The 122,536-nt window shown below is 39.9% G+C and overlaps 1 protein-coding gene and 1 long non-coding RNA gene across 9 annotated transcripts; one reads left to right on the top strand and one right to left on the bottom strand.

Moving 5' to 3' along the window:
* Positions 1-37,642: 37,642 nt before the first annotated feature.
* On the bottom strand, positions 37,643-41,239 carry LOC139180967 (uncharacterized). The gene is made up of 2 exons (XR_011565137.1): positions 40,958-41,239; positions 37,643-39,310 (listed from the first exon to the last, which is right to left on the bottom strand). It is a non-coding gene; the product is annotated as an uncharacterized lncRNA (long non-coding RNA).
* A 104-nt stretch (positions 41,240-41,343) lies between these two features.
* On the top strand, positions 41,344-110,716 carry ZNF280C (zinc finger protein 280C). 8 transcript variants are annotated; one of them, XM_070784854.1, is made up of 20 exons: positions 41,344-41,492; positions 42,312-42,396; positions 49,866-49,911; positions 50,035-50,081; positions 63,728-63,871; positions 66,751-66,905; positions 72,474-72,588; positions 76,402-76,563; positions 76,707-76,816; positions 78,298-78,515; positions 84,105-84,262; positions 84,934-85,034; positions 85,807-85,953; positions 92,944-93,075; positions 97,307-97,620; positions 98,089-98,226; positions 104,840-104,902; positions 108,364-108,482; positions 108,924-108,959; positions 109,084-110,716. In XM_070784854.1, the coding sequence occupies exons 4-20, from the start codon at positions 50,051-50,053 to the stop codon at positions 109,092-109,094; spliced, it is 2,154 nt and encodes a 717-aa protein (XP_070640955.1). In that variant the 5' UTR covers positions 41,344-41,492; positions 42,312-42,396; positions 49,866-49,911; positions 50,035-50,050; the 3' UTR covers positions 109,095-110,716. The 8 variants fall into 8 exon arrangements, with proteins under 8 accessions (XP_070640955.1, XP_070640952.1, XP_070640954.1 ...); XM_070784851.1 differs by having other exon boundaries at positions 50,028-50,081; XM_070784853.1 differs by lacking the exon at positions 42,312-42,396 and having other exon boundaries at positions 41,345-41,492.
* Positions 110,717-122,536: the final 11,820 nt, after the last annotated feature.

The raw sequence follows: 122,536 nt of genomic DNA, 5'->3' as shown, positions 1-122,536 counted from the left end.
CACTGAGGTGACAAGGATAATATTTTCAATAAATGATGCTGTAAAATTGGATAATCTTACACACAAAAAAAAATCACTTCACTCATTTTATGTTTCATATAGCAATAAACTCAAAATGAATCATAGACCTAAAGGTTAAATATTTCTTGAAATGTTATGTAGCAGTTAATTTCTGATACAAAAGGATTCTATGGTATAAAAAATGTAAAGAATTAGATTCTTCTCTTGAAGATGAATAATTTACAATATCCAATCAAAAACTGAGAAATTCAACAATAAACAAATCTGCATAATTTGGTTTCACCCAGTAATCACAAATATATTTGATCATGGAGCTGTGTGATACTAGCACACTAGTAATATTCTATAAAATACACTTTGGAAACCATGGTCTTGTTCCAAACTTTTGCTTTACACACGAGGAATGGGATATCTAGATAGAGTGATTCACTTGACCAAGACCACTTGAATAATGGAAGATGTCTCCAGGCCGAAATCTTCTGCTCCTTGTATTACACAACAGATTATCATTTTCTTTCAGTTTAGTGTATGCCTTGAAGGCTTCATTAAACAAGTGTTGCTTGTATTTCTGTGTTTCCACTACTCCATGGACTGTCTGTATTATATCACTTAACAGCATATAGTACAATCACTTGTCTTTCCCATGGACTTCAAGCACTCCTGCCCAGGGAATGTGGACTAATCATTTTTCTTTTGTCCACGCAGTTCCAGTGACTTGAATACAACAGAATATCAATAAATGTTTCACAAATGAAAGGAGGGGGCAGATTCCAGCGCAGTTCCAGTGACTTGAATACAACAGAATATCAATAAATGTTTCACAAATGAAAGGAGGGGGCAGATTTCTATGTAAACAGTCCAAGGACAAGTTGTCCTTGGACAAGACTATCTAAGACTATAAGACTCCAAGATGGAAAAAAGATACTGAGCAAAAGTGATACCACGGAGGGAGATAGGACTGGTGGGAAATTAAGAACAGCACAGCAAGAAATCAGGAAAGAAGAAACAATTAGATACAGTGGTATCTTTAATTCAGAGAAGATATTTGGTTCAGGACAGCTGGTACCTTACTGCATAATTAGCTATGCTAAAGGCCAAGAAAATGCCTTGCTCCATGCAAAAAAAAAAGGCACAGTAAGACATAATAACATTAAAATAATCATTTCAGTTAGGTAACATTGGATATATATCATAAGTAGAGATTCAATATATTGAGGGAAATCATTTCAAGCTTGTTATTCTCAAAATAAAAGTATTAGAATATATGAAAACAAAAGCACATCACAAAAAGAAGGACTTCCCCTGGTGGTACAAGGGATAAGAATCCGCCTGTCAATGTAGGGGACAAAGGTTCAATCCCTGGTCGAGAAGACTCCACAAGCCTGCAGAGCAACTGAAGTCCATGGACTACAATTAGTGAGCCTGTGCTCTAGTGCCTGCAAGCCGCAACTACGGAGCCCGTTTACCTAGAGCCCATGCTCCACAACAAGAGAAGCCACCCCAATGAGAAGCCCATGCAGCTCAGCGACCAGTAGCCCCCACTCATCACAACTAGAGATAGCCTGCAGGAAGCAACAAAGAGTCAGCGCAACCAAAAATAAATAAACGAAAGAAACTAATATTTATTGAGCCTGACAAACTCTTGACAGACATACCCCATTAGGCCTCATAACTACCCTGTGAGGTAAATACCTCCCCTTGCCTTTAAAAAGATTTGAGAAACTGAGGCGTTCTGTTTTCTAAGAATCTGAATTCTGCCATAAGAATCTGGGTTGACCCAGTTTTTTTCTCAATAATTCCCCAAACCAAGAAAAACCTCTTAATGTAGGGAGCTTCTCCAATGTCTCTAATTTTACAAACAGTTTAATTTTCCTGACTTACACAATCTTTGGTTGAGCACTTTAAAAAAATGGTTAAGAGGTCCATATCTTGCTCAGAACAAACTGCAGGAATTCAAAACAGCTGCCTCTCCAAGGAGCATCCAAGGCTGTTGAGTTCCCAACATGGTTTGTATCAAAATCAATTTGTAACTTTTCATGGGAACAGAAGTAAAAAGAGGAATGAGTGTTTATAGAGTGCTTAATAAATTCCAGATATCCTACTAAACAATTTATAAAGCTTCTTTTATGTAATTCTCACACTCCCCTTACAGATAAGACAGACCTTGCTTCTGGAATGTTGATAAAAATTTACGTTTCAAAAGTTTGAAAAACAAAGTACAAAAATGGGCTAAATGTTTAATAATGGAGTTAGTCATAAATACACAGAAAGTAAACTTCAAGACAGCACTACTCTAGGAATAAAAATCTCATTTAATTTTAAATCTAAAATTCTATTCATTTGTATCATTTACTTCATTAACATTTTAAATAATAGTCCACAAATATATGGCAAATGCATTGAGTGATAGTATTTCCCAACAATACGGTGGTTCTGTTTTGAAAAACTAGTCGCTTACATGAGAGATTTTAAGATCGTTAAATTTGCATTGTAATTTTTTGCCTCTGAGCTTCATTTCGGAAGAAAGAAAATCTCACTACATCTACTCTACATTTACATATATGCAGTCAAAATTGTGTCCAATGACACTACCACACACAGTGAAGATTCACCATATGACAGTTCGATAGAACAAGTGTTGGTTCTGCCTCTTATGCAGCAGTTAACAACAAAATTCAACCATTTAATAACAAAAAATATCAGCCAAAACCAAGGGGGTTTTTAGGGTATTAAATTATTTCCTGTGTCAAAAATAAAAAGCCAAAACAGTCTTAAAATAAAAGTGCCCAGTTAAAACTGGCTGAAAATTCTAGCCCTGTACTTTCTTATAACAGACATCTTTCAGATGTCACCTGCATGCCTGCTAAGTCGCTTCAGTAGTGTCTGACTCTTTGCGACCCTATGGACCATAGCCTGCCAGGCTCCTCTGTCCATGGAAATTCTCCAGACAAGAACACTGGAGTGGGCTATAATTTGCTTCTCCGGAGGAATCTTCCCCATCCAGGGATCGAACCGGGTCTTTTACATCTCCTACATTGGCAGGCAGGTTCTTTATCACTAGCGCCACCTGGGAAGCCCAGATAGCATTAACTGTATTAATCTGATCTTGGAGAAGGGAATTGAAAGGGGTACTGAAAAAAAAAAAAAAATTAACCTTTTTTTCAGATAATACCTCAAATACCTAAATTCCTAATAAGTATCAGGGTCAGAGAGTGACTCATGATTCCACTGTTTTCAACTGGTTAAATCAAATAACCCCTCTGGCAGTCAAGTTTTAAATCTGCAAGTCTAGACATTACATCAAAATTCAGATGTCCGAGTCAGGGAAGCTGGACTCTGGCCCCGAGAACTTCTGCTCAAAGCAGATGGAATTCAAGCTGCATAATCTCCAGATCGCTTTTTTTCCCCACTGTTTTCTTTCCTTTTTTTGTTTGTAAACTTCCGCAGCATTCCAAGATGCCGAGGAAAGTTCTCATACCGAAATGAAGTGGAGCAGGTTGTTCAGCTCCTAGGTCCCGACAGTGGCCACGCGCTGCTGCTGAGTTTCATCTTAGGACCCCTTCCAGCAGGTCCTAAACTGGGGAAAGAGGTTCAGTGAGAGACCACCAAAGCCAGAGTGGGGAGTGGGCAGATGGAGCAGGGCGTCGGGAAAGAGGAAGAAGGTTGGGGGCGCCGGGCTGATTCCCAAAGTCCCCTACTAGTTCCCAAAGCGGTGCGGGCGGGAGGCGGAAGAGCCCAGGCCGGGTGAGAGGTCAGTTGGGCATCCCTGCCAGCTGGGCAGCAGCGGCGGCGAGGAGAGACAAGAAGTGACCCCTTCGCCCCTCAAGGATAGAATGGCCCTGATGCTGGGAAGGCGCCTGTGGCAGGGCCAGGTCCGAGCGGCCGCCGGATATCCTCAACGGTGCCCTGGAGTCGGAAAGCGGGTCCAAGGAGCGTTGTTAAAAAGAAAACAACGTCTCGCTGTCGCCCAGCATCCTCCTCCCTTGGCTTGGCTTCCTCCCACTTTTGCCGTCGTGCCCGCGGCCGACCAGCTCGGCACACACCGAGGCCACAAGGCTCGCTGGGCTCGAAAACCGTGCTCTGGCCCACGCGCCCCCGAGCCCTGGCCCCGGCCCCAGACCCCCACGTCGCCCGCAGACTCGCGATCCTGGACTCACGGCCCCCATCCCTCCCCAGTGCAGACCGGGCCAGGGGTTCCCCGCGGTAGCGTGGGAGTGGGGGCGCGGGCCAGGGTCACTCCTCTCCCCGTCGCCAGTCCGAAACTGCCAGTCGCCCCAAAGTCGCATCCAGCCACCCGGATTCCAGTTCCTTGAGTGGGGAGAGCGCCTCTGGTTCACCCAGAGCAGGGGCTCTAAGTCCAGGCGAGGGAGGCGGCCCACCGTCCGGGTCGCCCCTTCCTCCAGGGCAAGGGGGCCGTCCCCGGGAACAGAGCTGGTGGGCCGCCTCGGGCGGGCATTTTTGTCGCTGGGGTGGTCTCAGCACCGGTTTGGCCCCAGCGCCCGTTCAGGCGGGCCCCCTTCGCCTAGAAGAACCCCTGGTTAACCCATTAGTCCCCGCCTCGCTGGCGCCACCTGCGCGGGGGAAGTAGGGACCCGCCGGAGGCTGAGGGGCGGGGGGCGCAGAAAGGCCGGCGGGAATCTGAAGCGGGGGGGAGGGGAAGGGAGATGCTGCACAGCCGGAGGACAAAGCCGCCTGTAGCGGAGGGCGGGGCGGCCGAGAGGCTTGTAGGCCCCTGGGGAGTGCGGGGCGACGGGCACCGGGGCGCCTCCAGCCTTCTGCTCTTCCAGCTACTTCCTCTGTCCCAAAGCGGAGCCAGAAGGAGATGAAGCTGCGGACGCATCTGGATCGGCTGCCCAGGCCATTGATGGCTGCCGTCCCCGAGCCAGCGGCTCTGGCTGCTGGCGACTCAGGCCTGGGCCGGCTACGCTGCGCTTGGCGAAGAAGATGCGCGCGTGAGTGAAGGGAGGCCAGGCTACCTCGGCCTACCCTCGGAGTAGGTTTAGGTTGATCACATTCGGTGCGGAGCCCAGTGCAGAATAAAGGGCAGAAACTCCCTCAAACTCGACAAAGCAGTGTGGGCTTCAGGTTTCCAAACACAGCACTCACTGAGCCCCTCACGCCCAGAATCATTTCCTCCCACCAGAATCCAACTTTTCATCCTTTGAATAACAATTGATTCAGAGGGAGAAATAGCCAGCTCCCCATAACCGCAGTCACGGGGACTTCTGTGTGGGTACTGACTGGGAGAATTTTTCATAGTTAACATGTCACAGAACTTGCAGTGGGACCAGTCCTTGGAAATGGATCAGGACGGTCCTCTTCATTTTACCACGGAGAACGAGATAGGTTCTATTACATAGCCCCTATCTGGCACAACTTCTGAACTTGGCTTGAGGAAGAACCCGAAAACGGAGGAGAAAGAAAAGATAACTGAACCTCCATTCAGTTCAATTCAGAATTCAGGAAGAAATACCAGTGACAGACAGTCACCTTTGGGGTCAGTGAATTCAGTAAAGAATGGTAAGACCCAGGCAGAATAGGCTGCTGAGAAGGAAAACACATCCAGAGTAATGAATTCAAGAAACAGCATGGCAAGAAGGAGCCATTGGTACTCTGAGCTGGATGGAAACAAGGAGGTTGATTCAATGGAAAATATACTTTCTTAAAATGGGAGTGGTCCCGCAGGGAAGGCAACTGTAGCTTTGTTGTTGTTTAGGCGCTAAACCGTGTCCAACTCTTTGCGACCCCATGGACTGTAGCCTGCTAGGCTCCTCTGTCCATGGGATTTCCCAGTCAAGAATACTGGCATAGGTTGTCATTCCCTTCTCCAGGAGATTTTCATGATGCTGTCAACAGCTAACCCAAGACCCTGTACCAGACAGACCCTGTGGTAACTTCCCCAATATCCTCTCCTTATCTTGGTGGCCACCTCCTGTTCCTTAATGTCACATCCTTGCCCTAACTCCCTCCTGGAACATATGATTCCAATCTTAGCAAATTAGCATAATTCAAATCCAAATTAATCAGCCTTGTCCCATTCCTTGCCACTGGCTGGCTCTGAACATAATCTAATTGGGGCAGGTGAGAGTAGCAATTTCCTGGGGCTTTGGAGGAACTTTTTCTTTCATTATCTGGAGGAGTGTTTCAGAAGCAAGCAACCGCCTCCACTTCATGTGCTCAAAGAAACAAAGAGCCCCTGAGAACTGCGGGCAGCCACGTATCGGCAGTAAGAAAGAGCCAAGTCAAAATAAAGCACACATCAAGAAGCACAAGCAGGAAGAAATCTGACTCTGGTGTCATTTTTGAGCCTCTGAATCAAGCAGCTTTTGAGTCTAGGTCTACCCTTATTGATTAGGGTAGTGAGATTTGAGTTTTCTGTTACATTGTCATTTTGCGTTTCTATCTAATACAGGCCCAATGATCATTTTTGATAGCAAAGACCCAAGCATCAAATGAGCAGATGGATTAAATAACTTTTGAGGCCCTATCCCAGTGATAAGAGACTACTGCATTTGAGTGGTAGAGCTAAAAGGAAATCCTGGAGAAGGAGGAAGCCTGTAACCTGATCTGAGGGATTCACGTTTGCTTTCAAGAGTAATGAACAGCCAACTTTTCACCCTTTACAGACATCTGATTCAGAGGGAGAAACAGCCATCTACCCAAATCCTCAGTCATGGCGAGTGACTCCTGTGAGGGACTGATTGATAGAACTTTTCATAGCTATTGTGGCCCACAATATTTTTATTTTATACTTTCTTTTTCTTAGTAGACTGCAAATCCCATGAAAGCTGGGGTTGCCAGGCATTTTTGTATAACATACTACAAAGCAGACACTCAAAAAAAGGGAGCTGGAATGAAATCTATCAATCATTTGACATTATAACAGAAAAAATTTATGCCACAATGCAGTCTTTGCATGTGTCATTTTAAATTATTTTTAATGACACATTTTATTATTCCCACCAGGGGATTTCCTATAATAACTCTGTACGCTTGGGACTAGAGGGAACAATGTGATTAAAAAAATTGTTTAATAGCAATCAAACCCTTCAGTTCATGACATGTCAGTTATCACTGAACTAAAATCCAAGATTTAGGGGGCTTCCCTGGTGGCTCAGTGGTGAAGAATCCGCCTAATGCAGGGGACACAGGTTTGATCCCTGATCTGGGAAGAGCCCACATGCCAAGGAGCAATTAAGCCTTTGTGCCACAACTATACCCTATGCTCTAGAGCCTGGGAGCCACAACTACTGAAGCCCACATGCCCTAGAGCCCGTGCTCCACAACAAGAGAAGCTACCACAATGAGAAGCTTGTGCACCACAACTGGAGAAAAGCCCTCACAGCAACTATATATATATAAAAGAAGACTTATGAGGTCAGTTAAAAAAAAAATCCAAGATTTAAATCTACGTTATCATAAGCCAGTTGATTCCCAACTATTCTCCTCTATCAGCCAGCAAGAAAATCCCATCTCTGGGATTCCCTGCTAGAAAACTTATTTAGATTTACTCTCTGAACATTGGTAGATACAAAGATTCCTGTAAACCTTGCTAGTATTCTTGTTTATTTTTATTAAGGTAAAATTCACATCACATACAATGAACCATTTTAAAGTGTTCAATTTGGTGGCATCTAGTACATTTACAATACTATGCAGCCATCACCCCCATCCAGTTCCAAATCCTCTCATTATCCCAAAAGAACACTCCATACCTGGTAAACACTCACTCCCCTTCACCTCTCCATCCATGCCTTGGCAGCCACTAATCTGCTATCTATCTTTATGCACTTGATATTCTGGATAGTTCACATTAAGAAAAATCATACAATATATGACCTTTGTGACCTATTGCATAGCACATGGAACTCTACTCAATGTTATATGCCAGCCTGGATGGGAGAGGAGTTTGGAGGGAGAATAGATACATGTGTATGTATGGCTGAGTCCCTTTGCTGTTCACCTGAAATTATCACAGCATTGTTAATTGGCTATGCCCCAATACAAAATAAAAAAGTTTAAAGTTTGAAAAAAATAAAAAATACATATGACCATTCTGTCTAGTTTCTTTCATTGGGCATTATAATTCAAGAACAAAAAGATAAACAGTCATGTTAAAAAATGGGTAACGGAAAAAACTGGGCAAAGAACTTACACAGACACTTCACCAAAAATGGCTAATAAACACATAAAAAGATGTTTGACATTCTAATGCAAATCAAAACTACACCGAGACACCACTTCACATCCACTACCATGCATATTCAAAAGAAAAGAGAAAATAACAAGTTGGTGAAAATGCAGAGCAACTGGAAGACCTTTGCATTGCTAACGGGACAGTAAAATGATGCAGTCATTGTGGGAAACCAATTTGACAGTTCCTCAAAAGTTAACACATAATTATTTTCTCAGTCTGCTTGGTTGACTTAAACAATAGACATTTATTTCTCACCATTCTGAAGGCTGTGAAGTCCAAGATCAAGGTGCCAGCCAATTTCATTCCCAGTTAGAGCCCTCTTCCTGGCTCACAGACAGCTGCTTTCTTGTATTCTTCACATAAGAGGAGAGAAATCAAGAGGAGAAGGTTTCTTCTTATAAGGACACACTAATTTCATCATGTGGGCTACACTCTCATGACTTCATCTAAACTTACCTCTCAAAGCCCCCACCTCCAAATACCATCACATTGAGGGTTAGGGTTTCAACATATGAATTTTAGGAAGACAAATATTTAATCCATAGCAAAGCCATACAATCCATCAATTCCACTTCTGTATATATGCTCAAAAGAATTGATAGCAGAGACTCAAACAAGTGTGTGTACACTCATGTTCATAATAGCGTTATTCACAATAGCCAAAAGGTCAAATGTCCATCGACAGATAAATGGGCAAACAAAATATGGTATACATGTACAATGGAGTATTATTCAGCTTTAAAAACCAAAGGAGGGCTACTTCTCTAGTGGTTCAGTGGTAAAGAATCTGCCTGCCAACGCAGGAGACATGGGTAGGATCCCTGATCCAGGAAGACCCCACATGCTGCGGAGCAACTAAGCCTGTGGGCCACAACTATTGAGCCTGTGTTCTAGAGCCCAGGAGCCACAACCACTGAAGCCCGCGTGCCCTAGAGCCCCGTGCTCTGCAACAAGAGATGCCACCACAATGAGAAGCCCGCGCACCACAACTAGAGTGTAGCCCCTGCTTGCCACAACCAGAGAAAAGCCTGCACAGCAACAAAAACTCAACACAGACAAAAATACATAAATACTTAAAAAAAATGAATGGGATTCTGATACATGCTACAACGTGGACAAAACTTGAAAACACTACACTAAGTGAATAAGCTAGACACGAAAGGACACCTACTATGTGGTTCCACTTATATAAGTTATCTACATTACACAAATTTATAGAAAAAGAAAGTACAATAGAGGTTACCAGGCACTGAGAGGCAACAGAAATGTGTAGTTATTGCTTAAGGGTTACAGTTTTTCTCGTTTGGGGTGATGAAAAAGTTGTGAAATAAGATAGTGGTGATGGTAACACAATAATATGAATTCATTTAATGCAACTGTATCATAAACTTAAAATGGATAAAATGGCTTTATGTTATACATATTTTGCCACTATTAAAAATAGCATAATACACCAAAAACCACTGTACGGTACTCTTTAAGTCAGAAAATCCACTATATACAAATTATATCTCAATAAAGCTCTTTTGAAAAATCCATTATCACTCCTTCTAAAAAGGTATCATCAAGGAAAAAGTACTTAAGAATATATTTATATATTTAATCAAGAAATGCAAGATTTGTACACTGGAAAATGCAAACTATTCTTGAAAGAAATTAACAAAGATCTAAATAAGCAGAAAATCAGCCCAATTTAATAGAGAGATAATATGGTTAAGACAGTAATTCTTCCCAAATTGATCTTCAGTTTGATGAAAGAACTATCAAAATACCTTTTTTATAGAAGTAGATGAGCTTATCCTAAATTTCATGTGGAATTCCAAAAGACCTTGACTAGACAAAACAATTTTGGAAAAGAAGAACTATGGTGAAGGATTCATACTACTCAATTACACAACTTAGTATAAAGCTGCAGTAATCAAAACAGTGTTGTTTCTCTATAAGGAAGGAAAATATATAACAGTGAAATAAAATGAGAATCCGGAGGTAAGCTATATCAGCAAGGGTGACCCTGATTCAATGGGAAAAAATAGTGTTTTCTGCATATCATTCTGTGACAATATAGATACTTATATACAAAAGAACATACTGATATTCAGCCCCTACCTCAAACCATATATAAAATTCACTCAGATGGTTCAAAACTTGAAATATAACCTAAAACTATAAAAATTTAGAAGGAAACATAAGTTAAATCTTTGTGACTTTGGATTAGGAAATGATTTCTTAATTATGATACCAAAAGTACAAGCACGGAAAGAAAAAGTAAATGCCTTGGACTTCATCAAATAAACAATGTTTGTTTTTATGAAGTTAATGGCCCCCGAAGATCCTTTCCTAGTTGTACCATTTTGTTAAGGATAATAAAATGATGACATTCTATCATTTCTTCTCCATTTATCAACTAGAATATTTTATAAAGAGAAACATCCTCTTATAACTCTGTGGTTATCTTCAAGTACAATATGCCCTATGAAAGGCAAGATAAATACATCCTCATTCTCTTTTATTTTCTAGTTTTTAAAATGAGTTGATTCCCTAGTGTTGTTTTACAGTATCAATCTGACCTAAAGCACTGAAATAGATTTGATATGTTTCAATCCAATAGTTACTATTCTCATTGATATTCAGATTTTCCCCTCTTTGAACAACAGGAGGGATCTTCAGGTTGCTCTTGAATTCTTTTTAGCAAGATCCAGTGATCACTGATACTTTTCTGATATGACAAGATGTTTCAGGATCACACTGTAATTTCCTGCTCCAATCCTAGAGACAACTATACCTCCAAGGAGACCTGGAAAAGATGATTTTTAATGGCTACATCTTTTGAATGTACTGCTTATTCAACTAGTCTGCTATTTGGAGGGAAAGAGCTATAGATAGTTTCTGTAACTATTCTATATTATAAATTAAATACTGAGCTATTTTATAGAAATAGCATGTACAAGTGAGTGATAATAACCTTATAACTGTTTTCTCTATTATTTAACATTGATATTTAACAAAAGCCTAGTCAATTGACCGATTTGGGGCCTAACCTATTGTTTTCCTGAAGTTAGGAGTCTCTGAAGATCTTTTCCTCCTTGTACCACTTCATTAAGGATAACAAAATGATGACATTCTATCAATTCTATAATGATAAATATTTGTTATTATAGACATTCACCTACTATAGACATTTGCTTCTACAGTGGGACTTGCAAACAATGAATCAAAAGGTGGAAGAAAAAAATAATTAGGAAAATAAAAGGTAGCAGCAAACATGAAATAAAACCTCCAGAGAGGAAATTAAGTATATTTTAGGCCCTAATACTCATCAGCCTCGAAGGATATTCTGCTTTTTCCTGGAACTATAATCCCTCTAACAGCCCTGGACATTTCATCACCAGTCAAGAGGATAACTGTATGCGCGTGTTCAGTCATGTCCCACTCTGTGACCCCGTTGTCTGTAGCCCGCCAGGCTCTGCTGTCCGTGGAATTTTCCAGGTAAGAATACTGGAGTGGGTTGCCATTTCCTCCTCCAGGGGATCTTCCACACCCAGGGATCAAACCCAGATTTCTTTATGTCTTCTCCATTGGCAGGTGGATTCTTTACAACTAGTGCCACCTGGGAAGCCCACTACATGCTATAAGAAGGTCTAACATTGAAAAACTGATTGTACCAAGTGCTAGTGAAGTTGTGGAGGAGCTCTCATACATTGTTGAAGAGAGTGTAAAATCACTCAACCATTGTGGAAAATAGTTTGGTAGTTTCTTTAAAAGTGAAACAGGGGGACTTCCTTGGTGGTCCAGTGGCTAAGACTCTGTGCTCCCAATGCGAGGGGCCAGGTTCCATCCCTGGTCAGGGAACTAGATCCCACATGCCCGAACTAAAGATCTCACATGCCTCAACAAAGATCGGAGATTCCACATGTCGCAGCTAAGACCTGGTGCAGTGTAATATTTTTTGAAGTGAAACATATTACTACCATATGAGCCAGCTATTCTACCCTATGTATTTACCAAACATAAATGAAACCATATATCTACACAAAGATTTGTATACAACTGTCCCAAGCAGCTCTATTTGTAATAGCTTAAAACTGGAACAACTGAAGTGTCTAGCAGAATACTATTCAGCAGCAGGAAGGAAGAACTACTGATACATGCATAAGATTGAGTGAATTTCAAAGTAAGTGTTGAGTGAAAGAAACCATGCAAAAATGAGTACAGTAGAGGATAACACTGGGTAGGAATATAACTGAAAGGTGTTTTTTGTTAACCTTTATTGCAGGGAGCTCACTTCTTGTTCACCTATGCAAGAAGCTTTTACCTAGGAAACTTACCCCTTATTCTTAAGAATTATAAACAGAAAGCACTCTCTCCCAACCATGCCAAATTCCTTATTTGGTTGCTTGGCAGTAGGTGTATTGGCTGAAATGTTAGAGTGAATTAAGCTGTCTTATACTTGAAGTACTCTCCAGAGGAAAGCCAGCACATATTTTCAAATTTTCTTTTTATTATGTATTTCTTTATTTAAGATTTGTTTAATCCGTATTTTGAAAGGAACGCAAGTCCGATTCTATGGGTTAAAGGTGTTGGTCAAAGTTAATTAAGTATAAGTAGTTGCAATTCATAGGTCTATTAGGGGAAAAAAGACTTTATTCTATAGTTAAAAGAGAAAGCCACTCACCCCTCAAATTATAAAGACCTTGGAATTATAAATTATAAAGGCTTGGAATGCTTGCACAGAACTCAGCGTGCTGGAAACTGTGTAGAGTTTACATGTTCTGCTGTTACGCAATTTTTATCTACCATGTCAAAACTGTTGTACATGTATTCCTCTCAGCCATTATGTTCATTTTCCTTTTTGTTCATTTTCTTAACTGCAGAGAGAGGGGCATGTGGATGAGCAGAGTTGCCAGATAAAATACAGGACATACTCATACTAAAAAAAGGAGTCATTGTTTATCTTGAAATTCAAATTTAACTGAGAGTCTTGTGTTTTTATTGGTTAAATCTGACAACCCTAAGGATCAGTAGAGAGTAACAGTGACTAATCTCGGGAAGTTAAAAAGGACTACATATTGTACAAGGTAGCGTAGCACTTCTAAAACTTTAATAGAGTGTACATATGTATTATCTGGAATGCTCGTTGAAAAACAGATTCTGATTCTGAGGATCTGCAGCAGAATCTGAATTTCTAACAGTTGATGCCAATGATGCTGGTTTCCGGACTACAGTTTGAGCAAGGCTCTAATGGAAATTTGAGTGTGTGAGTGTGTGTGTGTGTGCACGTGTGTGTGTGTGTGCACGTGTTTTGGCTGCCCAGCATATGAACTTCCTTTCTGAGCATAAGGAATTCACCAACATAATTCTTGAAGGAATGTGGAGCCTGGCTCTTACTATGAAAGCAGAAGGAAGATGTCAAATACTCATTTTACCAGACTGCTTTGCAGCCTGGATTTAGTTCCATAATCTACACGGGGATTTAGTTCCATGATATACACAAAGCAAAAGGCAAAGGAGAAAGGAAAAGATATACCCAACTGAATGCAGTTCAGTTCAGTCACTAAGTCGTGTCCAACTCTTTGGCACCCCATGAACCACAGCACGCCAGGCCTTCCTGTCCATCACCAACTCCTGGAGTCCACCCAAACCCATGTCCATTGAGTTGGTGATGCCATCCAACCATCTCATCCCCTGTCGTCTCCTTCTCCTGCTGCCCTCAATCTTTCCCAGCATCAGAGTCTTCTTCAATGAGTCAGCTCTTCACATCAGGTGGCCAAAGTATTGGAGTCTCAGCTTCTGCATCAGTCCTTCAAATGAATATTCAGGACTGATTTCCTTTAGGATGGACTGGTTGGATCCCCTTGCAGTCCAAGGGACTCTCAAGAGTCTTCACCAACACCACAGTTCAAAAGCATCAATTCTTCGGCACTCAGCTTTCTTTATAGTCCAACTCTCACATCCATACATGACCACTGGAAAAACCATAGCCTTGACCAGACGGACCTTTGTTGACAAAGTAATGTCTCTGCTTTTTAAATATGCTGTCTAGGTTGGTCATAACTTTCCTTCCAAGGAGTAAGCGTCTTTTAATTTCATGGCTGCAATCACCATCCGCAGTGATTTTGGAGCCCAGAAAAATAAAGTCTGACACTGTTTCCCCATCTATTCGCCATGAAGTGATGGGACCGGAAAACAATAGAATGGGAAAGACTAGAGATTTTTTTCAAGAAAATTAGAGATACCAAGGCAGCATTCCATGCAAAGATGGGCACAATAAAGGACAGGAATAGTATGAATGAAAGAGAAGCAGAAGAGATTACGAAGAGGTGGCAAGAATACACAGAAGAACTGTAAAAAAAAAGGTCTTGATGATCCAGATAAGCACAATGGTGTGGTCACTTATCTAGAGCCAGACATTCTGGAGTGTGAAGGCAAGTGGGCCATAGGAAGCATCACTATGAACAAAGCTAGTGGAGGTGATGGAATTCCAGCTGAACTATTTCAAATCCTAAAATATGATGCTGTGGAAGTGCTGCACTCAACATGCCAGCAAATTTGGAAAACTCAGCAGTGGCCACAGGACTGTAAAAAGTCAGCTTTCATTCCAAACCCAAAGAAGAGCAAATGCCAAAGAATGTTCAAACTACCACACATATGCACTCATCTCACACGCTAGCAAAGTAATGCTCAAAATCCTTCAAGCTAGGCTTCAACAGTACATGAACTGAGAACTTCCAGATGTTCAAGCTAGATTTAGAAAAGGCAGAGGAATCAGCGATCAAATTGCCAACATCTGTTGGATCATAGAAAAAGCAATAGAATTCCAGAAAAACATCTACTTCTGTTTATTGACCATGCCAAAGCCTTTGACTGTGTGGATCACAACAAACTTTGGAAAATTCTTAAAGAGATGGGAATACCAGACCACCTGACCTGCTTCCTGAGAAATCTGCATGCAGGTCAAGAAGCAACAGTTATAACTGGACATGTAACAATGGACTGGTTCCCAATAGGAAAAGGAGTACGTCAAGGCTGTATATTGTCATCCTGCTTTTTAACTTTTATGCAGAGTACATCATGCAAAATGCCGGACTGGATGAAGCAGAAGCTAGAATCACGATTGCTGGGAGAAATGTCAATAACCTCAAATATGCAGATGATACAACCCTAATGGCAGAACGTGAAGAGGAACTAAAGTGCCTTGTGATGAAGGTGAAAGAGAAGAATGAAAAAGCTGGTTTGAAACTTAACATTCAAAAAATGAAGATCATGGTATCCGGTCCCATCACTTCATGGCAAATAGATGGGCGAAAAAATGGAGATAGTGGCAGATTTTATTTTCTTGGTCTCCAAAATCACTGCAGACAGTGACTGCAACCATGAAATTAAAAGACACTTGCTCCTTGGAAGAAAAGCTATGGCAAATCTAGACGTGTATTCAAAAACAAAGACATCACTTTGAGGACAAAAGTCTGTCTAGTCAAAGCTATTGTGTTTCCAATAGTTATGTATGGATGTAATAGCTGGACTATAAAGAAAGCTGAGCGCCGAAGAATTGATGCTTCGAACTGTGGTGCTGGAGAAGGCTCTTGAGAGTCCCTTGGACAGTAAGGAGATCAAACCAGCCAATCGTAAAGGAAATCAGTCCTGAATATTCATTGGAAGGACTGATGCTGAAGCTGAAGCTCCAATACTTTGGCCACCTGATGTGAACAGCCAACTCATTTGAAAAGACCCTGATGCTGGGAAAAATTGAAGGCAGGAGGAGAAGGGAGTGACAGAGGATGAGATGGTTGGATGGCATCATCGACTTAATGGACACAAAAATCTGGAAGATAGTAAAGGACAGGGAAGCCTGACGTGCTGCAATCTATGGGGTTGCAAAGAGTCAGACACGACTGAGCAACTGAACAACGAAAACATGGGGCCAATCAGAAGCACCTACATAGGAATTTGAGTCAAGAACTAGTAACATATTAACTATGAAAGTAGTGAGTTTTCTCTCTTGCAACAGCCCCAGTTGCGAACTGGTCAAATTGTAAACCCAAGGTGGCAGTGGTGATAAAGGAAGGGGCAGAGTCCAGGATACCTGGGAACATCAGGAACAGCAGTCTTCCCATTGGGTGGAATCTGCAGTGTGATTTTGAGCATTGTTCCTAGCTGCCCAGCTCTGAGCTTACTTCCTAATCCTCATAATGATTCTGTAAGCTGTTCATTTCCTTTTCTTACCTTAATCACTCAGAATTGGTATTTGTTGCTTGAAACTAAGCACTCTGATCAAGTCAAAGGCTATGCCAGAGGCTAGCTGGCTTGCACAGCCCCACCAACTGGCATGTGAGATGAGGTCTAGGTCACCACTCAGTGAGATCTTTGCTTCACAGAGTGAAGACATTTCTGAGAGAGGGGCAACCTCCACTTGTGATAGGGTATCTATTTCCTGACATACACGTCTCTGTCCCTTCTTTTATTAGTACCTCTGGTGATGGCTGGACTTCCTAGGTGGCGCTAGTGGTAAAGAACCCACCTGCCAACACAGGAGACTTGGGTTCGATCCCTGGTCAGGAAAATCCCCTAGAGGAGGGCATGGCAATCCACTCCAGTATTCTTGCCTGGAGAATCCCATAAACAGGGGAGCCTTAACACACAGCAATTTAGCACACACGTACGCTGGTGATGACTGGTCTTGGTTTAATAGAACTAGATTCATTCACACGCTAACTCTGTCACTAACTAGTTAGTTATGTGATTTGGGGCAAATCACTTAGTCTCCATTTCCTTGACTGTTAAAGGAGGACAAGATTATCTGATTATTCACTTATTCACATTACTTCATAATTATTTTTACAACCTTATTGAGATACAAATTGCATATTCTAAAATTCACCCATTTCAAGGGGAATTTATGGGAGAATGGATACATGTATATGTATGGCCGAGTCCCTTTGCTGTCCAACTGAAACTATCACAACATTGTTAATTGGCTATACTCCAATATAAAATAAAAAGTTTTTTTAAACTATAAATAAAATTCACCAATTTCAAGTGTACAATTGAATGACTTTTAGTAAATTTACCAAATTGTTCAACCATCACCATAACCTAGTTTTAGAACATTTCGTCTCCCCAATAAGGTCCCTCAGGCCTATTTACAGTTAGTTCATCCCCATATTCACCCTCAGGGCTGAGCAACCACTAATTTATTTTCTGTGTCTATAGATTTGCTTTTTCTGGCCATTTTAAATAAATAGAACCATACAGTCATAATTATTTGTTACACAAGGTTTTTCTGCTCTACAACCAGTTTCCAAAAGGCCTGTATCTAAGGACAGAAATCAGTAAAACTGAAAACAGGAAAACAATAAAGAAAATCCATGAAACAAAGAGCTGGGTCTTTTAAAAGATCGATCAAATTCACAAACCTCTACCAAGTCTGACAAAGAAAAGACACAATTACCAATATCAGGAATGAAGCAGGTAGTTATCACTACAGATCCTGCAGACATCAAAAGGAGAGAAAGCAAATATTGCAAGCAATTCTAGAGTTTAGGTGAAATAGCCCAATTGCTTGAAAATCACAAACGAAACTCATTAAGGACAAAAAAGTTACTGTGAATACTCCTATAACTACGAAAGAATGTTAATTCAAAAAAAAAAGAAAAAGAATGTTAATTCATAATTTAAAACCTTCTCAAAAAGAAATTCCAGGCTCAGATAGTTTTACTGAGTAATTACGGGGGCTTCCCTTGTGGCTCAGACAGTAAAGAATCTGTCTGCCAGGGTTCGATCCCTGGGTTGGGAACTGAATAATCATACCAAACATTTAAGTGAAAATACCATTTCTATGCAACCTCCTCCAGAAAAGAAAACAGGAGCTAACACTTCTCAACTTATTTTATGAGGCTGGTATTACCCTAATACCAAAACCAGACAACAAGCACAAAACAGAAACTACAGACCAATATCTCCCATGAATTTAGACACAAAAATCTTCAACAAAATCTTCCAACAATAGACTAAAAAATTATGAAACAAATTACAACCATGTGGGCTTTATTCCATGTACAAAAGGCTGGTTAAACATTTAAAGATCATTCAGTGTAACCAGCCATGTGATCAGTCCCTCACTCCTGTTCTACTATTCGCAACCCCACGGGACTGTAGACCATCAGGTTCCTCTGTGCATGGAATTTTCCAGGCAAGAATACTGGAGTGGGTCGCCATTTCCTTCGCCAGGGATTCTTTCCGACCCAGGGATCGAACCCACATCTCCTGCATGGGCAGGATTCTTTACCACTGAGCCACCTGGGAAGCCCCATAATCAACCACATCAATAGGTTAAAGAAGAAAAATCCAATGAGCATGTCAATTGACATAGCAAAGCATTTGGCCAAATTTAACCCCCATTCATATAAAAAGGAATAGAGAGGAACTTTCTCAGTTTGGTAAAGAATATCTACAAAAACCTACAGCTAACATTATGCTTCACAGTGACAGAACAGCATACTTAACCATAGAAGAATGAATGCTTTCCCCGGGGTCGCGGAATCCACCCAGGAAGACTGTGGCACTAGGAGAGAAGCTGCGGTCCAGTCCACTCGCCTCCCTTTGCCCTAGCCTCTCGGAGAACGACCGGCCCGTAAAGCGGGACTACTTGTCCTTCCGCCTGGTCCTGCGCAGCCGGAGGTATGAGGGTCTGGGGCCCCAGCCCAGTTGTCTGCCGGAAAGACTGGCAGGAGAGTGAAAGTGAAGTCGCTCAGTCGTGTCCGACTCTGCGACCCCATGGACTGTAGCCCCGCAGGCTCCTCGGTCCATGGGATTTTCCAGGCATGAATACTGGAGTGGGTTGCTATTTCCTTCTCCAGGGGATCTTCCCGACCCAAGGATCGAACCTGGGTCTCCCACATTGTAGGTAGACGCTTTACCGTCTGAGCTACCAGGGAAGCAGGAGATCAGCATAGGGCTAATCCAGAATCGTCTCATACGAGCAGCCTCAACCCCCATGGACACTCCCCTTCCCACCAGCTTGTTTGCTTGCCTTTTTTCCTTTCTCTCTTTTTCTGTTTTTCTTTCTAACTTCCTCACCGATTCTCCTTTGAACCTTCTCCAGTTGTTGACCCTGTCTTCTAAACACATTTATAATTCTCTCTAAAGTGAAGATGAATGAGCAAAAACAGTGTTCGTTAATATAGTAATTAGCATGTTTGTCAAGGTTTACACTAAGCATTCCACCACCGTCCAGGCTTTCCTAACAGACCGCATGTAAAGCGGTGCCATGGACACTTCTCGTTGAGGAAAAAGACTGTACCCTTCATAATTCTTTAGAGACTCCGTGGACTCTTTCAACATTCTTGAGTGTTCTCTTTTAAGAGAGTCTTAAATTGGTAAATTCCTCACTTGGTTTTCGGCTGTGGTTCATTCAGAACATTTGATATCTTGTTTTTTTAATATCTGAGGGGGGAAAAACAGCACTATCACCTCTTGCACACATTTGCAGACCTATGAGGCAATTGATATACACATTTGAAGGAGGCAAACACTAAACTGTGCCTTGTTTTCTCACTTGCATTATGTTCTCCTGAGACTGTGGCTTACCTGTAGGCCCATGCCATTGGTATGGGTAATTAGCAGCCTAATAAGAGGGAATAAAGAAAGTGCTATCAAAACAAGTAGGTACAAAGACCTAAATGTAAGGCTAGCCTCTTAGAGGAAACATAGGCAGAACAGTCTTTGACGTAAATCTCGGCAAGATATTTTTTGATCCACTTCCTAGAGTAATGGAAATAAAAACAAAAATAAACAAATGGGACCTAATTAAATTTAAAAGCTTTTGCACAGCAAGGGAAACTATAAACAAAACTAAAAGACAACCCGTAGAATGGGAGAAAATATTTGCAAACAGAAGCTAACAAGGAATTAATCTCCAAAATATACGGTAGCTCAGGCAGCTCTGTGTCAAAAAAAAAAAAAAAAGAAATTAACCCAACAAAAATGGGCAGAAGATCTGAATAGACATTTCTTCAAAGATGTGCAGATGGCCAAAAAGCACATGAAAAGATGTTCAACGTAGCTAATTATTAGATAAATGCAAATCAAAACTGCAATGTGGTATCACCTCACACCAGTCAGAATGGCCATCATCAAAAAAGTCTACACAAAAACCAAAAAAGTCTACAAACAATAAATGGTGGAAAGGGTGTGGAGAAAGTGCTGGTACAACCACTATGGAGACTAGTATGGAGGTTCCTTAAGAAACTAAAAATAGAACTACCATATAATCTAGCAATATCAGTCCTTTGCATATATCCAGAGAAAATAATAATTCAAAAAGATACATGCACCCCAAAGTTCATTGCAGCACTATTTGCAATAACCAGGACATAGAAGCAACCATGGGGTCACAAAGAGTTGGACACGACTGAGCGGCTTCACTTTCACTTTTCTTTTTTTTTTCTTTTCACTTTTCACTTTCATGCGTTGGAGAAGGAAATGGCAACCCACTCCAGTGTTCTTGCCTGGAGAATCCCAGGGACGGGGGAGCCTGATGGGCTGCCATCTATGGGGTCGCACAGAGTCAGATACAACTGAAGCAACTTAACAGCAGCAGCAGAAGCAACCTAAATGTCCATCAACAGAGGACTGGATAAAGAAGATGTGGTACATATATACAATGGAATATTACTCAGCCATTAAAAAGAATAAAATAATGCCATTTGCAGGAACATGGATGGACCTAAAGAGTGTCATACTGAGTGAAGTAAGTCAGACAGAGAAGGGGAAGTATGACATCCCTTATATGTGGAATCTAAAAAGAAATGATACAAAACCTAACTTACTTACAAAACAGAAACAGACTCACAGATTTCAAGAACAAGCTTATGTTGCTGGGGGGAAGGATAGGGCGAAGGGATAGTTAGGGAGTTTGGGATGGGCATGTACACACTGCTATATTTTAAATGGATAACCCACTCCAGTATTCTTGCCTGGGAAATCTTATGGACAGAAGAGCCTGGCAGGCTACAGTCCATAGGGTCACAAAGAGTCAGACAAGGCTTAGCAACTGAGCGTGCATGCACATTCTAAGAACAATATACTAGGAAGACACTGCTAATTCAATCAGGTTCCACACCTGCATGCACTTCACATTCTGGTGGGGGAACTTTGTTTCTCCCACAAGACTTGACTTGATCTACAAACAATAAATGCTGGAGAAGGTGTGGAAAAAAAGGAACCCTCTTACACTGTTGGTGGGAATGAAAACTAGTACAGCCACTATGGAGAACAGTGTGGAAATTCCTTAAAAAACTGGAAATAGAACTGCCATATGATCCAGCAATCCCATGGCTGGGCATACACACCAAGGAAACCAAAATTGAAAGAGACATGTGTACCCCAATGTTCATTGCAGCACTGTTTATAATAGCCAGGACATGGAAGCAACCTAGATGTCCATTGGCAGACAAATGGATAAGAAAGCTGTGGTACATATACACAATGGAGTATTACTCAGCCATAAAAATAATGCATTTGAATGTGTTCTTATGAGGTGGATGAAACCGGAGCCTATTATACAGAGTGAAGTAAGTCAGAAAGAAAAACACCAATACAGTATACTAACGCATATATATGGAATTTAAAAAGATGGTAACGATGACCCTATATGCGAGACAACAAAAGAGACACAGATGTAAAAAACAGTCTTTTGGACTCTGGGAGAAGGCGAGGGTGGGATGATTTGAGAGGGTAGCATTGAAATTTGTATATTATCATATGTGAAGCTAGTCCAGGTTCAATGCATGAGACAAGGTGCTCAGGGCTGGTGCACTGGGATGACTCTGGGGGCTGGGATGGGGAGGGAGGTAGGAGGGAGGGTCCAGATTGGGAACACATGTACACCCGTGGCTGATTCATGTGAATGTATGGCAAAAACCACAATATTGCAAAGTAATTAGCCTCCAATTAAAATAAATTAAATAATTTTTAAAAAAGACTTGACTTAATAATCATGGCTCTCTCAGAGAGACCAGAATGGAGACAGAACCTAACAGCAATGGTGAGTCATAAACTCTATACAGTAAAAACCCATATTTTAATCCTTTATGAACAGCTACTATTATTAGTCTAAATTATTTTGATCTTGATATAATTCAGGTGGCATAACAGACTAGGGTTCAATTCCTGGATCAGGAAGATCACCTGAAGGAGGGCATGGCATCCACACCAGTATTCTTGCCTAGAGAATTGCATGGACAGAGGAGCCTGGTAGGCTACAGTCCATAGGGTCACACAGAGTCAGGCACAACTGAAGTGACTTAGCATGCACACATCACAAGTACATTGTCTGACACTACATTTATCTTGTTGGAAACCATAATTGTCTGAAACAATGGCCTCAGTGAAAAATGTGATATGATATAATTCAGATATAATTCACATATATAATGCTCCAAGAATATTGGAGTGTGTTGCCACGCCCTTGTCCGGGGATCTTCCCAACCCAGGAATCGAACCTGTGTCTCTTACATCTCCTGTATTGGTAGGTAGGTTCTTTACCACTAGTCCCACCTGGGAAGGTGGTACTTGTGGTACTAATGCTTTATTAACAATATGCCATGTCATCTGAGTGGGCTAGGCCATGGATGGGTGATTACAGCAAAAATGTTGCCTGTATGTGATCCAAGTTTATGTATAATCAGAGTCATTACCCTTTATCTGCTCATAGTCAGGAATCTACCAGATTATTCAGCAGAATGATTTGTAGATGCATCATCAGGCAATAAAATATTTACTATTACCCACCCTCCTTTGGCTACACTTGATGGAGGATATATAGTAAAATAAAAGTTTGTTTTCTTTTTTTATGCTTCAACATTCACCGAGTTATCATTTCCGTTTTTGCTCTTAGGGAAACAATCTCCAGGGGAAAAAAAAAAAAGGACTACATTATATAGAAATAAAAAACTGCTTTGTTGTATTTTGTACTTATAGTATTTCTGCTCCAGATAATATCATGGACCCTTGGTGTCTAATTTATCCTGACAGTGTCTAAAGTGGAAGTAAAGCAATTCAGAAATATGAGTCTGAGAAGGTGGATGCAGCAGAAGTGAAATGAGAACGTTTAAATGAAAATATAAACCACAGTCAATCTGAATGAATTCCTCTAGCACCTTGCTTCAGGAAAAAATCTGTAAGGGTCTTAATGATTGCTTCACTCACAACAAAGTGCACAACCCCAAGTGAGTCACTTAATCTCTGTGTCATAGTGTCTTTGATTTTACAACAGGGTTAGTAGGACCAAAATGCACCTATACTTATAGGAGAAAGGAGAATCACACTATTTCTGAAATGTGCCTAATAATTGTCAATCAATTATCAAGAGAAATTTATGGAGCCCTGGATACATCCTTCATTATATGCCCAAGTCCTGGTAAGCACTTTACATATAAATGCTCAAGAAATCTTTATTGCATGTATGAATGAGAAAATAAATCAATGAGCCATCTACTATGTGCCAGGCACCTGAGATACATTCCTGCCTTCAATGAACTATTTAGTAATTATGTAGCCAAATAAGACATTCATAGATAATGTTATTTAGTCATTTAACATAGTAAACGCCAAATGAATGTTATCATCCATCATCTTCAAACTAGAATTTCCAGATTCTCAACTTCATTTTGATTCCTTCCCTAAAATTTACCAGCTTAAGAATATGCCTATGATTTTATCACAGAGAAATATTTGAGGATGTTTAAAGACTTTCAAAAATAGAAATGTATTTCATGAGGATAAAATTCTGTAGAGAAATGGAATGAAAATGTAAGTTCAAAAGGAAGAAAGAAAAATATAAAACATTTCCATCATTCCCCAAAATTTCCTCATGCCTCAACCTTTTGAATCTCTCCTTCCATCCCCAGCTCAAGTACAGGTACTCATTGATCTGTGCATTCTGTCATTACAGATTCGTTTGCATTCTGGGATTTTAACCAAATGGAGTCACACTCTATGTATTTTTCTAATGACTTCTTTCAGTAAGCATGGTGGTTTTAAGATGCATTTATATTGTTTCATGCATTAATAATTGTTCCTTTTTATTGATGCTTTCTGTTTTGAGGATATACCCCAATTTCCATTGGATACCACAATTTGTTTATCCATTCATCTGTTGATACACATTTGGGTTGTTCCCAGTTTGGGCTCTTACAAACAGAATTGCTACGAACATTTGCATACAAGTCAATTTGAACATATGTTTTCATTTCTCACAGATGCATATCTGGAAGTGGAATAGCTGGATCATATTGTAGGCTTATGTTAAAGTTTTTCAGAAACTGTCAAAATGCTTTCCAAATTGGTCGTAACCATGGTACATTTCCACAAGCAGAGTATGAGATTTCCAGTTGCTGCACATCCTTGCTAACACTTGATATGGTCAGTTTTTAAATTTTTGTCTATTCTAATGGGTATGTGGTGGTATCTCAATGTGGCTTTTTATTTGCTTTCCCCCAAGACTAATGACTTCAAGTATTTTTTCATGACCTTATTGGCCATTTCTCTCTTCTTTTTGTGAAATGTATGTTGAAATATTTTTTGCATTGTTATTTTATCTTATTATTATTGACTGTGTGTGTGCATATTCTGGATATTTTCTTTGTTTGATATATGTATTGTGAATATTTTTCCCAGTATCTGGCTTGCCTTTTCTTTTTCTCAATGGTGCATTTAAAAAAAAAAAAAAACTTACTGGAGTTTTGCATTTGTGTTATACCTATAGATTTGGGGAGAATTGTCACTTAACATTATTGAATCATGGTACATTTCTGTACTTTTTAATTTCCCTCAGTTTTGTTTTGCAATTTCCAAGTAGAGAAATTCAATCAGATTTATTTATAAATATTTTACATTTAGTGCTATTGTGAATAGATTTGTTTTTTGAGTTTCATTTCCAATTGTTTGTTCTTGGTATTGTTGCTGTTGTTCAGTTGCTAAGTCATGTCTGACTGATGATCCCATGGAGTGCAGCATGCCAGGCCTCCCTTCTTTTACTATCTCCCAGAGTTTGCTCAAACTCATGTCCACTGAGTCGGTGATGCCATCTGAACAGCTCATCCTCTGTTTCCCCCTTCTCCTAATGCCCTCAACCTTTCCCAGCATCAGGGGCTTTTCCAATGAGTTGGCTTTTCACAACTGGTGGCCAAAGTATTGGAGCTTCAACTTCAACATCAGTCCTTCCAATGAATAGTCAGGACCAATTTCCTTTACAATTGACTGGTTTGATCTCCTTGCAGTCCAAGGGACTCTCAAGAGTCTTCTCCAGCACCACAATTCGAAAGCATCCATTCTTCAGCGCCCAGCTTTCTTTATGGTCCAACTCTCACATCCATACATGACTACTGGAAAAACCATAGCTCTGACTAAATGGACCTTTGTCAGCAAAGTGATGTCTCTGCTTTTGAATACACTGTCTAGGTTTGTCATAGCTTTTCTTCCAAGCAGCAGGAGTCTTTTAATTTAGTGGTTTCTGTCACTGTACACAGTAATTTTGGAGCCCAAGAAAATAAAATCTGTCACTGTTTCCACTTTTTCCCCATCTATTTGCCATGAAGTGATGGGACCGGATGCCATAATTTTAGTTGTTTGACTGTTGAGTTTTAAACCAGCTTTTTCACTCTCCTCTTTAACCCTCATCAAGAAGCTCTTTAGTTCCTTTTGCTTTCTGCCATTAGAGTTGGTATCAGTTCAATTCAGTCACTCATTCGTGTCCAACTCTCTGCGACTCCATGGACTGCAGCACGCTAGGCTTCCCTGTCCATTACCAACTCCTGGAGCTTACTCAAACTCATGTCCATTGAGTCGGTGAGATGCCATCCAACCATCTCATCCTCTGTCATCCCCTTCTCCTCCCACCTTCAATCTTTCCCAGCATCAGGGTCTTTTCCAATGAGTCAGTTCTTTGCATCAGGTGGCCAAAGCATTGGAGTTTCAGCTTCAGCATCAGTCCTTCCAATGAATATTCAGGACTGAGTTCCTTTAGGATGGACTGGTTGGATCTCCTTGCTGTCCAAAGAACTCTCAAGAGTCTTCTCTAATACCACAGTTCAAAACCATCAATTCTTCAGTGCTCAGCTTTCTTTATAGTCCACCTCTCACATCCATACATGACTAATAGAAAAGCCATAGGACTAGACTGACCTTTTTTGCAAAAGTTGGTATATAAGGATGCAACTGATTTTCTACATTAACCCTGTATTCTGTGACCTTGCTAAGTTCACTTATTAGTTCTAACATTTGTTTTCTAGATTCTCGGATTTTCTACATTAATAATCGTATCATCTACAAATAGGGATTTAAAAAATCTCAGTGCTTTCAATTTCTTTCTTTCTTTTCAATGCCTGGGACCTTCAATACCATGTTGAATACAAGAGAAGATAGTAGCATCCTTGCCTTGTTCCCATCTTAAGAAAGAACAATTCAATCTTTTGCCATCAATTATGATGCTAGCTATTGGTGTTTCATAGATGCTCTTTATTCATTTGAGGAAGTATTTTTTTTTTACTATTTCTAATTTTCTGAAAATTTTAGTGATGAGTGGACATTGGATTTTGTCTTATGCTCTTTCTACATCTATTGAAATGATTGTGTGGATTTCCTTTTTTATCCTGTTAATGTGGTGAATTACATTGATGGATTTTTGAATGTTAAATTAACCTTGCATTCTGGAATAAACCCTACTTAGTCCAGAGGTGGTTGATGGGGTACAGTCCATGTGGTCACAAAGAGCGGGACACAACTGAGGGATTGAGCATGCCTGCAAGCAGAGTCTTGAAGTATGATTCTTTATTTAGTAATGTTTTGTTAAGGATTTTTGTGCCTATATATATGAAGGATATTGATATGTAATTTTATTTTTACAGTATCTTTCACATGTCTTGGTGTTAAGGCTATGCTAGCCTTACAAAATGAGCTAGACGGTATTCCCTCTTCCTGTTTTCTGGAATGTGTTTGTAAAATTGGTGCTATTCAGTGATGAAGCCATGCACTTTTCTTTTGGAAAAGTTTTTTAGTAACAAATTCAACTTGTTTAATAGATAGAGGGATACTCAGACTTTCTGCTTCTTGTATCTATTTTGGTAAACTATATTTTTCAATAAATTTGTCCTTTTCATCCATGTTGAATATGTTGACATAATGTCATTCACAACGTTTTCTTATTATCCTTTAACCACTGTAGACTCTATGGTGACAACCTTTAGCTGTAATTGTCATTACTATATATGCATTATGCAATGTATGATAACATGTGATAGATTTATTATTGTTAAAATTAACTAGTATATAAATATTTTAAAAATCTTAATATAAAAATGTTATAAGTAACTTAAATAAACAAAAACTCCTTGGTGTCTTCAGTTAAATTTTTTAAGGTTGCAAAGGGCTTCTGAAAACCACTGATGTATATAATATTCCAATGTCTCTATGTGCCATTATTTATCTATCTATTCTATGGCTGATGGACAATTGGTTTTTCTAGAGGTTTTGGTTATTACAAACAAAATACGATGGGTATTTTTGTATATATCTCAGGGTGGATGTATATACTCATTGCTCTTAGATATCTAAAAGTGGAATGGCTAGGTCTCCTGGTATTAGTATTTTTAAATGGATAGTGGTGAATATAAAACTCTGTTGAAATCAGATTCATTTGAATATATTTCAAAGATAATATTCTGTAACACATATTTATGCAAAGGGTGTCAGTTTTAAATTCATCTTCAGCTCATTGCTCTTCTTACTTGACACATTCCCCTTAGTGAGTTCATACACAAGCTGCTGCTGCTGCTGCTGCTGCTAAGTTGCTTCAGTCGTGTCCGACTCTGTGCGACCCCATAGATGGCAGCCCACCAGGCTCCCCCATCCCTGGGATTCTCCAGGCAAGAACACTGGAGTGGGTTGCCATTTCCTTCTCCAGTGCACGAAAGTGAAATGTGAAAGTGAAGTCGTTCAGTCGTGTCCGACTCCTAGCGACCCCATGGACTGCAGCCCAGCAGGCCCCTCCGTCTATGGGATTTTCCAGGCAAGAGTACTGGTGTGGGGTGCCATTGCCTTCTCCGCATACACACGCTAATCTGTCCCAAATCTTTTTCTCCAACTCAGAATTATCTCTTGAGTATTAGACTTCTATGTATGACAAATTGCTGGACATCTCAATGTCCCATTCATGATCCACAGCACAACAACCCAAACATATCTTAAATGGAACTTGAAACTGGCTATTCTTCCCATATTCTCTACCCAGAAGCCCACACTAGAGAACTGGGCCTCATCTTTTTTTTTTTTTTTTTTTTTGAGATGGCAGGTGATTTTTATTTTTCTTTCTTTTTTTTTAAATTTTATTTTATTTTTAAACTTTACATAATTGTATTAGTTTTGCCAAATATCGGTATGTTTAAAATGTCTTCCTCTTGGGTACGTCTGGCTTCATTGTACACTATCCATTCCCCCTTCTTAGCAAAAGTGAGCATTCAAGTTTCCACTTAAAATCTAAAGAAAAAAAAAAAGGTCAAAGCTTATTTTCTCATAAATTTCCTTGTGACTAGAACAAGAAGGCAAAAAGGAAAACCGTAACTGAGAATTAGCACACCCTCTGAGCTGGCTGTCAAGAACTGGAAGGACGCATCCAGGAAACACATATAACTGGAAAGTGTTGGGCACTCGGGGGAGGAACTGAGGGGGCTGCCAGGAAAAACAACAACAACAACAAAAAGAATCTCATCTTTGTATTTCAAACATCTTGGGCGCCAGGAGGAGAAGGCAATGGCAACCCACTCCAGTACTCTCGCCTGGAAAACCCCATGGTTGGAGGAGCCTGGTAGGCCACATTCCATGGTGTCGCTAAGACTCAGACACAACTGAGCGACTTCACTCTCACTTTTCCTTTCATGTATTGCAGAAGGAAATGGCAACCCACTCCAGTGTTCTTGCCTGGAGAATCCCAGGGACGGGGAAACCTGGTAGGCTGCAGCCTATGGGGTCGCACAGAGTCAGACATGACTGAAGCGACTTAGCAGCAGCAGCAGAGCCCCAGAATACCAGTTTGATTTTGGGAGGAGCACACCACGGGGGAGGTAGCCCATTGGGTCCAAACACAGAGAGAGGTTCAAAAACAGACAACTGTGCTCCTGAGAGCGAGGCGAAGCATCCTCCCAGCGCCGTGGGCTGAGATGCTGATGATGCGTGTTGGGATTGCGAGGCCGGCCTAAGCTCGGCCGCCAGTGGTTGGGCCTCATCTTAGGTTCCATCTTCATACTTAATCCCCACAACCAGGCAGTCACCAAATCCTCTCAGTTTTTCTGCCTAAATGTTACTTAAGTTCTTCTTTTCTGCCATCCTATTGTCACTGTCCTTTTTATTTCCTTCTATACCACCACAAAGGTATCCTAATTAGTCTCCAAGCATCTAGACTTTTTTCTGCTATCTTAACCAATACTTTAATTTTTTTTAAGTTACAAGTGTAAAATAATAGCAAAAGGGAAAAGAAAGATATCAGTTACTGAGTTTCTACACTTTATCAGGTACTGTGCTAGGCACATATTACCTATATTACCATATGTTATTTAAAAACGGTCCTGTGGAGTAGATCTTTTCCCCTATTTTAAAAATGAGGAAACAAAGACTCAGAGTAAATTACTTACAAATACTACTATTTTACAGATATGGATAATAAATAGGAGAGGTCTAATTTAAAATCAGGTCTCTGGTTGATGCATATAGCCTTAATTCCTTCAAGTCTCTCTTCCACTTTGAGTCCAGCGAGATCAAAGTAAATCACAAATCTGCACTTCATTCTTCCATAAAAATTTTCAATGGCTCCCTATGTCTGTCCACAGGGTTAAAGTCCAAGTTCCTGTGCAAGGTATTCAATGCCCTGGTTCATCTACCCCTCCCTCACCCCCATCTACGTCTTCATCTAATTTCCCTCCACTGGCCCTTACTCATAAGTAATACTGTGTGATTTCTCATTCTCTTGAATATATTTTGCGGCTTTGTGTCAGTTTAATCCCTTGGAAAAGCAGATGTCAGATGGGACTGGACGTGCAAAATATTTATTGGAAGAACCATTTTTAAAGCATAAAAAGGGAGCAAGCAAGAAGAGGTGGGAAGAGCTTAGAAACCATGTTACAAGTCTGACACTTGTAAAAGAAAAGAGGAAAGATCAAGTAGGAAGAGCCTTATAATGCGATGCAGTTCTAAGAAAGTCTTGGACAAGGTGGATGCGGAGTACTCAAGCAAAAATTTCACATTAAAAGAATCTCATAATAGGCAGGAATGGACTGGTACTAGTAACCATGCTGTGCCCAGTCATATTCTGAGAATTCCCCAGGGGGAAGCATGGCCTGGTGGAAAAGCTGCAATGGACTCAAAGGTACTATAGCTAGAGTCTGTCGGTCATCAATGATCTCCAAAGCAGGTTCTCTCACAGCGAGATCTGAGCGGACTATTGATGTGACTGCTACATGATCTTATTCCTATAGGATTTGTCCATTCTTCTCTCTACTACTATAATTTAAGCTGAGCCATCAGGTCCTTCAGGAAGCCTTCCCTGACACACCCAGGCTGTGTCAGGAGCCCTCTTGGAGCATAGTTCTATTATAGCACTATTATACTTATGCATCTGTTTCTACTACTCGAACACAAGCAACTTGAAGGCAAGGAATGTGTCCCATTTTTCACAATATTCCCAACACATGACCTTGTGCTCACTTAGCATTTGTTCCATGAATGAATGAGTAAATGAATAAATAAATACCCAAACTCAGTTCTCTTACCCCGATGCATATCTGCTCTAAGCAAACTGGTCCATTGATTGAGTCATGGAAGCATTATTTTTGTTTATGTCTCCTTGTTTTCCTTCATGTCTCTCATCTTACCTAATTCTCTTCTCTGTCTTATTGAGTTCTGTTCATCCTGTAAGACTGTGCTTTGTCTAAACTCAGCTTAAGACCGGGTCTTTCACATCTATTTCCATCTGCTCTAGTTTCCTATTCTCTGAATTCTCACTGTACTTGACAGTCTGAACCATATACGTGATCAAAGAGCTCTTGCATTGCTCACTAATTATTTCTGGGGTTTTGAACCTAGTTTGCCAATTGGATGGTAATACCATAAGAGAAGGGTCTATGTTGTATCCCCCCTTCCCTATCCTCCCTTTAATATAGAGCATAATGCAAAGTACTGAGTACAAAATTTTAAACCTTTCAACAAAGTCAGTGTCTGCATACAGTTACCAGAGGAGTGTGAAACTCTCTTTTCCTAGAAATTACTGTATATAAGTGGGTTGACCATCCTTGAAACTTGTTCAAGAGCCCTCTACTGCCAAGAGGTTCGATCAGAAACGTGAAGGACACAGAAACACTTAACTGAGATCTTAGCTGCTGCTGCTGCTAAGTCGCTTCAGTCGTGTCCGACTCTGTGCGACCCCATAGACCGCAGCCCACCAGTCTCCCCATCCTTGGGATTCTCCAGGCAAGAACACTGGAATGGGTTGCCATTTCCTTCTCCAATGTATGAAAGTGAAAAGTGAAAGGGAAGTCGCTCAGTCGTGTCCAACTCTTAGCGACCCCATGGACTGCAGCCTACCAGGCTCCTCCGTCCATGGGATTTTCCAGGCAAGAGTACTGGAGTGGGGTGCCATTGTCTTCTCCGCTGAGATCTTAGAGGCCTACGTAATTATATTTTTCCCACCAAAATTTATCTGACAAGAATGATTTTTTTCTTTTTTAATTTTTTTAAAATTTTATTTTATTTAACTTTACAATATTGTGTTGGTTTTGCCATATATCAAAATGAATCCGCCACAGGTATACATGTGTTCCCCATCCTGAACCCTCCTCCTTCCTCCCTCCCCATCCCATCCTTCTGGGTCGTCCCAGTGCACCAGCCCCAAGCATCCAGTATTGTGCATCGAACCTGGACTGGCGACTCATTTCATATATGATATTATACATATTTCAATGCCATTCTCCCAAATCATCCCAACCTCTCCCTCTCCCACAGAGTCCAAAAGACTGTTCTATACATCAGTGTCTCTTTTGCTGTCTCGTATACACGGTTATTGTTACCATCTTTCTAAATTCCATATATATGCATTAGTATACTGTATTGGTGTTTTTCTTTCTGGCTTACTTCACTCTGTATAATAGGCTCCAGTTTCATCCACCTCATTAGAACTGATTCAAATGTATTCTTTTTAATGGCTGAGTAATACTCCATTGGGTATATGTACCACAGCTTTCTTATCCATTCATCTGCCAATGGACATCTAGGTTGCTTCCATGTCCTGGCTATTGTAAACAGTGCTGTGATGAACATTGGGGTACACATGTCTCTTTCAATTCTAGTTTCCTCAGCGTGTATGCCCAGCAGTGGGATTGCTGGATCATAAGGCAGTTCTATTTCCAGTTTTTTAAGGAATCTCCACACTGTTCTCCATAGTGGCTGTACTAGTTTGCATTCCCACCAACAGTGTAAGAGGGTTCCGTTTTCTCCACACCCTGTCCAGCATTTATTGCTTGTAGACTTTTGGATCGCAGCCAGTCTGACTGGCATGAAATGGTACCTCATAGTGGTTTTGATTTGCATTTCTCTGATAATGAGTGATGTTGAGCATCTTTTCATGTGTTTGTTAGCCATCTTTATGTCTTCTTTGGAGAAATGTCTATTTAGTTCTTTGGCCCATTTTTTGATTGGGTCATTTATTTTTCTGGAATTGAGCTGTAGGAGTTGCTTGTATATTTTTGAGATTAGTTGTTTGTCAGTTGCTTCATTTGCTATTATTTTCTCCCATTCGGAAGGCTGTCTTCTCACCTTGCTTATAGTTTCCTTTGTTGTGCAGAAGCTTTTAAGTTTAATTAGGTCCCATTTGTTTCTTTTTGCTTTTATTTCCAGTATTCTGGGAGGTGGGTCATAGAGGATCCTGCTCTGATATATGTTGGAGAGTGTTTTGCCTATGTTTTCCTCTAGGAGTTTTATAGTTTATGTTCTTACGTTTAGATCTTTAATCCATTTTGAGTTTATTTTTGTGTATGGTGTTAGAAAGTGCTCTAGTTTCATTCTTTTACAAGTGGTTGACCAGTTTTCCCAGCACCACTTGTTAAAGAGATTGTCTTTAATCCATTGTATATTCTTGCCTCCTTTGTCAAAGATAAGGTGTCCATAGGTTCGTGGATTTATCTCTGGACTTTCTATTTTGTTCCATTGATCTATATTTCTGTCTTTGTGCCAGTACCATACTGTCTTGATGAATGTGGCTTTGTAGTAGAGCCTGAAGTCAGGCAGGTTGATTCCTCCAGTTCCATTCTTCTTTTGATTTTTTTCTTAATGAGAGATTCATTCTAATTACTCTATTACACTTCTTCTACATGTAGGTAGCATTGTTTGATATTCCTCTGTTATTTAATATGCCCCCAAGAATCTCCGATCCCAGGATATACGATCTATTCAGTCATTAATTCATTCAACATATATTTGCTGAACATCTGAAGAGATAGGTCAGTATAATGGCTAAGGTTCCAGATACTAGAACCAGAATGTCTGGGTTCAAATCCTGGCTTTATCACTTCCTAGTTGTGTGAATGCAAACAAAGTACTTAGCATCTTTGTGCCATCTGTAAATGGGATAATAAAAAAGAATACATACATTGTATTGAATAATCAATATTATAAATTGCTGAGAACAGTGTTGGCACAAAACAAGTGCTATATATAATTTTTAGTTATATAAACTATTACAATTGTAATCATTACTATATACCCACTATCTTTACTGCTGCTTCTCCCTTCTTCTTGCATACAACTTCTTCCATTCACTAAAATGTTCTGAGAGGATATTTTCTCTAGAAGGCCCCTCTCTCATAGTCAGCATACATTATTGGGAACTTTGGTTACTCAATCAGATGTACTACTTGATATCTTTGTTTTTCTTCATACAATGAGAAACAGAACAGGAAAATTTTAATGTGTGACCATTGAGTACAAATAGGAAGAGTATTAATTAGATTGGAAATAAGAAATGTGAAAGTTTTAGTCTCTCAGTTGTTTCTGACTCTTTGTGACCCCGTGGACTGTACCCTGCCAGGCTCCTCTGTCCATGAAATTCACCAGGCAAGAATACTGGAGTGAGTTGCCATTCCTTTCTCCAGGGGATCTTCCTAACCCAGGGATCGAACCAGGGTGTCCTGCATTGCAGGCAGATTTTTACCATTTGAGCCACAATGAGTGTATGGAAATAAGGAGACCTCGGTTCTAGTACTTGTCCTGTCATTTTTCTCTGCCCTTTGTGCGATATTGGACAACTCTTTTTAATCTTTTCAATTTTCCGTTAAAAGAAGCAACAGTTAGAACCGAACATGGAACAAACTGCTTCAAAATTGGGAAAGGAGTACATCAAGGCTATGTATTGTCACCTTGCTTATTTAACTTATATGCAGAGTACATCATACAAAATGACGTGCTGGATGAAGCTCAAGCTGGAATCAAGATTTCTGGGAGAAACATCAATAACCTCAGATATGCAGATGACACTACCCTTATGGCAGAAAGCGAAGAGGAAATAAGAACCTCTTGATGAAAGTGAAAGAGGAGACTGAAAAAGCTGGTTTAAAACTCAACATTAAAAAAACTAAGATCATGGCATCTGGTCCCATCAATCATGACAAATAGATGGGGGAAAAGTGGAAATAGTAACAGACTTTATTTTCTTGGGCTCCAAAATCACTGCAGATGGTGACTGCAGCCATGAAATTAAAAGACACTTGCTCATTGGAAGAAAAGCTATGACAAACCTAGATAGTGTATTCAAAAGCAGAGACATCACTTTGCTGACAAAAGTCCATCTAGTCAAAGCTATGGTTTTTCCAGTAGTCATGTATGGATGTGAGAGTTGGACCATAAAAAGGTTGAGTGCTGAAGAATTGATGCTTTTGAACTGTGGTGCTGGAGAAGACTCTTGAGAGTCCCTTGATCAGCAAGGCAATCAAACCAGTCAATCGTAAAGGAAATTGGTCCTGAAGGAAGGGCTGATGCTGAAGCTCCAATACTTTGGCCACCTGATGTGAAGAGCCGACTCATTGGTAAAGATCCTAATGCTGGGGAAGATTGAAGGCAGGAAGAGAAGGGGACAACAGAAGATGAGATGGTTGGATGGCATTACTGACTCAATGGACATGACTTTGGGCAAACTCTGGGAGATTATGAAGGACAGGGAAGCCTGACGTGCTGCAGTCCATGGTGTTGCAAAGAGCTGGACATGACTGAGTGACTGGATAGCAGCAATTTTCCATTGACTCATTTTTAAAATTAGTTAGTTGGTCTAGAACAATAGTTTCCAAACGTTTATTATTTATTTGTATCAGTGGAAACTTTTTTCACATAAATATTAGATAGGAGGTCAAAATATAAACATGGAGTTGCTGCTTTAGTTAAAGAGAAGATGAAGAGCTTCCAGAGACACCTGTTAGTTAAGCATTGGGCCATAGGCACTGGAAGCACAGAATTGAATCAGTGTTGTGCTAGCAAATCAGTTCTCCTAGAGAAAGTAAACCTTGATCAGTAATTTTCCTACCATAACCAACCTTCAAGGCATAAGAATTGCCATGCTCTACTGTGTGCAAACAAACACTCTTTAGGAATAAAACCAGTTCATGAGCCCAGGTCAGCTAATTACAATACCTACCTAGCAAAGAGCAAGTCTCTGAAGGTTATGCTAGAGGTAGGTGAAATTTCAGAGAAAAATAAGGGCAAGCTGCTAAGCTGTTTCAGTCGTGTCCAACTCTATGCAACCCCATAGACAGCAGCCCACCAGGCTCCCCCATCCCTGGGATTCTCCAGGCAAGAACACTGGAGTGGGTTGCCATTTCCTTCTCCAATGCATGAAAGGGAAAAGTGAAAGTGAAGTCGCTCAGTCGTGTCCAACTCTCAGCGACCCCATGGACTGCAGCCTCCCAGGCTCCTCCGTCCATGGGATTTTCCAGGCAAGAGTACTGGAGTGGGGTGCCATTGAGGTAAGAATAAAAAGACATAGAAAGAGACGGTCTCTGGAGAATGCAAACTCGGGGACGTGTCATAAACACACAAAAGCATCATGAATTTCCAGGATACTGGAGTGTGTTGGCAGTAGGGGAAGAGACATGGAAAGGGAAGAAGAAAAAGGCATTGCAGACAAACTTCTTTCACAATGTCACCATTTTGCTTGGAAATGGCCTTTTTTAACTAGTGGAGGGAAAATGGAATCAAGGGTATCCCACAAAAGATGCAACATTCAAATGTTTTTCTACTTGAATTTGGATTTTTTTTAATTTACATTTGAATATATGTTGTAGGAGTTCTCTTGAAAGTAAATATGACATGACTCAGGAGAAGTTGAGTAACTAGTTTTCTTCTCCTGCTTTGCTATTCAATTACTTGCTGAAGCCCTGATTCATGTTATCAACCATTATTTTTCAATTTTATATTTAATTTTTCCATAATCTCCATCAGCCTGCCTATTAGTAGCTACTCCTCCATTTGTATTGACAACTGACCTTTTCTCTTTTTTGTGTAGAGTGCAAAATCTAAAATCTACTTCCAACTAATAGTGTTGAGTAAGCCTCTCCTATATATAAATGGAAACTCAACTGCTCACTTGGCACTTCTTAGTATAGGAAGGAGAGTAATGTGAGATTGAAAGGATGTCTCAGACTTCCCTGGTGGTCCACTGGATAGGTGTCCACCTGCCAATGAAGGAGACATGGGTTCCATCCCCCGTCCGGAAATATTCTACATGCCATGGCAACTAAGCAGGTGCATCACAGCTGCTGAAGCTCAAGTGCTCTACAGCCCATACTCCATAAGAGAAGCCACCGCAATGAGAAGCTGATGCATCAAAACTAGAGAAAGCCCATGTGCAACAATGAAGATCCAGAGCAGCCAAAAATAAATAAATAAATATTTTTTTTAAAGCAAGCAAACCATGAATAGTTACTTTAAATGACTCAATAAATTTATTTTTTAGAAAGAAAGTTTGTTTTTGTAGACAAACTCAATGAAAGGTATAAAGATATCCATGAAGCTGTGGATTAGGTGATTTAGGTATAAACCATCAGTACTCTTATACTGAGGCTGTAGTTGCTCAATAAAGTTATTGATATCAGGACATTGAGAGTATGTGCTAAGTCATGTCAGTTGTGTCTGACTCATTGCAACCCTTTGAACTGTAGCCCACCAAGTTCCTCTGTCCATGGGATTCTCCAGGCCTGAATACTGGAGTGCCCTTCTCCAGAGGATCTTTCTGACCCAGGGATTGAACCCGTGTCTCTTACGTCTCCTCCATTGGCAGGAGGATTCTTTATTACTAGCACCACCTGGGAAGGGAACAGAGAAATGAGGCAAGTGGGACAATGCTTAAGTGTTAAAGCTTTATTTATTTATTGCAATCAGTGACTTTATTCAGACTCAAATTACCCTCTTTATGCTACTGCTGCTAAGTCGCTTCAGTCGTGTCCGACTCTGTGCGACCCCACAGACGGCAGCCTACCAGGCTCCCCCGTCCTTGGGATTCTCCAGGCAAGAACACTGGAGTGGGCTGCCATTTCCTTCTCCAGTGCATGAAAGTGAAAAGTGAAAGTGAAGTCGCTCAGTCTTGTCCGACTCCTAGCGATCCCATGGACTGCAGCCCAGCAGGCCCCTCTGTCCATGGGATTTTCCAGGCAAAAGTACTGGAGTGGGTTGCCATTGCCTTCTCCGACCCTCTTTATTGCTATTGCTATTGCTAAGTCACTTCAGTCGTGTCCGACTCTGTGTGGCCCCATAGACGGCAGCCCACCAGGCTCCCCTGTCCCTGGGATTCTCCAGGCAAGAACACTGGAGTGGGCTGCCATTTCCTTCTCCAATGACCCTCTTTATAGGAGAGGGTAATTACATATTACATATACATATTAACTACCATGTCCCTACCCACCCACTACCCCTCACCACAGTCCTAGGCTACCACTAGTCTACTTTTTAACTATGCATGGTAGTTTATATGTAGAGGATTTCTGGAAATTGACCATGGTGATGGTCATTGATATCTGTGATTATGATTCAAAAACTGAATTGTACACTTTAAATAAATGAATTGTATATGTGAACTGTATCTCAATAAAGTTGTTTTTTTAAAAAGTCTTATACACCAATGTTCATAGCTGCATTAATAATAATAGACCAAAAGTGGAAACAACCCAAATATCCATCAGCTGAAGAGTGGATAAACAAAAAATGGTACGTCTATACAGTAAAATATTATGCAGTCATTAAAAAGGAATGGACTACTGATACAGGGTACTACATGATGAACCTACCTCAAAAACTTATGGTAAGTAAAAGAAGCTAGACACAAAGAGCTACATACTGTGATCCCATCTATGTGCAATGTCCAGAATAGGTAGATCTGCAGAGACACACAATTGTTCCTGGGGATGTGGGTAGAAGGGACTTGGGAGTGGCTATTAACAAGTATGGGATTTCTTTTGGGGGATGATGGAAATTTTCTTATTAGACAATGGAGATAACTATACAATATTGTGAGTATATTAGAGATCACTGTACTATACACTTTAAAATGGTGAATTTTTACGTTAGTTTATCTCAGTTTAAAAACTGCCCCCAAAAAGGCTATACAGGAGTGAATCCTGATTAATGGTTCAGTTCAGTTTAGTTCAGTCACTCAGTCGTGTCTGACTCTTTGCAACCCCATGAATCGTAGCACGCCAGGCCTCCCTGTCCATCACCAGCTCCCGGAATTCACTCAGACTCACGTCCATCGAGTCAGTGATGTCATCCAGCCATCTCATCCTCTGTCGTCCCCTTCTCCTCCTGCCCCCAATCCCTCCCAGCATCAGAGTCTTTTCCAATGAGTCAACTCTTCGCATGAGGTGGCCAAAGTACTGGAGTTTCAGCTTTTAGCATCATTCCTTCCAAAGAAATCTCAGGGCTGATCTCCTTCAGAATGGACTGGTTGGATCTCCTTGCAGTCCAAGGGACTCTCAAGAGTCTTCTCCAACACCAAAGTTCAAAAGATTAATGGTAGTCCTGGGTGAAATAAAGGAACATGGGGACAGTTAGTCAAAAGAACCAGAAGCCTGGAGAGGAGTTTTAAGGACAGACTAGTCAAAATCATCCAAATAATTTCCCAAGTGCTTATTCCATTCTCACCAGGCATCTTTTTTTATTATAATTTGGTTTCTTATGTACATTTCCTTTTGAAAGAAAATTTGCTGACCAGAGTTTCCCAATCTTCTTTGCTATTATATTTTTCAATAAAATAAAGGATAAATTGGATTAGAATTTTGGTTTGGTTCATCCCTCTGAGGCAGATTGACTCTCCTTCCTCCTAATTTTAGTTTAGATGTGCAGGCTCAGACACTTATACAGAATTTGAGAAAACTTCATTATTCAAGGGACCCTCACGGAAAACACAGGGGCCAAAATGGTCAGGACTTTCTTGAGAGGCAGAGTGAGTGCATTAGGCCTTTACTGTCTCTAAGGGGTGGGACTCATTAGCTGTAGATTTGCAAGTTTTAAATTTCCCTCTTGCACCAAAGGAAGAAGCAGAGGGCTGGAGAGTTGTGAGTTTGAAATTTCCCACCCGCACTGAAAGAGAACGTACCATGACTGTAAACTTCCTAGTTTTAAATTTCCTGCTGACAACAAAGGAGAGGGCACTGAGCTTTCTTATCAGCCCATCAAGAAGGAGGGGCCACCTGTATGAAAGTGAAAGTGTTACTCAGTCAGGTTTGACTCTGTGACCCCAAGGACTGTAGCCTGCCAGTCTACAGGAGCCCACCAGGCTCCTCTGTTCATGGGAATTCTCCAGGCAAGAATACTGCTGTGAGTTGCCATTCCCTTCTCCAGGGGATCTTCCAGGTCTCCTGTACTGCAGGCAGATTGTTTACTGTTTGAGTCACCAGGGAGTGAAGTGAAAGTTGCTCAGTCCTGTCCGACTGTTTGAGACCCCATGGACTATACAGTCCATGGAATTCTCCAGGCAGAGTGGCTGGCCTTTCCCCTCTCCAGGCAATCTTCCCAACCCAGGGATCGAATCCAGGTCTCCCACATTGAAGGCGTATTCTTTACCAGCTGAGTCACCAGGGAAGCCCATGGCTAATTCATGTTGATATTTGGCAGAAACCAAAAAATTCTGTAAAGCAATTATCCCTCAATTAAAAAATAAATTTAAAGTTTAAAAAAAAAAATAGAGGTGGGAACAACCTACGAATACTTTAAGATTCTGGAACTTTAAACTTTCCATGTTGGTTATTTTGATTATTTTCTGTCTTTCCTTGTAAAGCTTATTATCAGAACCAGTAGCAAACAGCAGTATAGGTGAGAAAGAAGACATTTGCTCAAATAGAATTGGTACAGTTCAGTGGCTGATTGAACTTAACATGCATAGTAGTTCCTTAACTATTGAGGCAAGGTTTTAAGTCTTGGTAACTCTTGTGAGGATGACCACTAGTGCCATAGACCTTATGAGGAAAATCGGGAGAGGAAACTTTATATACTGTTATACATTGTTTAGAATATGTTTCTGCAAGCAGAATCTTGGCAAGTGTTTTTCTTAACATTTTAATTATCATAGACATCTATATGACAGAGTTAGGAATAACTGAGAGATGCAACCAAAATCATATTTTAAAAACATATTTAATCAATTATTTAAATAAATATTCCTCTTACCCAACTGGTTGATGTCTTCACCCCTTGGGTACAGTATTTTTCAAACTGGAGCGTCCAGCTCCTACACACTGGGAAGACCTAGAATTCACGTTTCCACGTGCTCAGATTTGATGCGCAGCCCTGATTTCCGGTTTGCAATGCGGGTTGGACAGTGGGCTGACCGAGGTGATCTGCTTCAGCCCCAGACCCTCGCCCTGACCCACGGCTTGTGACCCACAGCCCACCACCCACAAGCAGCGGACCGTTGACTTCGAGAATGTGTAAAGCCTTGCACATGTCTACGCCCGCCCTCCCTGGTCAATTAGAAAAGAAACCCGGATGTTTGGGGGGCGGGGGGAGAAGCTGGCGTCTACCCATGAGGCAGCGCGCTTAGTTATATACTTCTGCCCTCTTCTGAGGCACTCATTCCGCTCTGAGAGTCGCCGCGGGCCGTCGCTGTGGCTGCAGTCGCCGCCTAATGTTTTCGCGCTCCTCCCTTCCCTCCTCCTCTTTCTCCTCCTCCGAGTCCCAGTCAGGCTGACCTGCCCCGCTCGCGGTAAGTGTCCCCCGCCTGCGCCGCGCGGAAGCAGGCAGGGGCTCTCCCGCGAGGCTGTGGCCACTTTGCTCTGAGGGCAGTTTAGGTGGCCCGGCTATGAGGACTGGGTCGAGGGTCTGGATGCTGGCATAGGTCGCCAGGCTGCCCCAGGGTGCGGGGGAGGGGACGGACTTGGCGCGGTGGCGGGTGGGCCACCATCTTGCGCCAGCCCGGCGGGGGAGGCATCTCGGAAAGGTAGTTGCTTGGCGGCAGCGTTTGGCCACCCTCAGGCCGACAGCGTTTGGTCACCCTCGGGTCGGAGCCGCGCGGGTTGCTGCTGCTCCCTCCTCACCTTCGGGGGCCTAAGTGTCGGTCTGTCCCAGCCTGGTTTTGGCTTTTCTTTCTGGAGGCAACTCCCTTTGGTCTTTTGTACATATGATGCCGATGTTTGGCGAGACCCGCCCACCCTCAAGGCTCTTCAGTGTTGGGAATAGAGGGGAGAGAGGGTCCCGAACTTTCTGGCTCCTGGCCCCCTTGGGCCCCTCCTTTCTGTGCTGATTCCCCCCACCCAGGTTACTGGTCATTCAGTGCTTACACCCTTGTTCTTGGCAAAGGAACCTCTCTCCTCCGTCGTAGAAATCGTGCTCCATTCCGTTATTGTCTAGAGGAGAAGAGCCCTGAGGAGAAACGTGGAGTTAGAGACACAGTTTTTTAACTGTGATCGTTGCAGGTTTTACTTAATGAGATGGAAAAAATTATCTCATTCTGAGGTTTTATCTTTCTCTAGACACGGAGGGAGTTCCTCTTAACTTATCTCAAGTTTTAATGCTATTTTAAAAGGAGAGATCGGAGAAGAAAGTGTCAAGTGAACGAACTAGCTTCTTCTACATCCAAGGAGTTCTCTTTGTTTGCAAGGATTTTTTAGGTTTGTTTTTTCTTTTTTAAATCTGTGAACTTAAATTTTGCTTTTATTATTTTTAGGTTTGAACAGTGATTTTTAATGTCTTTTAGTGCCATTAAACATAAAATTAAAACTGAGAGGTAGAGTTTTAACCACAAAATTCTCGTCTTAGCATTTGTGATGTGTCCTGCTTTGGGGGGTTACAGTGAAAATTCAAACTGTCTCCTTAAGCAGAAACTTTACTAAGCCTATGAAGACACCCATTTGCTTATAAAATCAAGGCCCTTGATGTGTTAACATTGGGACAAATCCCACTACAGTTGTGTCTTGCATTTATACATTTCATTGCCATCACCTCCTTTGAGGTGGGCTGCGGGGTGTTGATAGAACTGTTTTGAAGTTGAGGAAACAACCTCAAGGAGATTTTACCCTTAGTCCTGTGGTTAAGAGTGATAGAACCAATTCTTGAACCTAGGTCTTCTGACTTCTTAGCCAATGCTCAGTCCACTGTATTATGATCCACTTTTTGTGAGAGTGGTTAAGGAGGAAAAGCAAGTAGACTCACCTAAAACATATAGGTAGCATTTTTCCATTTTCTTCTCCTTTATATTTAAAATATTTAAGACTTCATACCAAAACAACATTGTAAATCAGTTATACTTCAGTAAAAATTTGAAAAAAAGAATATCTTTTCAACTTCTTAGTATTAAAATAGTATTATTTCCAAGTATGTTGAAAATTTGAAAAAAGTTCTGTGTTGAAGGGGTCCAAATTTCAGCTTCTCCTCTTCAACCCATTTTCATCAGTTCAGTTTTCTAGTCCAATCTAATTTTTTCAGCCTAGGGTTTTACTCCTTGGCAACAGCTTTTTTAGTGGAAAAAGAGTAGGGGAATGGATGTCTATTTCTGTACCTCCTCTTCTCTTCAATTTGTTTTCTTTATTCAAGAGAGCATTTAGAACCATACCCAAGTATTTCTGTTGTTCTTATTATACAGGGAAAATACCTAAATGATTAACAATTTTTGTAAATAGAAAATAACCCATAGTTTTAGTGACAGATAAGATATTTATTGGATATTTATATTGAAAATGTTTTATTTCAAAAGTGCTTTTTTGAAGGTCAGAAGTATTTCACATATTCACTAAATATGTAACCCTGAATATTTTTCTTTTTGCTTCAGAGAAGGACTTAAAATATACATGATTTTCAGTCAGGTTGTTTTAAATAGTGACTCAAGAAGGACTTGGTTTTCTCCATGATTTGTATCAAAAGTGTATCTAGGCCTTTTTAATTCATTCCTTGCAAAGTAGTTTTCTTTTAAGAAGTGTTTTTAATAACCGTATATCAAGAAAAGTAGCCATCCCTACATACCATCTGGGTCCAATGGACTATTTTTCTTTCATCTTTTGTATTTTAAGTCATTTTAGAAATAATAGCATAAGAATAAAAAATAGTGAAACCAGTTTTATTAGATAAGTATTAATAAGACATGGTGTACTCCTTTGTATGTTCTTAGAAAAACAAAAAAACATTTCAGAAATTGCTAAAAGTATCCAATTGTGTTTTTACTAGGACAGATCCTAAAGACATTTGCAAAAATGTAAATCGGTGTTATTAGATTTTTTGTTTTTGAAAATAGTTATTTTTCATTAAAAGTATTTATATGGGCATGTGATGGGCTTTTTGTTACTTTAAATAAGTTAATATATATTTAATTTTTTCCTCAGTTTCAGTTTCTAATATGGTAAGTATAAATAGATATAATCCACATAAACAAAAAGCTCATTGGAGTTGTCAGTAACTTTTAAGAATGAAGAGTGGGCCTGAGATAAAAACTTAGAGAACTACTAATCTGGCGTTCTTTATTTGTGACAATATTTTATCAGTTCTATACATGAGCTAGAATTTTTGTTTCTTTTTAGTGTTTATATTCATCAACTTGTATGACTTTTAGTAAAGAAGGAAATGTTGAGCAAAATAAGGCAAATTACTGTATAATAATTTTTCATGTGCTTTATTTAATCTTCTAGTAGTGCTGCAAGAAAGGTATTACTGTTTTCATTTTACAGATAGAAGAACTAAGTTCAAAGAAATCAATTAAATATCCTATAGGTTTGACAACCAGAAAGTGGTAGACTTCAAATTCCCTCTCAGTTGTTCAGCTCCTATGTCTAGTGTTCCCATAATTGTGCTCCGTATCTTTACTTGATATTTTCCCTAGTGGTTTACTTTTACTCCTATAAAATATGAATCAACAATATATACTTCTTGAGGTTACTTTAGAAATCAGTGATTATAGAATATCTTATGAAACTTCAATGAAGTATTTGTTACATAATTTGGCTTTGAAAGGTCCACTGTGCACTAGTCTTTTCTCCAGGTTGTATCTTTTACATATGAATTGCGATAAAAACATCTCCTTAGAGATAAAATCTTTACTCTGAATATGATATAAAAATTACTTTGCAGAAAGTATATTTTATTAGAATGGTGGTCCATCTCAAAAGCTAATGTTAAAATGTTTTAAAATATAAACAAGCTTTGCAAAATATTATGCTAATGATTTTAAATCTTAATGTCAAGTAGCTGTTTTCTACATATAGATGAATTATGAAAGTAAACTGAGACAAAAGTTGAAAACTTAAATTAGGGAAGAAATATTAAAATTATTAAAGATCAAAAAAAAATTATTAAAGATCTGCTCAAAAATGTACATAGACTCAAAATATACCTGTGTTCAGGCTTTCAAAAAATAACTTCCACAATATAAAAACTTGGACAAAGACAAGATGATGAGTCTATGTTTTTCTTCTAAATTATATATGATTTGTTCCTAAGACCTGGTTTGAGAGTTTGAATTGTTTCTAGGTGCCAGTGAAGTTGTCTAATAAACCAAGGTATAATACAGTGTTTCTTGGATTTGAGTACAGTACCAATTAATTCCTATTATAAGGAAAACATTTTCACAGATACCCTCTTACTTAAAATATTTAAAAAATCTTAGAATTCTTGTACAGCCATAAAATAATAGGGACTGCAAAATCAGTGCTATTCAAATCAACCTTACAACATTGAATAATACACTTTGATGAAACAATGTCACTGACTACTTCAATTGAGTTTTTCACACCCATAATTCCTATCTATCTAGGCAGTAGCAAGATTTTTGTATTTAAACTTTTTCAGTACCTTCATTTCTCTGTACAAACTGTTATTTTTCCTTTTATTTAGTACAAATACATCATTTAGATATTCTTTCTCTCTGTTCTTTTATTAGGTACCAGCAGTAAAAGTAATAGTACTTGATGACAATGCAGTAGTAAATATAGACAAAAACATGAGTACTGATACAATAAACCAATTCAACTCTGAGTGTTTACCCAGAGGACACAAAAACACTAACTCAAAAAGATATCTGCACCCCCATGTTCACTGCAGCATTATTATAATGTTATTATTGTAATAACCAAGACATGGAAAAATCTAAGTGTCCGTCTTTGGATGAATGAATAGAGAAAATATGGAATATTATTCAGCTATTAAAATGAAGGAAATCCTGCCATTTGCAACAACATGAATGGACCTTTAGGGAATTATGCTAAGTCAGACAAAGAAAAATAACTTGTGATCTCCCTTGTATGTGGAATCTTTAAAACATACACACACTTCATAGATACAGAACACAGATTGGGGGAGGGGAGGACAAAATTGGGTGGAGGTGGTCAAAAGGTACAAACTTCTAATTACAGAATAAGTCCTGGGGATGTAATATAGTGTGGTGTGACTATAATTAATAAGACTGTGCTGGGTATTTGAAAGTTGCTAAGAGAGCAGGGGGCTTCCCAGTGGTAAAAGAATCCTCCTGCCAATGCAGGAGATGCAGGTTCAGTCAGTGAGTGGAGAAGATCCCCTGGAGTAGGAAGTGGCAACCAATTCCTGTATTCTTGCCTGAAAAATTCCATGACAGAGGAGGCTGGCAGGCTACAGTCCATGGGGTTGAAAAGAATCAGAAACAACTGAGCACACGTGCTACTGCAAGAGAGTAGCTCTTAAAAGATCTCATCACACACACACACACTCACAACAACTGTAGTGATAGATGTTAGTTAGACTTAACTCTGGTGATCATTTTGCAATATATACACGTGTCACATCAGAACTTGAATGTCTCCCTGTTCTACCTTCTTTTTCTCTACTCTGTAATCTTATGGCTTTGCTATTCTTTGTTGGTGTCTTTCTTAGGTAGTCTTTCTCCATGTAGTGATTTCCATCACCACCAGGCTTATATCCTATCAGCTTATTATATGCCTAACAGCTTTATTCAGCTATAATTCACATAGTGTACAATTCACCCATTTGAAGTGTGCAATTCAATGATTTTAGTACATCCACAGTGCTGTGCAATTATCACCACAGTCAATTTTAAAACATTTTCATCACCCTGTGAAGAAACCTCATATCCATTAGGAGTCACTCATTTACCCCCCAATCCTCCCAGCTGTAAGCAACCACTACTTCACTTTCTGTTTTTATGAATTTTCCATTTCTGGAGATTTCATATAAATGAAATCATACAATATGTAGTCTTTCTCACTAGCTTCTTTCAGTTAGTATAATCTCAAGATCCATCCATCCATCCATTTTGTAGTATGTACCAGTACTTCATTCTTTCTATGACCATATTATTCCCTTGTATAGGTATATCACATTTTGTTTCTCCTTTAATCAGGCATTTGTGTCATTCACTTTTTTGCTGTTACCAATAGTACTGCTATGAATGTTCATCTACATGTTTTTGCATGGACAAACGTGTTCAATTCTCTCTTGCTAGGAGTGGAATTGCTGGGTTATGTGTTAACTTTTTGCCTCTTCATACTGTTTAGGGGGAAAAGGGAGAAGAGGGCAGCAGAGGATGAGATGGTTAGATAGCATCACTGATTCAGTGGACATGGATTTGAGCAAACTCCGGGAGATAGTGAAGGACAGGGAAGCCTGTTGTGCTACAGTCCATGTTGTCGCAAAAAGTTGGACACGACTTAGCTAAGGAAACAAGAACAAATGTTAATTTTAAGTCTTAAGTTTGTGACTGCCAAAGTTTTTTCCACAGTGTCTGCATCATTTTATATTCTTACCAGCAATATATGAAGGTTCCAGTTTCTCCATATGCTGGCCAACACGTTAATTAATCTGTTCTTTTTAGTTACAACCATCCTAGTGAGTATGAAATGGCATCTTAATATTTTCAAGTATTTCATCTTATAAAATGCACATAACATATAATTTACTATTGTAATTCTTTAAATCCACAGATTTTTTTTAATTTTTGTAGAATTAACTCTTAAAAGATAGCTGAATTTCAGATGTATAAGAGCTGAAACAAGAAATATATATATATATATGTATATATATATATATTATAATTATTTATACATGCAGTCTCCAGAAACTGAATGGATTATGCTCCAAGAGGTCTTTCATTAGTCAGTTACTTGAAATTAATTTTCCCCCACATAAGACCAGTCTATTGAATTTGGGCATAGTATCCCTACCTGACGGAAAAGGCAATGGCAACCCACTCCAGTACTCTTGCCTGGAAAATCCCATGGGTGGAGGAGCCTGGTAGGCTGCAGTCCATGGGGTCGCTAGGAATCAGACACGACTGAGCGACTTCACTTTCACTTTTCACTTTCATGCCTTGGAGAAGGAAATGGCAACCCACTCCAGTGTTCTTGCCTGAAGAATCCCAGGGATGGGGAATCTGGTGGGCTGCCATCTATGGGGTCGCACAGAGTCGGATACGACTGAAGCAACTTAGCAGCAGCAGCAGCAGCATCCCTACCTGAGTCAGTAGCTGAGGTGGAGAGTTCTCTTCTGCTTATTTTGGTGTCAACTCTGGGTTGCAAAAAAAAACTCTGGGTTGCAGAACAGGGAGACCATTTGGAGTTGCTATTATATGAATGCTAAGATACTCCTTACATATTTTGCTAGATATTCCATTTCTCTAACAAATGACTTAATTTCTCATAGCATTCTTTGCCTTGCCACCAAAGCTCTGAAGTGATGATCTGAGAGTTTTTTGTGGTAATCGTTTTGGGGAGGCTTAACTGCTTTATTGGGTAACGTAGCTTTAGACTAAAGTTATGATTCTAATGGCATCTGAGAGTGTTTATGAACATACTGATTGAGGCTCCTTGGTGGCTGCTATTGGCCTCAAAAACTATCTCTGTAGTCATAGGCAGTAGATATGACTTGTTTATATAGACTACTTGTACATTTAGTACTAATGTAGACCTTTTGTACCAAACAATGTTGTTTATGATCGTTTAATAAAAGGGTTCTGTTTGAATTTCAAATGCTGTACAGTGGTGACTCTTAAAAAATACTTTCTATTCTTCATAGCAGTAGGTCCTTAATGCTGAGCAAGAATTGTCATGAATCTATCTACTTGACATATGCATTAACCTTAATTCTAGTTTAGGGACAAGCAATAACTATTCAAATAATTGAGTTCAGGGGTTTCAGTAGCCACACCTCAGAACTAGGGATTCACTAGAGGATTTTATAATGGTAATTCAGACATTTCTACCAGTTACTTCTTCTGGAGTTAGTTTTTTTTTTCCTTTGATCTAATGATTAAAGGAAATGATTTGGAATTGGAAGAAGCAAGAAAGCTTGCTTTTGCTAGTCTGAGGATAAAGAAATATGTGGAGACTCGGTTAACTGTTTATCTTAATACTTTAGATTATTGATGTTTAAGTTTTAACTTTTTTAAATAGCTGAAAAATTTTTAAGCATCTTACCTTGTATGTAAAAAATATGGTATGTGCATGAGATTTCAGAACAGAAGTTACTGTTTTAAAAAACCAGTTTAAATGTTTTTTGAAAATGTTTAAATATTTTAAAAAGCCAAAAGAAACATAGACATTAGGTCATAAACTTGTGAAAGTAAGTACTATGATTTATCTATCAATATTTCCCCTTGAATTGAGCACATTATATTGAGTGCAGAAGGCAATGAGTAATTTTTTAACGAATTAATCTATGATAATAAAATGTGTCCAACTAGTTTTCTGTTCCTTTCAGTTAGCATTGGTAAGAGACCAAAAAAAGGCCTAAAAGTTTCTTTTGAATGCATTTTAAAAATAATATTATTTCTGAAGTGTGAAGAATAATAGTTAAAAATTAATGTTACTTACCATTTCAAACTCAGATTTACTAAAACATGTATTATAGGGTGAATACTCATTTTTATAGGATGCCTTTCAAAAATTATTTGTAATTAAATACTTTGTCAGAGTTCTTCAAGTAATAAATGCTATTTACATTCAGGATTTTATTTAAAAATTTTTCATTCATTCAGGAATGAACCAGTTATGAAAACTGAGTAGTATGTATATATCAAACTCAAAAGGTAGACTGTTTATAGAGAAAAATATTTAATGTGTGAACATGTAACAAATCCACCCTAATAGTAAGTATCTTTACTTTATAGGGCAGAAAACTAAGACCTAACTTGCTACCTTGTCTGGAGTCACATGGTGAGTTTCTGGAAATTGAAATTATACCCAAAGATTTTTGAAACCTGAATATCATGTTTCAGTATATTTGGTGTTACTTAAAGTAATTCATAAAATTGATTGATGTCATGTGTTAGTGCTTAGGTGACTCTGCAACTTGATGGACGACGACACCTCTTTTCAACCAAAAGGTAAGTATTGCTGCTGCAAGTGATACTAGTATTCTTGGCTCTTGTATTGATAACCTTGCTTCATGAGAAAATGTGAGAGACGGAGGTGGGCATATTGAAAAAAAAAAAAAAACACAAAAAACCTCTTAAATTTATTGTAGTACTCTGTGTAGTTGCTAAGTCGTGTTTGACTCTTTGCAACCCCGTGGACTGTAGCCTGCCAGGCTCCCTGGTCCATGGGATTCTCCAGACAAGAATACTGGAGTGGGTTGCCATGTCCTCTTCCAGGATTGTAGTAATACTATAGTAAAAAAAAGAACTACATACAATAAAAATGTCAATAAAATAGGAATGAGGTGTTTCTTCCTCATCTCCAGAGTTAACTATTATATATGTTTGGTATACATAATCACAAACTTTTTTCTATGTGTAGACACAAATATAAATTATTTCTAAATAAGATCATACTATATATACTATTACATGCCCTTAAAATTTTTTACTCATCAATCTATCTTGAATATAGTGATAGTGTCAGTACCCAGTTAATAAAAATGTGGAAGACTTATGTATCTATATATTAAGACCATGGTATTAACACAGATATAATTTTTTTTATTATCAGTATACATGGGTCTCTCATTTTTTTTAAATTTGGCATTCCCTGACTTTGCCTAGTTTCTTACCCCTTATATTACCATATGTTAAGTGCTTACTGCATATCCAATAGACTGCTGTTTGTAGGAGGAAACGTAAAGGAAGAAGAAACTATGTTCTTTACTACCAAGGAGCTTACTTTGGAGTTAGACATGTACAATGATATATGGCAGAAAAGAAACCAATATTATAAAGCAATTATCCTTCAATTAAAAATAAATAAATTTAAAAAAAGAAACAGCGAGGGACTTCCCTGGTGGTCCAGTAGTTAAGAATCAACTTGCCAATGCAGGGGACACAGGTTCGATCCCTGGTCCAGGAAAATGGGGACAGCTAAGACGGCTCACCCAAACTGTTGAAGCCTGGGCCCTCTAGAGCCCATGATCTGCCACAAGTGAAGCCACCAAAATGAGAAGCCTGCTCACCACAACTAGAGAAAGCCCATGTGCAACAATGAAGACCCAGCACAGCCAAATAAATAAAATCGATTAGATTAAAAAATAAATGAAAGATAAATTTTAAATAGCATTATCTAATGTAAAAAAAGGATCTCATCATCTAAGTCAGAACCCTGGAGTTATTAGTTTGTTTTGTTTTTATCTTTTCAGAGTTGTCACCCCATCCACATCTCACTTCATATATCTAGCTAAGAGTGAGAGAGCAAGCAATAGAGGAGGTGTGCATACTGGGCCTCTGTACTCCCTGTTTTTTTTTTTTTCTCACAACATCCACTTTTCAATAGTTGTTAGAAATAATTAATTCCATGTTTCTAAAATTTTGAAATACCACTGTCTCTTGAATCATCAGTTTTTGCCATTATCTAATGATTTTTCCATCTCAAGGAATAGCAGGATTTTAATTTTCTTACACTTAACCACCACCTAAGCATCTCCCAATAGCACCCCACTCCAGTACTCTTGCCTGGAGGGTCCCATGGACGGAGGAGCCTGGTAGACTCCAGTCCATGGGGTCGCTAAGAGTCGGACATGACTGAGCGACTTCACTTTCACTTTTCACTTTCATGTATTGGAGAAGGAAATGGCAACCCACTCCAGTGTTCTTGCCTGGAGAATTTCAGGGACAGCGGAGCCTGGTGGGCTGCCATCTATGGGATCGCACAGAGTCGGACACGACTGAAGCGACTTAGCAGCAGCAGCAAGCATCTCCCAATGTAGTTATTTCTCAATTTCTAGTTAAATCATATTTGATGTCTTTATTGTGATGCCCACATAACAAACATTGTTTGCTGATATATCCACCAAATTAAATTTTTTTGGTTTTTAAAATTCACTAAGTTTTACTAGAATCTATAGCCAAGTCCTCTCACACCCTTCTGGCACCTCTTGATTTTCTACATGGTAAAACTTGTCAGATAATCTAACAATTTGATTGTGTGTGTGTGTGCGTGCATGTGTTTGGTCTCCTAGAGACATTCCTCCTGGGAGTAATGTTCAATTCTACTCTGGCTGGTTGCTCTCTACACTTGAAAAAGCTATTGCCCTGGGACTTTCTTTGTCTTTGATTGTGTTGAATGTCATGTTTTCTGCATTCCGTTGTCTTCCTCCTTAAGTCTCATATTTTGATATGGTCTTCCTAAGAAAATAAGGGTGAATGGGAGGTAAATTTTGTGTTATGTTACTGGCCTTTATTCTTTTTTTTTTTTTGCTATCTAATGCACATCCATTTATTTTACAATTACAAAAGAAATCACCCACCCTCTGCCCCATCCCCCCAAAACAGTCTCTTTTTACAAACACTTAAAAACTAAAACCAAATGAAGATAGACAAGTTAATTTCAGTACAATTATTTTTAATGAAGCTGTCATAATTAGAGTTTAAATTTCTTACAAGTGACCAATGTCCAAGTGCTGTGCTTAGTTGCTCAGTCCAGTCCGACTCTTTGTGACACCATGGACTGTAGCCCACCAGGCTTCTCTGTCCCTGAGGATTCTCCAGGCAAGAATACTGGAGTGGGTTGCCATGCCCTCCTCCAGGGGATCTTCCCAACCCAGGGATTGAACCTGGGCCTCCCACATTGTATGTGGATTCTTAGCATCTGAGCCACCAGGGAAGCCCAATGTCCAAGTGACTTATAGGGAAATCCTGATTACAAGTTAGCAAATTCTAGTACAAAAATAGCCTGTGTGCTGGAATAGGCTTTCCTTTTACATAGGGACTTCCCTGATAGCTCAGTTGGTAAACAATCTGCCTGCAGTGCAGGAGACACCGGTTAGATTCCTGGGTCAGGAAGATCCCCTGGAGAAGGAATAGGCTACCCACTCCAGTATTCTGGCCTGGAGAATCCCATGGACTGTACAGTCTGTGGGGTTGCAAAGAGTCAGACACAACTGAGCGACTTTGACTTTCACTTACATAGGCCTCAGGTTAGTGTACATAATCCCCTAATGTCTCGGGTTTTTTTTCTTCACAAATGGCTCATTCATCATAGCTGAAGCAGTCTGGCACCCCTGATGGTGTCTGGGCTGGGTCTGCCTGGGCCCATGCTGAAGACAGCAGGCCTGGGCATGCATCACTGGTCTGGGGGAAGCAGGGTAGAGACCCAACTCCACTCCAAGCCCTGGAAGGAGGGAAGAGTTGTGAGCAGAGCTGCCTAGGACAGGGGCTCTGTGCAGGACAGCCCACCTCCTGTGGCCTTGGTGGCCAGTACAGCCCTGCCCTCTGTGTGCACGGAGGAAGTGGGCAGGCTAATTGTCCGTAAGGAGATTGAGCTTCTCCTGGCACTCAGTGAACAGGTGCTAGAAGCAGAAGTTCTGTGGACTCCCACTGACTTCAGTGGAACTGTGATCCAGCCCCAGTAAGTCCTTGCACTATTTCCGGGAGTTGGTATTCAAACCCTTTGTTCACGAGGTAATGTGCACAAGAGGAGGTACTGTGAGAGAGGGGGTACCACGAGAAGGGGGGAGGGGTATCACGAGAGAGGAGATAACCACGAGAGAGAACGTACGGTGCGAGAGCAGGAACCACGTGTAGAGGCGGTACTATATGAGAGGACATAACTGCATAGCGGAGCGAGTGGCGGTACCATAAGAGGGGTGTACTGCGAGAGAGGTGGGTACCGTGAGAGAGGTGGGTACTGTGAGAGGATGTACTGCGCAAGAGTGGGTACCACGTGTAGAGACAGTACCGTGTGAGAGGACATAGTGCGCATAGGCCGGTGGTGCTACTGCAAGAGAGAGAGTAAGCATGAGGTGGGGGGAGGGGTAGTGTGAGGTGGGGGAGGGGGAGGGGGAGAGGAGATATCACGAGAGAGAACGCACCGTGCGAGAGTGGAAACCAATTGTAGAGGTGGTACCGCGTGAGAGGACATACTGCGCATAGCAGACCCAGTGGCGGTACCGCAAAAGAGGGGTGTACTGCGAGAGAGGTGGGTATAGCGAGAGAGGATGTACTGTGCAACAGTGGTACTGCGTGTAGAGGCAGTACCGTGTGAGAGGACATCCTGCGCATAGGCCAGTGGTGCTATTGCGGGGGGAGGGGTAGGGCGAGAGGAGATATCGCGAGAGAGAACACACTGTGCGAGAGTGGGAACCAATTGTAGAGGCAGTACTGCGTGAGAGGACATACTGCGCATAGCAGAGCCAGTGGCGGTACCACATTAGAGGGGTGTACTGTGAGAGAGGTAGGTATAGCGAAAGAGGATGTACTGTGCGACAGCGGTACAGCGTGTAGAGGCAGTACCGTGTGAGAGGACATCCTGCACATAGGTCAGTGGTGCTATTGCGGGGCGGGGAGGGGGGGGGACCACGAGGCAGGGAGGGGTAGCACGAGGTGGGGGAGGGGTAGCGTGAGAGGAGATATCACGAGAGAACGTACCGTGCGAGAGCGGGAACCAATTGTAGAGGCGGTACCGCATGAGTGGACATACTGCACATAGCAGGGCCAGTGGCGGTACCTCAAAAGAGGGGTATACTGTGAGAGAGGTGGGTATAGTGGAAGAGGATGTACCACGAGACAGCGGTACCGTGTGTAGAGGCAGTACCGTGTGAGGACATCCTGCCCATAGGTCAGTGGCGGTATTGCGGGATGGGGGGGGACCACGAGGCAGGGAGGGGTAGCGTGAGATGGAGGGGGGGGGGGGGTGAGAGGAAATATCGCGAGAGAATGTACCGTGCGAGAGCGGGAACCAATTGTAGAGGCGGTACCGCGTGAGAGGACATACTGCGCATAGCAGGGCCAGTGGCGGTACCGCAAAAAAGGGGTATACTGTGAGAGAGGTGGGTATAGCGAAAGAGGATGTACCACGAGACAGCGGTACCGCGTGTAGAGGCAGTACCGTGTGAGGACATCCTGCCCATAGGTCAGTGGTGGTATTGCGGGGTGGGGGGGTGACCACGAGGCAGGGAGGGGTAGCGCGAGATTGGGGGGGGTGGGGTGAGAGGAAATATCGCGAGAGAATGTACCGTGCGAGAGCGGGAACCAATTGTAGAGGCGGTACCGCGTGAGAGGACATACTGCACATAGCAGGGCCAGTGGCGGTACCGCAAAAGAGGGGTATACTGTGAGAGAGGTGGGTATAGCAAAAGAGGATGTACCACGAGACAGCGGTACCCCGTGTAGAGGCAGTACCGTGTGAGGACATCCTGCCCATAGGTCAGTGGCGGTATTGTGGGGTGCGGGGATGACCACGAGGCAGGGAGGGGTAGCGCGAGATGGGGGTGGGGGTGAGAGGAAATATCGCGAGAGAATGTACCGTGCGAGAGCGGGAACCAATTGTAGAGGCGGTACCGTGTGAGAGGACATACTGCGCATAGCAGGGCCAGTGGCGGTACCGCAAAAGAGGGGTATACTGTGAGAGAGGTGGGTATAGCGAAAGAGGATGTACCGCGAGAGAGCGGTACCGCGTGTAGAGGCAGTACCGTGTGAGGACATCCTGCCCATAGGTCAGTGGCGGTATTGCGGGGTGGGGGGGTGACCACGAGGCAGGGAGGGGTAGCGCGAGATGGGGGGGGGGGTGAGAGGAAACATCGCGAGAGAACGTACCGTGCGAGAGCGGGAACCAATTGTAGAGGCGGTACCGCGTGAGAGGACATACTGGGCATAGCAGGGCCAGTGGCGGTACTGCAAAAGAGGGGTATACTGTGAGAGAGGTGGGTATAGCGAAAGAGGATGTACCACGAGACAGCGGTACCACGTGTAGAGGCAGTACCGTGTGAGGACATCCTGCCCATAGGTCAGTGGCGGTATTGCGGGGTGGGGGGGGTGACCACGAGGCAGGGAGGGGTAGCGCGAGATGGGGGTGGGGGTGAGAGGAAATATCGCGAGAGAATGTACCGTGCGAGAGCGGGAACCAATTGTAGAGGCGGTACCGCGTGAGAGGACATACTGCGCATAGCAGGGCCAGTGGCGGGTACCGCAAAAAAGGGGTATACTGTGAGAGAGGTGGGTATAGCGAAAGAGGATGTACCACGAGACAGCGGTACCGCGTGTTGAGGCAGTACCGTGTGAGGACATCCTGCCCATAGGTCAGTGGCGGTATTGCGGGATGGGGGGGGACCACGAGGCAGGGAGGGGTAGCGCGAGATGGGGGTGGGGGTGAGAGGAAATATCGCGAGAGAATGTACCGTGCGAGAGCGGGAACCAATTGTAGAGGCGGTACCGCGTGAGAGGACATACTGCGCATAGCAGGGCCAGTGGCGGTACCGCAAAAAAGGGGTATACTGTGAGAGAGGTGGGTATAGCGAAAGAGGATGTACCACGAGACAGCGGTACCGCGTGTAGAGGCAGTACCGTGTGAGGACATCCTGCCCATAGGTCAGTGGTGGTATTGCGGGGTGGGGGGGTGACCACGAGGCAGGGAGGGGTAGCGCGAGATTGGGGGGGGGGTGGGGTGAGAGGAAATATCGCGAGAGAATGTACCGTGCGAGAGCGGGAACCAATTGTAGAGGCGGTACCGCGTGAGAGGACATACTGCACATAGCAGGGCCAGTGGCGGTACTGCAAAAGAGGGGTATACTGTGAGAGAGGTGGGTATAGCAAAAGAGGATGTACCACGAGACAGCGGTACCGCGTGTAGAGGCAGTACCGTGTGAGGACATCCTGCCCATAGGTCAGTGGCGGTATTGTGGGGTGGGGCGGTGACCACGAGGCAGGGAGGGGTAGCGCGAGATGGGGGTGGGGGTGAGAGGAAATATCGCGAGAGAATGTACCGTGCGAGAGCGGGAACCAATTGTAGAGGCGGTACCGCGTGAGAGGACATACTGCGCATAGCAGGGCCAGTGGCGGTACCGCAAAAGAGGGGTATACTGTGAGAGAGGTGGGTATAGCGAAAGAGGATGTACCGCGAGAGAGCGGTACCGCGTGTAGAGGCAGTACCGTGTGAGGACATCCTGCCCATAGGTCAGTGGCGGTATTGCGGGGTGGGGGGGGTGACCACGAGGCAGGGAGGGGTAGCGCGAGATGGGGGGGGGGTGAGAGGAAACATCGCGAGAGAACGTACCGTGCGAGAGCGGGAACCAATTGTAGAGGCGGTACCGCGTGAGAGGACATACTGCGCATAGCAGGGCCAGTGGCGGTACTGCAAAAGAGGGGTATACTGTGAGAGAGGTGGGTATAGCGAAAGAGGATGTACCACGAGACAGCGGTACCGCGTGTAGAGGCAGTACCGTGTGAGGACATCTTGCCCATAGGTCAGTGGCGGTATTGCGGGATGGGGGGGATGACCACGAGGCAGGGAGGGGTAGCGCGAGATGGGGGGGGGGGGTGAGAGGAAATATCGCGAGAGAATGTACCGTGCGAGAGCGGGAACCAATTGTAGAGGCGGTACCGCGTGAGAGGACATACTGTGCATAGCAGGGCCAGTGGCGGTACCGCAAAAGAGGGGTATGCTGTGAGAGAGGTGGGTATAGCGAAAGAGGATGTACTGTGCGACAGCGGTACAGCGTGTAGAGGCAGTACCGTGTGAGAGGACATCCTGCACATAGGTCAGTGGTGCTATTGCGGGGCGGGGAGGGGGGGGGACCACGAGGCAGGGAGGGGTAGCACGAGGTGGGGGAGGTGTAGCGTGAGAGGAGATATCACGAGAGAACGTACCGTGCGAGAGCGGGAACCAATTGTAGAGGCGGTACCGCATGAGCGGACATACTGCACATAGCAGGGCCAGTGGCGGTACCTCAAAAGAGGGGTATACTGTGAGAGAGGTGGGTATAGTGGAAGAGGATGTACCACGAGACAGCGGTACCGTGTGTAGGGGCAGTACCGTGTGAGGACATCCTGCCCATAGGTCAGTGGCGGTATTGCGGGATGGGGGGGGACCACGAGGCAGGGAGGGGTAGCGTGAGATGGAGGGGGGGGGGGGGGTGAGAGGAAATACCGCGAGAGAATGTACCGTGCGAGAGCGGGAACCAATTGTAGAGGCGGTACCGCGTGAGAGGACATACTGCGCATAGCAGGGCCAGTGGCGGTACCGCAAAAAAGGGGTATACTGTGAGAGAGGTGGGTATAGCGAAAGAGGATGTACCACGAGACAGCGGTACCGCGTGTAGAGGCAGTACCGTGTGAGGACATCCTGCCCATAGGTCAGTGGTGGTATTGCGGGGTGGGGGGGTGACCACGAGGCAGGGAGGGGTAGCGCGAGATTGGGGGGGTGGGGTGAGAGGAAATATCGCAAGAGAATGTACCGTGCGAGAGCGGGAACCAATTGTAGAGGCAGTACCGCGTGAGAGGACATACTGCACATAGCAGGGCCAGTGGCGGTACCGCAAAAGAGGGGTATACTGTGAGAGAGGTGGGTATAGCAAAAGAGGATGTACCACGAGACAGCGGTACCCCGTGTAGAGGCAGTACCGTGTGAGGACATCCTGCCCATAGGTCAGTGGCGGTATTGTGGGGTGCGGGGATGACCACGAGGCAGGGAGGGGTAGCGCGAGATGGGGGTGGGGGTGAGAGGAAATATCGCGAGAGAATGTACCGTGCGAGAGCGGGAACCAATTGTAGAGGCGGTACCGTGTGAGAGGACATACTGAGCATAGCAGGGCCAGTGGCGGTACCGCAAAAGAGGGGTATACTGTGAGAGAGGTGGGTATAGCGAAAGAGGATGTACCGCGAGAGAGCGGTACCGCGTGTAGAGGCAGTACCGTGTGAGGACATCCTGCCCATAGGTCAGTGGCGGTATTGCGGGGTGGGGGGGTGACCACGAGGCAGGGAGGGGTAGCGCGAGATGGGGGGGGGGGTGAGAGGAAACATCGCGAGAGAACGTACCGTGCGAGAGCGGGAACCAATTGTAGAGGCGGTACCGCGTGAGAGGACATACTGCGCATAGCAGGGCCAGTGGCGGTACTGCAAAAGAGGGGTATACTGTGAGAGAGGTGGGTATAGCGAAAGAGGATGTACCACGAGACAGCGGTACCGCGTGTAGAGGCAGTACCGTGTGAGGACATCTTGCCCATAGGTCAGTGGCGGTATTGCGGGATGGGGGGGTGACCACGAGGCAGGGAGGGGTAGCGCGAGATGGGGGGGGGGGTGAGAGGAAATATCGCGAGAGAATGTACCGTGCGAGAGCGGGAACCAATTGTAGAGGCGGTACCGCGTGAGAGGACATACTGTGCATAGCAGGGCCAGTGGCGGTACCGCAAAAGAGGGGTATGCTGTGAGAGAGGTGGGTATAGCGAAAGAGGATGTACTGTGCGACAGCGGTACAGCGTGTAGAGGCAGTACCGTGTGAGAGGACATCCTGCACATAGGTCAGTGGTGCTATTGCGGGGCGGGGAGGGGGGGGGACCACGAGGCAGGGAGGGGTAGCACGAGGTGGGGGAGGTGTAGCGTGAGAGGAGATATCACGAGAGAACGTACCGTGCGAGAGCGGGAACCAATTGTAGAGGCGGTACCGCATGAGCGGACATACTGCACATAGCAGGGCCAGTGGCGGTACCTCAAAAGAGGGGTATACTGTGAGAGAGGTGGGTATAGTGGAAGAGGATGTACCACGAGACAGCGGTACCGTGTGTAGGGGCAGTACCGTGTGAGGACATCCTGCCCATAGGTCAGTGGCGGTATTGCGGGATGGGGGGGGACCACGAGGCAGGGAGGGGTAGCGTGAGATGGAGGGGGGGGGGGGGTGAGAGGAAATACCGCGAGAGAATGTACCGTGCGAGAGCGGGAACCAATTGTAGAGGCGGTACCGCGTGAGAGGACATACTGCGCATAGCAGGGCCAGTGGCGGTACCGCAAAAAAGGGGTATACTGTGAGAGAGGTGGGTATAGCGAAAGAGGATGTACCACGAGACAGCGGTACCGCGTGTAGAGGCAGTACCGTGTGAGGACATCCTGCCCATAGGTCAGTGGTGGTATTGCGGGGTGGGGGGGTGACCACGAGGCAGGGAGGGGTAGCGCGAGATTGGGGGGGTGGGGTGAGAGGAAATATCGCAAGAGAATGTACCGTGCGAGAGCGGGAACCAATTGTAGAGGCAGTACCGCGTGAGAGGACATACTGCACATAGCAGGGCCAGTGGCGGGTACCGCAAAAGAGGGGTATACTGTGAGAGAGGTGGGTATAGCAAAAGAGGATGTACCACGAGACAGCGGTACCCCGTGTAGAGGCAGTACCGTGTGAGGACATCCTGCCCATAGGTCAGTGGCGGTATTGTGGGGTGCGGGGATGACCACGAGGCAGGGAGGGGTAGCGCGAGATGGGGGTGGGGGTGAGAGGAAATATCGCGAGAGAATGTACCGTGCGAGAGCGGGAACCAATTGTAGAGGCGGTACCGTGTGAGAGGACATACTGCGCATAGCAGGGCCAGTGGCGGTACCGCAAAAGAGGGGTATACTGTGAGAGAGGTGGGTATAGCGAAAGAGGATGTACCGCGAGAGAGCGGTACCGCGTGTAGAGGCAGTACCGTGTGAGGACATCCTGCCCATAGGTCAGTGGCGGTATTGCGGGGTGGGGGGGTGACCACGAGGCAGGGAGGGGTAGCGCGAGATGGGGGGGGGGGGGGTGAGAGGAAACATCGCGAGAGAACGTACCGTGCGAGAGCGGGAACCAATTGTAGAGGCGGTACCGCGTGAGAGGACATACTGGGCATAGCAGGGCCAGTGGCGGTACTGCAAAAGAGGGGTATACTGTGAGAGAGGTGGGTATAGCGAAAGAGGATGTACCACGAGACAGCGGTACCACGTGTAGAGGCAGTACCGTGTGAGGACATCCTGCCCATAGGTCAGTGGCGGTATTGCGGGGTGGGGGGGGTGACCACGAGGCAGGGAGGGGTAGCGCGAGATGGGGGTGGGGGTGAGAGGAAATATCGCGAGAGAATGTACCGTGCGAGAGCGGGAACCAATTGTAGAGGCGGTACCGCGTGAGAGGACATACTGCGCATAGCAGGGCCAGTGGCGGTACCGCAAAAAAGGGGTATACTGTGAGAGAGGTGGGTATAGCGAAAGAGGATGTACCACGAGACAGCGGTACCGCGTGTTGAGGCAGTACCGTGTGAGGACATCCTGCCCATAGGTCAGTGGCGGTATTGCGGGATGGGGGGGGGACCACGAGGCAGGGAGGGGTAGCGCGAGATGGGGGTGGGGGTGAGAGGAAATATCGCGAGAGAATGTACCGTGCGAGAGCGGGAACCAATTGTAGAGGCGGTACCGCGTGAGAGGACATACTGCACATAGCAGGGCCAGTGGCGGTACTGCAAAAGAGGGGTATACTGTGAGAGAGGTGGGTATAGCAAAAGAGGATGTACCACGAGACAGCGGTACCGCGTGTAGAGGCAGTACCGTGTGAGGACATCCTGCCCATAGGTCAGTGGCGGTATTGTGGGGTGGGGGGATGACCACGAGGCAGGGAGGGGTAGCGCGAGATGGGGGGGGGGGGGTGAGAGGAAATATCGCGAGAGAACGTACCGTGCGAGAGCGGGAACCAATTGTAGAGGCGGTACCACGTGAGAGGACATACTGCGCATAGCAGGGCCAGTGGCGGTACCACAGAAAAGGGGTGTACTGTGAGAGAGGTAGGTATAGCGAGAGAGGATGTACTGCGCGACAGCGGTACCACGTGTAGAGGCAGTACCATGTGAGGACATCGTGCGCATAGGTCAGTGGTGCTATTGCGGGGCGGTGGGGGGGAAGCACGAGGTGGGGGAGGGGTAGCGCGAGAGAGAACGTACTGTGCGAGAGCGGGAACCAATTGTAGAGGTGGTACCGCGTGAGAGGACATACTGTGCTTAACAGAGCTAGTGGCGGTACTTATGGGTGGAGCAAAGGATTAGTGCACCTGTGACCTGACTGTCCAGGTAGGCTAGGGTGGTCTCTTAAAGCCCCATGTAAGGCATGGAGAAGAGCTAGGCCGCCTGACTCCCCAGCAGGTGGAGGCGCGGCCCTGGCCTGTGGCTAATGGTTGGTAGCACAGCATGGCGTCCAGGGCCGGCAGGCAGCTCCTGAAGTCTGCGCACTGGCGCAGTGAGTCCTGTTTGTCGGAGACCAGGTTACACACGGACAGCGACAGGATGATGTAGTAGGCCTTGCTGTCCAACAGGTTCATCACGGGAATCTCGTGCTGCATCAGCAAGACCTGAGACACCAATATGTCGCTTCCTGCCGGGACGGAGCAGAGCGACTCCTCGTTGCTAATCTTTATTTATTTTTTTTTTTTATTCTTGATGAAAGAGTATATAATTTTATGCTTGACAAAAATTGTGTCTGGGTATAGAATGCTAAATTGAAAAATTATTTTCACTAAGATTTTTGAAATCACTTTTCTAACGTTTTCCTCTCTCAGATTTTAGGATATTCTGTTTATCTCCAGCATTTTGAAATTTCATGACTTGTCCATCTACTGTAGGTTTTTTCTTGATTATTGTGCTAGGTGCTAGTGGGTCCTTATATTTGGAGAATTTATGTCCTTTAGAACTGGGAATTTTTTTCTTGTATTTTTCCTTTTATTATGTTCCCTGTCCTTTTTCTTTTCTTTTCTGGGACTTCTATTAGGTGAGTTGTAGTTTTGAAATGATTTATCGCAATTTTTCTTATTTACTTAGTATAGGTATATTTGTTGTCTTTTAGTTCCACTTATGGGATATTTGGGGCTTCCCGGGTGGCTCAGCAGTGAAGAATCCGCCTACACTGTGGGAGCCGCTGGAGAGATACCCTGGAGGAGGGCAAGGCAACCCCCTCCAGTATTCTTGCCGGGAGCATCCCTGGGACAGAGGAACCTGGGAGGCTACTGTCCATAGGGTCACAAAGAGTCGGACATGATTGAAGCGATTTAGCACTGCACTGTGTGTGCGTGTGCTGATGGCATGGGATATTTACTCAATTTTGGCACTTTATTTTTCTTCACTGAATTTTGGCTATTTTGTTTTTAATCTTTTAGCTTTGTGACTATTAATTTTCATAGCATTCCTGTCTTACACCTTTAAAATGTTAGTTATAATCTCTAATATTTTTTGTTTTCAGTATTACCTGTGTTTTAATATCCTTTGATCTGTTTTATTGCTTTGGTCTTTCACATTGGAGATTTTAATCATACTTCTGGTGCTTATTGGGTGTCTGTCCAATATTTAAAAATGAGACACTAAGGTGCCTCCTGGTAGGTCTTCTGTATTATAGTAACAAAAGGGAGATAAACTGAGAAGCAGCAGCAACAGGTGAGAGAGATAATAGGAAAACTGAACCAGATTCAAGGATACTAGGCACAGGGCCAAGACCTACAGAAGTGTCTGGGGTTTTTTTTTGAGATAAGAGTTAGGTACCCTCTTTTGTGAATATAATTGTATTCTAGCAATAAAATTAAAACTCAGTTTGACTGGATTTGATTGTTTCTAAAATTTATTAGCCACTAAATAACTACTGTCATCTATTATCTTCCTAGCTAGCTTAATTTTACTAGTTTTAGATCTTAGAGATTGGGTTCTGAGTTTCATACTTTTGTTACCATTTCTGACTTTTAAAATGTCAGTTCAATAATTGCTATTAGATTTAGTAAAGAACATCTTAAATATCATACTATGGATTACAAGAAAATATTTAGAAAAATAAAATTGGATTCTCTTTTTTAAAATTAGATAGTTCCAAAATGGCAGAACTGTTTATGGAATGTGAAGAAGAGGAGTTGGAACCGTGGCAGAAGAAAGTAGAAACACCACAGGAAGAGGATGATGAGCTGATCTTTGTTGGAGCGGTACCAGGTTCAAAATCACCCACTTCAAGTAAGCATTTACTTTCAGTGAAGCAAAGTTTTAACATGTTGTTTCTACTGGAAAACGTGGGACTGTCTTATATGTCCTTGGTATACTATAAGGTGCTGGATGTGAGAGGAGAGTATAGTGGTCAGTAACAGTTTGTGAGAATCAGAAGGAGAATATGGTTAGGAACTTAAAAAAGGAGGTGTGAGAGGTAAAAATATGTGAGAGAAAAGGAAAATGTTAACTGAGTTACCTAAACGTTAAGATTGCCTAACAGCATTGTAGACCTTTTGAGATTAGAAATAATAATTTTATTGGAGCCAAGTCATCTATTTACCTGTTTATTTGTTAATATTTCTTTTTTCCCTTAAGCCTAAATGTACCTAGAAAAGGAAGTATTGGAATGCTTTGTTTAAAACATCAGACTACTAAATAAGTTTGTGTTAGTCTCTGATGGAGTTTCTGACACCCAGTCAACTGCCTCATCAGTGTTTTCTTGATTCATGTCTACAAAATATAAAGGCTCTGGTTTGTATATCAACATGAGTAGTAGCTTCTGGCCACACCCATCTTTTCAGCAAGTTCTGATTATATTCATGAATATACAGTGGCTTGATTTTCAGCCAGTATACTAGGATGATGCAGGCAGTTAGCACACTTAATCCTCATGGCTCTGGGAGAATGTCAGATACCTTTGTGGATTTCTGTTAATTAGATTTGATGTTGTTATAATGTAAAAGTGAAGATATTAATGACACTTGTTAAATGTCCAATCAATTCCCTGGTGGCTCAGAAAGTAAAGAATCTGCCTGCAATGCAGGAAACCTGGATTTGGTCCTTGGGTTAGGAAGATAGATTCTCCTGGAGAAGGGAATGGCAATCCACTACTCCAGTATTCCTGTCCAGAGAATTCCATGGAAAGAGGAGCCTGGTGGGATACAGTCTATGAGTGAGTGAGTGAAGTTGGTCTTGTCCAACTCTTTGCTACCCCATGGACTGTAACCTACCAGGTTCCTTCATCCATGGGATTTTCCAGGCAAGAATACTGGAGTGGGTTGCCATTTCCTTCTGCAGGAGATCTTCCTGACCGGGGATTGAACCCCGGTCTCCCACACTGTAGGCAGATACTTTACCATCTGAGCCACCAGGGAAGTCCAAACAGAGTCCATGGGGTCACCACAAAGAGTAGGACACAACTGAGTGGCTAATGCTAAAACTAACAACAAAAAGTCCAATTAGGATTGTGTAAAATTCAGAGGAACAACATATTTAGTTTTAGTGGCAAATGAAGGAACAGAGTCTTTCTCATTATATGTATTTCTGTTAAGCCAGGAGAATTTACCGAAGAATGTAGCCATCATACCAATATTTTATTATGGCTGTGCATATTAGTGTGGTTTAGAGAAAGATTAATTTTCTGAAAGCCTAGTTCTTGTTTCCCTGTCTCTAAACTTGGAATAGCACTTCTATTCAGTTATCAAAGGTAGAATAATTTAGTTTAATTCTTAGTATCATTTCCTGTGGCAAACTGAGAGATGCTAAGTGGAGTGCCACTTCAGTGAAGTAGGCATGTTGATATATTTGCTGCTGATAGAGGAGCAGAATATTAAATTATCGTAATGTTTCCATAGTCACTGTGATGATTTTTATATTGAAGTATTAACCATAGTTAAAAGTTATTCAAATCATCTTATTGACATTGGATATATATCAGTTGGAAATAACTATTACTCAGCTAGAATAATGTGTATGAGATAATATGTATTAGTAGTGATTCTGTCAAAAAGAAATTTGACCCTGGTGAAATTTCTTTTCTAAATAACCCAGAATTTAAATGATTCTGTTAGTGTCTTGTGTGTGAGTCATAAAATATTTTAGCATATGGAAATGAGCTAAATATTTTAAAAGAAACTACTATAAAAGGGGAATAAAAACTTGTGTTTGATGGACTGCAGTCACCAAAAAGTACTATAGAAATTGTTTAATGGCTTGGATAAATACATGTATCTTGAATTTCTAAATGAAAACAATACCAACTTATTTGAATGAACAGATTTTTCTTCTAAAAGACTTTTGTAGTGCTTACTCATAGAGCACTTCATATGATAAAACAGCCCTACTTTGGTGTGACTATACAATTATTTTATGAGATCTAGTTATTTTATACTAGGAGTGGAAAAGGGAAATTTTTTGATGTCTTAATGGGATTTTTTTTCTGCTTTGTACCTTTTCTTGACTAGCAATTTTAGGTAAATCTCTATTCTTCCAAATTTTCATTTGATTCCTCAATAACCTAGAAGTTATGGGTTCACATGCATACAACAGTGAGCAATCTTAGACTGATCCAGAAGATCATGTCAGGCTCAAATTGACTTTTGGTGTAGTGAGTAGATATGAGATACTTTTATAAACTCTAGATTCACTTTAGTCTCTGATGGTATCCCTGTCAGTAGTCAAGAGCAGTGGTACAGATAATCCATCAGCTTGCCCATGATGAAACTTGCAGGCTTTTAGGGGTGTGAATGTGACATGGAGTTTGGGAAAGGGCTTGATTTCAAGTCACAGTAACCCAAGTCTGTATACAACCTTGTCAACCATTAAAAGAAAGCAATATGCTTCAAGTATTGCTTATATATAGATTTTGGGGGGAAAGTTTTTCTACTATCATAATATATACTTTCACTGAAATAAGTTTTTAAATAAAGATAATTGTCATAGATATTGTGAACAGGGGTAATCCCAGCTCATCTGCAAAGGAAATAAAGAATGAGACAGAGTCAAGGTATAGTATTGTTGTATTACTTTAAAATTAAAGTAAAATATCATGGTAGAATTGTTGTGTAGAAAAATAGTATTTGTGTAATTTTAAAATACAGGTATTGCTGATGCTTTCATGCCTTTAGGTGAACTCGATGAAGACTCTTCAAGTCCAGAGGCTGCCTTTCCTAGATTTCATCCTGAGTCTCAATCTTCAAGTCCAGAGGCTGCCTTTCCTAGATTTCATCCTGAGTCTAGGTCTTCATATAACTCTGATATGGCTCAGAACGTGTCTAAACCTGTAAGTGTTTTTAAAACTACACAATTAGCACAGGGACACATTAGATGTTATAATACCCAGTTAGAATTGTGGACTATCATAGCTAGTTATCATCCCAATAGAAACATAATCACTGTCAGAAAATGTCACCATTTTTATGATAGTGCAACTGATACCCAAAATAATAGCGTCAGGAACTAACTATTCAACCTGTCAATAAATCACATAGTATGCTTAAATTGGTATAATATTGAAAACTATGCTATCTAAAAGTATAATCAGTAATGAATATTGCATAATGGCAAAGTTCTTAAGATAGATGAACTGGGTATTCTTAATTGGGAAGATTTTTCCAAGGTCGTTATTGCTGTTTATTTTGAAAACATACTTGGATATGTTTTTAAACTTTTAACTGAAATAATCGATAATGGTAATATTTACCATTTGTTAGTCTGTCAGTATGGTTAAGTCTTAGTTCTAAATGCTGTATATAAATTAATCTGTTTTAATTCTTACGACTTCCTTATGAGGTAAGCACAGTTATTTCTCCCATTTTATAGTTGAAACTGAGGCTCAGAGAGTCTAAATGATGCATCATGGCCGATAATGATGGATCTGGGATTTCAATCCAGGTTAACCCAAAGTTTTTAAAATATGCACATCCATACATGCATTTAAATATATACTGGTGCCTCAAACAGTAAAGAATCTGCCTGTAATGCAGGAGACCCGAGTTCCATCCCTTGGTTGGAAAGATCCCCTGGAGAAGGGAATGGCAACCAACTCCACTATTCTTGCCTAGAGAATTCTGTGGACAGAGGAGCCTGGTGGGATACAGTCCACGGGATCACAGAGGGTCAGACCCAACTGCGCAACTAACACTTCTACTTTCATACGTACATTTAAGTATATGCTTTTAAAAACAGAAGCATCATCTTAGAGCAGTGATGTATTTCACAGACCACTGGGGTTCCCCGGGACTCTTTCAGGGGGCCTATGAGGTCAAAACCGTTGTCTTAGTAACACTAAGACCTTTGCCCTTTTTACTCTGTCAACATTTGTGCTAGTGGTGTAAAGGCAATGCACCTGAAACTGCTGGTGGCTTAATATGGATCAAGGCAGTGATACCCAACGGTACTAGTAGTTTTCAGATTGGTGATCACCAGGCACTCACAATAGAAAAATTTCACTTTCACTTAATATCCTTGAAGAAGTAATCAATTGTTTCTAATTTTATTAACTTTTGACCTTTGAATATACTTCTTTTTTAAATATTCTGTGTGATGAAATGGGTAGTATGCATCAAGCATTTCTATATCTGCAGTATGAAGTTTCCCTTGAGGAAAAGCACTTGTGAGAATGAATCACAAACTGAACTGGCTGGTTTTTTTTTTTAAGTAGAATTCAACTTTTACTTGAAAGGATGACTGACAAAGCACCATGGAGTGAGTTACTGCTGCATAACAATAGCACCACAAACTTAGCAGCTTAAAGTGATATATATTTATTTCATGGTTTCTGTGAGTCAGTAATTAGGGTATGGCCTAACTGGGTCCTCTGCTGGGGCCGGCTGCAATCAGTGTGTCAGGTAGAGAGAGCTGGAGTATCATTTAATACTGCTTCCAGGCTCACATGGTTGTTGGCAGTATCCAGTTCTTTGTGGGTTGTCAGACTGAAGGCATCAATTCTTGCTGCTGTCAACTGGAGACTGTCCTCAGTTTCTTGCTGTGTAAGCCTTCCTAGCATGACTTGGTTGCTTCCTCAAAGCCAGCAAGGCAAAGATGGGCTTTATAACATAATCATGTACATCCTGTTGCTTTGGCCAAATTCTCTTGGTGAGAAGCAACCACAGGTCCTACCCACACTCAAGGGGAAATTAGACAAGTGTATAAATATCAGGAGGAAATCATGGAGGCCACCTTTAAGATGTTTGGCACACACGGTGTTCCAGTACTCAGAAATACACAAAACCTGCCTCTCATGGAAGAAAACTGATAGTATTCTTGCCAGTGATTAAATTTGGTCTTGCAAGCAAGAAAAAATCATTTTCTGAAAACTAGTATCTTTATTCTGAAATTATCATCAGTAATAATATGAGCCCTGGACTAATATTCCAAGGAACCTGGATTGAGAATGAAACTCTAATGCTGATTCTTTGTTCCTAAGTAGAGCATTGTCACAACCTCTGTGAGCCTCACTTTCTTCATTTCTAAAATAAGAACCTTTACCCAGACCACTGGATCTCAAACTTGGATCCTCTAAGTATCCACAGGCTGTTGTTTTGTTTTGTTTTGTTTTTAACGTGGACTATTTGAATTTGTTAACAGATTTGTTTTTGTTTTATTTTGGGCAAAAGCCTTGGTTTTGGCAGAGAGGCCTGTGGGATCTTAGCTCCCGGACCAGGAATCAAACCCGTTCACCCTTCATTGGAAGGACATACCTTAATCACTGAACCACCAGGGAAGTCCCTCCACAGACTGTTCTTAAGAATAGGTGTACCTAAAGATTTCAGACTACAAGAAATGCAAAAATTATTTTATTTTAGCTAGAATCAGATGAACTCGGTAATTTTCTCATGCTCTAGTAAGCAGCTTGGCATTTAGGGAAAACAAATCAAGGAATTCTTTGGCAGTCCAGTGGTTAGGACTTGGTGCTTTCACTGCCATGAGCTTGGGTTCAATCCCTGGTCAGGGAACTAAGATCCCATAAGCTGCACAAGGCCAAAAAAAAAAAGAGGAAAAAAACAAGGAAAAACAAACCACACACACACACACAAAAATAAGGAAACATTATTATTTAAATACAGATAGAGACTTTCCTGGCAGCCCAGTGGTTGAGACTTTGCCTTCCAATTCAGAAGGTGCTGAATTGATCCCTGGTTGGGGAGCTAAGATCCCATATGTCTCCAGGCCAAAAAACCAAAACATAAAACAGAAGCAATCTTGTAAAAAATTAAATAAAGATTTTAAAAATGTCCAAAAAAATCTGTAAAAAAAAAAAAAAAACTACAAATGCAGTTATATGAAAATCATTCCTTTGTTGGACCCAGGGAGGAAGAATAATATGACATGGGTATCTTTTGTGTTACAAAAGTTAGAAACTAGAGCTCATCCAAACTCAGAATTTTTTGTTTCTGTGGACACAGTTGTTTAATCAGAGTTCCTTAATCAGGTTCACAATCCTAGGGAGCTTTTTAGAAATAGAGATTTTTTGTCAGTTGGTCTGGAGTGAGACCTGGGCATAATAGATTAAAAAAAAGTAACCTCTCCAGGTGATTATGTAGCCACAGTTGAGGATGACATATATTCTCAAATGAATTGAGAATCCTGTGTAAGGGAATTTTCTCTGAAATTTTTAAACCTGTCTTTAACCTCAGTAACTCTTTGGGGCAGGCGGGGAGACTATTATTCCTTTTAAAGTAAGTGTGAAAAAAAGTGTGATATAGTATAAACTGTTCAATATATTGTTATTATTTTTGCTTTCAGAAGCCAATTATTTAAAGAATTTTTAAATAATAAAAAGTATTTTATATTTACCTATATTAAAAAAGTAAGAAAGAAAGTAAGTGTGATATTGTTAAAGGCACAGACTTTGTAGTAAGGCTAACTTGGGTTCTATAATCCAGCTTCATCAATAACAAGCTGGGTTGTATTGGGAACCTTACTTAACCATACTTAACTTTAATTTGCCTATTTATTTGTATAAATAAATGTAAATATTTATATAAATATAGGAGGTCATTTTAGGTCTTCATTAGTACTGCTATGACAGCTGCTTAATAGAATACTTGTATAGATCTTCCTTGACTTATGATGGGGTTACATCCTAATAAACCCATCACAAGTTGAAAATGCATTTAATACACTTAACCTTACCAAGCCTAGCCTATGTTAAATTTTCTCAGAACACTTACATTTGCCTACAGCTTGGCAAAATCATCTGACACAAAGTCTGTTGCAATAATGTATTAAATATCTGATGTAATTTTTTGAGTACTGTACTGAAAGTGAAAAACAAAATGGTTTTAAGTATATTGGTTGTTTGCCCTCATGATTACGTGGCTGACTGGGAGCTGTGGCTTGCTGTCACTGCCCAGTATTAAACCACATGTCACTAGCCTGAGAAAAGATCAAAATTTGAAGTACGGTTTCTGCTGAATGTTTGTCACTGTCACAGCATCACAATGCGGAAAATCGTAGGTTGAACCATTGTAGGTCTGGGACAGTCTGTACTGTGAAAGAGGCAAGTATATTTTAAGTTAACAATAATTGGTGACTTTTATTTCAGTTGCAGAAGAATAATTTGAATCTCAAAAGTGACTTGCCAAAGGTTCCACAGTCAAATAAATGGACAGGTCTTCTGAATCCCAGTCCATCACGTTTTGTACTTACCGATGTATTTGGTATCTTTCTGAACTGCTTTATGAGATGTTAAAAAAATCCCAATCTGAGAATTATTTTAACAAGTTATTTGTTGGTTTAAGAATGTATCTGCTCTCTGAAATGGTGGTGCTTAATTGACCAGAATTATCACCTAGGAAAGGACTTAAAGTATGAACTTTGGAAGAAATATTAAAGAACTATTTGTGGAGTTGCTGGTGAATATTTTCCATATTTCTCCAAATATTTAGAGAAAATACCTTGGAGTAAGATTGTGCTTGGTTACAATTAAGTGATATGGCTATTACTGATTTTCTATAATAGGTTTTAAGGCTGAAATGCAGAAATCTGCGTGTTATGCCTCAAATTCTAGGAATGGAATGGTTTATGTAACTTCGATATGTCTCCATAACTTCTTAATAGTTAGTCTTTGTCAACAGAAAACTTAGTAGCAAAGTAAAATTCTTAATACCTGATTTGTCTCTCAACTTGTTAGCACAAAACATGCAAGCAAGATCCTTATATTCCCACGATAAAGGTGTAATATGTATGGGGTTTGGTGTTCGGAGGAGGAGGTTCAGAAGAAATAAGAAAATTTTGTTTTCTATGGATGGTTAGTATGATATATAGAGTCTGTTAATCAGGACTATATTTTAAATACAGGTATCTGTACCTTTTTTTTTCACCAAACTTTATATTGGAAACATTTCTTTTTGTCATTGGCTATTTCTGAAAATCATAATATTGCATGATAGTTTATTTATGTAACCATTCCACCATTGTTGGACATAAAGGTTTTCAATTTTTACAATTATAAATGATTCTCCACTAAATATTTTCATTTTCTTAGCATGTATAAATACTTGGAAGTGAAATACTTAGAATGATTGGCTCAAAGGATATAAACTCTTATAAAGCCCTCAGTAGATAACTGCCAAAATTTTCTTGCAGAAAAGTTGTACCAATATATAACCTTTACTTTGTTGGTAATATTATTTTTCATTTTAATGGTTTATCTAAAACTAACTTAACTTCTAGAAAAATTACAAATATAATCCAGAGAGTTCTCTTGTACTCTTTACTCAGTAGATGCTGGCTGTGACAGCAAGTAATAATTATTTTTATTTTATAACTTATTAGTAATTGAATCATTAAGTGTATATTTACGGTATTGATGTACAGTTAAATTTACCTTTATAACTTACTGCAGGATTTTGCAAAGAATTCATCACAAGTTGGGTTAGATGAGTCTTCAGACTTACCATTCTCCTGGAGCCAGAATACAGTACCACTGTCCCAAGATGGATCAACAATTTATATAGAAGGTTTGGTTTTGGCACTTTTTGTAAACATAGTAAAAAAGATACTTGATGAATATACCTACACAGTGAGTTTCTATTTTGAAGCCTATATCTTCATGTTACATTTTTCACATATTGTAAAATGGAATCTGGGGCTTCCCAGGTGGCTCAGTGGGTAAAGAATCTTCCTTCAATGCAGGAGACACAAGAGACACGGGTTCAGAGACACGGGGTTCTCTTCCTGGGTCAGGAAGATCCCCTGGAGGAGGAAATGGCAACCCACTCCAGTATTCTTCCCTGGAGAATCCCATAGACAGAGGAGCCTGATGGGCTGCAGTCCATAGGGTCACAAACAGTCTGAGCACATATGCATGCAGAAGGGACTCTTAACTGTTCCTGAATGCCTTTCTTGAGTGATTTTCTATAAAATCATATTTAATGATAGAATATTTTCTTTCTTTTTATTAAGTCGGCTAACATATATTCTTTGAGCACTTTGGCAAATATATTACTTGGAAGACCATTAGTGTGAGAAAAAGCACATGGTTATAGTTGATTTCAATTAAAGAAGAATTACAGTTCTTCGATTTATACGATAACAAAGTTCTTCATTAACCTGAAATAGTATGCCATGAAGGAGTTTTACCTAGTCAAAAAATTCCCTGTTATCAAAGCAGTTATGTTAGCAAATTAGACGTATATCACTAAGTGGAGAAAGGTACACAGAAATTTTTGTGACTGTTTAAATTGTTTATAAACAAATTAGTATATATTTGCCAAATCAAAATAGAAAGAATTTATAGTAATATGTGTGCCAAAAATATTTTCCCTTGACAATACTTGGTTTGATATTCACTTATGTAGGCATCACTTACCTAGTTAGTAAAATAGCCAAGGACCAAAATAAATAAGGAGATGAAATAGATGTCTGAATTTGGTTTTATGAAGCACCATAGTCTTTAATCATAGAAAAAAAATTCTGAATTCTTAAAGCCTCTACTCTCTCTCTCTGTTACCATACTCCAAGAGTGAAACTTAGCCCAGGTGGTAAATGGGTTATAGTTGATTAGAAAGATAGAGGCTTGAGCCTCTGTATTTTTGTAGCCTTTATTAAGTAACCTAACTAATCTCTTTACACCTCAATTCTCTCATATTATTAAAATAGATATTTTTATTTTCTCATATAATGCATTCATTCTCCAGACCTGAAATCAACCATTTAGCTATATAATTTTGATTCTTGCTCGACTTATCTCAGGGCTTTTTTGAGGCTCAGATAAGTGAAAAGTGAGAAATGTATTAAAGCTTTAAAAGACAGTAAACATTGTTAGAATTGATGTCAGTGAGGCAGCAGTGAGTGTTGGCATGAAGTGAGATTGGGATTCCCTGCCCAGTAATTGAACCTGGGTAGCCTGGGTTGAAAGCCAGGAATCCTAGCCACCAGACCAGCAAGGGCTAGAGGCTAGAAGCTATTTTTCCTTGGATCTTTGTCCCACAATGAAAAATGCAATTATGACAGAGGCAAAAATATGCAGGTACAAAGTTTATTACTAGAGACAGTACATAAATAAGTCAGAGAGCACATAGATAAACAGTTTGTTTAGTTGAGATGGAAGCAAGGCAGAGATGCACACCCAGAGAGAAAGAGTATGAGTGTGTCCCCCTAAGGAGGAGGACCGCAGTAAAGAGGAGGTTAAGTCATTTATATAGGTCAGTTCTTCTGGGTCTTTGTTTACCTTTAGCCAGTTATCTGGTTTCTTTTTCCACACTTGACCCCCTAGGGCCCTCCTCAACGTACATTAGCAACTTTTTCCCAAGATGCTTTCTGGCCCAGACGCCCTTAGCATCACATACTGTGGGGTGGTGCCCTCTCCTTTTTGACCCCCAAGGAGCCTTTCTGTACATGTGAGATGTCTCCCTTGCCCGGAGGATGGGAAATATATGACCTCCTGATCTTTTAATGGGGTTTAGTTCCACTCTGTCCCTGCCAGTGTCTGATTATTTACCCTCTTCTTGTTGCTGGTTTTTACATCATGATTTAGAATTCAAAGTATAGATAGAAGTCCAGTTATAAATATGTGGTCCCAGAGCCTGTTTGTCTCTTGCTTCAGGAAATGTAAATAAGGGCTAGTAATGAATGTCCAGCCTGGAGCTCATTATCTTCTCACCCCAGGAAGTGTGAACAGGGGACCAGTTATAAATGCCTAGCCTGGAGCCCATCTGTCTCCTGCCTTGGAATGATAATTATGATAATGTGTACTATGTGTTCAGAATCATGCTTAATGGACCCCTGTCTAGGACGACCATACGTTCTTGGAGAGGGCTGGATTTGAACTTGATTTTGAAGGAGGAGAGTAGTATTTTTTATTGGTTCTGTTGAAGATAGTGAATAGCACAAGCCAAAGCCAACAGAGATAAGTAAGCTGAATCAGAATTTAAAGCTTGAGCTCAGAGCGATCTTGTTTAACTTGGCGATTTATGCATGCTGTAAAAATTATTATATATAAAACAGCCTGTTGGATAACAGTTGCCTAGTTCAAATAGCAGTGCCCGTTGGTTGTTCAGTTAACCTGAGCATCTGAGAAGAATGCTAGTGTGATTACACAGAAATTAGTTCTAAGTACCTGCAATAAAACCGTCAGTAATCATGTGTTTGAAGATGGGAAAGAATCATTTCTGTGTTATCTCAAAGAATGAAATGTAGCTTTGACAGAGGAACCCACTAATGCAATACTCTTTTCCTTGCATATTATCTATTCTGTTTCTGTTATTAGTATAGAGTTGGAAGCATTAAGTTAAATGCAGGTTTAGAATCTTTATCACAAAGTACGTTTGTGTATGCTCCGTCATGTTGGACTCTTTGTGACCCCATGGACTGTAGCCCACCCAGCTCCTCTGTCCATGGAATTTTCCAGGCAAGAATACTGGAGTGAGTTGGCACTTTCTACCCCAGGAGATCTTCCCCACCCAAGGATCGAACCTGTGTCTCCTGCATTGGCAGGCGAATTCTTTACTACTGCTCCACCTGGGAAGCCCAATTATGTGGTATTTTCAAAAGGGACTTTTTCTGGATCTGGTTACAGTCTAAATAGCCCCACTTTTACAAATACCCTCAATCGCCTAATTCTTTAACCTTTAAGGTTATGGTTTTCAAACTCAAAGCTATTCTTAGCAATGAAATCTCTATTCAAACAAAATTTTTGTGTAAAAATCTAATTTAAAAAAATACGAGGACAAAAAAAAAAAAATACGAGGACAATGTCTCTATCTGTGCCCACTCTATTCCCTAAAATGGAACCATTAGGCTCAGAGAAACATAGTTTGAAAGCTATCATACTAACTCCAAACCTTTTCATATGAATAACTGAGGTATCGACATTCAAAATACTTGAGATTAGTTGGTTCTACTTTGCCCATAGGAATTATATAGATAGTGTAAACTACCCATCAGGTTGTTAAGTGGGAAAAGAATCAACTCCGTTTTCCATTAGATATCTTGGGACTTTTTCTAAGTATCTTAAGGAGTTTCTGTATGTTTTTAGATTAGAGTATAAGTTTATTTGAAAGCATTTTTAGAATTCTTTTGCATAAAAAGTTTATCTCATGAATTGTTCAAACTGTGTAATCCATAATGGCTGTTGTGCAGTTTCTACCTATTGATCATACAAATTTTGATCATTCTTTATTTTCAGTTGTATGATATCGTAGTTCAATTATATTACCTTTATTTCCAAAGTATTCTTACTTAATTTTAAGTGTAAGGCCATTTTAGTAGTAGTTGTAAGCAGTATTCTAAACCAATTTCAAATATCTTTCCCACTATTTTAATCATTATAGGTCTAGATGAAACTCTGCCTAAAATAAAACATTCTGACATTATTAAAATAATCACTGTTAATCCAAAGACCAGCGAAAGTGTTTCTGAAATAAATCCTTGTGCTTCACTGTCTTTAACTAATTGTTCTTCAGCAACATCTTCTTATCTCATGTGGTCAAAAGGTAAATATGAATCGAGCATAAAAAAGAAGCTGTATTATTTATACATAAATTTCAGAAATGATGATAAATTTTAAAACTGCTGTTATTGGTTGGATTTAAGGTTAAAAAAGAAGAATTTGAGTCATAAAACTCCTTTATTTTAGGTACACATACCTTATCAACTGCCACTAGAACTGGAACATTTTTTGTAAGAGCTTGTCCGAAGTGCAATGTTCAGTTCAATCTTTTGGATCCTTTGAAATACCACATGAAGGTAAAAAATTTTTGAAATTTTATTTTTAAAAATATTAACAAATGTCTGAAAATTTTAGTATTAAAATATTAAGAATTGATGTATAGTAAATGCTAATTTGTCCAGATATTTAGATAAGAAACCTTCTCACTGGTATTTTCATATAACTTAAGTAAAAATTGATATTCATAATGATACCTTTATAAGAGATTTAAAAATCCTTCCAAATAATTAAATTTTAAAAATTAGATTTATATATACTACATACTATAGTTTAATTTTTAATGAGATATATTAATCAGAATATTTTATTGATTAGATCGTGCCATTCTTCAAACTTCTTATAAAACAAGTCTTTTTATTGATGCTCAATCTTCCATGTAATTTAATTCTTTTTTTTTTTTTTACATTATTTTCTGTCCACGGTGATATATGTATGACTTTGAGCACTCAGCCATAAACTCCTTATGGTGGAGCATTTCATATGAAATGATAGCTTTAACTCACAGATTACAGTTTGTGTAGTGTTATAAATTAATTCTAGCTTTATATTGGTGTAAGAAGCTCTTGAAATTAAGTTTTAGGTAATTTTCAAAGTGCTAATGAAAATATTTAAATATTTTAGTAGATGCTGCACCATTCTACGCATCTGTGCAAAGATAGTCTGTATTCTTTTTGTATGCCCAGTATAAATGGCAGGAAGCGGGAAAGGAAGGAAGAAAAATGGCAGTGTAGAAAATAATGCAGGAAAGAAAATCGAGAAGAAAGTAAGGCAAAGGAAGCTATGTAGGAAAAGTTGTTGCTCACTATTTCAAAGATTGGCATTTTTTTCATTCAAATTCAACATTTTGCCAAAAAAATGTAGAAAAGAAACATCCTAGAATTCCAAATACAGTCTCTTTATTCTTGGGCAGAACTGTATTTGGTTTCTACCACTGTTCTAACTCCCTGAATATGACTTGTTAACTGGACTTTGGGCTTTGGTATTTTAAGTAAAGAAGTAACTTCTACATGTTTTCAGATTTTCTATTTATGCAATATTGTGTGGAGACACTTGGTGTTTTTATGTTTTTCATAATAAATGGAGAGAGAAAAGAAAAGAAGTTTTTTATCTTTATTTAATTTGGGAGTAATATGGTCACATGATTCAAAAAGCATAAGAGGGAATACAGTGAAAAACATCACCCATGACTCCTGTATGCCTAGTTCCCAGTACAACTCACAAAGGAAATATTAACTTGTTTTGTATCTTCTTTGATTTTCTCTGCATATACAGGCACACATGAATGTTCTTATTTTTCATTTGTTATTATACAGAAATCCTAGCATATTATATATACTTCTGCACCTAGGGAAAGTGGCAAACATTCTCTAACTTGCAGCTTTTATTTATTGTTTGTTTGTTTATGATTAAAACTATGGGAGACTGTATTTCCACATGAGCAAGCCTGTATCTCACTTTTAAAAGAAATATAAATGAGGCTTTTTTTTTTCTCTTTCAGGTTTGTTGCCCAGACATGGTAGATGTATTTATGGAAATGATTAAAGTAGAGCTTTCAAACATTGAACAAAATACGACTGGTGCAGAGACAGGAAAATTGATTATGTTAGTTAGTGACTTTTACTATGGAAGACATGAAGGAAATTTTGATGATGACGAAAAGACTTACACAACCTTTAAATGCTTCAGTTGCTTGAAAGTTCTTAAAAATAATATTAGGTATGTAAATATTCTATTTCAGTTTGAAAATTGAGTGCTACAGATGTAAATATTGTATTTCCTTTTCTGTGCCATCTTAGGAAAGCAATTTTAACTTTTTACTAAGAATAAAGGGAGATTTTCATGTTGAAAAGCTCATCGTTTTTTCCATGTTTAGGAGTTTGACACTTGGATCCATTTAGTTGTATTTCTTTCAGATACCTTAAGAAAGGACAAAATTTATTTTAAGCTAGGGGAAATGCTATTTATTTTTTAACTGCTTCTGGTCTTACTTTTCCTATCAAAGGAAGAACTACTTTATCCAACTTGACCTCTCCATGTCTGTCTTATTTAATATTCTAATTTTACAATTCATAATTTTTAGTACATTTGCCTTGAGAAACAGTGATTTTTTTAAATCTTCTTTAAAGAAGTACTAGTTCTAAGCAGCATGTCTGCTTTGATTTTATAATTTAACACATTTTAAAAGTAGAGATTTAACTCTGGATGGAATTCTGAAATTATACATGTTTGCTTTAAATTTTAGAAACTTGTACTTAACAGTCTTTGAGTTATATGGCATATTACATATCTGTTATCCTAAGTGAGATAGTAACAAGGCTTATTGATTAGCATTTTTAATTGGCTATATATCCTGACATTTTTCCAATATTATAAAAAAATTCAGATAGCAAAATGGAAAAAATTTTAGTGAACATACCTGTATATTTACCAACTCAATTCTGCCATTAACATTTTACTATATGTACATTGCTACATATCTATTTATCCATAGACCCATCTGATTTTTTATAATTTTCAGAGTGAATTGCAGACATCAAGGCACTTCCCTTAGGTGAGATGCATATATGTATACATATGTCTGTACCTCTATTGTGAAACACACACATATAAACTTTTAAAAATATTTACCCTTGAAAACCATAATTTATAACTAGCATCCCTAAGTATTCTATAAGTAGGTAATTTCTAAGCCTAGCATTTATTTTCTGCTGAATTCTTGGGTCCAAAATGAAGTACTTATAAAAACACTGGAATACACTGTTCAGTTCAGTCGCTAAGTTGTGTCCCGACTCTTCCAACCCCATGAATCACAGCACGCCAGGCCTCCCTGTCCATCACCAACTCCCAGAGTTCACTCAGACTCACGTGCATCGAGTCAGTGATGCCATCCAGCCATCTCAGCCTCTGTCATCCCCTTCTCCTCCTGCCCCAAATCCCTCCCAGCATCAGAGTCTTTTCCAATGAGTCAACTCTTCACATGAGGTGGCCAAAGTACTGGAGTTTCAGCTTTAGCATCATTGCCTCCAAAGAAATCCCAGGGCTGATCTCCTTCAGAATGGACTGGTTGGATCTCCTTGCAGTCCAAGGGACTCTCAAGAGTCTTCTCCAACACCACAGTTCAAAAGCATCAATTCTTCGGTGCTCAGCCTTCTTCACAGTCCAACTTTCATATGCATACATGACCACAGGAAAAACCATAGCCTTGACTAGACAGACCTTTGTTGGCAAAGTAATGCCTCTGCTTTTGAATGTGCTATCTAGGTTGGTCATAACTTTCCTTCCAAGGAGTAAGCATCTTTTAATTTCATGGCTGCAGTCACCATCTGCAGTGATTTTGGAGCCCAGAAAAATAAAGTCTGACACTGTTTCCACTGTTTCCCCATCTATTCCCCATGAAGTGATGGGACCGGATGCCATGATCTTCATTTTCTGAATGTTGAGCTTTAAGCCAACTTTTTCACTCTCCACTTTCACTTTCATCAAGAGGCTTTTGAGTTCCTCTTCACTTTCTGCCATAAGGGTGGTGTCATCTGCATATCTGAGGTTATTGATATTTCTCCCGGCAATCTTGATTCCAGCTTGTGCTTCTTCCAGTCCAGCGTTTCTCATGATGTACTCTGCATATAAGTTAAATAAGCAGGGTGACAATATACAGCCTTGATGTACTCCTTTTCCTATTTGGAACCAGTCTGTTGTTCCATGTCCAGTTCTAACTTGCTGCCTGACCTGCATACAGATTTCTCAAGAGGCAGGTCAGGTGGTCTGGTATTCCCATCTCTTGAAGAATTGTCCACAGTTTATTGTGATCCACACAGTCAAAGGCTTTGGCATAGTCAGTAAAGCAGAAATAGATGTTTTTCTGAAACCCTCTTGCTTTTTCCATGATCCAGCGGGGATGTTGGCAATTTGATCTCTGGTTCCTTTGCCTTTTCTTTTTTTTTTTTTTTTCCTCTGCCTTTTCTAAAGCCAGCTTGAACATCAGGAAGTTCACGGTTCACGTATTGCTGAAGCCTGGCTTGGAGAATTTTGAGCATTACTAGTGTGTGAGATGAGTGCAATTGTGTGGTAGTTTGAGCATTCTTTGGCATTGCCTTTCTTTGGGATTGGAATGAAAACTGACCTTTTCCAGTCCTGTGGCCACTGCTGAGTTTTCCAAATTTGCTGGCATATTGAGTGCAGCACTTTCACAGCATCATCTTTCAGGATATAAGCCTAAAACAATTGTGAATGCAACATTTATGATAGCACTTTATAGTTTTGAGAGACCTTTGACATATATTATTCATATGTGTTTTCATACTTCTTTACCTCCTTTTATCAAGCTGTACCAGCTGTCAGTTGTTGAGGGTCCCAGTAGCTTTAATAGAAGAGAAGTTGTGGTTTGAGATATAACACTGAAACAATATTATGATAGAACTTTCTGACCTCCTTCCATATTATCACTCTTATAGTAAAATACATTAGAAAATAATGTTAGTAGATTTGGCAAAATGCATAGAAAAGTGGTTCACTAGTTAAGTTCCTTGTTATGTGTATGTGTATACTCAGTCATGTCTGGCTCTTTGCAGCCCCATGGCCTGGATCCTGCCAGTTTCTTCTGTCCATGGGATTTCCCAGGCAAGAATACTGGAGCAGATTGCCATTTCCTTCTCCAGGGGATCTTTCCAACCCAGGGATCGAACCTGTGTCTCTTGCACCTCCTGCTCTGCAGGTGGATTCTTTATCACTAGCGCCACCTGCAAAGCTGAAATATTATGTATCTGATATTAGAAGTTCTTCCATCGTTAGCTTTTTGGCTTTTCTTTAATGAGATTAGCCCATTTAATATTAACACGAAGTTTGCTTTGTTTTTTTATTTTCATTTCAAAAGACTGACTACAGATTTCTAGATTATCAGAATATCTGGAAATTTTAAACCAAGCATATTTTGTAAAACCTAGGAATGTTGTGGCATTTTGGACATACTTTTAGTAAATGAAACTGAACCAGTAAACACTGGATAACCAAAGATGCTATATGTATTAAGTAACATTATTTACCTTAATGATAAAAACTAGGATGGCAAATTGATGGTTTTAAAAGATGGTAGATGCTAACAGCTCAAGATTTTCTCAGCCCTGTCGAAAAATGGTAGGATATTTTTTCCTACAATGAGTGTCACCAAAACCAGCTAGAGCTATTTTATTCTGAGAATAGACTCCTGAGGGGTTTTCTTTTTTTCATATCTCCACCTGCTGGTTTAAGAAGTGTGAGCTGCTGATAAGGGCAGGGTAATAACTAAGGGATAGCTAACTGATTAACAGAATTTATTTTTCTGGGTGTGCTGTGAAACAAGATCTTAATTCCCTGACCAAGTATTGAACCTGTGCCCCCTGCAGTGAAAGTCAGAGTCCTAACCACTGGACCATCAGAGACTTCCCAACATTATTTATACGAATAAATTTTACTGAAGTTATGAGCTGAAAAGTTAATGGCTAATGATCTTTAAATGTAAATTCTTAGGCAAGACTAGGATTTTTTAAAAATATTTAAATAGAGATGATGTTAAAATGAAAGGAGGACTAAACGATACTTCAAAGCAAACCATAAGCAACTCTAAACAGAAGTGATGTTTTATAGATGTGAAGAGATAAATGTTAAAACCTCCATAATGATTATTGTCTAGGTTACAGACATCATTACTTCATTTCATGATTATTTCCTTTGGGGACTCGGTGACTAGCTGTTAATATTTGACCCAGACTAAAGATTGTAATTTTGATTAAATAACTTTACTTTGAAATTCAACAAAACATTTCAGTAAGCCCTTTGAAATAGATAGGCCTGTTTATATTGTACTCTGTGCCATTGAAGGTCATAGTTGTCATAAGAAACCTTTTAGGGAATCTGACAGAGCAGAATGTAGAACTGAAAAATGCACAGTAGGTGCTACAGAGGGAACAATCTGCGAGTTAGAAAGAACCATTTGTTCTAACAGTAAATGTGTCATTAAATAAAAAGATTCTTGTAATTATAGGTGTTAAAATCGCTATTAACATGCATTTAGAAACCAAGACACAAATAAAAATACTAATAATTTGTCTTCTAAGCATCTGAAAGCTATTGTATATTGCTGAGGCCATCTCATGATTTTGTAGCTGCTTTTGGTGGTAAAGTTTCCGTCTTTTAAGTATTTATTTTAAAATGTAGATAGTATTTCATGTACAGAAAAGAGGCCTGTTTTTCTTTACAAAAAAAATTTAAATCTGAAATAATGGTGAAGCTAATTAGTGGTTCAGTTCAGTTCAGTCACTCAGTTGTGTCCGACTCTTGGCGACCCCATGAATCGCAGCACACCAGGTCTCCCTGTCCATCATCAACTCCCGGAGTTCACTCAAACTCACGTCCGTCGAGTCGGTGATGCCATCCAGCCATCTCATTCTCTGTTGTCCCCTTCTCCTCCTGCCCGCAATCCTTCCCAGCATCAGGGTCTTTTCCAATGAGTCAACTCTTTGCATGAGATGGCCAAAGTATTGGAGTTTCAGGGGGTTATTTTAAAACAAAAGATGCAAACTGTTTACTGATGCACTTAATGAAAGTGATTATTTGAAGTGCACGCTTTTGAGAAGACTCGAAGTGAGTCCCCAGAGCCCTCTGACATCTTCCAAAGGAAGGTCTTACTACGAGGCTGGAAGGATAATCAGGGTACCACCTGAGAGCTCTGTCCCTCCCCAACTTAGTGGCCCACCAGAAACAAGTGCAAGTTATTACTAACTCGTGATGAATATGAGTGAGTCCCTGCAGTTTACCAGTATAAACGACAGGATGGCTGTTAAAGCACTGGTGTCAGGCTCCGAAGCAAACCCACCATGGCCAAGCCAAAGGGACTGCAGTCCGGGAGAGCCTCTCACAAATCAGTGGAATGTAACAGAGAGATCAAAAACCAAGGTCCCTTACAAATTAACAGAGATCGGAGTCAGATGTTATAAAGGGTAGAAAATATCCAGCAGCTCTAGAGGAAACAAATTGCTTGAGTTCCAGCTTCAAGGAAGAGCTGAATCATATGTGATCTCTCTTGATTGAACTGCTAAAGCATTATATCAAAAAACAAGAAAATGTGAGATTGTAAAGCTTTTGGAATTATGAATTGTAAAAGAGCAAATAATTTGAATAGCAAGTGTGAAAAAAATATCGAGAGGATTGATGGCTTTGGAGGTGTTATTTTGAGTAATGCACCTGCATTTTTAGCATGTAAGTTCAGATACTTGTGAGATTTGTCTTTGGTTATACATTTGAATATTTGTACCTGCTGACTATCATGTGTAGGTTTATGAACCACATGAAGCATCATTTGGAACTTGAGAAGCAAAACACTGAGAGTTGGGAAAACCACACCACCTGCCAGCACTGCTACCGTCAGTACCCAACGCCATTCCAACTGCAGTGTCATATTGAGAGTACACATACTCCCCTTGAGTTTTCTAGTAAGTCACAGTTTTATTAACTCTTGAACATGAACGATTTTGATTAGCTAACCTATCGGGCATCCTTAAGAATTCTGATGGAAAAATAAGAATAAGAAATAGATTTGGTAATTTGGGGAAAGCTTGAAAGCATATTTTAACTTGTAAAAACTTTTCAATACAATTACTTACTGAAGTTGAAGTCCTACTTGTAATATCCTTGGCATAACTCATGAATTGTACATAGGTGGCAAATTAGAAAACTCAGATCCCCTACTTCGTGGGGATATGAAATAGGTGATTTTCATTTATATTCTAATAAGAAAAGTAACTGCCTATTGCAATAGTTAAAATCACAGAGTCTGGACTTAGATTGAATTCAAATCTCAGCTCTGCCTCTTAAAACGGCTGTGAGATGACAGGCAAGTTACTTAATCTTTCTGGGCCTCAAGTCCCTTATCTGACAAAAGGGGATAAGGTTAACAGTACTGCTCTCAGTGATGGTATGAGAATAAAGCAAACTAATAATAAGTAAAGTCCTTAGAACAGCATCACAAAGTTAACAACTGTAAAATTGTTGGAACCGCCGTCAACGCTACTATTATTATTTGTTGTTGCTATGGATGTACAAATTGAATCTTTGATTTATATACATCTTTAAAACGGTGTAATGTGTGTTCTTCCACTTTCAGCTATTTGTAAAATCTGTGAATTATCATTTGACACTGAACATATTCTTCTGCAACATATGAAGGACACTCATAAACCTGGTGAAATGCCATATATTTGCCAGGTACACAGACATTTTATTGTATATCTAGCTATTTGTTTAATTTTCATGAAATAGTACTGTTCTTTTGATTTTTTTAAACCATTTAAATAAAAATGAGTTACCAAAATGAAGAACCTCTTTAGTATTTGAAACTCTTGGTTTAACCCATGTATGTGTGGTGGTGGGTTGGATTTGATCGTTGGACCATAGTTTGCTGACCCCTGTACTAGGCAGACAAAAAGCCCTGCTGGAGAAAGACAAACATATAGGCTTTCTTACCCTGTAGGGAAGACTATGGACATGGTAGAGAAATAGGAATTACTGTTAGTTATGAGAAACTCAAGTAAAGGCTTTTAGGCCAGTATTTTTCCAAAATTTGAAGTGGTTCCCAATAAGATAGCAAGATAAAGATAAACTGCCTGTGTTATAATCTGTATGCTATTTAAAATCCAAAGAAGAGAGTGCTCCATTTCATGTTAACAGGAAAAACTTTATAGATCAAGGGGTATCAGAGCTTGAAAATTCAAGTCAAGCTGGGGACAGTAGATTTGAAAAGGAGGAGGGAAGCTATGGATGTTTAGAAATATATCCCTAAACTTTGCAAGACAATTTTTCTGTTTCAGAAATCATCTGTATTACTTGTAGTATCAGGATCCGTGGTTGTATAAGCAGCAGAGCTGAATTTGTAGTACATAATATTATTCTAAACAAATGAGTTATTGTTCCTGCTTTTATATAATTGCATATCATTTATAATTTTTCAAGTTAAATTAACTCTTCTTTATATTTCTAGGTTTGCCAGTTTAGATCATCATCATTTACTGATGTAGAAACTCATTTTAGAGTGTCCCATGAAAATACTAAGAACTTGCTGTGTCCATTTTGCCTCAAAGTTAGTAGGATGGCAACTCCCTACATGAATCATTACATGAAGCATCAGGTAAGATGCAGCAGTTCTTATTTGTTCATTTTGCCTTAGTGAAAAGGTTATATATCTAAAACTTAGAACATTGGTTAGATTCATTCTAGAAGGAAAGCAAGTGAAAGTGAAGTGAAAGTGTTAGTCGCTCAGGTGGCAACTCTTTGCGACCCCATGGACTGTAGAGGCTGCCAGGCTCCTCTGTCCATGGGATTCTCCAGGCAAGAATACTGGAGTGGGTTCCCTTCGCCAGGGAATCTTCCCAACCCAGAGATCAAACTCAGGTCTCCTGAATTGCAGGAAGATTCTTTACTGTCTGAGCCACCAGGGAAACAGAAGGAAAGCAAAGTTGTTCCAAATAACAGAATTAATTTACAATTTATGCTGAAATACTTGTGAAGCTTCCACTTCTTTTCCTTGTCTGCTTCCTGGTGGTGATGAGGCTCACTAATAGTGAAATTTATAAAAGGTAAGTAGAAGTAAGCAGCCTAAAGTGGAGGGGAAGAGGAAAGATGAATGGAATATTTATGTTGGATATTTCAAGGGTTTAAGAATGGTAAGAATAAAAAAAAAAAAAAAGTAAGAATAGGAATTATTTTAAAGGTAGTTAATCAAGATCACGGGCTTCCCTGGTTGCTCAGATGGTAGAGACACCACCTGCAATGTGAGAGACCTGGGTTCGATGCCTGGGTTGGGAAGATCCCCTGGAGGAGGGCATGGCAACCTGCTCCAGTATTCTTGGACTGGAGAACCCCATGGACAGAGGAGCCTGGCAGCCTATAGTCCATGGGGTTGCAAAGAGTCAGACATGACTGAGCGATTAAGCACAGCACAATCAAGATCAAGGAAAAGGATAAGTTTTTAACTGAGGTAAGATTGAGGATTCATAATACTTTGTTTTCCTCTTTTCAAACTTCATTTCCACTTTCTAACCCATTTTTTATTACGAGAAAACATGTGGTTATCATCAGAGATCCAGAATGGTCTCTTGCAGCAGCAAGTGACAAAGGAAACAGCAGTGACACATTTGTAGATGTGAACTATGACAAAGAACTGTGTTTAGGTTGTAACTTGTTTCTTGGATGACTTTGGACACTTCTGTTGGGTAATTTCTGGGATATAGGTACTAGTGCTTGCTCCTTTCCCTTAAATTTTCATTTTATGCTTGCTGGTTCTTTTTCCTGACGCAATTAGACTATCTTTTATGTGGGCTGAAAACTTTGATAAAACAGTGAGCCTATTCTTAAGTGTTTGAAAGAGCAGTCAGACATTTGCCAAAATCAGAAGTCAGTGAATTTACTGAATCTGATAATATAATCAAGTTTTGTCTTCTCACTGATCACTTCATCACATTTTCTTATTATCAAATGCATTATCCATGGTCATTTTTTTCAGCACTTGTGCTAATGTTGCTTTCAGTTCCAGTCATTAGATGATCATGAAATCAACTTATAGGTGTTAATTGGAAAAAAATCATAAAAACAGAGTATCCAGATACATTGAGGATCACCTTTGTTCTGTCAACACGCTTGGTTTTTTGTGTTTTTTTTTTTTTTTGGTCCTGGTATTTCACCTCACTATTATTTGCTGTTTGGATAAGGTGTCCTACACTGGGTGTGACTGGTGGTTGGGTGATTCCAGGTCTTGTATTGAAGTGGTTTACTTTGTGTGAGTGAGTTCTTACTATTTGATACTCCCTAGGGTTAGGAGTGGAGAAGGCAGTGACACCCCACTCCAGTACTCTTGCCTGGGAAATCCCATGGACAGAGGAGACTGGTAGGCTACAGTCCATGGGGTCGCGAAGAGTCTGACATGACTGAGCGACTTCACTTTCACTTTTCACTTTCCTGCACTGGAGAAGGAAATGGCAACCCACTCCAGTATGCTTGCCTGGAGAATCCCAAGGATGGGAGCCTGGTGGGCCACTGTCTCTGGGGTCACACAGAGTCGGACACGACTGACGTGACTTAGCAGTAGCAGCAGCAGCAGGGTTAGGAGTTCTCTGGTTGTGTAGGGTCTTGGAGTCAGTGCTCCCACTCGAAAGGCTCAGGGCTGGATCACTGGCCAGGAACAGTGTTACAACAGGTGCTTTGTTATGGCATTAAGTTAGATTAAAATAAATATCCAAAAAAGAGAAACCAAAGGTTAACCCCAGACAAATGACAGTTACACTGTCACACAAATAATAATTAAAATAATAGAATATACACATATATTCCAATACTGTTACAAACCTATAGCAAAATCTTTCTATTCAAGTTTCCCCAGCAGTGTTCCATCAGATACCAAGTAGATAGATGGTCTACTCTAAAATTGTTCCTGGAAAAAGAAATTCAGTAAATGGCTGAACTTACAAAATAGCTTTTTATTTTTAATAGAATTTTTCAGAGCTTTTCACGTGCTAAAACTACTTAAAAGATCATAAATTTCCAAGCAAAGAATACGGTATATGTTGTTTCCAAAACTTATTTAACCATTAAATCCTTCGTTTGCACAATACATTTTAACATCTCTTGAGGAATAGAGCTTGTGAAACACTGATCTTGGTGCTATTTTATCTTTTGACCTTTGATTTTGAAAGAAAGACTTAATGAACATGAGTTTGAGCATATTCTGGGAGATAGTGAAGGACACAAAAGCCTGGGGTGCTGCAGTCCATGGGGTCTCAAGGAGTCAAAAACAACTTAGAGACTCAACAACAAAGAGATGTAAAGCAGTAGCTTTATTTTTTTGCAAAACTTTTAACATAACTCTTTTTCTTGTGCTTTACTAAGCTCCAGAGTGAGATGTGGATGTGAAAAGAGTAATAGATGCTTAGTTAGAAAGGTAAAGAGATGGATGGGCCTGCTATGTGGACTATTTCTCCCAAGTGGTTTAACCTGATCTGTAATCAGTCTTCATAGTGTGAGTTGTGTGTCTTAACTTGCCACGTAAATAGGAAAGTGTTAATCCAGCAAGTCTGAGTTGCTCAAATCATGCACATTTTCAGAAGGGCCTACTTGTATAACTGGCCCTTGGCTAACTCCTGGAAACTGAGCCTTTGTTATTAACTGATAAGTGTTTTACATGCCTGAAACCTTGAGCCATGTTGTACCAGCTTTTCTAGATCATTTGTGCAAGAATATGATTGTGGTGAATTCCTGCTTTTCTTCTGGGAATCTGAAGATTTGGTGACTGAAGCTCATAAAAAACCTGGACTTTTAGACTCAAAATATCTTCCTTAGAAAACAAAACAAAACCCCCCAAAATTCACACTTGTTACTACAATTGGTTGCTGGGGGATTGATGAGCATGTCCTGTGCAACTCTCCTGGGAGAGGGCACTTGGAAACTGGTATCAGTATCCACCAGATTTCACCTCATGCACTTTTTTCGTGTATTAATCCTGTTCTATATCCTGTCACTGTAAAAAATCATAGCTGTGAGTATAACAACTTTCAAGCCCTATAAGTCCTTCTACTGAGTCATCAAACCAGGGAGTACTGACACACCACGGGTGCCCATTTGTTTTGTAAGTTTGGCATACCTACCAGGTAGGTGGTCAGCAGTCAGTAGAGGAAAGAGTATTAATAAGAAGGATCATCAGACATCCTTCAAAGTATTTGCAGTTTGTATAATTGTTCATGAAGGACTTGAAAATTATAGCTGAGCAAGTTTATAAGCTTGTAATTAAGATACTATTAGGGCAATTTTAGACAAAAATTGTTGAATTCTTTATATAAATGTGGGTCATTTTGTTCTTTTTGAAGACTTTGGTTGTAACCTTTTCCTTAAATTAATATGTTGTTACGTATTGAGTGATTTTAGAGCTAGCAATAGTTTGTACAACTTTTAAGAAATAATGAAGGATTTCACTTGTGTTAAATAGCCTCATTAGATCTTTATAGTAATAACAAGCGGTTAATATATCACTTGCAGTTAACATATCACTTGCTGTGCGATAGTCACTAGTGCTTTTACTTGGATTATCTTGTTTAATCCTCACAACCACTTTATGAACCAAGTAAGTAATCATTTCCATTTCACATATAAGGAAACAAAGCTTTATAGAGAGTAAGTTAATTTGCCCAATGTCACATTCTCTAATAATTGGCAAAGCCAAAAATTGACCCATGTCCCAAACTTTTACTGAAGAGTCATTCTTTTTTTTGCTTTTTATTTTTTTATTTATTTATTTTTTTTAAATTTTATTTTATTTTTAAACTTTACATAATTGTATTAGTTTTGCCAAATATCAAAATGAATCCGCCACAGGCATACATGTGTTCCCCATCCTGAACCCTCCTCCCTCCTCCCTCCCCACACCATCCCTCTGGGTCGTCCCAGTGCACCAGCCGGCATTAGATCTAAAGGCAAGTATTACAGATAGCCACAATTAGCCTTGAAGACCCTCAGATCACCCAGACAATATAATATCTTTGTCAAAAAGTTCAATACAGTTTTTTCTGTATTCCTTGGAATAGGTCACCATTTTTTGGTTGAACATCATGTTATTTTAAAAATGTACTGTATTATTCTTAGCACATCACAAGCATACATGTAATAAGAGATATGAAAGACTTGAGTCCAACTAAGGGAATCATCAATGTCCTCATCTCAGGGCTCTGAGTAAATGCTCAATAAATGGAATGGCAGATATTTCAAACTAGTTTAATTGTGCCTGCTTCTCATATGTACTGTCATTCTCTTGCTGCCTACCTCACTGTTTATTTAACAGATATTTATTTAATGCCTAATACATGCCAGGGACTGTTTTATACAAGTGACCAAAACAGTTTGTGCTTTCTGAAATTTGCATTATGGGGGGGAAAGAGAGACAGAATGAGAATGCATATTATGTCTGAATGTATGTGTATTCAAGCACGTGATAAGTACCATAGGAAGGAAATACAGGAGGCAAGGGAATGCCAGGGCTTAAGAGGTGAAAGAGCAGTTTCTCAGGTTTTTTTTTTTTTTTAATGTATATATGGGGTGGTCAAAGAAGTCTCTCCAGAGAAAATAAGGGAGTAAGCCATGTGGCCATCTGGAAGTGAATGTTGCAGGCAGAGGAACCAGTCGGCAGTGAGGTGAGCATATATCTAGATGTTCAAGGAGCAACAAGGAGGCCAGTGTGTCTGGCACATGGTAAACAAGTGAGAGGAAGAGTAGTAGGAACTGAGGTTGTAGCGAGAGAAAGTGGGGAAGATACTGTAGGTCCTTGGAAGCCACGGTCAGGATTTGGGAGTGTTACGGAAAGCCATTAGAGTGCTTAAGCACATGAGAGACCATTCTGGCAGCCGTGGAGAGAAGAGATTGTTGGGAGAAAAGAGTAGAAACCAGGAGAAGGTAGGAGACTGCCATGAGAGTCCAGGTGAGTGACTTGAACTGATCTGGTGGCAGTGGTAGGAGGTGATGAAAAGTGGAAAGACTATGGTTTTATCAATGGGGTGGGTGTGGGGCATGAGAGAAAGAGTTGAGTGACCAATTTCTTTCATCCTGAGCAGCTGCAAAAGAGTGACGTTCCCATATATTGAGATATTGGAGAGACTAGGGAAGGAACAGATTTTTTGCAGGGTGGATGGGGGAAAATCTGGAGTTTAATTTTGTCCATGTGAATGAAATGCATGCTAGATACCAAATAGTGATGTTGAGTAGGCAGTTGGATGAATGCTATTTGAAATCATGAAATTAGATGAGATATAAGTACAAGCAGAGAAGAGATTTCTGGCAGCTATATCTGAGCAATTTTCTGTCATGTTGTCTTGCCATCTGCTTCTTGACTTTTTTTTCCCTCTTTCCCCTTTCTTGAGCACATACAGGTGAATTTATGTTGGCTATACCCGTGATATGATCCAATTAACATTACTTCTAAATAAGATGAAACCAAAATAGTACTACAAATGCATTATAGTTACATAGTGCTTTGAACTTAGTAAAGAATTTGCATTTCTCCAATGCCTGTTATGCACCAGTAATGTCTAGATAGTTCCATATATGTGATTTCATTGGATTTTCCTAAATGGTTACTTGTGTTTTAAGTGGAAATGATGAGCCTGTGGAAACACACTTCTAGAGAAAACATTCTTTTGTATTTTTAGGTTGTTCCAAATTTACAAATAAATATAAAATACATCTTTTAATGGACAAGTGCATGTACATAAAAATTGCAGTTGCTGATATGTAGTAGAAAAACCACTAAGTAGCTATGAGCAAGTGTCTTACATGTCTCTCGGGTCCTGTTTCCTATTGGTAAAAAAAATAAAAGGATCAGCTTTGAGAAGGAACATGGTCGAGGAGTTCTCAAATAGTAGATTCAGATCAGTTGTTTTGATTTATGCTTCTATAGCCATGCTGTCCAATATCACTAGCCACATGTGTCTATTTAAATTACTTTAAAATTAAAATTTAATAAAATGTAAAACTCCATTCTCTGTTGCACTTGCCACATTTCAAGTGCTCAATAACCACATGTGGCAGTGGATGCCACTTCAGATAGTGCAGCTGTAAAACGTCATCACTGTTTAAAGTCCTGTTGGACAAACATTGCTTTATACAACCATTTCTATAACATAACTTTGTGGGGAGTTATCTGGTTAAATTTGCTTAATTTTGGAAAGTTCACTTTATTTTACCAACTTGCAAAACAAATGGAAATAACATTATTGATCTTTTCAAAAACAAAATGTAATATAGCTAGCTCATTTTCACATGTCATATGTTTGAATAGTTTATACTTCACATTTATATTTAAACAAACTCATACTACAAATAGCATAGGACTTGTCCCACTGTAATCTAATTGATATAATTATATTGATTACCTGTATGATAACAAATACTTTGAAACCCAAATACTAATGTAAGAAGTACTTTTTAAAAATGAAATGTTTTGGTATTATTTATGATACGAGGTGGTAAAATTCTGGCTTTTAAATTCTTAAGCTCTTAGAATTAAGAGCAATTTCTGATCCTGGGATTTGTGGTGGTAGAAATTATTCTTTCTAATATTATTTCTAATATTTTCTGTAAACAGAAGAAAGGAATTCATCGTTGCTCACAGTGCAGACTACAATTTTTGACCTACAAGGAGAAACTGGTTCACAAGCTCGAACATCGGACATTTATAAAGCCTAAAGAGCTGGAGGGATTGCCTCCTGGTACAAAAGTGAGTTGTGTTTTTTTCCCCCTGGTATTCTTTTTTTTATGTTTATTTTTGGCTTCTTTATTTTTAATTGAAGGATAATTGCTTTACAGTATTGTGTGGGTTTCTGCCATACATCAACATGAATCAGCCACAGATGCTGCTCTCTCCGTTTGTCCCACGCTCTCCTTTCTCCCGTGTCTGCAAGTCTGTTCTCTATGTCTGCATCCCCCCAAAAGTGAATTTTAAATAGGTTGTATTCTAACGTTATATGACAATAGAAATAAACCCCTTATAATATTAAAAATTGACTTCTGGTTGTCATGAAAAAAATTTTTTAGGTTTTATCATTCTTATGCTTAGAAAATTTTCTACCCATTGTTTTTTGAGTTGATTGAAATGTGCTATATTGGAGCATATTCATTAGTAGTGAGTGCAACTAGATGAACTGTAGACTGAGTCAGTGTGTTGTTTCAATATTCTATAGTCTGTTTTTGAGCTTTTCCAGTTGGCAGCTTATATGTCTGCTTCAGCTGGGGAGGAATCATGTTTAATTTATCTTTGTGTCTCCAACATCTGTTATAATGCCTGGAATGCCATGGTTTGTTGAAGTTAGTATTACTGAAACTACTCTTAGAGAAGCAAGTTCTCTTGATTAACATTGCTGTGTTAAGTGAGCAAACATACATCTGACTACAAATTTCATTTTCCCTATTTGCCTTATGTATATCTGTTTTCTCTCACTTCTTTATATAAAGTCAGCTTTTGACTGTTTGCTCCAGTGGAGAGATACATAATCCAAAGTGAAATAATTCCCAAACACTTACATATTTTGAGTACTAACCTTTGAATGTGAGTATGTCTGCTATTTGAGTTCATTAAAATAATGGAAAGCAGAGCTCTGAAGCTCTAGAGGGAGAGAAGCTATCCAGTATCTTTCCCTATAGGCCATTCATTCCATGCTGGAAGAAGACATGCAGAATTCTAATATTAGTATAAGCAGTGAAATCCTCTCTCATATCTTCCCTTATTAATAATAATAGTAATAATTAGTATAGTATAATAATAATAAAAATGATTGTTCAGTTTGGTCACTCAGTAGTGTACGAGTCTTTGTGACCCCATGGACTATAGCATGCCAGGCCTCCCTGTCCATCACCAACTCCTGGAGCTTGCTCAAACTCATGTCCATCGAGTCGGTGATGCCATCCAATCATCTCATCCTCTGTTGTCTCCTTCTCCTCCCACCTTCAGTCTTTCCCAGCATCAGGGTCTTTTTCAGTGAGGCAGTTCTTCACATCAGGTGGCCAAAGTATTGGAGCTTCGGCTTCAGCATCAGTCCTTCCAGTGAATGTTTAGGACCGATTCCCTTTAGGATGGACTGCTTGGATCTCCTTGCTGTCCAAGGGACTCTCAGGAGTCTTCTCCAACACCACAGATGAAAAGCATCAGTTCTTCAGTGCCCCACTTGTTAGCACTTCAGAATTACGTTTTCAGTGTGCTTTTTCATTCATTCTATGATTTAATCCCTGTAACAAACCAATGAGGTAGAGAAGGCAGGTATTATTCCCATATTACAGATGAGGAGGCTTAGGATAAGTTACTTACTCAAGGTCACATGGCTAGGAAGAGGTAGTATTGAAAGTTAAGCTCAGGTTTTTTGACTCCTATTTCAGCGCTTTTTGTATGATACTAAGCCACAAGTATTTCATAGGCCTTCCTCATTTGCTGTTCCTTAAGTACATGGCAGTGGTATAATCAAGTTATTAAAGAAAATGTTAATAGGTAACTTTTTCACTATTAATCAAATGGGTATAATCAAACATTTATTTTTCTGAATATTAAATGATAAATTTTTTATTAGCTCCCTCTAAGAAAATTGAGTATTACCATGCTGTATGATGAATTGCTGTAACTGCCACAGTAACCTTTGGAACCATAAATCCTGCTCGATGAACTCCCAGAGAGAGCAGGTCACATTTACTGGAGATCTGTTCATTTGTTTTTAGAGGGGTGTAGGTACTTTTTTTTTAATTGAAGTATAATTGATGTACAATATTATATGTTTGGAGTGTGACATAGTGATTGTGGAGATCTGTTTTATAGTTACCAAGGAGTTATGCAGGCCTTTCCAGAGTTATCTCAGGATTTGAGATTTAAAATTTGACCTCTAGCTATTCAGTTATATCAGAACATAAAATAGCCATAGGATGAGCTCTTTTAACCTATAAAATTTATGTTAACATATAAATGCCATCAATACAAAACCAGTATTACTGCAGTAAATAAATACTGAGGTGAATTTCATTTAATTGGTATGACTATTTATAGAATAAGAGCTGACTCATTGGAAAAGACTCTGATGCTGGGAAAGATTGAGGGCAGGAGAAGGGGGCTACAGAGGAGGAGATGGTTGAATGACATCATCAAATCATTGGACATGAGTTTGGGCAAACTCCAGGAGATAAGTGAAGGACAGGGAAGCCTGGCATCCTGCAGTCCATGGGGTTGCAGAGAGTCAGACAGGATTCAGTGACTGAACAACAACAAAAATTTAGAGTGAACGGGAGACTTCTTTGATTGTAGTTTATACTTAGATAGGACTTCCCTGGTGGCTCAGACGGTAAAGTGTCTGTCTACAATGTGGGAGATCTGGGTTCAATCCCTGGGTTGGGAAGGAAATGGCAATCCACTCTAGTACTATTGCCTGGAAAATCCCACGGACAGAGAGAGGAGCCTGGTAGGCTACAGTCCATGGGGTCGCAAAGAGTCAGACACGACTGAGCGACTTCACTTTATACTTAGATATTTAACTTTTTGTATGGCAGTGATTTTTTTTCTGGTAACAGCTTTGTTAACATGTAATTCATATACCTTGCATACAATTTACCCATTTAAAGTATACAGTACATTGGTTTTTAGCATATTCACAGAGTTGTGAAAACATCACTACAATATATTTAAGAACATTTTGTCACCCCATATCCATTAGCACCCACTCCCAATTTCCCCTCCACAACAACAAACTTTAACCTGTTTTCTGTCCCTATGAATTTTCCTGTTCTAGACATTTCATATAAATGGAACCATATAGTATCTACAATATGTGATCCTTTATGGCTGATTTCTTTCACTTAGTATAATGTTTCTGAGGTTCCTCCATGAGGTTCATCCTGTAGCTTGTATCAGTGCTTCATTCTCTTTTAAGACTGTATTAGTACTTATGTATCAGTACGTTTATGGCTGAATATTATTCCATTGTATGAATATACCATATTTTATTTATTCACTCATCAATTGGTGAGCATTTGGCTTGTCTCTGTTTTTTGGCTATAATGAATAATGCTGTCGGGAAATTTCATGTGCAAATTTTTGTATGGACATTTCCCTTGAGTGAAATTGCTAGGAGTGGAATACCTAAGGGTTATATAATGATTCTTATGTTTAACATTTTTTAAAGAACTGCCAAACTGTTTTCCAAAACTACTGTACCATTGTACATTCCCACCAGCAATATATGAAGGCTGAAATTTCTCCACCATCCTGTCAGCACATGTTGCTACCTGTCTTTTTCATTATAGCCATTTAGTTGGTCTAAAGTGATGTATTACTGGAGTTTTGATTTCCATTTCCTTACTGACTAATGATGTTGAGCATCTTTTCACATGCTTGTTTCATATGTATATTTTCTTTGAAGAAATGCCTATTCAGATCATTTGCCCATTTGTTAATTGGGTTGTCTTTTATTGAGTTGTAAGTTATGCTGTATACATGTCCCTTATTAGAGATATGATTTGCAAATATTTCCTCTCATTCTGTGGTCATCTTTTCATTTTCTTAACAATGTCCTTTGAAGTACAAAAGTTTTCATTTTTGTGAAGTCCATTTATCTGTTATTTCTTTGGTTTCTTGTGCTTTTAGTATCATACCTAAGAAATCATTGCCTAACCCAAGGTCATGAAGATTTACTCCTATGTTTTCTTCTAAGAGTTTTGCAGTTTTAGCTCTTACCATCTGGTCTTTGATACATTTTGGATTAATTTTTGTATTTAGTATGAGGTAGGGTCCAAATTCATTGTTTTGCAGGTAGATATCCAGCTGTCCTAGCACCATTTGTTGGTAAGACTATTGTTTTCCCCTTGAATTATTTTGGCACCCTTGTCAAAAACCAATTATGCTTTGCATAAAGTGTGATTTTTTAATATTAATGTGATGATTAATTTTCTAAAAGTATATATTACCTTTATTTTTATAGGTCACTATCCGAGCTTCAATTGAATCTCTTCATTCAGGACCATCAACTTCCAAGAGTATTCTATCTTCCAGTACTTCTTCAAGCACTTGTCTTCAGGTCTCACCTTCAACGTCTAAAACTACAACTACTGGAAGTTCTCCAAGATCTAATGCAAATGAATATAAGACAAGAGAGTTTAGTGCAACTACATCCACTGAAAGTAAGCCTAGTACAAGTAAGGAACGTGCAGCTAAATGCAGAGCAAAAACCTCTTACAAGCCAAAGAAAAAGCGCAACAGGAGAAATAAAATCAGCGTAGCTTTGAAGAACTTAAGGTAATATCTTCTATTCCTGATATACATTTCTATTTCAATATTAAATATTCAAGGTTATTTTAGTATAGCTTACCATATCACCAGATAATGCACATTTACATGATAATCACTTATCTGGCATAAAGGCCAAGAAAATAAATAAAAACATACTTTTTACTAGTGCTGAACAGAACTTGAATTACTATACTTATTTTATAATTGCCATCTTCTACACTAATCTTATAATTTGTGCTTATATCTTATGATAGTTGAATTGGTTTATGTGATCCTTTTTATTCCAAGGAAACGTTAACTGATATTAGAGTTTTTACTCTAGCTTATTGTTTCAAAGTAGATTTTCAAATTCCAAGTCTGTATTTAAAGACTTAGTTTAAACGTCTTGACTCCAATTAATACAACATGAATAAGTCTTTACCTTATTTTTTGGTTTTACAATGTATTTTAATCATTTTTTTCTGTCTCCATAAGGTGTCGGGGAGTATACACGTGCATTGAATGTCATACCAAAATAAAAGATTTTGCAAGCCACTTTTCATTATTTACGCGCTGTAATTTTTGCAAATACAGCACTAACTGTAACAAAGCCTTTGTTAATCATATGCTGAGGTGAGTTAAACATGTACACAGCCAGTCAAAACTACCATTCAAGATAACTTGGTTTTTGAAAACAAAGCCACTTTGTCACATCAAGGATCTAAAAAGATCTAGCAACAGGGAACTTCTAGGATATTACCCAATACTATTTTCCAGCATAATAACTCATGAAATTAGTGGGACAAAATTTTTAGAAACAGTTAGGCTAATGAAATTAGAATAGGTTTGGTAGGGAAGTTATTTTTCTAAGTCTTTCAAAAAGTGATCCATAAAATTTCAAATGTTCCAAAATATCTTATCAAATAAGTGCCTATAACTGTGCGGTGTTCCCCACTTCAAAGCAATCTCTTTTAGAGACTTCAGCTTTGTCAAAAATGCTAGGAACATCATCAGTGCTCACATGCTCACTCTCTCGTGTTCTTTATCTCTCATTCTCCCTCTAACCCTCTGTCCATTTGTTTTTCAAGGCCTCCATCTTTTCATTCATTTGATGAAATGTGAAATGAGACTGTAGGAATAGTCCAGTCATGACATTACTGTTGGAATTCTTTTTCATATGTCAATTATTTTACATTATTTGAGCACCTACCATGTACTCTATGCTAGAGAAAGACTTCAAAGCTCACATTACTTTCGTTTGAATCTTATTGGTACTCTATTCCTTCAGTACGGATTTTTCTAAATAAAAATTGTTCAGATACAAATATGCTAATTTGATTATTCAAATGGAGGTAGGTCCATTTATTTTCAGTCAGAAATAAGATAAAACCAATAAAAGTGGTTTCTTGGAGCTTATAATAAAGGTCAAGTACCTTTACTCTGCCTGTCTTACTTTATGGTCATAGACAGCTACCACTTTCAAGAATTTGCCCACATTTTTTAATGCCTTCAGCACTTAACTCTCAGTGTTTTTTTCCCCTTGATGATTCCCCAGCCCGACTTTATTGTACCTTGACTTTAATGCCAGCACTTCACATCCACCTGTAAGGCATTAAAAAATGCCACCATCCAATGTTACCTTGTCATATAAAATATTCATTCATTTTGAAATCTCATTACTTCTAGACTTTTAGTCTTGGCTCCACTTTTCAGTCCAGTATCACCAAATCTAATCTTATAGTTAACTTCAGCCTCAAAGTCATCTGTTGTGAATCTTGCTTTGTTTTTTCTTCTAGAATCCTTCATATATACAGCCATGCTTACCTTGCTATCCTTGACTCTCTTACCCTCTTTGATCTTTGCTCAGTTCTAGACTGTGCTTGATTTAGTCAGCTTTGAATTTATGACCTTTAATTTTAATGTGGTCGTCTCTTTTAAGAATACTTACTTGGTTTTGTCTACAACATCTGTGTAGATGCTTTTCAGTACCTTCAGGATTTTATTCTAGTCTCTCAGTTGTTAACCTTCAGTTCAGTGCAGTTCAGTTAAGTCGCTCAGTCGTGTCCAACTCTTTGCAACTCCATGAATTGAAGCACGCCAGGCCTCCCTGTCCATCACCAACTCCCAGAGTTCACTCAGACTCATGTCCATCGAGTCAGTGATGCCATCCAGCCATTTCATCCTCTGTCGTCCCCTTCTCCTCCTGCCCCCAATACCTCCCAGCATCAGAGTCTTTTCCAATGAGTCAACTCTTGGCATGAGGTGGCCAAAGTACTGGAGTGTCACCTTTAGCATCATTGCCTCCAAAGAAATCCCAGGGCTGATCTCCTTCAGAATGGACTGATTGGATCTCCTTGGAGTCTTCAAGGGACTCTCTGAAGAGTCTTCTCCAACACCACAGTTCAAAAGCATCAATTCTTCAACACTCAGCCGCCTTCACAGTCCCAACTCTCACATCCATACATGACCACAGGAAAAACCATAGCCTTGACTAGACGGACCTTTGTTGGCAAAGTAATGTCTCTGCTTTTGAATATGCTGTCTAGGTTGGTCATAACTTTTCTTCCAAGGAGTAAGAGTCTTTTAATTTCATGGCTGCAATCACCATCTGCAGTGATTTTGGAGCCGAAAAAATAAAGTCTGACACTGTTTCCACTGTTTCCCCATCTATTTCCCATGAAGTGATGGGACCAGATGCCATGACCTTCGTTTTCTGAATGTTGAGCTTTAAGCCAACTTTTTCACTCTCCTCTTTCACTTTCATCAAGAGGCTTTTTAGTTCCTTTTCACTTTCTGCCATAAGGGTGGTGTCATCTGCATATCTGAGGTTATTGATATTTCTCCCAGCAATCTTGATTCCAGCTTGTGCTGCTTCCAGTCCAGCATTTCTCATGATGTACTCTGCATATAAGTTAAATAAGCAGGATGACAATATACAGCCTTAAGTACTCCTTTTCCTATTTGGAACCAGTCTGTTATTCCATGTCTAGTTCTAACTGTTGCTTCCTGACCTACATATAGGTTTCTCAAGAGGCAGGTCAGGTGGTCTGGTATACCCATCTCTTGAAGAATTGTCCACAGTTTATTGTGATCCACACAGTCAAAGGCTTTGGCATAGTCAATAAAGCAGAAATAGATGTTTTTCTGGAACTCTCTTACTTTTTCCATGATCCAACAGATGTTGGCAATTTGATCTCTGGTTCCTCTGCCTTTTCTAAAACCAGCTTGAACATCTGGAAGTTCACGGTTCACTATTGCTGAAGCCTGGCTTGGAGAATTTTGAGCATTACTAGCATGTGAGATGAGTGCAATTGTGCAGTACTTTGAACATTCTTTGGCATTGCCTTTCTTTGGGATTGGAATGAAAACTGACCTTTTCCAGTCCTATGGCCACTGCTGAGTTTTCCAAATGTGCTGGCATATTGAGTGCAGCACTTTCACAGCATCATCTTTCAGGATTTGAAATAGCTCAACTGGAATTCCATCACCTCCACTAGCTTTGTTAGTAGTGATGTTTTCTAAGGCCCACTTGACTTCACATTCCAGGATGTCTGGCTCTAGGTCAGTGATCACACCATCATGATTATCTGGGTTGTGAAGATCTTTTTTGTACAGTTCTTCTGTATATTCTTGCCACCTCTTCTTAATATCTTCTGCTTCTGTTAGGTCCATACCATTTCTGTCCTTTATCGAGCCCATCTTTGCATGAAATGTTCCCTTGGTATCTCTAGTTTTCTTGAAGAGATCTCTAGTCTTTCCCATTCTGTTTTTCTCTATTTGTTTGCATTGATCGCTGAGGAAGGCTTTCTTATCTCTCCTTGCTATTCTTTGGAACTCTGCATTCAGATGCTTATATCTTTCCTTTTCTCCTTTGCTTTTTGCTTCTCTTTTTTTCACAGCTATTTGTAAAGCCTCCCCAGACAGCCATTTTGCTTTTTTGCATCTCTTTTCCATGGGAATGGTCTTGATCCCTGTCTCCTGTACAATGTCACGAACCTCATTCCATAGTTCATCAGGCACTCTTATCTATCAGATCTAGACCCTTAAATCTATTTCTCACTTCCACTGTATAATCATAAAGGATTTGATTTAGGTCATATCTGAATGGTCTAGTGGTTTAATTACTAATTACTCAGAGGTCATCTTTTTCATTTTTCCCAAGGTTAACCTTTTTCTACCTCAAATCTTTTCTCTTTCATCCAGACATTAATCTCAGAAAAAGACATGTCCATTTTTTCAAAGTTAGTTTTGCCCCTCATCTCCTCCATTTTCTCCATAATCTTATGCACCCTCATTTAATCTTTTTCTCTGTACCACATTTCTTCTGCCTACAAATATTTTCAGGGTTTTTGTTTTTGTTTTTGTTTTAGTATGAGGGAGAGTTGCCTTTATTTTGCATATTTTCTTGTCTTCCTTTCACTGTCAACATTTGTAAAACGTACTCTTTTATATCTTATGTTGTCATTTCTTTACCCTTTGTAATTTGCATATCACCCCCATCTTAATCAGTTCAAGCTGCCCCTTTCAAGATTATCAATCATGTCCTAATCACTAAATGTATTCACTGCTTTTCATTCTTACTCTTCTATGACTTCATTGAGTATTTAATACTTCTCATCAGTCACTTTTGAAACTCTTCTCAAGTTCTCCTACACGATTACCACAATTTTTTTCTTTTTTGCTGCTCCTCTATTTCATTACCTTTTCTTTCTTCAGCTCTTCTTGCCTCTTTGCATTTCTTTTCTTGGTACCTTAACCACTCTGAGAGTTTCATATTTTACCTTTCAACTGTGAATCCTCCAATTTCAATGCTGAGTTTTCCTGAGATCCAACTCTTCATCTCAAACTATTGGATAGATCATGGGACACAAATGGTCAAACATTTTTGTCTGTCTAGGATCCAAGCTATTATTACCTCCTCCCCTTTAAGCTCAGTCTGTCTCAGTGCATCATTTGCATAAATGTGGAGCATCACCTGGAAATAATACACTTTTAAGTTTCTGAAGCCTATGGTGTTCTCCTGATCTGGCACCATTCATCATGGCTTCCTGAAAATCTGTCTTTCTGTAATTTACCACTCTGCCTCACAACTACTGCAGTGGTTCTGCACCTATGCCTCAGTTGTTCCAAACCAGACTCCAGCCACCCTTTCTCTGAGTATACTGCTGAGGGGAATGCTGGTCTCTTACTCTGTGCCAAACACATGGCTGCTCCAACAGGGCTTTAATTCTGCCCTGAATTTATAGGAGATTAAATTGAAAATTACCTTTGGTGTTCCTTAAGTTCATGGATCATTCTGTCCTCTCCCATTTGCCATAGGGTCCTCAACTGTATTGTGGGACCTCTGGCCCCATTCTACCCCAAAAATATCCCCAACTGGCCCTAGGCTTCCTTCATAAACTTTCTAATTTCCAGTGAGCCCCAAGCCTGTACTGCATTATCATCAGGGACACTTACTCATCGTTCGGCTCATATAGAACTGAAATTGTCCACTTCTACTCTTCTAAGGGCTTTGTAAGTCTCTCTGTGTTTCCCCTACTTCATTCATGCCTTGCTTCCTTGGTTGCCTCAAGTACCTCCCCTTAATTGGATACCCTCACTCTGACTCAGTGTGGACTTTTGTCATAAGATTGAGCCCTGTACATACAGAAGCTTCGTTTTCTCAGAGGTCAAGTACCTTTATTCTCAGCCCATACCAACTCTGTATGGGCCCCTTATACAGGGCCCCCTCAGAAGTCAAGCCCCTCAAAATAATTGATCTTCCCCAGTGTATAGTTTGTCCCATATTCCATAGAGTGACTTTTTCTTATTCTTCGTTGTTTGGCGTGCTTCTCTCCTTCCCTCTCATTTTACTTTCTATGAAGTATCTGATCACTGTGGTCCCTCATAGGAATCAGTTGTTATTTTTTAAGTTCTGTACTATTCAGCTATTCTGCCTCATATTAAATATGTGTCTGTCTTACCTACCTGAGAGAGTGGTTCTTTGTATTCACCATGGCATCTATTCTGAGGACTTTTTCTTGGGGGGGATAGGTAGTCATTCTTTTCCCATGTATACATGGTATGTTGATGGATAGTTAACATGTGTTTAAGGATATCCATTGAATTGATGTGTTGCCTAGTTTGGGTCTGTCGGTGCAAACTAGGGTTAGTACAGTTTCAGTAAGTTTTTCAGATGATTAGTTTGTGTAAGAATCATCTGAAAATCTTATTGAAACTGATTTCTGGGCACCAGCACCAGAGATTAATTCAGTAGGTATGGAGTGGGAGCTGAGACTTTGTATTCAGTATTTCTAATAAGCTCCCAGGTGATGCAGATGCTGCTGGTCCTATGGACCACACTTTGAGTAATACTGTGCTATGCCAAAAGAAAATGAAAGTGTTAGTCGCTTAGGCATGTGCAACTCTTAGCAACCCCATGGATTGTAGCCCACCAGGCTCTGTCTATGGACTTCTCCAGGCAAAAATACTAGGGTGGGGAGCCACTCCCTTCTCCAGGGGATCTTTCCGACCCAGGGATCGAACCCAGATCTGCATTTGCAGGCAGATTCTTTGCCTTCTGAGCCACCAAGGATCCTGGCTAATTCTGCCTGACTTTCTAATACAGGAAAGCTTTCCTTATCAACTTAAAAGGCAATATAGAAGCTGTTAACATTGACTGCAAAATTTTGTTAGTGGTTTTCTGTTCTGTGCATAGAGGAAGTATTGTTTTAACTCGAGTTCTGCTTCCTTTAATTGATGTTCTTTAAAAGCTCTTCCAGTAATTGCAGAAGATTCTTTAAGTGTTTAATTTTACTGATGGTAGTGTCACTTGGCCTAAGAAACAGTTTCTTCCAGGGTCCCCAGGCTAAGTATATTGATTAGAAAGTAATAATAATTATTCCTAACAGTTTATATTACAGCAAAATATATCATTAGCAAGTAACTTTTAAATTGTTCTCAACTCTTATTAAGTGAAAAAATTAATTTGATGCTCTTTGCATGTTTAACTCGTTATTTTTTTTATAGTAGGGAAGTATAATTTAAGATTATTCTCAGGGAAATATGTTAAAAATATTTAAATACAATGATAACATGAAATGTAAGATAAAAATCTTGAATTAAACAAATGCTAATAGAATTTTATAATTTAAATTGTGGTCTTTTATTCAAAACTAGGAAACTAAGCATAGGCTTGAAAAATTGTCATAAAATTAATTAATGACTTACTGTATAATAAAATTTCATTTGTTTCTTGTCTTTCTAGCTCTCATACCAGCCAGCCAGCTAAACGAGTCTCTATTTTTAAGAAGCGTTGTAGAACTCTCAGGTAAGTAATTTTTTTTTTAATTCTCTCTATAGTAACTTTTTAACCTGATGCTAGAGTGCCTAGTTTGGAAAATGATTGCTACTGGACATAATAGAGTTCTATTCATTATACCCTTAGATCAAAGAGGGGATTACCTAATATTCTCCAGCTAAACTTTGTTTCAGTGATATTAGGCATTAAGATGAAACTTTCATGAATTTGCATTATAAGATTTAAAAATAAGGCTCTCCAGCAATATTTGAATATTTAAAAGACTTTTAAGATAGTTGACAAAGTGACTAACACACTTTTATTTTTGAAATAAAAATACACAACTTGTTTACTATTCCGAGGAATTGTGAACATTTCTGAAAGGATTGATCATTAATGTTGGTGCTACTACACACAATTAGCTCAGAATTCACTAGGGACCATTTTTTCACATTCTTCTAATTCCTTTTCACTCCATTTTCCTTTGGTTAATTATTTTGTTATTGCTATCATTGCTATTTGAGATACCAGTGTCAAGGTCTTTATATTGATAGCATCAGGCTAAGACATAGACTTAAGTTTAGCCAACACTTGTTTTAATGCTTTGGGTTAGTGGAAAAGGAGAAGAGGGGATGCTGTGACTCAGGATCTTGTATTTTGATCTCTTCTGCCTCATTTGCTCTTCCCCAGATACCTGCATGGGTAGCTAGCTCTGTCGCCTCCTTTAGATCTCTCCTTGACCACCCCATTTAAAATACCATCCTTTCCCCAGGCCCACTCCTGACACTCCCTATCTCCCTTTCTTGCTTTGTTTTTACTTCATGGCAACTTTTTACTGTTCAATAGATTGTATATTTCATCCACTTGTTTACTGTCTGTATCTTCTCACTAGAATGTGTATGAGTTGGGTATTTGGCTATGCCAGACATTTGCTGGGCATTCAGTAGTGGCCTGGCATATGGTAGGCTTCTGTGAATATTTACTGAGTAAATTAATATTGAAAGTGACATATGTGGAGTGTGTAGATGATAGACCAATAATAGCTCATAGGAAGAGGAAAGTTTTATTCCATTTTTTAAAAATATATCAGTGAAATTTTAAAACTATTGCTAAATTCAAGGAATTAGGAAATACCAATTAACTTTATCTAGATGTTAACATTTACTAAAAAATTTTTATAATAATGAAAAGGATTTATTAATTCTAAAGATGAGAATTTAATTTGATTTTTATCTCACTATTGTCAAACTGAGTTGTGTGCTTGGTTCTTAGATTTAATTGTACGACTTTTTTTCTCACATAGGGTGGGTCTCAAATTTAAATAGAAAATTGGTGATTTTCTGTGTATGGAAATTTTCATACTTAAAATTTTAAGAATAGTAAATTTATAATTGTTATTTTATTAAAATTCAGTGTGTGTTTTTAAATTCATTGTACATCTATCATGTATAACACAAGGTAGCAAATTCTGTGAAGATGACAGTGATGAAGTAGGCTTGGTACCAACCTTCAAGGAATGTACAATTTATAAGATGTGAACATAAGTAACTACAAAAATTAATACAGGGAGGTTTGTAATAAGTGTAATGAGAGTTACTGATTTGAAGAGAAAGAGACGTTTCCACTTTTAAGAACAGGCACAGGGGCGTTTTGGTTGGAAAAACAGCATGAATGAGATTTAAGAAAGGAAAAAAGCAAATGATAAGCACAGTGAATGACAAGTAGTGCAGTTGGGATGAAGCATGAAGTTCATATAACATAGTACTAAGTTCAGAGTCTGGGAATAGATCCAGACTGTGGAATCCTTGAAAAAGCCTAGGGAATTTGGACTTAATTTGAAGATGTTGGGAAAGCCATTGGTGCTTCGTGTGGAATCAAGGATACTAAAGGAAGATCAATTTGGAGGGGTATACAAGGTGAGTTGTAGCTACATGAGGCATGTGCATTCTTAGTCGCTCAGTCATGTCCAACTCTTTACAACCCCATTGGCCTGCCAGGCTCCTCTGTCCACGGAATTTTCCAGGCAGGAGTACTGGAGTGGGTTGCCATTCCCTTCTCCATGGATCTTCCCCACCCAGGGATCAAACCCAAGTCTCCTGTGTCTCCTGCCTTTCCAGGCAGATTCTTTACCACTAAGCCACCTGGGAAGCCCACATGAGGCACATAGACTGATTAAGACTGATTTAATAAGATAATCTGGGTTGAAGTGGTATCACACCACATTTAAGAATATGGGCTCTAGAATCAAAAGGTTCAGTTTCAGACCTGGTCCTGACCTTGGTAAGTTATTAAACCTGAACCTGTCCTCTCTTAAAAAAAGTTAAAATTATAGCACCTACCTCTTTGGGTTGTTACACAATATAGGTGAGATGATATATCTAAAACTTCAGCCTACACAGAGTAAGTGCTCAATAAATTGCTAATATTGAATATTATAAAATTTTTCAAATAGTGACTGTCTTAAGGGAAAAAGAGTCAGAAATAGCTACAGTTCTGAGCATTTATGTCAGGGGCATGGCATCGTTAAGGAGACCAGTCAGGAGGAATGACTTTTCCCAGGTAAGGAGGAAAGTACACGACTTGAGTTTCATGAAGATCATTTCTAATGTGACAACTCAGTGTAAATATCCAACAGGCTGTTAAGAGTAAAGCTGCAAGGGAGAAGTTAGTCTAAACTATGCTATGAATTTATTCCTATACAGGTAAAGTACTTAATTTTAAAGTATTTAAAATTTAAAGTATTTAATTTTAAAATGAACTGCAAAAGTATATTTATGCTTTGTTAATAAGCTGATAATTGCATGATTTATGTTTACATAATTTATTTTTAAGACCTCATTTCTTCTCTGATTTTATCATCATTTAAATAGGACATTAGATTGTAGGCTTCACAGAGTATCCTTTTTTGTTCACTCTTATACTTGTAACACAAATACATTCTAGTAGTACAGAGTATGTAAAGAAGGTTCTCAGTGAATATAGTGAATGGATGAATCTTGCTTTGCTGATGGGCAAAGGCAGAGAAAGATTGTGCCTTGCACAAGTTATACAAGTTGTTAGTGGAGTCCTGACTGGGTTTTAGTTCTCTCTTCACTCATAGCTTTTAGAAACCACATGAGAGGGAACTAGAGAAGGAAATGGCAACCCACTCCAGTACTCTTGGCTGGGAGATCCCATGGACAGAGGAGCCTGGCGGGCTACAGTCCATAGGGTTGCAAAGAGTTGGACACAACAGAGCGACTAAACAACAGCGAGGAGAGGGAACAGCATATACAGCATTAAATGTTCACATAATATAGACATGACTATGCCATTTTCTAGAGACATATTTATACCCTTTCATATATATTGGGCTTATATAACAAAATTTGGAAATGGTGGTCACAACACACACACAAAAAAGTTATTATGTGGAAAAATAATAATTGAATTTGTGTATGGATTTTTTTTTAAAACAAAAACCTTTTCTGTCTTTTTTTTTTTTTTAATAGGGGCATTACTCTAGTGTGCCTTAAATGTGATTTCCTGGCTGATTCTTCTACTCTGGATCGTATGGCTAAACACTTAAGTCAACGTAAAACTCACACTTGCCAAGTTATTATAGAGACTCGTAAGTATATATAATTGTGTTAACTTTAGATTTCTGATACTTATTCCAGTGGTTTTGATCAACCACAGAACAGGCTCTTAGATATTAATAGTTTCATTCCTCATACATTCTTTAAAAACATTTTATTTTATATTGAAGTATAGTTAATTTACAATGTTATATTAGTCTGGTGATTTAATTATATGTATATATACACATATATTATACATACACATATATAATTGATTTAATTATACATAAATAGATTCTTTTCATTACAGTTTATTGCAAGATATAAATATAGTTCCCAGTGCTATACAGTTGGAACCTTCTTCTTTATCTATTTTGTATATGGTAGTTTATATTTGCTAATCCCGAACTCCTAATTTATCCTTTCCCTCCCTTTCCCCTTCTCATTCCTCATATATTCTATTTTAAATGTAAAACTTTTTCTAATTTCAGTTCCTGAAGGTACCTCAGCTGTGAACCCATTTCTGCGTAAGTTTAATATTCATTCAGTGCATTTTTCTTTGATGGATTTTAGCAGTATTGCATTTATTGAATGTATCACTAATAGAAATGAAAAATATTAAATATTTTGTTTTTGTTTTTGTTTTTAAAGCCTCTTGTTGAAATAGATTCCTGCTCTATGGAGCTCGTGCAACCTGGTGCAAGAAAAGTTGGAATTTCCTAAGTTCAAAGTTCTGATGTGTTTTCTCATAAAAAAGCAATTAAACAGCCAAGTTCATGACACTAGTTCTCGTTATTCAGCTCTTTTCAGCTGTCGGATGGCACTAGAATCTTATTCCACCTTATCTTTGTGTCAGGTTAACATACCTTAACATAAACTTTTTTCCTGTTGGCTCTCTTCAGAAATAACTTTTGTTGCTATGGTCTTTTCTTGCTTTGCTTAAAATAATTCGTGTTTTTCTCCGCTATACTTGCTTTCAGAATACTGCATTCCAAATGATGTGACTGTTCATCTTTTTTGTCTGTTTTGTCTGGTTTCTTAGTTAGTTTCTTAGGAGATTACATTACATTTTTAGGTCAGATAGTTATCTTTTTCTTCATTCCTTGTCTGTCATTGTTCTATTTTTCATATCTTTCAGATGCAGAAGCAACACAGAAATTTCAAATAAAGTCCAGGGTATTCCTGGTCCGTGTCCCCCTTCGATGGACACGTCTGATGCCTGTCCTCTTTCCAAGGAATGTGAATTATTTGACTGTGAGACCTCCTCTAGATTTTGGCCTTAAGAAATCAAATCTTAGGGAGAGTCCCTTCCTTCATGACTGGCCTCCTATAAGACTGATGCTAATTTGGCCAGAGATGACCTCAAGGCCCACCAAATAGAGCACAACTTTCTGCTGGGGGCTTTGGTTCTTGATCTTAAGCTCATGGGTTGATTCTGACCAAGAAAAGCCCATCAGATCAATGCTTCAACATCCAAGTTGAAGTTGGATCATTCTGGCTGCTGCTCTTTTATCTTCCTCTAGTGTGCATGCAGTCCAGGGAATATAAAAACTGGTTATATAGGGAACCAAGGTAACTTTTACTTTGATGTTCTTGAAGTTTCTGAAGTTACAGTTCCAAAATCAGTTAGTTTTACTGTTGTTGTTTAAAGTTTTTTCCAGTATTAGACTTATTCAGCAATACTACTATTCAATTTTTTTTATTTTTTTAGTCTAATTTAATTTTGTTATCTTTGTTTTATGTTGTCTTTGCCAAATTTATTAATGTCTGTTTTGTTATATCCTCTTTTCTTTCTTCTCTTTAAAACTTGTTTTGTGTTCATTTTCTTTCGTTAATAACTCAAAAAAATCCTTTGAATTCCCTACAGATTTTATGTAGCTACCTATTGGCAGCTTCTTAATTTGGTAATTATTCAGACCACTAGACGTTATTACATCCACTGTCTATCTTGGAACTATTGTTATCTTAGTGATTGTGGGTTCAAAGGCATGAAGAATTGGCAAAGAACACTTCCTACAGACCTTAAAAGGAGTTTTAACGTTGCATTTCTGTACATCTAATGCATACTATCTTCTTAGCCATTAGTGTAATTCCTTTGATAAAGATAATATATTCAGAAAGTATTGGGACCAAAAAATGCACTTGTTTCTTGCCCATATATATATATAGATGTATATTTTTTTTAATTTGGTGTTTGTTTATTTTGGTTACATTGAATATAGATTTGCTGAACAGTTTTGATGTTATTACTTATTTTTTTAATAAAATTTGTATTGTTAAAGTGCCTCTGGAATTATTTTCTAATAAAGAACTTCGACTAAAAGCTGTAGATTTCCATACATCTAGGAGCGTTTCTTTGCTTCTTACATGGAAGCCTGATTACTTGGCCTACAGACTGAGTGCTTTATTCAATCTATCTTGTAGTTTTTCCTTCAGCACAGTTAAAAGCTCACTATGTATACTTTAGGGATTCCCAGATAGCTTAGTGGTGAAGAAGCCACCTGCCAATGCAGGATGTGCAGTTTCGATTCCTGGGTCAGGAAGACCCCCTGGAAAAGGAAATGGCAACCCACTCCAGTATTCTTGCCTGGAGAATCCCATGGACAGAGGAGCCTGGTGGGGTGTGAGCAACAGTCCATGGGATTGCAAAGAGCCACACACAAGCACCCACATGCATCCATCATCCATCCATGTATACTTCCGTAATTTTGAGAACTTTGAAGACTGGCAAGAGTCCCTTTATAATTTTAATAACCATGAAGCCACGTGGACAGGCTGAGAAGTTGTTTGACTCAATCATGAGTGAGTTTTATTTTTCCCTCTAAACATTGGAACTTCTTGAACTGTACTTTGAAACTTTGTTTGAGCTGCTATACTACTAACCTGTTATAAGAATACCATAGACTGGGTGTCTTGTAAACAATAGAAATTTATTTATTTCTCACTATACTGGAGGTTGGAAGTTAGTGAACAAGGTGCTGGCAGATTCAGTCTGTTGAGGACCCCTTCCTGGTTCATAGACAATTGTCTTCTTGCTGTGTCCTCACGTGGTGGAAAGGACAAGAGTTCTCTAGGGCCTCAGTTAACAAGGGCATTAATCTGATTGACTTGGGCTCTACCCTCTAGACCTAATTACCTAATGAGGCCCCACCTCCAGTACCATCACAACTGGGGATTAGGTTTCAACATATGAATTTGGCTGGGAAAAGGGACACAAATACTCAATCTACAGCAGAAACATTTTGAAAGCCAATTTTAATTATCACTTCTTATGTAGTCTACTCCTTGTAACTCATAGTCAAAAGACTTTTTAATTTTCCAGACTGATTTCCGCTGTAAATAACTTTCCAAAATTTCCAAAAGTTGCTTGTTTATGAGTGGACTTGGTGATATTCTAGTCTTTAGTTCCATATCTGTATCTTAGGATACGTTTTCACTTACCATCTTAATACCTACTTTTTTTTTACTTTTCAAAAATCATGGTAAAATTATATAACAAAATTTACCAGTTTATTTTCAAGTGCATAATATATGTGTTAATTACACCAAGTTTTAAACTTTGGCCCAGGAATAACATGGTTTTAGTGTAGGTTCTCTATAAATTTTCTCTGCCTCTATCATAGTTTACAAATATGAAAACCACATTCTTGCTATAGCAATTATTTTATTCAGGGTTGCATCTTTGTGTTCTTCCATAGGATTCTATTTCCACAACATATGTTCATTTTCTTAAAAGTATAATGCTCTTAAAATTCTGTGTCCTATAGCTTTTTTTTACTTCATTTAAATATCTCAGTACTAAGCTTGCTTATTATAGTCAGATGGGTTTTAATTGATGCTAATGAGTTTTAGCTTGACAGTCTGATCCCTTTATTTTCAGGCTATTAATAGTTCTTTAACCTTATTCAGAAATAGCCATCTCACACATGAATGTTTCTTGGTTACAGCTGAATAAAAGGTGTAATTGACTTAGTTTCTATTTATCACTATTAGAAAAATGAACTTAGCTACAAAGACTGAATTTCTTATTGTTTCCTCAAAACTTTGCCAAAACACCTCTTTGGGCCTCATTTATTGGTTTAGCAAATGTTTACTGAGCACTTACTTTGTGCCTGACACTATTCTAGGTGCTGCTGGTAAAACAGACTGAAATCTCTGCCCCTGTGGAGTTTTTCAGTGTTGGAAGACAACAGAAAATAAGAGAAGTATATAGTATGTTAGATAATGAACAGTACTCTTGAGAAAAGAACAGGAGGATAGTATGGATTAGTAGTTTCTGCTTCTGCTAAGTTGCTTCAGTTGTGTCCGACTCTGTGTGACCGCATAGACTGCAGCCTACCAGGCTCCCCCGTCCCTGGGATTCTCCAGGCAAGAAAACTGGAATGGGTTTCAATTTCCTTCTCCAGTGCACACTGGAATGGGTTGCATTTCTTTCTCCAATGCATGCAAGTGAAAGTGAAGCTGCTCAGTCGTCTCCGACTCCTAGCCACCCTGTGGACTGCAGCCCACCAGGCTCCTCCATCCATCGGATTTTCCAGGCAAGAGTACTGGAGTGGGGTGCCATTGCCTTCTCCAGGATTAGTAGTTGGGAGGTTGCAATTTTAAATCGGTGGCCCAGATAGGCCTTCATGACGGTGACAACTGAGTTAAAGGTGTGGAGGTGAGGAAGTGAGCCACTTGGGTATCTCTCAGAAAAGCATTCCAGAGAGAGGACAGCAAAGGGGAAATTGGAATCCTCACTGCTGATGTAATGCAAGATGGTTTGGGCAGTTTGGTGGTTGCTCAAAAAGCTAAACAGAATTACTGTACAACCTAGTAATTCCACTCCTAGGTGTATACCCAAAAGACTCAAAAGCAGTGACTTAGTCGTACATGCATGTTGCTAGCACTATTTCCAATAACCCAAAGAGGGAAACTGGCCAGATGTCATCAGATGAAAGGATAAATTCTATATTCATGATGGTGGTAATATTCATGGTGGTGGTTTAGTCCCTAAGTTCTGTCCAACTCTTCAACCCCATGGGCTGTAGCCTACCAGGCTCCTCTGTCCATGGGATTCTCCAGGCAAGAATACTGGAGTGGATTGCCATTTCCTTTTCCAGGGGGTCTTCCTGACCTAGGAATTGAACCCAGATCTCCTGCACGGCAGGCAGAGATTCTTTACCAACTAAGCTGTGAGGGAAGCCTTTGTATGTTCACACAATGGACTATTAGCCATAAAAAGGAATGAAGTAATGATACATGCTACATCAAAACACATGATGCTAAGTGAAAAAAATCAAAAATAGACGGTTATGTAATTATATGAAATACATACAGTAGAGGCAAATCCAGAGAGACAGCAGATTGGTGTTTCCCAGGAGCTGTGAGGAGGAGGGAAGCAGGAGGAACTGCTCAATGGTAACGGTTTTCTTTTCAGGGTGATGACAGTGTTCAGGCACTAGAGAGATGAGGGTTGCACAACATTGTCAGTGTACTGAATGCCACTGAATTGTTCACTTTAGAATGGTTAATTCTACAGTATGTGAATCTTCTAAAAAAAATCTTAGCAAACTAGGAATATGAATGAAACCTTAACCTAGTGTATACCTAGTAAAAACATAGCTAGCATAATGATGAGAAGAAGAAAAAGAAGGGCCCTGAATCGGGATCACGCCTGGCTCAAGGAAGAGCAGCAAGACTAACGGAGCTGCAGTAGAGTTGAGGGGAGGGAGAACAGTAGTAGGAGATGGGGCCCGAGATGTGACGTTGCACTATAGAGCCTTACAGGCAATTGTGAAGATTTGATTTTTATTCTGGGGTAGGAAGCCATCAGTGGATTTTGAACAAAGGAATGTTTTTGTTTTGTGTTTTTTGTTTTTTATAAAAAGTATGAAAAAGCTGGCTTAAAACTCAACATTCAGAAAACTCAGATCATGGCATCCAGTCTCATCAGTTCAGTTCAGTCGCTCAGTTGTATCCGACTCTGCAACCCCATGAGTTGCAGCACGCCAGGCCTCTCTGTCCATCAACAACTCCCAGAGTTCACTCAAACTCAAGTCCATCTAAGTCAGTGATGCCATCCAGCCATCTCAATATCTGTCGTCCCCTTCTGCCCCCAATCCTTCCCAGCATCAGAGTCTTTTCCAATGAGTCAACTTTTTGCATGAGGTGACCAAAGTACTGGAGTTTCAGCTTTTAGCATCATTCCTTCCAAAGAACACCCAGGACCGATCTCCTTCAGAATGGACTGGTTGGATCTCCTTGCAGTCCAAGGGACTCTCAAGAGTCTTCTCCAACACCACAGTTCAAAAGCATCAATTCTTCGGCTCATCACTTCATGGCAAATAGATTGGGAAACAGTGACAAACTATTTTCTGGGCTCCAAAATTAATGTAGATGGGGACTGCAGCCATGAAATTAAAAGACGCTTCTTGGAAGAAAAGCTATGACAAACTTAGCATATTAAAAAGCAGAAACATTACTTTGCCAACAAATGTCCATTATAGTCAAAGATATGGTTTTTCCAGTAGTCGTGTATGGATGTGAGAGGTGGACCATAAAGAAAGCTGAGTGCCAAAGAATTGATGCTTTTGAACTGTGGTGTTGGAGAAGACTCTTGAGAGTCCCTTGGACTTCCAGGTGATCAAATCAGTCAATCCTAAAGGAAATCAGTCCTGAATATTCATTGGAAGGAATGATGCTGAGGCTGAAGCTCCAATACTTGGCCACCTGATGGGAAGAAATGACTCATTAGAAAAGACCCTGATGCTGGGAAAGATTGAAGGCAGAAGGAGAAGGGGACAACAGAGGAAGAGATGGGTGGATGGAATCACCGACTCGATGGACATGAGTTTGAGCAAGCTCCAGGAGTTGGTGATGGACAGGGAAGCCTGGCGTGCTGCAGTCCATGGGGTTGCAAAGAGTCAGATACTACTGAGCAACTGAACTGAACAGAGAAATGTAGTTGATACAGCAAGGTGATTCACTTATATATATACATATATGTTTATGTGTATATTCTTTTTAATATCCTTTTGCTTTATAGGTTATTATAGGATATTGAATATAGTTTCCTGTGCTATACAGTAAATCCTTGTTTGTCTATTTTATATATGGTAGTGTGTATCTGTAATCTCAAATTCCAAATTCATCCCTCCTCCTTTCCCCTTTGATAGCCATAAATTTGTTTTCTATGTCTGTGAGTCTATTTCTGTTTTGTAAATAAGTTCATTTGTATCATTTAAGATTCCACATATAAGTGATATGATATTTGTCTTTCTCTGTCCAACTTACTTCACTTAGTATGGTTATCTCTAGGTCCATCCATGCTGCTGCAAATGGCATTATTTCAATTTTTTAATGGCTGTGTCATATCCAAGTTTGTGTCTGTGTGTGGGTGTGTACCCCACATTATCCATTCATCTGTCAATAGACATTTAGGTTGCTTCCATGTCTTGACTACTGTAAATAGTGCTGCTATGAAAATTGAAGTTCATGTATCTTTTTGAGTTAGACTTTTCTCCAGATATATGCCCTGGAGTGGGATTACTAGAACATATGGTAACTCTATTTTTAGTTTTTTAAGGAATCTCCATACTGGTTGTTAGTTCACATTCCTACCAACAGCATAGAAGGGCTTCCCCTTTCCCACACCCTTTCCAGATGAATACAGGAGTGTTTTATACCTCAATGAAAAACAAAAATTCTTAAGTACAGTCAACAGGATCACTCTACTGCTGATTTGAGAATAGGACGTGGGGGACCAAGGGCAGAATCAGGGAGATCAGCTTGGAAGCTACTGTAATAATCCAGGTGGGAGATAACAGGGATCTGGGTTAGGATGGTAAGAGTACAGGTTTATAAGTGGTTCAATTGGGGCTAGATCGTGAAAGTTGAGCCAACAGAATTTGTTGATGGTTTTAGGATGTGAGATGTGAGAGAGAAAGTGTTTGGGGAAGAGCACAATCAGTAGCCTAAGCAACTGGGAAGAGAATGTTGATATTAACTGAAATGGAAAAGGCTGAAAGAGGAGCAGATTTGGGAGGGAAGGTAGGGACTTTGATTTGGGGCATGTTTGAATTTGAGATGCCCATTAGATATCCAGTTGGGGAGGTCATGGACATTCTCATCTGTGAGCTTGGAGTTTAGGGGAGAGGTCCAGGCTATCAGTAACATTTAAATCTTTCAAGTCACAAGAGTGAGATCTCCAAGGGACAGAGTAGAGGTAGAGAACAGACAGAGTCCACAGATAAAGCAGAGAGATGAGAAGGAATCGGCAGAGGAGACTGAGGAGTGGCTAGTGATGTGAGGACACCAGGGAAATGGCTATATCCCTGACTTCAGATGTACTATTTGTAAAATGTGGGTAATAACTTGTTCTGAAGTTCTTGGGTTTTATTATTCTGTTTTGGTTATACCTATATATAATTTGTTCTTAGAAGAAAGTGAATTCAGAAAGTGTGTTCTTGAAACTCTATCTTCAGCTGATTTTTATCTGTTGAGTTTCTTGTTCTGTAAATTTTACTTCCTATTTAAACAGCTTCAAGAGATTTTCCTTGATACTAATATTATAAGCTTCAATCCCAAACTCCACAGTAAAGCCTCCCTGTAGCTTAAAGGGGCAGTTTGGTGGAGTGGCTAAGAGCCCAGGGCCTGCAGCAGACTGCCTAGATTGGAGTTCCTGCCCAGCCAACGACTAGTTTTTACTTTGGGCTCTGTGCTTCAGTTTCTTCATTTGTAAAATGCAAGTAACACTACCTACTCCTAGAGTTAAGGGAATTAAATGAGTTAATATGTGTATATAGCACTTAGAGTAGTGATTGGCATACAGGAATGTAAGTCATCATTGTTACTATTATTGTTAGTCTATTACTACCATTCCTGATTTTATTTCTACCTTCTTTTATTCAGATTGAACGGCCCTAATCTTCCCCCCTATTTTTCACTTCCACCTTCCAACACCACTTTTTTTTTTCTTTTTCTTTTTTATTTATTTATTTTTAATTTTATTCTACTTCTAAACTTTATAATATTGTATTAGTTCTGCCAAACACCGAAACAAATCCACCACAGGTACACATGTGCTCCCCACCCTGAACCCTCCCCCCCCTCCCCACACGATCCCCCCGGGTCGTCCCAGTGCACCAGCCCCAAGCATCCAGCATTGTGCATCGAACCTGGACTGGCAACTCATTTTGGTCAACTTTCTTTTTCCTAATCCAGTACCAAGTACCTTTTCCTAACCTAGTACCTTTTTTTCCCTAACCTAGTACCCAATGATTCTTTCTCAAGAATCATTGTTCAAGCATACAGTACTGAAGGTAGGCATACCATTAGCTTTCAGTGTTTCAAACACACCAGACTTCTATTTTTAGGGAACATGTATGAACACTCCTAGGTCTGGGTCATAATTGTCTTTTATAAATAGTATTAGGGCATTTCCCCTAAATTAAACTGCCTTGTACTTGATCACACCAAGGTTCTCCTCATACTCATACTCACACACCTCGATTCTCTGATTTTGAGGTCGTTCCACAACCTCACTTCTGTCTCTTTGGTATTCGACCACCTGGAAAGTCTTGCTTTCATCAACCAACTTGGAGAGCGTACTGTGCTCCTCTTCTACTGTTTTTAATCCTTCATACTGAAAAATATCTATTTATCCATACCAGTGGATTATATGGTGGTGTGAAGGGAGTTCAGCCTTGCAATAAGATAGTCCTAGATTTAAATCCTGGGTTTCAACCTAGCCAGCTGTGTGGCCTCCAGTGAATTACCTAAATGTGTCGTGCCTCAGCTTCCTCATCAGTGAAAGGTGTGTGTGTGTGTGTGTGTGTGTGTGTGTGTGTGTGTGCATATGCAAGGCATATATAGAAATAATTTGGCACTGGCCTGGAAAACAGTAGGCCCTCAATAAACGCAGCTGCTTATCCTAATACCATGAATGTTAGTGTTGTTTCTGCTTATTGGGTGGATCCCAGTAAGGATCCCAGGGTTTCCTTCCAGCAGTAGTAACAGTGTAACAGCAATGAGAACAGTCATGACAGGGGCAGCAGCAGGTGCCCGGAGCCAACGTGAGGAACTCCGCCTGTGGCAAAAACGTGAGGAACTCCGCCCGTGGCAAAGGGATCCTTACTGCTTACCCAGTGGATCCAGGGAACTCGAAGCAGGGACGGCGTCGGTGAACTGGATACAATAGCTTTAATTAAATATCAATTAGATATATAAAGAGTAATAGAATAAGGATAGCTCAGCAGGAAAATTCAGTGGAGAAAAGAGGCTGAATAACTTGGTTTACGTGGAAAGCTAATAAAATTCCAAAATAAGGAATTTGCATCACCTACATAGGCTGCAGGTGTCCTCCCATTCTCCTGAAGGAGAGGAGACACTAAGGCCTCCCTGGTCAGATTTTAGAAGCCCAGGCATAATTAGTAGGCTTGACGAGCCTCCATGCTACAGATGGGAATTCAGCCAGAAGGTGAGAGAAAGAATGACATGGGGAGACCAAGCTTCGGTGAACAAGGTCTGCACTTTATTTTCCAAAGTAGTTTTTATACCTTAAGTTGTGCATAGAGGATAATGGGGGAAGGGGTAGGGTCAGCAGTAAGCCAGGCTTTCTTCCTGCAAACTTACTAAATGCAAAAGTTTAGGTGATTTACATAATCTTCTGGCCCGGAAGCCTGTCAACATTTTAAGATCCTTCTTTCAGAAAACTTATTTTTCTCTAAAGGTGATTATTCTAAAGTCAGGCACCACCCTCCAAAAGCATTAGAAAAAGTTGCATTCCTATAGGGCAAAGGTGTGGTGGGCTATAACAAGAAAAGAATTAACTCAAGGGTCCAAGGTTACAAACACTAAAGCTATTACTTACATTCCTATACACCAATTATATTAATCAGTACACTCCCAGGGACACAGTAGGTAAGGGATATGGAAACTTAGGAGCAAACATTGGCCCAACAAGTGAAAAACCCTTCGCCAATACAATTTCCAATCAATCTTTTAACTGCTCAAAGGAATCTGCATTTAGACAGTTTAGAACGTTTCATGCCTCTCACGGTTGGGAGGCTCTGAACAATCACATGTGGCCGGAAGAACCTACTCAGGCAGGCTAGAGGACTTCCAAAGGAGTTTGTAGGTTGAAACACCCTTGGCATGCCCAGGAACTTTATTAACTGGAGCTGTAAGTTAGCTCTTTTTTAGAGAGAGAGATGGTGGTGGGGGACAGCCCCCTGTAAAGTCAGAGGTGTAGGTGAGAGCACAAAGCAGTAAAGTAGGCAGACTCTGGTTTTGGGGGTAGATGCTCGAGAATTTCCAGGGGGACTCCTGAGGCTCAATCCCGCCTTTGCGTATGCTGAGCCTCCTTCCTCATGACCTTTGCCACGGGCGGAGTTCCTCACATTGGCTCCCGGCACCTGCTGCTGCCCCTGCCATGACTGTTCTCATTGCTGTTACACTGTTACTACTGCTGGAAGGAAACCCTGGGAATACATATCAGTGGAATCTTCTCATTGACAGCTTTAGAAGCAATCCATCAGCACTGTGGTGATCTGTAACTTTGGCTTATAGTTCCCAGGTCTGGCGATACATTCCTCCAAACTGTTAGGTCGATAACATCTTATCACAGAGCTTCCGTTATACATGCTATAATTCTCTAATGTTGGAAATGAGGGTAGTTATGGCTTTTCCTGTCACAACAATGATAAGACACTGACTCATTAAAAAATGAGTACAGAATCCAATCTGCTTTGGAGGAAAACATTTCTTCTGTGAAAGAATCTCATGTTTACAGGAAACTTTTTAAATGATTATTACCAGGAATTCATTTCCAGGGATCTCAGCTGCTTGTCTGAGATGAGCAGTATTACTAGTATTATTACATTATTACTAGTATTAGTATTAACTAATACTAGTAATTTTATTAAAAAGTGTCATTGTATATACCAGCAGTAAAGTAGCCTTTCCTTTGGTGGTTTAGTCACTAAGTCATGTCTGACTCTTGTGACCCCATGGACAGTAGCCTGCAGGCTCCTGTGTCCATGGTATTCTCCAGGTAAAAATACTAGAGGGGGTTACCATTTCCTTCTCCAGGGGATCTTCCTGACCCAGGAATAGAACCCGGGTCTCCTGCATTGCAGGCAGATTCAGCCTTTCCTTTAGTAAAGCTTTGAAATGATTAAAAAGTCCCTGCTTTTCTCAGAAATTTGGGATATTTTCAGTAGATCTGGGAACAGCTCTGTTTGCCCCTTATCTCCTCCTTTCCTGCCCTCCATTTCCTCCAATGTATCTACCTGGGCATGGAACAACAGACTGGTTCCAAATAGAAAAAGGAATATGTCAAGGTTGTATGTTGTCACCCTGCTTATTTAACTTATATGCAGAGTATATCATGAGAAACGCTGGGCTGGAAGAAGCACAAGTTTGCCGGGAGAAATATCAATAACCTCAGATATGCAGATGACACCATCCTTATGGCAGAAAGTGAAGAAGAACTAAAGAGCCTCTTGATGAAAGTGAAAGAGGAGAGTGAAAAAGTTGGCTTAAAGCTCAACATTCAGAAAATGAAGATCATGGCATCCGGTCCCATCACTTCATGGCAAATAGATGAGGAAACAGTGGAAACAGTGTCAGACTTTATTTTTTTGAGCTCCAAAATCACTGCAGATGGTGACGTCAGCCATGAAATTAAAAGATGTTTATTCCTTGGAAGGAAAGTTATGACCAGCCTAGACAGCATATTAAAAAGCAGAGACCTTATCTTTCCAACAAAGGTTCATCCAGTCAAGACTATGGTTTTTCCAGTAGTCATGCATGGATGTGAGAGTTGAACCATAAAGAAAGCTGAGCGCTGAAGAATAGATGCTTTTGAACTGTGGTGTTGGACAAGACTTTGAAGAGGCCCTTGGACTGCAAGGAGATCCAACTAGTCTATCCTAAAGGAGATCAGCCCTGAGTGTTCATTGGAAGGACTGATGTTGAAGCTGAAACTCCAATACCTTGGCCACTTGATGCGAAGAGCTGACTCATTTGAAAAGACCCTGATGCTGGGAAAGATTGAAGGTGGGAGGAGAAGGGGATGACAGAGGATGAGATGGTTGGATGGCATCACCGACTCAATGGACATGAGTTTGATTAAACTCTGGGAGTTAGTGATGTACAGGGAGGCCTGGCATGGTGCAGTTCATGGGGCTGCAAAGAGTTGGACACGACTGAACTGAACTGAGCTGAACTGAACATAGAACAGAAAGAATGCTTAAAGTTGTGCAAGTTTCTTTTTCTTGACAAAAATGTTGGGAATAGAAAGGGGCATTTCTACCTAGCAAATCTTCAGTATCTTAAGTATCCTTGAGTAAATCAGTAAATATCTCAAGCTTAGAAAATTAGGCCATTTAATCAGTTGTCTATTTATTGATTGATTTATCCTAAAGGCCAGATTGATTATTTTCTTTGCAGCCAAAGATGGAGAAGCTCTATACAGTCAACAAAAACAAGACTGGGAGCTGACTGTGGCTCAGACCATGAACTCCTTATTGCCAAATTCAGACTTAAATTGAAGAAAGTAGGGAAAACCACTAGACCATTCAGGTATGACCTAAATCAAATCCCTTATGATTTTACAGTGGAAGTGAGAAATAGATTTAAGGGCCTAGATCTGATAGATAGAGTGCCTGATGAACTATGGAATGAGGTTCGTGACATTGTACAGGAGACAGGGATCAAGACCATCCCCATGGAAAAGAAATGCAAAAAAGCAAAATGGCTGTCTGGAGAGGCCTTACAAGTAGCTGTGAAAAGAAGAGAAGCAAAAAGCAGAGGAGAAAAGGAAAGATATAAACATCTGAATGCAGAGTTCCAAAGAATAGCAAGGAGAGATAAGAAAGCCTTCCTCAGCGATCAATGCAAAGAAATAGAGGAAAACAACAGAATGGGAAAGACTAGAGATCTCTTCAAGAAAATTAAAGACACCAAGGGAACATTTCATGCAAAGATGGGCTCGATAAAGGACAGAAATGGTATGGACCTAATAGAAGCAGAAGATATTAAGAAGAGGTGGCAAGAATACACAGAAGAACTATACAAAAAAGATCTTCACTACCAAGATAATCACGATGGTGTGATCACT

This window comes from Bos indicus, chromosome X (genome assembly GCF_029378745.1).
Source record: "Bos indicus isolate NIAB-ARS_2022 breed Sahiwal x Tharparkar chromosome X, NIAB-ARS_B.indTharparkar_mat_pri_1.0, whole genome shotgun sequence".
Lineage (NCBI taxonomy): Eukaryota > Metazoa > Chordata > Mammalia > Artiodactyla > Bovidae > Bos > Bos indicus.
The sequence above is the reverse complement of the archived record's forward strand: the minus strand, read 5'-3'. Positions and strand labels throughout refer to the sequence as shown.

Coding starts and splice junctions, on each gene's coding strand:
- ZNF280C (XM_070784849.1), top strand. CDS start 61,403: ATGTACCACGAGACAGCGGTACCGCGTGTAGAGGCAGTACCGTGTGAG. Junction 66,906..72,473: donor CTCAGAACGTGTCTAAACCT/GTAAGTGTTTTT, acceptor AACTTACTGCAG/GATTTTGCAAAGAATTCATC. Junction 76,817..78,297: donor CTTTGAAATACCACATGAAG/GTAAAAAATTTT, acceptor TTTCTCTTTCAG/GTTTGTTGCCCAGACATGGT.